Source organism: Microtus oregoni, unplaced genomic scaffold, assembly GCF_018167655.1.
Source record: "Microtus oregoni isolate MIOR12 unplaced genomic scaffold, Mior012 000058F_ref0000040, whole genome shotgun sequence".
In the NCBI taxonomy this organism is placed as follows: Eukaryota; Metazoa; Chordata; class Mammalia; order Rodentia; family Cricetidae; genus Microtus; species Microtus oregoni.
The window spans coordinates 1,359,597-1,475,494 of NW_024543834.1; the positions used below are offsets into that span (position 1 = coordinate 1,359,597).

Sequence of the window (115,898 nt, forward strand, 5' to 3'; positions counted from 1 at the left end):
CCCACGCTCACCGTAGAGGATCCACTCCTCCCTGCAGGTGTGTGTGCGTTTGTGTGTTGAAAAACATCTGTGAACCTGTTGCGCTGCTTTCCGTGGGTTAGCCTGGACTCTCGTGCATAGACCTTGGAAACACCCTGGAGCAGGTGATTTCCCTGGATACCTAGCCAGGCTGCGGTGGGTTGGGAGTAGGAGGTGGAGTCTGCAGCCCAGAGGACCCTCTGGGAATCCCTTCCTGTTGCTGCGTGGCTAAGGTGTCGCTATTAGCGCCATCAGGTAAGGCTCTCAGCTACCCCACAACGCCGTAACTCTGAACTGAGCCCTCGTGCGGAAGAGACGTTGGACACCTCCCCCTCCCCACCCCCCTCCACCCCCTGGTCAACTAGTGCTCTTCTGTACCCTGTCTGTATATATATTCTGCCCCGGAGCTTGCTCTGCGAGTCGCGGGTCCCCAGCAGCGCCACAACAACAGGGACACTAAGGGAGGCGGGCAGCCCGTATGCAAATGTCCGAGGGGCCTAGGATTGCCCCTCCCGCAGGGATAAAAAGCGGGGCGGGGCGCGCACCGGACTATTGAAGCCGCTGCCTCCCGGGAGCCGGCCTGCGCTCCGGCCGTGCCTCCCGCCCCGCGTCCCTGCGTGTCGTCTACAGCCCAGACAATCTCCCGCTGCTCCTGGTAAGGACGCGTGGTCGAGTAGCAACAAGAGTCAGGGGTGGGGAGTGAACTGCTGAGACAGCCAGGGGCGACACGACCTACCACCCTCATGGGGTCTGCACCTCCTTGCGTCCTCGCGGTCCGGGTGTGCACCTTCTCTGTGGGAACGTGGGAAGCCGGCGCCCACGCCGCACTCTCCCCGGCTTAGCAGGTGGCATCTCCCCAGGAGCTGCGTACTAGCCAGTTTGTCCTCAGGCAATATACGGTCAGGTCAGAAAGAACAGCATTTGGTTTGTGCAAGGTTAACAGGGACGCGCAGGGTCTCAGGTTGGTGTGAGGTGGAGGTAGAGAGAAAAGGGCTCCGCGGGGGCTCATGCTATCCAGTGGTGATTCTCCAGTTTTCTTTAGACGTCCCAGGACGGGATGCACCAGGGAGGTGACAGGAGAGGAGAACTCGCCAAGGGGGAAGGTGTGGATGTACACACGTTTGAATGAACAGAACAAATCGAGGCCCCTGCACCCCTATGCAACGTTGAAACTGCTGGTTGTGCCGGCCCAGCAAGCTATCTGGCCCCACAGAGAGCCTTCTTTCTCAGCAGAAAAAAAAAAAAAGACTAGTAAGTCTTTGAAAAGCTCTCTTGAAGTTTGTTTCTACAGCTAATTCCATTCTAAACCAGTTGAGATCTGGGGCTTGACCTGATGTTATACGGTGAAAAATCCCTTGTCTCCCATCTCTAGCCACCCTTTCTGGATTCCATAAAAAAACAGTATGTAAAGATGGAAAGTGTCTTCCCAGAAGGCTCCATGCGCCCGAGCCCGGGGAGTGTAAGCAGACAGTCTGGGATCAATCAGAGCACCTATGGTGGGTGGGCCATGAGGCTTCCCTGTGGGGTGCGGACAGAATGCTTAGGGGGAAGATAGGTGTCCTTAAAGCTGCTGAAAATGCAGAAGAAGGTCAAAGCCCAGGCATGACAAACAGAAAGGCGGCAGGGTCCAGAGAGGATTAATTCTGAGGTAAGGAAGGGTGAAGTAGACATCTGACACATCTCCGCTCCTGTTTCTGTTTGTGTGCATTTGTCTTGGTGCCCGCTGGTAACCGGATAACCAGAAGACTTAGAAACATGTCCGAGTTTTGGCTTATTTCGGCTCCTGGTGATAAGGAAAACTTACAAGCTCTGGAGAGGATGAACCATGTAACCTCAAAGTCCAACCTGTCCCGCAACACCAAGTTTGCCATCCCCGACTTCAAGGTAAGAGCCCCAGAGGAGGGAGAGGGTTATGGATTGGAGGAGGGCGGGGATTTCTGAGCAAGAAGGCGAATTCCTCGGAAACCAAGGAGAGCAGAAGGAGTTAAGTAAGGCACATGTAGGAATGGTAAAGATAAATAAAGATAAACCTGAGCTAGAGGATGAACAGAGGTAGAGGGCAGGGTGTCAATGGGACTTCCTGCCACAGCCCCAGATTAATTGTGGCCTCTTGGGACTTGAAGCCACAGGTAAGCATGAATAGGGCAGGCCACAGCGGATAGAGTGTGGATGGGAAGTGGAAGGGATCCTTGGCAGTGGCTCCTGGAGTGTTCCTGTGTTGTCTGCAGTATCTAAACAGACCCACGGCATAGCTAAAGGTGTAGTTTGGAAGCCCTTCAGCTCTGATGTTTTTCTTGACTAGAGGGAGTCCAGGAAGCCCAGGACTTCTGATTCTGCTGGAGGGGAGAAAGAGGATGCTGTGAGGGTTCAAATGGGGGATTCTGAGAGGGCTCTTGCGGTGGATGGGGAGGTTAGGATGAAACAAACATTAAAATACGAGCGAAACGGGAACAATCTTTTTAAAAAAAATATTTAGTTTATATGAGTGTTTTTGTTTAGATATATGTTTGTTCACCATGTATGTGCCTGAGGCCTATGAAAGACAGAAGAGGCCATTAGAGATCTTGTAACTTAAGCCATGTGAGTGCTGGGAATGGAACCTGGGTCCTCAGAAGAGCAGCCAGGGCTCTCAACTACTGAGTCATCTCTCCAGCCTCCAGGAACGATCGTTTTCAAAAAGATTAGTCAGGCCAGGCATGGTGGCTCACATCCATAATCCCTGTTCTCTGGAGGCAAACTAGAGGACTGCTATAAATTCTAGAACAGCCTGCTCTACAGATGAAGTTGTCAGACCCTTTCTCAGAGAGATGGGGCTGGGAGGAAAGGGAGGGAGGAGGCTTGGGCTATAGTCTGTAGAGTACCTAAGTTTAAGTCCCAACAGCCATGTAAAAAGCTGGGTGTGCCCACCTGTCATCCTGTACTGAGGAGCACACCCTTCCTTCCCATGTCTCTGGAAAGACACCACATTCATTGCTATACTAAGAAACAGACCCTGAGTCTGAAAAGGCCTGCTACAAACTGAGCTGAGGTCAGGTCATCAATAGCCCTTCCTGGGAGAGAGAGATGATTTCAGCTCATTCTGTTGTCATCCTGCCCCAGAAAATGCAATTTTAAAAAATAAGGAAGCAAGTTTGGATCCCTAGCATCTATAACAGGTTTCACTGCCATGCACCTGTCATCCAGAACTGAGCAAGCAGAGACAGGGTCCCTGTAATCTCAGCCCCAGACAAGCCGAGATGAGGTCCCTGGTCACCCAGTCTAGCTGAACTGGTGAGCTCCATTTTTCAGTGACTCTTTCTCAAATAACAAGAGAGAAGGAAATTGAAGAAGACACCCTATGTTGACCTCTGACCTCTACATGTATAAGTATCTGCACAATGAGTATACATAGGACATACACACTGACATGTACATACCACACAGATAATAATAAAGTTAAAAAGAGGTTTTTGTTGTTTTTTGAGACAGGGTTTATCCGTGTAACAGCTTTGGCTTTCCTGGATCTCACTCTGTAGATCAGGGTGGCCTCAAACTCATAGAGATCCACCTGCTCTTCCTCCTGTGTGCTGGGATTAAAGGTGTGCACCACTACTGCCCAGCTAAAGAGATAGTTCTTAATATAGGTGTTTTCCCATAGTTTAGTCTGGATGTTGGCTAAAGACATCCAACTCAAAGAGAAGTGAGTCCCTATGTGACTGTTGAAAGGGACACCTTACACTCCTGGCCAGAAAGAACATGAACTTTAATTCCTTTATGGTCTTTTCTAGGTGGGGACCTTGGATTCCCTTGTTGGTCTCTCTGATGAGTTGGGGAAACTTGATACCTTTGCTGAAAGGTAAAACATTTCTTATTTACTATATACAAGTAAGAATTTGACATTGTTGTCAGTGCACACAGTGCTCTTGCTTTGGCCAAACCAAAGTATGGCCTGTCTAAGTCTGGTCTCAGAAGCCAGAGGAAAAAACCAGTGGGTTCACCTGGGGATGTTGTGTCAACAGTGCTGGGTCCTTTGGGTCCCTCTTTAGTGGGTTTGGTTTTTTTTTTTTTTGAAACAGCTCCTCCTTTCTTCCCTCTTTTCCTTCCTCCCTTCTTCCTTTCCTTTCTTCCTTCCACCCTCTCCTCGCCTCTCCTCTCCTCTCCTCTTCTCTCCTCTCCTCTCCTCTCTTTACCTCTCCTCTCCTCTCTTTACCTCTCCTCTCCTCTCTTTACCTCTCCTCTCCTCTCTTTACCTCTCCTTTCCTCTCCTCTCCTCTCCTCTCCTCTCCTCTCCTCTCCTCTCTTTACCTCTCCTCTCCTCTCCTCTCCTCTCCTCTCCTCTCTTTACCTCTCCTCTCCTCTCCTCTCCTCTCTTCGCCTCTCCTCTCCTCTCCTCTCCTCTCCTCTCCTCTCCTCTCCTCTCCTCTCCTCTTGTTCTGAGTCTCAGTAAGTTGCCTAGGTTGACTTTGAATTGTGTAGCAGCCCTGGCTGTCTTTAAACTTCTTCAGCATGCTACGTGCTAGCCAAGGCACCATGTTTGCCTTCAGTTTGTTTTTTAGTGATGTATATACATAAGAAAAAATTCAATACAAAAACAAGGCCACAGAAGGAAAGTTAGATTTTCTTTGGATCTGTTTGCCTCCTCCCTGTTCCCTCATCGCCTCATTTCCTCTCTCTTGAAGCTTTGTCATCATAACTTTAGCAGGTGAAGCTTCCAGAGGTAGCCGGTGAAAGTACAAGTCAATATGTGTATAGCCTTGTTAGATGCAGGGACTTGTGCCTGTTGCTTGAGTCCACGAGATCAAAACCAGCCTACTCAACATAGCAATATCTTTTCTTGTTGGTTTTTGGTTTTGTTTTTCTAAGACAGGCTTTCTCTATAACATCCCTAGCTGCCTAGAAATCCCTTTGCAGACCAGGCTGGCCTTCAACTCATATGGACTTGCCTGCCTCTGCCTCCCTAGTGTTGGGATTAAAGACATGGGCCACTATGCCCTACTCAACACAGTAAGATTTCTTGCCTATTATCTCAGCCCTTGGGAGGCAGGAACAAAAGGATCCAGAACTCAGGGTCACCTTCTGCATAGCAAGTTTGAGGTCACCTGGGCTACTTGAGGCTGTCTCACAAATAAAACCGTATAGCCTTAGAATAATTCTAGGTAAATAAAATATATTATATATGTATGATAACATACATAGTATATCCTGCTTTTTTCCACTTTGCTTATTAGTATACCTCAGCAAAAGTTTCATGTTAGCTCACAACTGCCGGTTTATTTGGTTTTTCTCTGGGTGTGTTACCTCGAGCAGATTTGCTTGTCTCTTTGTTGTTGGATGCTTATGTTTCCAAGTCTTTAGCTTTTGCCAACAGTGCACTGGTAACTGTTTTTGGTATACACGTAGAAGTAATGAAAGTGGAGATACAGACTCAGAGAGTCTACGCACAGGCCCCGATTGCCCCAGCAGAATTGTTGATCCCATCCATACTCTCACCAAAACGGCCTCAGAACTGGATTTTCGGATCTTTGATCTATCTGTCTTTTGCTCTATGAGGGAGCAATATAGCTATAGCTGGAGGCAATCCTTGTCACTGTAGTTTGCAAAGTTATGACAAGAAATTAGCCATGAAGAGAACCACAAGGTAACAGTGGCCACTGCTCTGCTCTCACGAATGAGTGAAGGGGAGAGACGTCATGCCAGTCTTGAACCTGTGAAAGAAAAGGAGCAGAGTCCCCTGTGTCCACTTCCTTTCGAGGTTGTGCTTTGTGATCCAGAGGCCTGGCCTGCCTTCGATAACTCATCCAGCAGATGATCTATGCAGAAGCAGAGACCCTGAGCACAGCCCCCTGCCCAAGACTGCCTCAGGCTTTCAGTTTTCCCTCTCCAGGCAGGCTGCAGGGTGAGGTTGTGCAGCCCTGTACAGTGGGCTTGGGAAGCATGGGCTGCAGAAACGGCAGCTCTTCAGCCGTTCCTTTTTCTAGACCTCAGCACCATTAACTACCCGTGTGCACACACCTTAGCTCCTTCCTCCCTCACTGAAGCCCAGACAGCACTGAGAACTCTGATGCGGGATGCTTCTGGCTTTGGGGTTATTATTGTTTGTTTGTTTTTTGCATGCTATTTCCTCCTGATAGGAATTCATATTCTGCCCTATACATTTTGATTGCTTGCGTCTCCCCTGGTGGTAATGCAGCACGTGCTTAAGAAACATACAAATGTACATGTGCACATATGCTAGCAGGATGAGGGTCGTCCTTGGGAAACACAGAGGCCGCAAAACCATTTTTAAAAGCACAGACTAGGTGTGGTAAGGGATGAAAGTTTACTGTCTCCGGTTTCCTGGTAGGCATGCATCCCCAGGTATGTTCCTACTGGAGACTAAGGACAGTTGTGTGCTGTGAGCGCCCTCGAATACAGCCTCATTCAAGGCAGGTGTCTCGCCTTAGGAATCTTTCTGTACTAGAGCTTCGGATAAAAGGAAAGTACTCTAGTTATAAATCCTCCGGTCACCCCAATTCTTTGAATAGTACTCAAGTGTTACTAGATAAATACATGCTAGCTGGGCCTGTAAGCCATGCAGCGGGAACCTGTCAGCACTGCCTCTGGCCAGGGGAACAGAGAAGGGACAGTTTTCAAGGTGTATCGTTTCCATATCCTTTTATTATTTATTTACCTGGGCACAAGAGTGTTTTTCCATGCAGCTGCAAGGCTTCTGCTTATGGGAGCTCTGTTTTTAGAAAAGTATTCCTTCGCACTACCTGTGTTAATTTACTCTGTAAATCATTTTTAAATATTTAAGAAACCTATTTATTTTTCCATTAAAAGCCCCCTTCTGAATAGTCAAGTCCTTCACAGATCCTCAGCCTGGTCTGTAGTGCCAGTCGGTATATTGTATTTCACAGGCACGTGGTTCCACACGGCCACTCAGTGTGCCCCCGGGTTCCTCCAGTACCTTGTTGACTGCCACTTGCCCTTGGGTGGCTTTGCCTTTCCCTTGTGGTCCCATGAAGTTGTCTAGGAGGTGACTGATCAGAGATTACATCCATGAGGGTGGCTGTCTGCACAGCAATGCCAGACAGTTCTTATCAGGACACCGTGAATGGATGAGGGCTGGAGTCCTAAAGAGGTCTCCAGGCTTCCCATCTCCCATTGCGTGACCTATAACTTTTAAAGTTTACTTTTACATATAACCTTGTTTCCTTCTTGCTTTGTTTGGGTGCTTTTCTTTTCTTTTTCCAAAAAAGCATATTTAATTGCTTGCTTAGTTTAAAATTTTTATTTATTTATTATTTATTTTTTGTGCATGCACACATAGGTCAAAGGACAACTGTGGGAACTAATTTTTTTCTTTCTACCATGTGAGCCCCAGGGATAAAATTAGTTTGTCTGATTTAACCACCAGCCTCTGCTAATATTCTTATTTGAAATGCCAAAAGCAACGAATTTTTTCTCTGCATGTTTATGCTTTCATAATTTAATGTGTGTTCTTTCAGTGTAATTTAGGTATTCTGCAATTTTTAATCTTTATATGTTTGAAAAGTTAATCTTTAAAAAATGTTATTTCTGCTTTTTTCATTTTTAATTCTTTTGCTGTATTATCAAAGAATGAATCAGGAGCTAGTTCTACCTTTGAGAATTTGAAATTTTCCTTGTGATCTGACCTACTCTTGGTTATTTTTAAAAGATTTGTTTTATTATTAATTTGTGTGTGTGTGTGTGAGCGCGCGCGCGCGCGCAATGCTTAGGAAAGCCAGAAGAGAGTGTCATATTCTCAGGAGCTGGACTTATAGGCAGTTGTGAGGACTTATAGGCAGGGTTGCTAGGAAACAAGCTTGAGTCTTCTGTGAGAACAGTAAGCACCCTTCATTGCTGAGCCATCTCTCCCACCCAACTCTTGTTTATAAGACAGCCTCCATACGTAGCTCAGGCTAGCCTTGAGTTCCCCTAGCCTTACTGATTCAGCCCTCCTGAGTGCTAGGATTGTATAGGTTTGCACCATTGTTTCTTTCTTATGGTGCTAGAATATACATTTCATTCTATTATACTTAACACACTGAATAAGTGGTTATCTTTGTTCTTTTATATATTGCTTTTGTCATTAATGTAACTCTGTGTTTTTGATTATCCTAATACCCCCAGATGGCAATTATTAGTTCTCCTTGGGTTTGATTCTCAGTAACATGCATGCACGCACGCACGCACTTACATGGTCAAATGCCATGGCATATTTAAGCTGTTGGTACACATTGCCAAACTGTCCCTGTGGGGTAGCCAGAGGCCCTTTCTTCATCCCCATCAGAGAGAATGCCCACTTACCAGGCAGAAGGAGGAGGCCGTGTGCTTGTTTTCATGAGTGTTTCTCGGACTCACCGCCAAACTAAACATTTTCAAGTGCCTATTAACCACCTCTAGTTCCGTTTTCATGCTTCGCCTTTCCCCGCATTTGGTCATGCAGTCCCTGGACACCGCGCCAGGGTGCTCTCCCCTAGTGTGTCCTGGATCCTCATTCTGGGGGTACAGGAGCCTGTATCAGGGCACAGTGACTTGGTGGAAAAGTGTCCAAATACAAATGCCTGTTTACTGAACCACTGCTCTCCGGATACTTGGGGGTGCTGAACTCTTGTAGGTCTTCAGGGCAATTCATGACAGTCTTCTGGGACTGTGTTTGGATCTAGCACCCTGCCTTACCCATGTCTCTTCTGGGGGGGAAACCATGGCTAGAGGTGCTTTGGTTTTCTGTTGTTTTTATGTTTTGAGATAAGGTTTCAGGTAGCACAGGTTGGCATCAAATTTGTTAGATAGAGAAGGATGACCTCAAATGCCCAATCTTTCTGCGTCCACCTCCTGAGAGGTTGCTCTGCTGGGCCACAGTGTGGGCTCAAGTTATAGAATGCCAACTTGCGAGAGAGAATTCTGTTGTGCTTGGCAAAGGTAATTTTGTTGAGTGGCTATACACTCTACAGGAGGATTTCTGTAAAGACTTATTCATTCATTCATTCATTCATTCATTCATTTTTGTGCACCTGAATTGAACTTACAGCTTTATGCTTGCTTACTAGACAAATACTGAGTTCTGTCCCCAGATATTTTAAATTTCTTTTGTTTGTTTGTTTGGTTGGTTGGTTGGTTTTTTGAGACAGCATTTCTCTGTAGCTATGGAGCCAGTCCTGGAACTTGCTCTGTAGATCTGGCTGGCTTCGAGCTCACACAGATCCACCTGTCTCTGCCTCCCGAGTGCTGGGATTAAAGGCATGCGCCACCACCGCCTGACTTTTTTTTCAAGACAGGATTTCTCTGTAATAACTCTGGCTGTCCTGGAATTTGTTTCGTAGACCAGGCTGGCTCAAACTTATGGAGATCCACCTGCCTCTGCCTCCCGAGTGCTGGGATTAAGGGTGTGCACCACCAGCACCCGGCACGTTTTTTTGTTTGTTTTTTTTTTTTAAAAAACAAGATCTCAAAAAGTTGTCCAGGTTGCCCTTCAACTCACTTTACCATCTAGGCAGGCCTTGAATTTTCCACCTTTTTTCCTGAGCCTCTTGATTGGCCTGGATTACAGGTACGTCCCTCCAGATTTATCGTCTTTAAACTTCAGTGTCTTCAAAGCTTCCAGTGTGGAAGTTAAAGCATGGTATATCTGGGCCCAGAGCTCCCTGGAGCAGAGAACCTCTAGAAACCTCTAGAAGCCTCATTCAATCTTTGCTTTTTTAAAAAAAAATTATTTATTTATTATAAATATAGTGTTCTGTCTGCATGTTTGCCTGCAGGCCTGAAGAGGGCATCAGATCTCATTATAGATGGTTGTGAGCCACCATGTGGTTGCTAGGGATTGAACTCAGGACCTCTGGAAGAACAGTCAATGTTCTTAACTTCTGAGCCATCTCTCCAGCCCCAATCTTTGTTTTTATATAAAGAAAGTTACTACGGATCTCTGCTTACCTCTTCCTGGTGACTTTGCTTTAGAGTGTATGTTATTGTCCTTTGGCAGAGGCAGGAATAAAGACTGGAGTAAATCACACATCCCACCCTGTGTGAAGCTTCTAGGCTCACTTCTTGGGCTAGGCACTCCCCTGTGTGGTATTTCCCATCTGGGCACATTGGGGGCAGGGGGACACAGGGCAAGTTTGGGCCTTCTGGTTGTCCTCTAGCAGATGGAGACCTGCATCTGTGATGGAGACACGCAGGCTCAGATGAGCTGTGTGGCTCTGGGTAGTCTTCCTCGCTCTGTCGGCCTCAGCACTTAGGCTTTGTCTTGTTTGGTGAGGAGTCAGTCAATACTCAACAGAGTCCCTTTGGAGGACCAAGGAAGGCTTCTGAGGCAGAACTCGTTTCTTCAGTCCTGGAGACGTTCCCTGGGCCCAACCTTGTAACCTGTTTTCTCTCCTCCAGGCATACAGGCAATGTCAGACCAACTCTATTCTGGTTTGCTAAAATTTTCCAATGAGTCAGGAAAGAGGGGGAAACCTGGCTCTGTGTGTGTGTGTGTGTGTGTGTGTGTGTGTGTGTGTGTGTGTGAAGGCTAAAGCACAACCTCAGTCATTGTTCCCCAGGAGCTAGCCACATTTTTTCTTTTGGGACAGGGTCTCTCACCGGGATCCACGTCTCATCAAGCAGCTTGGCTAGCCAGGAAGTCTCAGAGACCTGCCTGTGCCTCCCCAGCACTGATTACAGACATGCACCACCACACTGGTCTATTTTATTTTTAGCATGAGTCTGGGTATCACGCTTAGGCCTTTAGGTTCTTAAGGCAAACACTTGATTAACTGAGTCATGGCCCTAGCCCCAAAGCCTGACTTTTGCAGTGCCGATTTGCCCTGGAGGAGCTTGGAACCTTGCACTTGCCATCCTGAGAGAAGGAGCAGACAAACACTTCCTTCCAGAAGGCTGGAGGACTGGGCTGCAGCTCCTGGGGCAGGCGGGGCCCCAGATGACGACTTGTCTGGCCGGGCTGGTCAGACACCGGGACTCTGTCGTACAATAGCAGGGCGAACTCCCTTGGGGCCACTATGTCTTAAGGCCACTTAGGAAGTATCTGCTCTTTGCTTGGGCCCTGGGAACTGTGACTCAGGTGACTGAGGAATGAGCCTTCCCTTCCAGAGTCATCCAGTAGCTGCAGCCTCTGCCCTCCTACCTAGAGACTGGGCCTTCCAGGGCCTCAGGCCCTGCACGGCAGTTACCAAAGATGGGGATCTGAGTTCTCTCCCACCTGGTGTTCATCTGTACCCCTAGGGCAAGGGTGCCGCAGTTCTATGCTCGGACCCTGGGGGAGCTACTTTTGGGGCCAAGATCTACTTTTTGCATTTTCTTTCTTTCTTTCTTTCTTTCTTTCTTTCTTTCTTCTTTCTGTCTTTTCTTTTTTCTTTTTTTGGGGGGTTTCTAACTTATTAGTAGAATTATTATTCAACAATTAAAATAGACAAATGTCCTGCTACAAATCAGTGGATGTGAAAGATAAAGCACACATGAGACTATTTAAAATAAACCAGAGTCTGAGGTGGTGACAGGTACCTTTAATCCCAGGATTTTGGGGGCAGAAGCAGACAGATCTGAGTTCAAGGCCAGCCTGGTCTACAGAGTGAGTTCTAGGGCAGCCAGGGCTATGCAGAGAAACCCTGTCTGGAAAAACAAAATAAATAAAATAAACTAGGGTCTGGAGAGATGGCTCAGTGGTTAAGAGCACTTGCTGCTCCTCCAGAGGACCCGATTTCAGTTTCACAACCCCAACTGCCTGTATTTCACCTTCAGAGCATCCGACCCCCTCTTCTAGATTCTGTGGGCACCCATACTCTCAAACAGACACATACACCCAAACAGACACAGACACTCAAAAGATAAAATAAATATCAAAAATAAAATTATAGAAATTACAATTACATGCTTATTTTATGTTTTAAAAACAAAACTAACTTTTCCTTTTTCTTTTCAATTTATTTGTATCTTTTTTTAAAAAGCTTTGCAGTTTTGTGTGTTTGTGCATGTGGAGGCTACCGGTCCACCTTCCTCCAGGGCTGTTCATTATTTTGGATTTGATTTTGTTTACACAGGCTGGACAAGGTTGTTCAAGCTTGCAATCACACTTCCAGGGGTGGACCAAAGACTGAAGGACCCTGGCCTTCCTGGCCCAGCAGGCTTGCTGAGTATTTTCACTCTGAAGGGGCTCAGATGGGGAGGCGTAGAACCCCGCAGAAGGATGAGGTGTTGAGGCTTTATTTAGGCAGTCGGCAGACATTGCTGAGCCAGGTGATGTGGTAGCATCTGGGGTCTCACCACCTTCATGTAAATAGGTAGTTATGAATGGGTTATGGTGGCCACAGAAATAGGTCTGACCCACTTGTGTTACTGTGGTGATCTGAATAAAGACAAGGAGCTTTCAACAGCACTGAACCTGCAGTTCTACGCCAGCAGGGACTTGGCTTAGGCTACAGCACTTATTAATGCTTGGGGCACAGTAGTTGCTTAGTTAGTGTATAAAATTTCCTAACCGAGTCAGTGTCCCAGCAGACGACAGGAGGCACACTCATTTTCGGGTAACTGGAAGAGGTCTTGTGACAAAGAAGCCGGAGTTGTGTGGGAATGTAGCAGAGTTTAAGGGACAATGATGGGTTCTGGGTCCTGGGCTGAAACACAAGCCTGAGGCTGCAGGAGCTTAGATCTCTGCCTGAGGGAACCAGACTGGACATTTCGTCTCCCTTTGATCTGTTGAGCTCACCTGGGAGCCAGAGAGTAGAGCGCCCAGAGCAATCAGCCAGAGGCCTGAGCACTTTTCTCTCATGGCAAACGCCTGGGAATACTCCTTGACTCCATAAAGAAGCCTGGGAAACTGTCAGTACCACCCCAGGCTAGTGCACTGCTAATCAAAGAGATACAGGCACACCACACTGGTCGGCTTTTAAACACAAGGCAGGCCACAGTGTCGGTCCAGAACGCAACATGACCCAGTGGCCAAGAGCCTTGTCTTTGAAACCCACTTGCAGACACTTGATAGGGAGCCAATTGTTTAAGTTTCCTCATCTAATAGGTGGGATAATACTCAACTTCCCAGAATCCTTGTGAGGCTAAAACAAGATTTCAGAGAAACTGACACTTATACACTCCTACAGATGAGAGTCGGTTATCAAAGGAGCCCTAAGCACACTTGACCCAAGCGGGAGGTGGACTCTGGAAGAACGCCTAACTGATGTGTTTCCTGTACTTGGATGACAATAGTTGTTCTTTTAAAAATTTTTATTTACATATTTTTTAAAACTTTTTTTATGATTTATTTTTTATTTTATGTGCATTGGTGTTTTGTGTATGTATATCTGTGTGAAGGTGTTGAATTCCCTGGAGGTGGAGGTACAGACAGTTGTGAGTTGCCATGTGGATGCTAGGAACTGAACTCTAGGAGTCTGGAAGAACAGCCAGTGCTCTTAGCCACTGGCAGACCTGGAACTTGCTGTGTAGATTAGACCGGCCTCGAACTGAAGATTCACTTGCCTCTGTCTCCCGGATGCTGGGAGTAAAGGCATGTGCCACTATGCCTAGCCTTACTTAGTTTTGGAACAGGGTTTTGCATATCTCAGGCTGGCCTCGAACTTACTAAGTAGCCAGAGATGACTTTGAACTTCTGATCCTCCTGCTTCCACTGCTGGCATTACATATTCTTTATGGCGCTGCGGATCGAACCAGAGCTTTACCTGCTAGACAAGCCAGACAAGTATTGAGCTGTATCGCTAGCCTGGCTCCTCTCTCTCTCTCTCTCTCTCTCTCTCTCTCTCATCTATCTATCTGTCTATCATCTCTCTATCTGTCTATCTATCATCTATATCTATATCTTTTAAACTGTGCTAGGGATCAAAACCATTGCCTCACATGCTAGGCAAGTGCTGTGGTTGTTCATCTTAAACTATTTCACACTTAGGTCTTTAGGTTCTAGCTGTCAGCCCTGATTACTTTGGCCAAGAAAACATGACTACCTCTTTCCCTTTCTTGCTTTCAACAAACAACAGGGTCTTTCAAGGTGTCCATCTGCCTCAGTTTCTACGGCAGGCCCAAGGTACCATACTGTGCTTTGTTAGTGGGACTGTGCCTGCAATAATGGAGGAACTTGGAGCTAGGGACATAACTCAGTTGGTAGAATGTTTGTCTAGCATATACAAGGCCCTGGGTTCTATCCCCAGCACCACAAACTTGGGCATAGGGGTACATGGCTGCATTCCCAGCATTGGAGAGGCAAAAACAAGAGGATCCGAAGTTTAAGGTCATCATTAGGTATGCAGTGAGTTTGGGGACGTCCTGGAGTACAGGAGGCTTGTATCAGTTGGATGGCGAGAGGGAGAGGGAGGGAGGGAGAGGGAGGGAGGGAGGGAGAGGGAGGGAGGGAGGGAGGGAGGGAGGGAGGGAGAGAGAGAGAGAGAGAGAGAGAAAGGGGGGAGAGAGAGAATGAAAATGAAAGGGAACATATTCCAACCTCCATCTGTAATCTGGTATATGGCTTGAGTTCTTTTAGTGTGTTCACTGGAGGCCCAAGGTTTGGCTTTTCTATAAAATCAATACCAGATTATACTAGAAAGATATCAAGTAGAAATATTTACCCATAGCACAGCCAGCGATCATCTTACTGTCTAAGTTTCTGTCTTGTTTTTTTCCATCTAACATTATAATGCGTGCCTTGTTCCACGGTATTTGGAATTCTTTGTAAACCTTATTTTCAATGGTGGCTAATAATCCTCTGCTGAATCGACCATCTTCAAACAATTCTCTATTGTTGAGCCTGCGGGTTGCTTCCAATTTCTTATTGTCAGCCGCTCTGCAGCAAAGAACATCTTTTTATTCAGAAGGCTTTTCTGTTTTTTTTTTTTTCCTGTTTCCTCAAGATGGTTTCCCAGAAGTGGAATGACTGGTTCAAAGGTTCTTAATGTCTTAAGTCTCTCCTTAGATTGCCAAATTGCTGCCCCCGGTGGCGTCAAGGGCTCCTTTCTCTGCCGGGAGGATGCGTGGGGTGGTCCTGCAGGTAGCTTCTCACTCTCACTGGCTTCCTCTTCTCTACCCAAAGCCTCATAAAGAGAATGGCGCAGAGCGCGGTGGAGGTCATGGAAGACTCCAAGGGCAAAGTCCACGAGAACCTCCTGGCTAACGGAGGTAGGTCCACAGAGGTTTCTTCTCAGGAGCCATTTCCCTCACGATGACCACAACGGGAGCTCTGCATATCCAGTTCTGTTAAGGCTTACTGTCCCATTTCTGGAAAATCTCAGGCATCTCCACCCACTTATCACTTTTTTAAAACCAAACAAGGCGTGAGAAGTGGCTGTATGTAGTGAGAAATGCCTCCAACCGGAGACAGCAGGGCCGCATCAGACACTTCACGCGGAATGTCCCCATTTCAGAGTTTTGGCTTCTCATGCTGATGGACACATATCCAGGTACCCCAGTGCTGCTTGGCTGTTAAATGTGCAGATGCCATTTGGGCTGTATTACTAAATGTGTAGCAAAAACATAGAGACTTTGAAACCCAGGTATGGAGGCACACATCTGTAATCCTACACTAGGAAAGTGGAGGCAGGAAGGACATCCTGAGATACTGAGGAAGTTCAGGGCCAGCCTGGGCTATCTAAGACTGTCTCAATATATATATAAAAGCAAAACATGGGCATGAAACAACACTTGGATATTTTGAAAACTCTAGAATTAAACATTGACATATCTGTAGAGAGAATTAACCTTGAGTCTCTACATGTCTATTGAAAACGAGAGCATACACATTTACACTTAGATCATTTGAGATAAGCAGCACATATATGAACACACACATGCTACCTGGAAGTGTTAAAAGTCTTCTACTGGTTTAAATTGGCAAATGAGAATATCCACTCTCCCCATTCTGAACCGGATCCGCATGTCTTTGTGGTTTAATAACCCTGTCTTATATTATGTTTCAGGTCTGAAGGAAAAGATGAAGTGTTTAAAGAGTAGGTTGTGTCTTGTTTGCCGTGCACATGCTCAGTGTGCTGCTGCATGTCCCTGGGAGGGTGGGGCCTCAGGCTGGTCATAGGGTACAGTGCTCAGGCCTTAACAGTTTCTCAAGCAACCTACCTTAGAGCTTGGTCACCGTACCCAGATGATGCAGTTCACAGTTATTTCATTCCTGTCTCCCTCCTGTCCTCTCTGCTTATTACCTGGAAACAGGACTGCATCAACTCTGGGGGCTTGGGGTGAACTTCAGCATCTTTTTGCTTGCTATCTGCATGATCTTGAAGCCTGTCTGCTGTCCCACCTGCTCTGTAAGGATGTCTGCTCAGTCAGACCTTGTTTCATGTGGTTCATGGGGATCATGGGTCTTCTAGAACAGGCCACTCCTGGAGTGGGTGTTAGAACCGCTGGCTTGGCATTTTCTCTCATCTACTGTAGCAGGCAGAATGCAAAACAAGTAATACTATTTAATTTTATTTTTTGAGATGATGTCATGTGGTCAAGGCTCACTGTGTATCTCAAGGTGACTTTGAACTTCTGACCATCTTGCTTTCAGTTCCCAAGTGCTGGGATGACAGATGTGTATTACCACACCTGGTTTATGGTTTATTTAAGCATACACTAAAATTCTGATTAAAATGCTCACTGCGTTCCAGGACTGGGGATACGGCTCATTGGCAGTGTTTGCCCAGCAAAGTGCTGGACCCTGGATTCAGCCCTAACACCGCACCAAACCAAACAAACCACGATAAGCAAACAAACCTGTCCACTTAGCTTTCAACTCAAAGTTGATGCCACTTAAATGTATGTGTCGTTCGCTGTGGGATCCACCCCTGCCGGGTGCACCATCTCTAGGAGAGAGCACACTAAGGGACAAGGAAACTTGGTCTTTGTTGCTTGTTTAGCATGTGCCGTCATCTCCTGGCTTCCTGCAAGGCCTCTGCAGGTTCATCCCAGTTACTTCCAAGGTCATTTCTGAGCATGCTCTGTGAAACAACCCTTCCAAAGGCCTGACAGCATGGTGAGGCAGTGCCTACAGTAGCAGCCCAACCTTAAGTCCACACCTTTGCATTGAGACCTCCCAGAAAGCCCAGTGACTTTAACTCACTTTCCCAGAAGACTTTCTTCTGCAGGATACTCTCAGACTAGGGATAGAATTTCCTAAAGCTCTTTTGTTCTGTGCATGGGATTTTAATCCCGTCTCCTTCAAGAGAATTTAGGGCATTGGCATCATGAAGTCTTGAAGGGGTTAGACCTGGCCATGCCATGCACTGTCCATCTTGACCTTGCTTTTCTCACTTGCAAATAGACTTAGTAACAGTCTCAGTCTAGGTTCTTAGCTTTGCTGGGTGCCTTTTGCTTTTGTTTGTCTTTGCCACCAGCTGTGATGGAGCATGCTAAGACCCATGTGAGTCCAGCAGAAGCAGAGCAGACACACACGTGTCTGGCTCAGGCTGTGGAAGACCTGTCCGGCTAGCCAGGCATTGGGCTGCCTGCCTGTGCAGTTATAATCTTGTATGCTGGCAAGGCCTTGGCTTGGTTTTTCAGATGATGTCATTGTTGCTCAAGAGACAGCCGCCTGTGGGGAGTGTGTTTGGAGAGAGCAGGAAGGCTGGGGTGGCGGAGGCCACTCTGGAGTAATATTCCTGCCTACGGTATAGACAGGAAGGACTTTCAGGTTGTGATCTGGAGCAAAGGTTAGTGTCCAGAACTAGCACTGAAGTGGGAGACAGGAGAGAGGAACAAGGGGGAAGAGGGCATAGGTACCAACCCAGAGGCCCACTGAGCTCCTGCGGGAGACCATTGTCAGCCTCCTGGTGCCTCTGGGAGCTCAGGGCTGGTGGGAGAGAGACCCACAGTGCCCTGCACCCTGCAGCAGAACCTTCCCTCCTAATAGAGAAATCCATGGGGGCTTTGGGTTTGGTGGCAAGGCATGAAGAGCAGAGCTTTCTCTGAAGTGTGTCTCCGCTGTATGTACATTGCCCTGGCTGCATTAGCTGTGCTGAGTGTGGCTGTCAGTGTCTTGAGCCTTCTGTGGAATGCTTGGTTCTATCAGGTCCTGTGGTGGGCTCTGGAGACAAGGGTGTTGCGGGAGGTCAGCTAGAGCAGCCTCGACTGATCAGAGAGGCTGGGAGAGCAGTTGAGCACTCCATGGGCTGGGTGGGAGGACTCCAGGATGCTGCAGGTGATACAGAGGGTGGAGAGGGAGTGCCCCTGACAACACATCACCCTGACATCTGTCCTGGCGGGCTGCTAGTTCCTCACCTTCAGGAAAGACTTGAGGTCATCAGTGGGCGTTCTTTCTCTTGCCAGTGCTCTCCCAACAGTTAGCATTGCTGTCTCTTGAAAGGCCTCATGTGACCTTTGTTTAGCTTTTGGGTCATGGGAATGACAAAGCTTTTCCTAATGCCAAAACCTATGCTAATATCTGTCAGTCTGATTGGACAAGGAGGCTTCCACAACACTCTCTGTATGGCCCAGGCTGGCCTAGAACCCACTATGTAGTTCATGCTAGGGTCAAATTCAAGGCGAGCTTCCTGCTTTGACCCCCCGAGTGTTGAGATTATGGTTGTGCACCACAACACCTGACCAGGTGTTTCAGGTTGTAATGAGGACTCTGCCCGGTTATGGGCAGCAATAGTTTGTGTCATCAGATAGTCTTTCCTTGGCAGTTTATGGGGTGGCAGTGAGCATGGGCAGAGTGATCTGATGTCCCATTTTCTTTTTCTTTCTTTCTTTCTTTCTTTCTTTCTTTCTTTCTTTCTCTCTTTATTATGTATACAATATTCTGTCTGTGTATATGTCTGCAGGCCAGAAGAGGGCACCAGACCTCATTACAGATGGTTGTGAGCCACCATGTGGTTGCTGGGAATTGAACTCAGGACCTTTGGAAGAGCAGGCAATGCTCTTAACCTCTGAGCCATCTCTCCAGCCCCTGATGTCCCATTTTCAAGAGCCCAGATCTCACCAGGTGTCCTACCCCCAGCATTTTAGAGATTCTCTTGTCACAGGCTGAGGTGCTGTGGCCAATGTTCAACAGAGGTTTGTTTTTTTTTTTTTTGTTTTTTTTTTTTTTTTTTTGCAAGTCTCTGCCAAGTCTATCCACTCTGGAATAAAATCAAGAGGGTAAATTTTATAAAGGGGCTGGTGAAGGGGCAAGCCTCCTTCCTCCTACAACATAGCTAGATCCTGATAGCTGGGCACAATGGGGACAGGGACCAAGGACCTTCCTTTGTGATGGGCAGGGCGTTGGGTGCTCTGTGTCATTTCTTCCTGCCGTGATGGAGCTTACATAACTTACTCTGTGCTGGGGCTTCCTCCTGGAGATATTGACATCCCTTAATAGGGCTGAAGAGTAAATCAGATGGGATGACTCACATCTCCCAGCCCAAGGTAAGCCGCGAGCGAGTCCACATCACCACTGTTATTTTAAGGCATTCCTGCCTGCTAAGTAGTAGGGCCACTTCCCTCTTGAATCCCCTTTGGTTTCCATCTTTTTCTTGGGGAGTAGTGCATCTATCCATCAAAGTTGCTCTTGCCTCATCCTGAGTTCATCCTCTCTGCCCTGTCCCTTCCTCTGCTCCCTGGGCTGTCCTTCCCTCCACTTAGCTACCCAGCCTAGGAATCTGGGTGTCACTTTACTTCATGCCTTGTGTGTCACTGTCCCTGCATCCTGCTGAGTGGGTCCCCTCCTTTCTGCTCCCAGAGCTTCTTGTCTTTCCCCTCTCCCTTATCCTCATTGACTTCTGTCCACTCCCAACATGGACTCCTGCACTGTTTCTCCATGACCAGTTCCAAGCACGGAGGTACAGATGTGACCTCACCTAGTCTCCTAGTTCCTGGACTGCCTAGCTCCTGCCCACCTCCCTGCTCCATCAGCTTCATCTAGACGCCTAACATCCTCCCCCAATGTAGCCACCAGTCCTTCTGACATTCGATACAGGGAAGATGGCTTGACTTTAGGAGTTCAAGGCCAGCCTGGGCCACACAAAGAGATCCCCATCTTAAAAGGAATGAAAGCTGGGCAGTGGTGACCCACTCATTAATCCCAGCACTCAGGAGACAGAGGTCTACAAAGTGAGTTCCAGGACAGCTAGGGCTGTTACACAGAGAAACCCTGTCTTGAGAAAAAAAAAGTGGGATGAATGAAGGAGAAATAACATGCTCCTATGGTGTTCTCTGGAAATGTAGGGCATAAATGTAATTAAGCCTTTAATCTCACCATTTGAGAGGCAGAGGCAGATGGATCTCTGTGAGCTTGAATACAGCCTGGTCTACATAGTGAATCCCAGCCTAACTAACACTGTCTCAAAACAAAACAAGCAAGCCCTCAAGAGGTGAGAGGCCTGACCACTCTCAGGTAGGAACGCAGACTCAGTTCCTCTCTTGTGTGGGACCCAGGACTTAAGCCAGTGTCCTGGTTTCTTTTGAGATAATTTAAAAAATGATAAAAAGCACCTTTAAGAGAGAAAGGGTTTGTTTTGCTGACAATTAAAGGTCACAGTGCATCCCTGAAGGAAAGTCAAGGCTGGCACTTGGAGCGACTCGGCATATCCACAGTCAAGAGTAGAGAGAAAGCAATGCATGTATGCTTCTTATGCTCAATTCCCTCTCCACACCTACCCTGTCTGGGACCCTGGCTGAGGAAATGGTGCCACCTAGAGTAGGCTGGGTCTTCCCACATCAACTGCTTAACCAAGGGGATCTAGAGACACACCCACAGTCCATCCTTGAGTCTCTTCCCAGGTGACTCCAGATCGTGTTAAAAATTAAAACTAAGTATCACAGCTGAGCGCGGTGGCGCACACCTTTAATCCTACCACTGGAAAGCAGAGATAGGCAAATCTCTGAGACCAGCCTGGTTTACATAGTGAGTTCCTGGACAGCCAGAGACACACAGTGAGACCCTGTCTCAGACAACAACCATACAAAAACAAAACTAAACAAACAAACAAAAAAACACCCTAAATGTCCCAATCAGCAAGGCTCTTTGGACTAAAATGTGTCAGTGCAATTGAACCACCTTCAGTTCCTCCCACTCTTCTGCTGCACAGCTGGCTAGGCTAGGCAGGAACACCCTTCTTTGCCGTGGAATTTGTTTGGTTTTGATGAAAACACTGGTGTATTCTGCACACTCTAGACTTCAAATGGGCACACACCGAATGATGCCCATAGCTCCAGGTGGGAAAGCCAGTGACAAGCAGGTTCCATGGTGTAGCTGAGCTGTGCCATGTCCTCCCTAAAGTGGACGATGTGGTTAACATCACCTGGCTCCTGTTGGGGACTCAAGAAGCAGGTGGGACCTGTGAAAGGTCATGGCTCAGTGGTTGGGAGCCTGGTTTGATGCGTTCTGCTGTGCCTTCTGGATGTCTTGAAACAGACTGGTGAACTAGCTGGGGAGGGTAGGCCAAGCAACCACTGAAGGTGACGAAGTCACCAATGGCCACAGAATGTCACCTTCTTGGTTTCAACCTCCAGGAAGAGCAGGCTTCGTAGCAAACTCTAGGTGGAAGCTGCCGAAGGAGAGCTTGGTGCTCGGCTTTGAAGTGTACAATGGCAGGTGTACAATGAGGCCTCCTGCTGGCTCTGAACTACTCCCGCATGGAGCATATACACTCGGGAGCCCATGCCTATTCTTCAACTGTTGCCTGACTGCTTCTTTGGTGTGAGCACCAAGCTCAGTTTGTCTCCCTTGGCTTGGTTATGGATTCAAGCTAGCCTTTGCTCTTCCAGTTGACTTGACATCCTTTGTGACGCACTTCGAGTGGGACATGGCCAAATACCCTGCCAAGCAGCCACTGATGAACGTGGTGGACACACTGGCCAAGGTGAGGAGAGTCTGCTTGGAAACCTCTGACCGTCTGAGAGGACATACATGGGGCTGGGACGCCGACAAGGTAGAAGGCCACAGGCTGGGATGTTAGCTCTGTGAGTGACCCAGGGAAGGTCCCTCTTACCATGCCCTGGGTAAGGTTAGAACTCGGAGAGACGTGTGTGCACTTGTCTCCTGTCTCTGCCACCCAGAGGACTGCTTGTAATCTCACAGGAGAGTCCCCTGAATGGGCCTGAGGCACCTGTGTTCTGACCCCAGGCCCCAATTCATTTCACTCCCCTACTGTGACTCAAAACCTGTGATGCAATGTCTTAGTCTTGCCCTCCCTCACCATGCACTTGAGGACCCAGTGCCCTTTGGATGATTGATTGACTTTGTGGTATACTAAGTATTCTACCACAGCGCTCTTTTAATTTTTATTTTGAGGTAGGGTCTCACTAAGTTGCCCAGACTGGCCTTGAGCCAATTCTGTAACTCAAGCTGGACTTAAACTTTTCATCTTTCTGTCTCAGCCTCCTTAGTAGCTGAAATTACAGGGCTCGGGCACCAGGCCCAGCTCTCTTGGTAAATGGTTTGCAAAACATCATTGTTTAGGAGACAGTGTGGCATAGAAGCTCCACCCCTTGGTCATATTGTGCCAGCTCATCCCCTAAGTGTCTTGTGACAACAAATCAGTACCATGACAGGGTGCCATCTACTAAGCCATGTTCTTCAGCTCACACTGGGTACACTCCCCATAGCACAGGGATCTGCAGGGACAATGTGGGCATCCCATAGCCAAGGTGACTTCTATGTGCCTTCACCATGGGTGAGATTTGACTGTCCTGCCCTATTGCTGGTGCATACAGAACCCTTTATATGTCATGGCTGGTCCAATGACTGGGGAGATCCCAGCCGTATGCTCAACAAAGCTGCCCTGTTCTCTTAAGTGGCTGAGCTTCCCTGAGGGCGGTAGGCAGGTCAGGACAGGAAGGGTGGCTTTGAGACCTTTTCTCCTTCAGGTTTCTTGGGAATCTGGGTGTGGCTCCTTGGGCTTACATCCCCTCCCAAGAGGTTCTCAGAGGTGCTTCTAGCGGGGGGGGGGGGGGCAGCCCAGGGTATTGTGCCAGGTATGACTTTCTGGAGAGCATCACCACATCCACCACTGAGCCTGAGAACACAGACTTTTGTGGGGTTGGGCATGCCACCTCAGGATTCTGAGTCCCAGGGACACTGGACTTGTCCTGGGGGAGTCGGAGAGCAGTAGAGTCAGAACTGGCTCCCCGCTAGTCCAGGCTACCAAAATGTACAGCTATTAAAGCAACACACTGAGGGGAGGTGGGTCAGATTGAATCCCACAAGGTGTGCAGTGTTCAGGCTCCATGCTCTATCACAGGGCTGTAGGCTAGCGGGACAGGGGTGGGGGAGACTGGATCTTCAGTCTGTGCTGCTCCAGGAACTTGTGTATGAGCCCCAGCCTCACCTTGTTCTTCTAAGGTGGCTTAGGGCTTTGTACAGTTTGTGTAGCACATTGTCCTATGGTCACATGATGTAGCTGCACCCTGACTGGTGTGTGCGGTGTGGTCTATGTGCACAGCATAGCTGTGCAGCCTAGTTATGCGGTAGGATGTCATCAAGGCACATGGATCTCTGTGGAGCCTTTTTGTAATGACCTGGGAGTGTGCTCCTCTTTGGATGTCTATTCTGAGTATTTAAACTCAGAACTTCCACAGTACACCAGGTTACAGCTCATGATTCTCAACAGCTCCCCACCAGAAGTGTGCATGGCCCTACAGCATGGACACACATTGTGGGGCATACACACACTCATCATATCCCACTGCCAAACTGGAGGCAAAGGGGTGGCCAGATGACTTGTGTTTTCGGGTACCCGCCACTGCCTTCCAGCTGACAAGTGTCCAAGCATGCTCAAATACACAGCCACCTGTTTGTCATTATGGCTGCAGGGTGCTGCTCACTGTCCTGCTGTGTCTTTGCACGACCAGGCCTGCCATGAGCCCTTGGAGGACAGAACTGTTTTTAAATTACCACAGAGCTCAGCCCTTGGGAGGGACTCACTGTGCCTCTGAATCACTTGCCGCCTTCTGGCCTCAGAGAGCTTATTTATCATCATCCTCCTGAACTGTTCTTCACAGGGGTCAGCTGTCCTTGGGGCCTCTCTAAAGATGGCGTTCCTCCCATGTCGAGTAGATGGGGAGCCTGAGGCGGGGAGCAGAGGCGCTCAGTCACTGGGCACTGCAGGTTGGGAGGAGCTGCAGTCAAGTCTGGAGAGGTGGATGATTAGGAGGATGAGCAGGGAAGACAGGATAGGTACCTAGCAGAGGTACCCGCAGCTGGGAAGTTCGGCATCACTTGCTGGGAAGGAGCACAAGCTAGCGTGTGACACTGGGCAAGCTGTGGCACCTCAGTCCCTGTAAAGTTGTCTTCACCCACTTCCCCATGTGGGGACTGACTGCGAGGGCCAGGTGCTGGGGGCTGGGAGAGTCAGGAGGGAGACTGACCACCCTGATGAATAGACAGGTTCTGTTTTTCTTTTGTTTCCTTGTTTCTTTCTTTATCCTGAGACAGGGTTTCACTTAGGCTAAGCCACAAACTGGCTGTGGAGCTGAGGATGATCTTGATCTGATCTTCCTGCCTCTGCCTCCCAAGTGCTGCAATTACAGAAGTGAGCCTCAGTGGCTGGCTTGGTCACTGTTGTTAAGTGTCCCATGGATGCTTGGCCAGATTTTGAAGAGTTTTACTAACTCCTCAAGGTCACCAGGAGCGTCTCTCCCCCCCTCCCTCCCAGCAACTGGCACAAATTGAGACAGACCTGAAGTCCCGCACAGCCGCGTACAGCGTTCTGAAGACCAACCTGGAAAACTTGGAGAAGAAATCCACGTGCGTACCACACCCATTGCATTCTCTGTGCATGCATCCGGTGGGGGGCGGGGATAGCCTTCACTCTTACCGTCCCTGTGGCTGTGGCCCTTGAACAGGTGCACAGTTGGAGCTGCGTGCTGGGAACCTGAGGCAGATTAAGAGGACAGAGCCAGGCAGGGTGGCCACTTCTGCCTGTGAACACAGAGGAACACGGTATTGCTTCCTCTCGTTCCTCCTTTCCCCCTGTCCCACTCCTTACCCAGTAGGAGGCTCTGGGGAGCTTGCTCAGGACTTTCGCTGCATCTCATCTTCAAGGAGGGCAGGCAGAATGGGATGTCAGAGCCCAGACCTCTTCAAGGGGCAGATAGGATCATGGGCAGCAGTCCAGGGCAGACCAGGATGGCTCACAGGCAGCAGTCTGGATTGACAGCTGCAGGGCTTTAGGTGCTGGCTGTTTGCTGGAGAATGGGTTGTTCAGGCCCCCGACAGACCAGGCTCCATGGTGGTGGAATCAATAGAAGAGCAAGCTCGGGACCTTCATGGCAGGGACTATTTGGGGATGGCAGGGGGCACCCTGGGAGGAACAGGCAATAAGGAGCCAGGCAAGCTCCCAAGTGAGAGGGGAAGGTGAGCAGGGCCCGAACAAGCATGAAGTAGTCCCCAGCACTCACCTCTACACCCTGAGTCTGAGTCTAGAAAAGCAGAGTGGCCCAGGAGCTCAGAGCCAGCTGCCCTCCCTCTGTTTGGTGTCTCTTATTTAAGCTTCCCTCTTAAACCTTCCCTAGGCTAGCTTTTCCAGTCATAAAAGAGAACAGAGACTGATCATTCCTAATCTGAAAACCCAAAATGAAAAAATGCTCCAAAACCAGAAAAATTTTAAGCATCAACAATGATTCCTTAAATGGAAAGTTCTGTACCTGACCTTTTCGTGACTCTGGCCACGACACAAACACTCAAATTGCCATGTAAGCTTCTGTGCCAGCTATTGTATGAATCTTGTATGAAGCCGATGGGTTTCTGCTTCGACCTGTGTCCTACCTCCAAGAAAGCTCAGTATTCCAATAAAACATTCAAATGAACAAAACCGCCCGAAATCCAAACAGAGAAGGAATGCAGACGCTGCCATCCATCAGTGGGGGTGGAGACCACAGATGCACTGAGCTTAGAAAGCCAGTTCCAGTTGTCTGATTCCATCTCTGGGTACCGGAACCTGAGCGCTGGTGGATGCCAGTCAGGCGGGCGCTGTTTTACCTTGAGTTCAGGGTAGCTTAGTCTCTTTTGAGCTTGGAGTCCAGACCATGGCAGGCCACCCACTCACTTCACCACCAAGTCATAGACAGTTTGATGGCTGGCAAGATGGATCCGTGGGCAATCTGAGTTCAGTCCCTGGGTCTCGCCTGGCAGAAGGAGAGAACTAACTTCTGCAAGTTGTTTGCTGACCTACACCAATGTGCCATAGCACATGGATTCCTGCACACACACACACACACACACACACACACACACACACACTCACACACACACACACACACACACACTCACTCACACAACAAAGTAAATAAATAAAAAGTGCAGTTAGAGAATTGGAACTTTAGCAGGGGACTGGTCCAACCGCTTTTCCCCTACGGTCCCTGATTCCTCCTCCTTCACCAGTCAGATGCTGACTCTGCCTTCCATTTGTTCTCTCGATGCACATGTCCTCAGGCCCTGTGGACATAGAGCGAAAAGTCACAGCCACTCACTCAGCAAACCTGTGGGTTTGCTATGTATGTGGGTTACCTATGTCTCCTAGCAGGGTACCATGCTGGCGGTGGTGACAGGATGGCCGGGAGGGGACCCACCAGCTTTATCTGCACACATAGTTGTGTGTGGGAGCAGACACCCTTGGAAGCTAGGGTTTCTCTCTTGCCTTTGAGGCTTTGCCCTCGGCTCTGTGCTTGGGAGGTTGGAAGCCTTGGGCTCACATTGCAGCCTCCATGCTCTGGGGGCTGTCTGGTTAGGACTCTGCAGTGTGGGGAACTACCATGTCTTGGTAGCTGCCTCTGTCCATGCAACAGCTTGGTAATAATACCACGCTCCTCATCTGAGCCAGGGCTGGTGGTGTAGACAAAGCTGATATTTCAGGTGAGTGTCCCCAGCTGCTGGACCAAACAGCCTGTAAAGTGACACAGAGCTATCTCTATCGGGGCCTATCTGTCCCATGCAACTTGGAGACCTTGCTGTTTTGATACTTGAATAACTTTAGCAGCCTGCCGCCCGAGGTCCCCTCCCAGCGCCTGGGTTGGCTTTTGAGGGCAGTGCAGGTCACTGAGGTGTTAGATTCAGCAGCCCCTTGAGTGGCAGGTGATAGCTGCAGAGGCTCTGCCAGTTTCCCTGCCCCCAGAGGGAAGAGAAGGTAGCTCACTTACCATTTGGCTGTACCTGGCCCTGGCAGACAGCTCAGAGACTTGCCTGGGCCTGCTCTATTTCCTGCTGTTTGTCTGGACTCTTGAGGCATGTGGGGTCAGCGAGCCTCTCTCTGCTGGACTTACCCGTTGTTCCTCTGCCCTTCAGGGGAAACCTCTTCACTCGGACATTGAGCGACATTGTCAGCAAAGAAGACTTCGTACTTGATTCGGAATATCTCACAACCCTTCTGGTCATCGTTCCCAAGTATGTGGGCAGGAAGATAGTGGGTGTGTGCTGCTCAGGGGAAAATGAGGTGGGCCCCTTGTGCCCTGCTGGGTCAGGTCAGCAGACATTGTTGTTCGGGGCTCATGGGGTGGGTCACTATCTCCACAGGCACAGAGCCAGGTGGATGGTAGCAGTGGCAGAGCCTTAACTGAGGATCTGTGCTGTGCCCACAAGGAGCCTGAGAGCTCTACTCTTCCCTTTGTCCTGGTGCTAGAAAGACCATTCTGCTGGCCCCAGGTCACCTGGGCCAGGATCAGATCATTATTAGTAAGCTTCAAATATACCAACACCCGAGCTCTCTCTTAGGGGAACTTCTGGGAAGACTGGAGCCCTTGCAATCAGACTGGGCTCAGCGCAGCCCTGGGCAATAGCAGGAACTTTGGGGATGTTAAGAGCACTCCCTGGTTATACCTCTCGACATTCCACCTTCAGAAGAAGGTGAAAACAGTTTCCTGAGACAAGAGAAGCCCTTCCTTCCCAAAGTACTCAACAGGTCTGTGTCCTCACAGGTCAAGCTATGCACAGTGGCAGAAGACGTATGAGTCCCTGTCAGACATGGTGGTCCCTCGGTCAACCAAGTAAGTGAGACCTCAGCTTAGTCTACATCCCCAGAGGGGAAATGTATGGATGTTCTTGGAGCACCAGACATGTGCCAAGGGTGGGGCACCTCACAGCACCATGCCTGCGCAGTAAGTCCCTGTGGCCTGGAATTCCTGCTTGCCATTGTCCTTCAAAGCTCCAGTTGCCTGTCCCTCCTCTGGGAAGGCTGTTCTGGCTGCTTCCAGAAGAGTTTCTGGGTTCTCTGCCTGCCTGCTCTGTATTCTCTGCAAATGCCTGAACAGAGTGACGGCCGGGCTGGCTGGCCTCAGAGTCTGGGCAGGGAGGGCATTCTCACTGTGTGGCCAGTTGAGGTCAGAACGGGAACAAGTGAGCCTGCAAAAATGATGGGTAGGCCCGGGTTGACTCTATGTCTACTGTGGAAAACCAGCAATGAACTACACACATTAGAGCTCCCTCGGAGAATGAGCAGACGTTAGTCACACTTCCATTGCTGTGAGGAGACACCATGACCAAGGCAACTCTTAGAAAAGAAAGCATTTAATTAGGGGCTTGCTCGCTGTTTCACGGGCTTAGTCCGTTTTCATCATGGCAGGGATCGTGCTGGCACACACAATGCTGGAGCTGGAGCTCAGAGCTGTATCCTCAGAGACAGAGAGACAAAGAGATAGATAGATAGATAGATAGATAGATAGATAGATAGATAGATAGATAGAACACCTAGGCCTGATGTGAGCTTTTGAAATCTCAAAACCCACTCCCAGAGACACACTTCCTTCAACAAGGCCACCCCTCCTAATTCTTCTCAAATAGTGCCACTTCCTGGTGACTGAGCATTCAGAAAATATGAGCCTATGGTAGCCATTCTTATCACCACAGCAGGGATACAGAGGACCATGCCATTTATCTTGAATTAAAAAAAAAGAAAACCAAAAAACAAAACAACAAAAAACATGTGACAGGAAGGTATTGGTGCCTGAGCCATAATACAGTTCACAACAGAGTCACAGGGGCCATGAAAATGAGGAAAACCACCCACAGGGTCAGAGTTACGTGCGTAGTTCAGTGAGGCAGGGCCTAAGGAACTCTTAACTATGTGGGACCTGTTTGTGATCCTGAGTTATACATCTTATATATGCCATAAAGGAAACTTCAGAATGAGCCGCAAGTAACGTGAGCTCAATTATCTGCTCTAACACACTGCCCCCAGAGCTGCCCACCTCACTCCAGCCCACCTACCCCATCCCATTTCATCCAAGCCCACTCCACTCCATCCAGTCCTACCCTACCTACTCCACCTGCCTCCTTCCGTCCCATCCCACCTCCCTCACCCCTACCCATCCATCCTGTTCTACTCCCACTCCACCTCATCCAGTCTCACTTCCATCCCAGCCCTTCCCACCCCATCCCATTATACCCACTGTCCCATCACACCCTACCCATCCTACTCTGTCCCACCCCATCCTCATATGCCTCATCCCATTCCATTCTAGCCCCCTTCCTATCTTGACCTATTCATTCTTGAGGTCTTGGCACCAAGGAACATACCACCAGGTCCCAGGAGACAGCCACGGGGAGCTAAAATGAGGAATAGGTTAGTCACAGTCTAAGGACTAAGGAGGAGCTTGAAGAGGAGGTCCATTTTACAGGTAGCACCAGACAGGAGCTGCCTGGAAGGCAGGCTTCTTTTGTTCTTAAAGATTGCCTCTGGGGTCTTTTTAGGAGGGCCAGTGTCTTAGTTAGGGTTCTATTGTTTGAAGAGACTCCATGATCACTCAACTCTGATAAAGGACAGAATTTAAATGGGGCTGGATTATAGTTCAGAGGTGTAGTTCATTGTTGCCATGGCAGGCAAACATGGTGGCATGGAGGCAGACATGGTGCTGGAGACATAGTGAGAATTCTACATCCTGATCCACAGGCAGCAGGAGACTGCCACACTAGGTCTAGCATATGAGACCTCAAAGCCCCGCCTCCACAGTGACACACTTCCTCCAACAAGGCCACACCTCCTAATAGTGCCACTCTCTTTGGACCAAGCATTCAAACACATGAGTCTGTGGGGCCCATTCCTTTTCAAACCACTGCATTCAGTTTGGCAGGATGTTGGGCACCAGAGCAGAGACCTCAGGCCCCCATGATTCAGAGAGCTTGAGAGCCTGCACCAACAATCCTGGAAAGGTTTGGGGCTTAGGGGGCAGTTCCTGTGGGTGTGGGCTCTGAGACACTGGAGAGGTTATCTTCCAACCAGGCATGCCTAGAGCCCCAAGACTTCTTACTTAGACCACTGTCTCCATGTTGCTGGGGACAGTGACTGCAGCAGCCTGTGCTACATGCTGGCAATGACATGCCCGGTTAGGGCTTCATGTTACTGAAAATGAAGTGGCCCTTGTGGAGTGGCTTCTGCACTGACTTCATTGGAACCTGCATAGCCAGCAGCAGTGTTGGACTGGCCCCATAGGGGACTGGATCACTCAGCCATTTGAGGAGCATAAGGCAAAGCAGACACCACACTCCCTGTCATTCCCAACAAGAGGCTCTGCTGAGCTCCCAAGTCTGAGCCTGGAGGGGTGGGTTGTGGGGGCGAACCTAGGAAGCTGTCAGACTCAGGCCACCTTTGGTTCCCAGCCCCTGGTGACTGCCAACAACACAAGCATAGGCCACCAGGCTCAGGACACCTGACTCTGTCAGTGGTGATGACCTCCTGAGCTGGAAGAAGAATTTCTCCTAATTTAGCTTCAGCTCAGAGCCTAGAGTGGAGTAGCCCTAGGTTATCTAGCCAACAAATGCTTCTCCCTTTAGACTGATCGTCGAGGACAATGAGGCTGGCCTCTTCACAGTGACTCTCTTCCGCAAAGTGACTGAAGACTTCAAAGTTAAAGCCAAAGAAAACAAGTAAGGATGCGGGCCACCAGCTGCTCGGGTTTGGTGTGAGTCCCTGGGGAGACCCTGCCTTGACCATGTTCTCAGTGACAGCTATAGCTGCTTTTTTGAAGGTTCATTGTCCGGGAATTTTACTATGATGAAAAAGAAATTAAAAGAGAAAGGGAAGAGATGACCAGGTTGCTGTCTGATAAGAAACAACAGTATGTGAGTACCAGGGCTCTCTAGACATTCCGGGGGGGGGGGAGGCAGAGTCCACTCCCCAGTCTCACTGTCCCCATCTCCTGGGCTCGTGCTGTCGAGACACATGTGAGTTCAGATGTCATGTGTACTGAGCTCCACCCCCTGACGCAGCTCGCAGCCACCCGGATCACTGCCCTCTGGCAGGGCTTGTCTGCTGCACAGAAGTTGAGATGCTGAAGTAAGCCGTGGCCAGGGGGATCAGCCTGGGCTTTGCAATAGGTCAGCCAGAGCAGGGGCACCAGGATGAAGCATCTGTGCCCAGAGTGGATAGTGTCACCACCTCACAGACGGTTTCCTATCGTCTGTGACTGTAGATTTCAGGGCGTCACCAGCACCTGTGTTTACTTCTCCAGTGCTCTTAGCAGAATGGGTGCTTCTCTGAGATCCTGGCCACAGACACTTAGGAGCTTTGTGGAGAGGTCAGCCTCCATCCCTGGAGCAAAGCTGAGAGCGCAGTGTTGAACGGGGAACATCACCTCTGGGCTCTGCCATGTGTTCCAGACTCTGGAGGTCTGGAACAGTGGCCCCGGCTCTGCCCTGCTTCCTCGAGGCACTGGCCCCTTCTCCCCCAGCTGCAGAGGACCTTCTAGTGTCACTTCAGTGACAGGTGGGACCCATAGAGTGTCATTGAGTCCTCAAGGGGAAGCCTGTGTACTCAGAGCTGTAAGTGTGTGCCTGGGAGAACAGGGCCTCTGGCCTGGTACAGCGCTCCACACGTGCTCCGGCGTCTGCACCAGGCCTCCTCCCGCACTAGGCAGAGCCTGCGCATACCCAATCTTGCTGAGTGAGTGGCTCTTCTCACCCACACTTTTAGAAGTAAGCACAAGCCACCGAGATCCCCAAAGTAGTTCTTGGAGCCTCACCTGCCTGCTGTTTTCTTTTTAGAAGGGAAGCCCGACTGGTGATGGTTCATGGCGTTGGATTTTCTGTGTTGTTTTTGAGAGAGGGTCTCATGTATCTCAGGCTGGCCTCTAATTTGATATGTAACTGAGGCTGGCACCTACAGAGTGCTGAGATTATAGGTGCATGGTCCAACAGCCCCATGGTGGAGAGGTGTGGGGTTTTGTTTTGTTTTTTGTTTTTTTAGACAGGGTTTCTCTGACACTAGTTCTATAGACCAGGCTGGTCTTGAACTCACAAAGATCTGCCTGCCTCAGCCTCCCAAGTGCTGGGATTAAAAGTGTGCACCACCACTGCCCAGCCCATGTTGAAGAGTTTTAACCCTATTTCCTTGAGCCTAGACACATGAACACACACACACTTGCATACACACACACACACTTGCACACACACAGATGCCATGTGTGTGCACTGAGCCAGTACCCACACTGCCCAGAACCAAAATCAATTGGATTCTAGCCAGGGCTCCTGAAGATGAAAGGCCTGGCTAGAGGCCTGGGCCCTGAGTTCCTGAAGGTGCTCTAAGCTCCTTAGAGCAATGGCATAGACATGGTACATTCTGGCAGGAGTGGCTGTCACTAACAAGATCAGATGCCCAGCTCACTGCCTGACCTTGGCTTTGGGGCCCTGTCCATCACAATGCCTAGCCTTCCCTTAGGTGGGGCTTTTCCTCCCCTACTACTCCCTGCGGTACTCCTGGATGGAGCCAGATTGTGAGGGCCCTGCCTATAGGTGAAGTAGGACATTTGGCATCCATCCTGTGTATCAGGGTGACACAAGTAAGCTGCCGCCTTCTCCCTGGGGCTCAGATTCCCAGCGGTGGTGTCTTTACATGGCATAGACTTCTGCAGCCCACGTGCCCCAGACAACCTGCTAGAGTCTCCTTGTGTGTGGGAAACAGAGCTCCCGGGAGACACTCAGAACCCATGCTGGTGAATGGAGCCTCAGAGGGGCTCAGTGAAGACCCCCTCCACCCTAGGACCCTAGAATCTTTCGTTTGGTATGGTTGGGAGCGGATACAGCCAAGCATCCCATATCCTTTATTTACTGAGTCACTGGAACCGAGGAACCGGGTTGTTCTGGGGACACACAGTTGAGTTACCCTGTGTTTTCCACCCACTTATAGACAGGGTGATAAAGGGTGAAACAGCCTGGCTGTATGCCTGACTAATGTCCTGTATGTGACATGCTGAAGTGTCCCATGAACACCACGGAGGACGCTGTTCCTGAGACTCAGGGCCCCGACTGATGAGCTCTCTAGGTCAGGATAGTTCAGTAATACTTCTGGGAGCAGTTTTTGTCTGCTGCTGCTGGGGTCCTGACCCAAGCAGGCACATAGGTTCGGCTCTGTTTCTAGTGTCTGAAATCACAGGCCTTGGACCTCTGCCACACCCTTCTCTCAGCCCGGACTCCAGAGCTTGCTTGCACAGGCTCTCCAGGCCATGAGAATTATTTGTGTTCACGATGCATGCTTGCCGAAAGATTAATAAATAATTTCTGTACCTTTAGCAAACTTCCTGTGTTGCTCTTAAAAAGGGATCAGCCACCTACCGGGACCACAAGGTTAAGGTAACCCCGCTAGGGAACCCCGCTAGGCCCGCTGCGGGGCAGACCGACAGAGACAGAGAGAGTGAGGGCGAGGGCGAGGTAAGCACCTCCTGGGAACCCTGGGGGTCCCTGATTCAACTCTTTCCCCAGCTGAGGAACAAATCTTTGCATTTTCTCTCGTTTCTATGGCTTGTGAGGTCTGAAGTTGGAGGAGCCCAGAACCCTGCTGTCCTAGCCTTCATGGTCTTCCTGGAGCTGCCTCTCTAGGCAGGGAATGGCGCTTGTCGGCTGGCTGGGATGTCTGTGCTCTGGCTGATGGTGGCTGGAGCTGGTGTCTGGTGATGGGCAGGGCTCTGACTGGAGGGAGGGCGGTTCGGTTGCTCGGCATTCCTCCCCGACTGCCCTGGCTGGACACCTCTGGCCTTGTTGAGCAGTTAGAAGTGTCCGAGGGGGGCTGACACTAAGGAACAACCACGTCAGGCTCAGCAGCAGTAGCTATGGCCTAGATGAGGATTGAAGAGCCCCTGGCAGGTGCAGCTGGTAGATGGGTGGGCTGGACCCTGAGGGTAGTGCCTTCCAATGAGGTGGGCTTCTTGGCTGTGCAGTGCCAGACAAGAACCTATTAGCTCATGTGTCAGTCTTGAGGTCAAGAGCTGCCTAGCTTCCCACCCCTGGTCCGAGGTGGCCTCTCACATGTGCCGGTGGCTGCCCCAGAGCTTCCCTAGTGCCAGGCACTTGCATGCTGTGGTCCCGAGCCTCCCCAGGCTCTTCTCTGCTTCTGCTGGCTCCTGGCCCTTTCCTCTGGTTGCAGGGCGTGCTCTGTATACTGCGAGCCTTTCCTTGGCCGTTATCAGTAGAGTGTCCGGAAGCTCATGCCCTTCTCCCGTCTCTGCAGGGACCTCTGTTGCGTTGGCTCAAGGTGAACTTCAGCGAGGCCTTTATTGCCTGGATCCACATAAAGGCCCTGAGAGTGTTTGTGGAGTCTGTGCTCAGGTGTGTGGTGGGGATCCTGGGCTGGAGAGGTGAGCAGCAGGGCTTGAAGGGGAAGCTCGGAAACTCCACTCCCTGCTGTCTTCCAGCCCTTCTGCCTTTTGCTTTCTGTGACCATGTCTTGGCAATCTTCTCCATTCTGCCAGAGGAATCCCCATTGGCCATGTGTGCCCCGTTCTCCAGAGCTCGCTCTTTTCTGCCAGACTTGTTTGTGTGGTCCCTGCCCCACCTCTGTACCCTAGACAGGGCCCCAGTGGCTCCTGGAAGACGTCCCCAGACTGTCTTATTTCTTCACCCTCTAAGGGAAGATCTCCAGGTAGCTCCCCCACTAAAATAGGAAAGCTACACATGCAAACATTATTTTGTCTTATTTTCTATCATTTTAAAATTAATAGAGCCACTGTGGAAAATTTGGAATCCATACAGGCAAGCACAGGTGTGAATCCAAATCACTTGTTGGGGATGGGGTGGAGCTCAGTGAGAGAGCATCTCCCTGGCACCCTAAAGCCCCCAGTTCAGTCCTGAGCATCACAGAATAAACCACAAGCAAACACATCCCGGTGTGTGCTCATTTAGGTTTTTATGGTTGAGTTTTGCCCCCCAGCCCAAGTATTTAATGTTCAGATAACCTATCATTCTCAGTGTATTCATGGAAAAGGAATCAAACAGCAAATGCTTTCCAAAGGGAGGCAGTGGTGAAAGAATAAATGACACAGGACACGGGGTGTGCAGATTTGGCTCTCAGGGGACAGTGATGGAGCTTGTTCATGTTAAATTGCAGGCAGCCTCTCCTGAGAAGTCTAGGTGGGCGGGCATCCTGGATGTCACCCTGAGGATGGGCAGTTGAACTCACGTCCTGGCAGAATGTTTCTCTGAACTGTCCAGGAGGCTTAGCAGAATTGGTGTCCCTGGCAGAAAAGTTAAAAGATCAGTAGGACTTAGGATGAGATGGCCCTGAGGTGTGGTGGTTCAAGCCTATGATCCTTGCACTTGGTGCGGGGAGGGGGTGCTGAGTGATGTACTTAGTCTCTGGTCAGTGTGAGATAGAAGAGCAAACACTATCTCTGACAATCAACTGGGCTGTCGCTCACCAGGGGCTTGCCTACATGTTATGAGCACCTCACTGGCCAGTATGGCACTTGTCTTGTGGGAGAGCAGGCAGCACAGGGGCCTTTCTGGCCAACAAAAACAGAGCTACCAGAGGCCTCTGCAGACAGACTGGGAAGGGCAGTGCCACATTCCAGGGCTGCTTTGCCCACAGTGAGTGAGGACTGGGAAGGTTCGGGAGTCATTCCTGACATGATGGTGGTAGTCACAGGTCCCAGCTGACTCATTTCCAGAGCAGACTCTAGGTAGGTGATCCTGTTGCTAGACACCCAAGGACACTCGCCTGGGGCACAGTTTGGATGCACTGGCTGGGCATGGCTCAGTGATACACCTCAACAGTGTTCTGGAGTAATGGACATCCCAGGCAGTGACTCTGGAGGAAATGTTTGGGCAGATTTAGTATCTTTTCCATGCACCCAAAAACTGAACAAGAGGCTTGACTATACCTTGACATGGCTAATGCTGTTCTCCTTTAGTGAGCACATAACAGCTGGCACATATAACATTTACGACCTGCAAAGTTCAGATCCACTGCTTGTACAACTAAGTATGCAAGGTAGCCAGGCAGGGCCATGAGCTCTGACCTTCAGAGACGGCTGGCACTGTACTGAGACTTTGGTCCTAGTCTTTGGTCACCATTTTCTAGTTCTTCTTTCCTCCGTTGTCAGTGAGCCATTCGTTCACTTTTTAATCCCACGTGTGCAACACATGTACAAAGGTGTCCAGAGGCCAGAGGCTGTGGGATCCTCTGGAGCTGGAGTTATAGGCAGTTGGGAGCCCCCTGACATGGGCACTGGGCCTTTGACTGTCTTGGCTGGCCTTTACACTAAACACCTACACGGTCGTCTTGTTGGAGCAGGTACGGACTCCCAGTGAACTTCCAGGCTGTGCTCCTGCAGCCCCAGAAAAAGTCAGCCACCAAGCGCCTGAGAGAGGTGCTCAATTCTGTCTTCCGGCATCTAGATGAGGTTGCTGCAGCAAGCTTACTGGATGTAGGTATCATGGGGACTCGAGGGCTCTGCCGCCATAGGGATGTATGATATCACGTACTTTTAAGCAAGGGGGTGGGGGATGGTGGTGGGGCAAATGCACAGGATAGGGCGTGAGGCCAGAACCCAAGGAGCTCCCCCCTTAAAAACAAGAATCATCTTTGCCCTTGCTCCCTTCATAGGCCTCTGTGGAAATCCCTGGACTGCAGCTCAGCAACCAGGACTATTTCCCCTACGTGTACTTCCACATTGACCTCAACCTTCTGGACTAGGTGGCCAGCCTGGTTCACTGCAGCCTCAGACCTTGCTCTAAGCCAGATAACCAAGTCCTGCAGGATCCTGACCCACGAGATACTCACAGACATTAGTTAGAGTGTATTTATTTTTTTAAGTTACAATAAAATGCTCAGTTCTGAGTCTCTTCTTGTGTTCTAACATAACTCTAAACTTTCTCCTAAGCACTTCACATAGAGCGAAAAGCCTGTAACAGGGTAACCCACTAACTAGGCTCTTGTCTTCGTGGGACTTTTAATGGGAAATTAGTGAGAATGTTGACAACCTGAGCCTAATTGTCACCGGTGAACAATTCTCACTTGCTACCAAGTTTTCCAAAAGGTCTTGTCTTCATTTAAAAAACACTGTTTCAGGGAAGTGGTGGTGTTTTCAGGCTAAACATCAGACTCCAATTGTATGATGTGCCACTAATTTCATACATTATCAGCATTGTCCAAAATATCACTTTATTCTTTAATGGAAAAAGCCATTAATATTCAAACAAAGGAAATCACATTTAAAAACCCTATACATAAGAAACAGCCTCCAAGAACAGTCAAGCAGTAGTCAGGAGGGGGGAAAATGTTTTAACAGCCCAGTTTTCTTCAAAATATGCCAAAGAATACAATCCAATTCACGGCTACAATTCATAGAATTCTTCAGTGTTTTCTTGAGACGCTGAGGTTCACTGTTGCAGTGTTTCCAGGGCTGGCAAGTGCTGCTCGGAACGGCCAACAGCAGACACTGACCAGAACCTTCTCTGCTGGAAAACTGCCTGCTCCCAAGAAAGGAAGTCTGAAGGCTGTTGTGGCCCTCACAACTCATCCTTCTCCAGGTCATCGAGCTCCACGTCGCTCAGGTCAATGTCATCCTCCACAGGAAGCTGGGACATAAAGAGATGTTAGAGCCTCAAATGACCAACGGTTTCAACAGAAAAGCAAATTCCAGGATTCCAGATTCCAGCCTGGCTTTTGCACCAATTATAACATGGATGGGAAACCAGAGAACCTGGACAAGGCAGTGGGGGTGGGGGCAGGTGCAGTCTGACAAACGTAGCCTAGGCTGGCTTTGAGATCCTCCCCCCTCAGGGTCCCACAGCTGATTCTACACATGCGCCTCACCTGAGCTTTCTGTCTGAGTTTTTGAAACAGGGCTCCATTCTTTAGCTCAAGTCTGACCTCATTCATGGCAATCCTCCTGCCACAGCCTTTCAAGTGTTGTAGTGTGGAAATTACAGGCATGAAACCAAGTTCTCCTGACCTTTAAATTGTGATTTCCTAAACTCCTAAACATGTTATGTAGGTGTATGAGTATTTGCCTGCATGTATGTCTATGCACCATGTGCACAAAATGCCCAGGGAATCCAGAAGAGGCCACTGGATCCCACAGGTCTGAAGTTGCACATGGCTGTAGGCCATCGTGTGGGTGCTGGGAATTGAACTTGGGTCCTCGGGAAGAGCAGCCAGTCCTCTTAACTGCTGAGCCACCTCTCCAGCCCCAATCATGATTTTAGTACAACTGTCTTTCTCTAAAACCGAAGCCAGCCATGCGTGGTACATGCTGGTTATGGTGGATGCGGTTTCCAGACACAGAGACACAAGCTGGGAGAAGAGCCCCTCAATGCCACTTACCTCACCATCTTTCCCATCCCAGGGCTCTCTGGCAGTGATGGTAGGAAAGGAACCACCTCCCACGGGTGCTGTGGAGCCACGTCCGAAAGACAGTTCCCTTGGAAAAAAAAATACCCAATGTATTTAGATGTACTTCCAATGAGTAAACTGTCGAAATGCAATGTGTCGTGCACCCATGAAGTCAAGCACCACTTCTAAGGTTTTCTTTTTCTTTTTTTAAAAATAAATAAAACATGAGAGGGTGTTTTTAAAATAAGTTCACTCAGCAAAAGCTGCCCATGACCCTTTGCCTGCTAAGCCTATGAGTTGAAAAGCTCATTACTAGTGAGGTGATGCTTTCAGCTAGCCAGCTGGGTGCTGGAGAGGGCAGACGCACCAAGTGTTTGCCAGTAAGGCGTGAACATCTACACTGAAAAATACTACCAGAGAGAATCCTTGATCCTTTGGCCTCTACCAGCTGCTGGATACAGGCATCCACATATCCAGCTCTAACTGGACTTTTGAATGCTGTCTTGTGGAGTGTTTCTGTTGGTGACATTTTGAGACTACTGTAGCCCAAGCTGGTCTTGCACTTCTGGTCCTACTGAGTGTACAGCATGCACCACCGTGTCAGGCTAAAACCTGTCTTTTACATTGGGTTCTTTAGTTTTATGCTATTTATTTTTTGTAGAATACTTTTAAGAAAACCATTACACAAAGAAACAAATTCATTACTAAGCCAGGCACTGGTGGCGCACACCTTTAATCTCAGCACTTGGGAGGCTGAGGCAGGTGGATCTCTGTGAGTTTGAGACCAGCCTGGTCTACAGAGTGAGTTCCAGGAAAGCTAGGGATACAAAGCAATTCCTTACTCTTGTTCTACTTATTCCCGCTTGAGGAACTGTGTAGTTTCTCTTCATGTCTTACTGACATTACAGGACTTACAGGAAGGTTTTCAATGCAACATTCCCCACTGTGATTAAGCACAGCACAACTTGTAGTCTACATGGCTTAAGAACAACAGCCTGAGTGTGGCCCCTGGCCCAGGCACACTTACAGGGCAGTCTCAGCAGAGTGCCAGCCACCGACTTTTGTTATCAAGCAGAAAGTTAAAAACCCTCACTTCACATGGAAGCTGAGAAATTAACAAAAAGGAAGTAGGAAGAGGAAACACAATTGACCTCTCTAGGTCAATGCTTGTATTTGCCCAAGAACTGATGGAATGAGTTTTAGGAAGAGGTGAACAGCAGGGCAGGATGGAGAGCTCTGCAAACTGGCTTAGGAATTAAGAGCCCATCATGTTTGCCTACAGCAGGAGGATCCTCATTTTCACATACATTCCAAAGCTGAGGGTTCTGACCTGAGGTCAGCAATACCAAGTACAACTAAGGGAGGGAACGGTGAGACGCGCACAAGACCTTGGAAGGCCTTGTAGTTAGAGCGAGGCCTGAACACCCGTGCAACAGGACAAGCATGGAAGGGAGAGTGGGACGCCTGCCAGAGGAAAGAGGAATGATTTAAAAGTTCAATTTTACAAACATCCAATTACTGTTATGCTGTTTGTTTGAGACAGGGTTTCCTGTAGCTTTGGAGCCTGTCTTGGAACAAGCTGCTGTAGACCAGACTAGCCTCGAACTCACAGAGATCCGCCTGTCTCTTGCCTCCCAAGTGCTGGGATTAAAGGCATGCGCCACTGCCACCCAGCCAATTACTCTTATGTTTTAAATGCAAACTAGTTCTGCTACTGCCTGGTTGACACATAACAATATAAATCAACAAAACCCAACAAATGAGAAAATAAACAACTAAAAAAATATTACCTGGGGCTGGAGAGATGGCTCAGTGGTTAAGAGCACTGACTGCTCTTCCAGAGGTTGTGAGTTCAATTCCCAGCAACCACATGGTGGCTCACAACCATCTGTAATGAGATCTGGCGCCCTCTTCTGGCATGTGGGCATGCATGGAAGCAGAATGTTGTATGCATAATAAATAAATAAATCTTTAAAAAAAAAATATTACCTGAGAAATTCATTTATGCCTTGTTCACTGAAAGACCCTTTGAGAAGAGCAAACTTCATTTTGCGTGCGTTGATGGCTGCCATAGCAGGGTACCCAAAGCCTCCGATCCCCAGTGCGTTCTCCAGTTCATACTGAGCTCCAGCTTCTGTCCACAGCCACCTGGGAAAGCAGACTGGCATTAGGGTAAGGATGCTTTTTGGATTAGGATCTAAGTTACATCCAAATCTTAGAAAGGAGCGTGGGATGGGCACGTGCTCAGAACCCTACAAGGCTGTCGTCCACTGAGCCACAGATTTCTTGTGCTACCTAAACTTAGGTTATCACGCATATCTCAGGACTGGTAAGTAACAAGCAGACAAACAGGCACACACTGCAAAGAACATTTGAGGCAAGAGGCAGGAAGGTCTGCACCCCGTTCACAGAGGTCAGACTTTGAACTTCAGAACTCACCCCCACATTTTCTTCTTGTATTTGTCAGCCAGTTTCAGGAGAACTTCCAAGTAAGAGTTTCTGCCTGCGGCCCCTGATTTACAGACAAGAACACGGAGGGTGAAATAAAATCAGTTTAGTCAGGAAAGTACTCTGAGCAGCGGCAGCGGCAGCGATGAGACCCAGCCTGTGCTCACCTGTGTCCAGGATGTGGGGCAGCACGGCCACGACACACAGCTGATGCTCCTCACATGTCTTCTTGGCAACGTCCTCGTTGATTATCTGCACCAAGACAGGGCAGTTGTGCAACGCAACACCAGAGATCCCTACATGTCTCCTCACAAAGACATGCCATCTAGAACCCTCTAGAAATGCATGCCATCATTCATTCCTAGGCCACCTTAAGCAGTCTCTAAAACTGCAATGCCCTGGTAAAGCCCGACCTGCCACAGCTGAATAAATAGGTCACATGTCTGTGCACAAGGCATCCACACAGTGCGAGGCTCTTGTCTGTTTTCTCAAAAGCGCACACAAGGCATCCACACAGTGCGAGGCTCTTGTCTGTTTTCTCAAAAGCGCATGAAAGCGGGAGTGATCTCCCCTCTTGGTGCTGCTGTGAGAACTGGAGGCGTCTGCACTGCAGGCCAGAGCCGGGCAGAGCCGGGCAGGGCTCCAACAGCCCAGGTGATGGAATCCACTCAGGTGAGGTTTTGTACAGTATTTTAATCCCCAAAAGTAGTAAATTAAAGAAAGGGAGTAAATCACTGGGGCACATGCCTATAATCTCAGTATTTGTGGGGCAGAAACAGGAAGACTACTGTGAATTCAAGGCTAGTTTGGGCTACACGGTCAAAGCAAAGAGCTCACCCAGATAAAGGGTTCACAGCAGACGGGAGCTTCCTCACCACCAGGGGGAGCACTTTACCTCGAGCAGCTCTGGAGGCGGGGCATTATCCGAGAACAAATCGAGGGCCCTTGACACTATGTCTGATCTTGTCCGCCCACCATCATAGTCTGCAGGAGACTCGCCTTTCTGAAATATCTTGATTGTAGGGAATCCCCTAATCTGTTAAAGTACAGTAACAACCACAATATTTTAAAATGGAAAATTGAATAATAACAATAAACCCACAATCTTTATGGTTTCTAAAACCACTTCACAGACACTTCACTATCACAAAAATATGCTCCAGTCACGCATGGGCACATACCTGTAATTCAAGTTATTCTGGGAGGCTGAAGCAAAGATCACAAGTTGGAGCCACTCTGGGCCACTTAATAAGACACCGCCTCAAAAATAAATACGTAAGTGCTGGGAACTTCGCACCGCGGTGGAGCACTTGCCTAGCATACACCACGGCTTAAATCATCAAAACGGGGGTAGGGGGAGTTCCCAGCTGGAAACCGGTCAGAGTTTCATTACTTGAGGAGTTCAAACCCTGCCCAAGCTCTGGGTATTTAATACAATCCGTATACTCCAGAACAAGAAGATCAATTTTCAAAAGTCAAATGAGAACACCTGTAAAACCTAGGGCAAGCAGAGGCCAAGTGGAATGATGTGCACTAACCCACCAGTCCCGAGTTCCAACTCGACAGCTAGGGACACCATCTCTTCATCTACAAGTGCTTAAATACTTCACTTCCCTGCCTACTTCGAAGGGAGGCCAGGGGTCAAACACTGTTGAAAATCTTGAGTATTTCTCCAAGTAAATGAGTCGTAAACACACTCACCCCGTATCGGCTGGCTAGAACCTGATTCACGGTGGCATCCACAGCTGCCAGCTTCACCTTCCCCTTCGTTTGCTCCTTCACTTCTGTGGCTGCGGCCGCCCACTCTGGCTCCAGGCTACAGAAACCCATTTGAGAAGCACAGTGAGCCCACAGCACAGGTCCTCACACCGACTGAGCTCTACATTCTGGCCTTCACACTTCAAACACATCTCGGTGGCTTCACCAAAGGGATGATGCACCTGTCCCCCAATCTGGACACTATGGCTAGTGTCTGGGAATAGCACAGCTTGGAGCCGGATAACTATTACTGGAAGCACCATGACTGAACACACTTATTTGGTCAAAGGCACTTACTTTTTGCAATGTCCACACCATGGAGCATAAAACTCAACCATCCAAACATCTTCGCTGTCAAGGACATTCTTATCAAAGGTGTCATCCGTCAGCTCTATCACGTCCTTTTTACTTGAACTGTCACCTCTGCCCTGTCACAGCAACAGGAAATGTTAAACGACTACCCGGTCAAAAACGAACACCACTACAGAAGTAATCATCTTACAAGGTAATCAAGGTTTCAATTTGCTCATTAGCAAATAAATGAAAACACTAATGACGGAATGGGAAGCATTCCTTACTATGATTTTTGCTTGGTAGCAGTAACACTTCTTGCTACATTCAGAACAACGTATGATCTGCCTTGAATTCTTCCACCTGCTGTGTTTATGAAGAGCTCAATGCAGGCTCCAGCAGAGCGCTCTGTGCAGACACAACTGTTTCTATGTTCACATTCGCAGTCCAGATCCTTCAAACAGCTGACACCAGTGCTTCGTCTTCCCAGGACTTGACGATAGGCAAGGACTAGGCCATGAGTCTGTACCCTTAGACCTGAATTTTCTTCAGGCAGACCTATGGTGCTGATCACTCTGCTATGCCTGTCGTCAGGTTAATCACCATGGCAGAGGCAAGGCAACGATGTCACCTATGAGTAGGGCTAAGACTAAGTTGGTCTGGCCCTTAGGGCAGAGAGCCATTTTAAAAACAGCTTCATTTCCAAGGGCGAATCACAGTCAAGCTTTGGAGCACAAATCCTAGAACAGGAACTTGTTTCTCTTCCTCTTCCTATTTACCCTGCAGAACTCCCCCCCTACTCCAGACTCTCACAAAAAGAGTCTGGAAAGTGAGTCCAGGACTCTATTCTCCTCTCGGAACTGGGAAGGTCATGAGATCCCAGAGCCTTCTGCCCCCAGCACGGAGCTTCTTCACTGTGTAGTTCCAACTCCCCATTCCAGGCTAGGGTCATTCTCAGACTGTGACTAAGTGGGTCTTGCCATGTAACTCTAAGGATGGCAAGAACAGCTGAGTAGAGTGTACACTCCTGTAATCCCAGAACTCGGGAGGTAGAAATAGAAGAATTTGAGGTCATCCTTGGCCACAAAGAGAATCCAAGTCTAGCCTAGGCTACATGGCACCCTTTGTAAGGAACATACACATTCAGGCAGAAAAACCAAGACACACTAAGTCAGCACCACACAGCCTTACCTGTTTTCCAGAACTGTACCCACCGCTCCGCCCACCAAGGCGATCCTTCACAAGCTGGCGCAAAGCACTGAGGGCAGCGTCTACGATGGCTTCCCCAGTTCTGCCACCTGTGGGACAGCAAGGGACAGGAAGTCTCAGGATGGCCTTCTGCACAAGGGCCGCATAACTCCACATCTGTCAGCAACTGATGGTGATCAGGTCTCACGCACTCACTGTGGCACTCTCCCAGAATGCACTCTGCCCTAGACTCCCCACTCGAAATGCCAGTTTCTTCAATTCCCTGTCCACTGTCTGTAAAAATCACATCTTCTAATGAGAATCTCATGTTACTGAATGGACAATATGAACATGGACGACACGCTTACAGCTAGCTGGTCAGGAAGACAGGAAAACTTCCCAAATACCGGGGAGAAAGTCAACACACCTTTTCTACGACACAGAGAATAGACAGGAGAGTATGGGAAGAGAGGAACACGGGACATGGAGAGTAGACAGAGTGTGTGGGAAGAGAGGACACAGGACACGGAATACATGCCTTGAAGTCACCCTCAAAAGTTGAAAGGCCAAGTTCTAATAGAGCTCCAACATCACATTAGAAGGGAGACACTAGAGGAACCACCTGACATGTGGCTCCTATCTTCTATGGTCCACTCAGCCACAGTCCAAGAATATGATTTGTCTTAGCTCTCTGAAGCGAGACCGCAGTCACTAACTTCCATAGTTCTACTCTACTGTTAGTTACTGTTGGCCTCCGACTGCCTAGCTTATAAAGGACACATGAATAGGGAAAGAAAGCTGCTTTATGGTCATGCACCTACCAAACTGTACGAAGAGAACACTTAGGAAGCGCTCAGTTAACCAAAGGGCCAGACTCAACGTGAGGGCAGCCCTCCATCCCTGCCACAGATAGCGCTATATCCCAGCCAGTGTCCTTGTCCCACCCTATGGAACAGAATGTACCCAAGGAGAACCCCTCTAGGGAAAGAGGGTTGACCCACTCTTCCCACAGCAGGCCATACGCATACAAGCACTATCTATCTCCGGGGTCAATCTGCCTCTTGTAACCACTCAATTCTAGCAGCCTTGCCAATACATGAAGTCCCAGGTGGGCTATGCCCCAAACACCTTATTTAGGGCAGGTGAGATGGCTCAGTAGGTAAAAGTGCTTGGCATCAAGCCGGTCAACCTGAATTCAATTTCTGAGATCCACGTGGTAGAAGGTGAGAGAACTCCTGAAAATGGTTCTATGACTTCATATGAGCACTGAAGTCCATTCATGCCACCAATAAGTAAGTATAATAACAGCCTTATTTACAAATAACCACGACCATAGCAGAATGCTCTAAGTATTCTGTTTTCGTCAAGCAGTGAAACTATAACCAATTATCATTTTGAAGCAAAGACAGACACGCTTACTCTGGAAAACAAAACTCATCACCAAGAAGAAACCAAGCATCCAAGGATTTGTCTCCAAGGATTCTGACTCCCAAGTCTAGAGATTTACCAAGCAGACTATTACCAAGTATGTGTCCCCTACCCTTGGCATGTACTATTTCAATTACATTTTGGTAGCCTGGGCAGACTTCCTGCCCCTTTACAGAAAAGCAGCAAGGCCAGAGCAGTTAAGTGCTGCGTGGACCAGAGGCCCAAGCATGGAGAGGCGGGGCAGTTATAGCAGGCTGTGCCTTGAGTTTACTCTTTAGATTCCACTGCCCTGGGACTTCCCCAGGCCAAGTCTGACTGGGATTCAGCCCACAGGCACTTCTGTTCACATATGCAATTATCAGTTACTTTATGTCATATTTAGCAAATCTTTAACCTTGAATGTACAAACACAGCTCACCAACAGACACGCCAGTCCTATCCCCAGTGGTGCTCTAAAAGCAGTGTGACTAAGATAATATTTAATCCTGGGAATTCAGGGCCGGAATTCTCTAGCTGTCTCCTAATAGACACATACAATTCTCTTATCTCTAGAACTGGGAGAATGCGGAGTACCTATTATCAATAGTTTATGACACTAATAATAGTTTCCCAATCAATGGTGCGTGCGTTAAGGCATAAAGACTATAGGCAAATACTATGTATGTTTTGCCAGTCTCTAGTCTTACAGTGAAGGGAGGAAAACAGATCTTCATCAAATATGAAACAGCTGTAATAGGAAAGGCATGGAGCTAAGTGGGCCCTAAAACCACTCTAAAGAACTGACATTCACGCACACACATGCCTGGACACACCCCCTTACCTACAAGCTAATACTCAAAACCTGGAGGAGGTACTAAGTGCTGTCTGTCAGCACAGATAGCAAGGTCTAGTCCCTGCGGGAGCCAGGCTGACTGGTAACAGACGGACTTGCCTACAGGGGAATGGAGTAGAGTCCTTACCCTGATAATCTTCTGGTTTGTTTTTGTTCGCTCCAAATATCTTGATGGTAGGAAACCCCTGGACACCGTACTGACCGCCCAGGGACTGATGTTTATCTGCGTCTACTGCACCAACTTTGACAACATCCTGAGGAAACACAGACAGGTTACCTCCTCTCCCTACCCTACAGCCCCGTCAGCCTCAAGTACACAAGGTAAAAAGAGCTCAGTGAAGTTACATGGACCACTGAGGAGGTTGGCCTTGAAAGAAGAGCATTTAAGTCGCACAATGGGTGCAAGTCCAGCCAACGCAGAGTATCTCTGGGGGACAACTGGACACCAAAGACTTCAGAACCAGCATGGCTAAGATAATTACATAATTTAGCTTGGAATCAGATGGAATAAAACCAGATGACATGAGAATAGTATCTGTCCCACACCCTTCCCCCACATGGTATTTGGCATCACTCAGGACTTCACCATGCAAATTATCTTCCCAGCATACACTAACCCATCTTCAAATTTAAACACACAGTGAATGGGCCGCCTCAGACACTCACTTTCAACGCAGTGGCTGCTTTTTTCCACTCTGGTGTTAACCTCTGGCAATGACCACACCTGCGAGAGGCAAAACACAAATAAGGTTAACAGTTAAATCCTTTAACCTTCAGTTCATAAAGCAGCCACCAGTGGGGGACCCCACAGGGCCGGGAGCTTGTAAGGTAGACAAGGACCAAGAGGCCCAGTGACTGTACTTAGGGTACTCAGCATCTCATAAATCTAACAACTCCAGCAAACCATAACCGCTCAACAAACAATCACACAGGCAAACCTTTTGCAGGCACTAATTCCGTAAAACCAACCAAAACCTTCTGTAATTCAGGCAGGACAGGACAAACCTGTCAGGACAGTACCTGGGTGGCAGAGGCAGGACCACAAGTTCAAGGCTAGCCTGGTCTACACGGTAAGTTTCAGCACAGCTAAGACAAGCACAGCGAGATCCTCTCTCAAAGGCCAAACAAACACAATGTGCTGTGAACTATAAAACAACATACTGTGTGACAGAAATCAACTTCTACCATCCAGCAAGGTCATGGTAACCGCACCACTCAATCTCACGGCCGTGCAATGCCCACTGTGTGCAGACAGTGTAGTTTACTACCAGGCAGTATGGTAAATATTTTAACAAGGTTTTCCTCGTCTCTTCTACCTGGGGCTCTAAGGACATCACTGGATCTGTGTAAAGCTGAGGACAGAACTTCACTACTCTTTTCACTCTAGAAACAGAGGCTGGCAAATGACGACTCCAGAGCTAGTCTGCCCGCCCCACCATGCTCCCATGAAGACACCACGTAATTAATACTCTAGAGGGACCCGAACTCAGTCCCAACATTTTAAGCAAGGTTATTCTGCAGTAGTGCCTTGAATCGGAGCTTTAACATATTAATACATGCATTTATGTATGCTTCGCTGCTTAGGTGAGACACTTAAAATCCGGAAGTCAAATACTCACAAGGCTTAGGTTTCGGTTTCTATAATAAGACAGGAGGATTCAAATTAAATGGTTAGAGCACACACTGCTTCAATCTGATGTTAGGCCCTATGCACAGACCAAAGTACCACATAAAAATTAATCCATTTTTGCTAGCCTATAATAGAAACTTAGAAGTTCTTTCTATTATAAATGTAAACATCTAGAGTTATAGTGATATTTCACTTATATTTTAATAAATAAATCTTGACTGAAGTTCAGAGAGTAAAACCGTCCCACTGGTCATCCTTAGATGAGGCAGTGGTGACACACACCTTTAATCCCAGCCCTAGAGAGGAATATAAGACGGGAGGAGACAGCTGTCACACACAGTCTCATGAGAGTCCAGGAGACAGATTCGCCATTTCAGAGTGAGGTAGGGGTAAGAGCCAGTGGCTGGCTGTTTTGCTTTTCTGACCTTCAGGCTGAACCCCAATTTCTGTCTCTGGGTTTTTATTCATGGTGTTACACAAAATTGGTGAGATTACTACTACTTAATAGCTTCCATAAATAAAAACCACAGCTATTTTCTTATTATTACAATTGCTGAAGACACTGTAACATCATTTATGTGTACAACATCTTTAGAATTACACAGCTGTTAGACTTGCTGATGCTTCTTGGTATTTATAGTTTAGAAAAGAAATGCAAGATAAGTATCCATAATCCTGAAATTTTAAATCCAGAGGTGGGGATGCAGCTCAGGGCCCAGTGTGAGCATAGTCCTGGTTCAATTCCTAGCACTGCAAAAAGTAAAAAACAAGCAAAACCATCCAGACAGGAAACCTCTGGAGTTTTTGAGTTTTAGAGATGTTCAGTGGGTAAAATCTGTGTAAATACTTCAAAATCTGAAAAACTCCAAATACCTCTGGCCCCAAGCATTGTGGACAGATCCTCAATTTGTACTCTGTCCCTTCCTCTCTTTTTGAGTCTCATGTAGTCCAAAGGTTGACGCTGAACTTAAGATTCTCCCAAGTGAGCCGGGCGGTGGTGGGGCACGCCTTTAATCCCAGCACTCGGGAGGCAGAGGCAGGCGGATCTCTGTGAGTTCGAGGCCAGCCTGGTCTACAAGAGCTAGTTCCAGGACAGGAACCAAAAGCTTCGGAGAAACCCTATCTCGAAAAACCAAAAAAAAAAAAAAAAGATTCTCCCAAGTGTTTTAAAGAAAAGTTTTTGCTATGTAGCCTCGGAACTCCTCACATCTCCTGCCTCAGGTTCTGGAGCGCTAGAGCTAACAGCATGTGCCATTATGCCCTATATCTAAAGCCTTTCCTTTGTCAGGGAACCCATGGTTGTCTCTGGGATGTTAGAAACCAAGCAGAAAAAGGCCGAAAGCGATTGTTCTAATTAGACATTTTCTCAGAACACTACACATAAAACTGCCAGCATAGTCGTTGCCTACCACATCCAGAACCTGCCTTCGAGATCACACCATCTGCTAGGTTTCCTGGGGATGTTTTCTTGTGCTGCAGCTCTCAAAAACAAATGAACTACCCGCGACATAAGAAGCTGAGTGTGCAAAATCGCCTCCCAGAGCCATTTGATAACTTAGCAGCCTGTACGAGTACTATTTGCCAGGCAAATTCGGATGGGCTAACGATGGAAACCAGCAATTAAATTTTAAAATCTTTAGAAGATAATCAAAGCATTGTGCTGGCATGAACGTTAGGACTGACCCTTAGATAATTTCCCAAGAAGCAGTGCTAAGTTTCGAGAACAGTCTCAGCATCCACAACAGAACTTTCAGCGGTCAGCGGGCACATCCTAAAATACACCCACTCAGGACTTCGGGATCCGATAATAAGAATGCCATGAGCCCAGGTCTGTGATCCCGGCTATTTGGGAAGACTAAGGCAAAGCAGACTAAGGCCAGCCTGGGCAACTTGATAAGAGCCTTGTGTCATATCCTGTGATGCTCTCGTAGTCCTGGTTACTGTGCTACTCCGTGCCTGGTTGGTGGCGCTGTGTGGGCAGGCTAGAAGGTGCAGCCTTGCTTGAGGACGTGTATCACCGTGGTGGGCCTTGAGTGTTTCAACTCATGCCACCTCTAGTCAGCTGTCTCTGTCGCTCCAGCACCATGCCTTTGGTCGGCCACCTTGGCTCCACCACTACGGACTCTCCTTTTTGAACCATAAGCCCAAATAAGCTCTTCTGAAAGTTGCCTTGGTTGTGTGTTTTACCACAGCACTAGAAAAGTGACTAAGAATACCCCTTCCGAAGCTGACAAGATGCTGCTCACTTCTGAGCTTAGCTCATCTTCAGCTGCTTGCAGAGGTCTGACGTTGTGCCACTTTACGGCCACCACAGCCCTGCACACTTCCCACTGCTGCGCCTTTGCTTTCCTTTCCAGCACAGGCTTTACCCAGCGCGCAGTGCAGCACTGCATTCTGTGCACGTACGGAAGCCCTGGCCTCGCTCCACCGTGGGTCCCGAGGCTGTAAGAACCTTTTCCCCACAACTGACTCAATCTCTGAGGCTTTCAAGAGACTGACGTGCAGTCCAGTCTCCTCATCTACCACTATTTGGGCATGGTGGCATAGATCCGTAACCTCAGTTCTCAGGATGCTGAGGCAAGAACATATACGTTCAAGGTCAGCCTGGGCTACACAACTCCAGGGTTCCAGACCAACCTAGACCACACAGGACACCTGTACTATGTGCACATAAACACAATTAAAAATAGCTGGGCATGATGGTATAACAACTTTAATCCTGGCACTGGGGAGGCAGAGGCAGGTGGATCTCAGCAAGTTCAAGGCCAGCCTGGTCTATATAATTACAGGTCAGTCGGAGCAAGTGAAGCTACGGCAAAATAAAAGCAAAATCAACCGATCCATCTTTAAAAGGCGTAACTATTTTATAATACGTACCATGGAGCATAAAACTCTACAAGCCACAGGCTATTGCTCTGAATAACTTCTCTGTTGAAATTTGATGGTGTTAACTCGATGACGTCATCACTAGAGGAATACAGACCATTGACTGCCAGAAAGAAGGCACAGCTCACCAGACCTGGACAAATGACAAAACACAACAGTGACAGCACGGCCCACAGTACAGGATCCTCTCCAACCCAAGGACCCTGCTGAGGAGGACAGCCTGGGCCTGCCTCTGCCCTTGGGTCCGTCCTGTTACGGTGCTGGGCATGAAGGGCATGGATCACTCAAAATCATGCCAGTTGCTGCTTCCAATGTCAAATGAAGCGCCTGATTCTTCACAGCTAGAATCTAGGAATCATCCTCATTTTGTAATAAGCAAACACAGGAAGAAAAGACCCATGTATGGTCAATGCAAACACGCCAAGTGGCAGAGTGGCTCTCTAACTCCTGTTTCCAAGCCGTTGGTTATGTATGCCTTGGCATGAATACACAGATACATTATTCAAGAACGCTGCATCTGATGGAATCCAATTTGTTTTTTAAAGATGCGAAAGCAGGGGAGATGGCTCAGTGGATTAAGAGCACTTGCTATGCAAGCATGACGATCCAAGTTTGCACCCTTACTGTTCACATTAAGGGATGAGCACGGCTTTACATGCCTGTAACACCACCATGGGGGGACAGGCGGGGAACGGCAGAAGGATCCTGGAAGCTTGCCGGCCAGCCTCGCTTAAAGGTGAGCCTTTGACTTAGTGACCCTCTCTCACGGGAATGAGGTAGAGTGATAGAGGAAGACACTCAACATGCCCTTTTGGCCTCTGCGTATGCAAGCACAGGCATATACATCTCTACATGCAAGAGAATGTATCACACACTCCCACGTCACAAACACACAACAGAAGGGAACTATAGAGAAAGGAATGGGACCAGAGGGACAGGAAATAGGAAAGGGTAATGGTGTGTGTGTGTGCATGTGTGTATGTGTGAATATGACCAAAGTACATTATGTACATGCATGAAATGTCACAAGGAAACCCACTATTCTATACAGCTAATATATCCAAATATAAATGTCTAAGAAATATATTGCATTTGAATTATAGATGGGGTCAATATTGTAGAAACTTATGAAATAAAAGTGGCCTTTACTAAGAGTGATGTCACACAAACCAAAAAGTATGGACTGAGAGACAATCAACACACTACCAGAGGACAGATAGTCTGAAGCTCGCTACTGCATTTAATGACAAAGTTGTCTGTGAGCACCTGGGCAACTGTACAGTAAAAATAACCAGCAGCTAGTGGGCAGCGGATTGGAGAGAGGAGGCAGTAAGTCCAGACAGCTCTTTCAGTGAGTTTCGTTAGGAGGAATTGGGGCGAGCAAGCCCGTGTAGAATAGAGGGGAGCTTCGGTGTGGAGATGGGACCGATCTGTGCAGACCTATGTGCACAGCGGGAGAGGCGAAGGACAATGAAGATCTCAACAAAATGTCCCAAGTCAGGATGGGAATCCAGAGTCGGTGGGGGTGGGGATGGGGGTGGGGGTGGGGATGGGGCTCTCTGGAAGGCCTCCATCTAATTCACAGAGTGGGACAGGATGAGTACAATTCTAAATGCCGGCTCAGTCAGTGGGGCTGGTCCCTCAAGCTACTATCCACTATGGAAGCCATCAGTCACATCAGCCACATGTCATTACCCCAAACTGAAAGGTTCTCCAAGGGTAAAACAAAACAAAACAAAAACCAAACATACTGGATTCCAAAAAGTTGGAGAGAAAATAGAAACAAATTTTATTAATATTTTCATACTGAGCATGTGCTGAAATCATGATGGGTTAGGTACAGATCAGTGGGGCTTAGTGACAGGATGCGTCCTGTAAAGTATGCATGCAGCCGATCTCATCACTGCGACAAAGCCACAAATAGGGACATCTAGGACATCATTAGGGCGTACAATCCAATGGGGTTGCCACCATAAATGAGGTCATTACGTAAAATTAACTCAAAGTGCCCTCACCTCTTCCGCTTTAGTGTGGCACCTAGGAAATTTAGGATTACATTACATAGAGCATTCGCATCATTGTGTTTCTATTGGATGGTGCTGTTCAGCCAAGGGACTCGTAGAGCTTGTCGCAAGAGTGCTGGGATTAAAGCCGTGTCCAGTGAGTTCTACTCCTTTATAAGAAGTTTATCTTGTTTATGAAACTGTTATGAATTCATACTTGCTTGATACACTAATGTCTTACGAAAATTTCAGAACTGGAGAAAAAAAAATCAGAAGTTATGGAAACTCTGTACACAAAGTCATATGGACAATGACCTCCAACACACTAGAACCTTGCTGTAATCTATTTCTGACTGGTGGTCACTCTAAGTTTTTTAAGGTGTTTAGGTCTTAGATCTTTGATAAGTTGTTTCAATCGGCTAGCCATCTGTTAAGGCAAGCTCTTTAGAGAACTAGGCAAAAGTGTACAGACAAAAGACTGAACCACAAATTGCCCATGCAAAAGAAATGCCTCCCTCCCTGAGGCATGGAGTCACTACCCATCCCTGTGGATGCCTGCCCAAATGGCCAAGAGAAGCAGAACCTTCCAATTCTTCCTCAGTCTACCCAACTGATGGCTTTGGAGATCTTGGGATCTACCAGGTCAGGATCAAACACACTGTCCCCTCATATCTGCTCTCCCAGCATCACCCCCCTCCTCGGGTGGGGCCGAGTAGGTCAATGCTGACCCATCAAGTTGCGCTGGGCCACTCTACAGTGACTATGAGCACCACCGGGAAACAGAACACCCGGGGTCCACACTCCATGCGTGCAGATGGTTTGGCCATCTGTGGCTTCCCATTCAATCTCCGCAGCCGTTAAGGGTGTTAGAAATTCACACCTGTAATATTTCTGCCTGGCACCCGCCTGCAGCAGGGTGTCCAAAAGAGGGCTGACTACCTGATTAAAATAATGAGCTAATTGATAGGCTCACTTTCCCAGCCACTCACGGGGAAAGCTAGAGATTAAATCTTTTCCCTCTCATCTGCTCTCTACGGTAACCCAGCAAGTACTTCTTAAACATGTACTACCGCTCATAGGGTGAGGACAGTTGAAAGAAGAAAAAAATAAAAAGAACACTGGCAGAGAGGTGAGAAAACACGCTGCCGGTCACAGACAGTAAATGAAAGAGGAGGGAGTGCAGGGACCTGTCTTACTTTCTTTCCAGTCATGATCTAGGCTGCGTTAAGTACTGTCTAAAGACTCTAGGGCCGTGAACAAAGCCAGCCGAGGAAGGAGGGGACCCCAAAATTCACCCACTGGGTCGCTAACCATCACTCCGGGGCACCTAGGCGGACGTTCAAAGGCATGCGGTGAGGCCTCCCTTGGAAGGCACTGCCCACCTTCAGTCCGCATCTCAGGTCAGACCTCTACGACACGCGCCCAAAAGTGAAGGCTGAGCTGGACTGGTGGTGGCCGGCGCTCGAGGTGAGCAGAAGCAGTGAGTCCCCGACTCCCCGGGGCCTCCTGCAGAGGGCCCGGCTGGGCCTCCCCCTCCCCGCTGGCCAAGAAGTCCCCAAGCCGGGCCGGCACCCCGTTCCCTCCACTCGGGCCTGCTCCGCGGCCCCGGACTCTCCGGCCAACCCCAGCCCGGCCTCCGCTCGCAGGGCCGCGCTTACCGAGCTCCAGGCGAGCCATGCCGAGAAGCCGCATTCTGTCCGCGCCGCCGCCGCTTCGGCTCTGCCGCGCCCACGTCCCGCCCTCGGCTTCTAGCGGGCGGTGCGCCGGCGCGCGGGGGCGGGCCGGAAGGGCTCGCCGCGCCGTGGCCGCCGCTCATTGGTCTCTGTGGACTTCGCTCGCGTGCACGGCCAATGGGAAGCGGCCGGGTAGAGGTTACCGGTTTGGGTCCCCACCCCCACCCCCCGTGGGGCCAGGGACCAGCCGAGGAGCGGAGCGGGATGGGGCGGGGTCAGGATGGGCGGGGGATGAAGGGGCGGGTCCAGTGGACGTCGGGCTACGTCCTGCGAGTTCCCCTTGTCTCCTTAAGTTTTCCTGGGTTAACCGAAGACTCCAAGGCTGAGGTCTTCATTTCTCCCAGTCCCTTATTCTCTTTCCTCTTTGCCTCCCTCGTGGCCCCTTCCAGTTCTCACTCTTTGACCTGTCTCTTTCTGTTGGGACAATAGCCGCGGGTCTTCAAGTGTGTTTACGACCTTATTAAATGTCATATTTATTCCTTTGTATGCGGACTGAGTATCCAGTGAAACCCATTTGCCGAGCTTACTCGGTACATAGCATCATTCCACACTTCTTTATTTTGTTAAAGTGACTTCAAAGCCTTGTTCACTCACGTGACCCCCGTGACCCTCAGAGCTTAAAGAGCAGGGTTCTTCGGTCTTGGCGGTGGGGGATGGGAACTAAACGGTATCACCTGGCCGAGAGAGCGCTCAACAGTATTTACAAAGGTGTTTTAAGGCTAACAGAGTAAGACAACTAAAAATAATGACTGGGGACGCCGCTCTGTTTGTAGAGCTCTTGCCTAGTATGCACGAAGCCTGGGGTGACCTGGGCCGCCACAGAAACATCGTGACTGTGCTTGGCTAGTTTTATAGCAATTTGACTCAAGCTAGAATTATCTGAAAGGAGGGAGTCTCAATTGAGGAAATGCTTCCCTAAGATCCATCTGTAGGGCGTTTTTTTCGTTAGTGATTGAGGAGGTTCATCCCTGGGCTGGTGATCCTGAGTTCTATAAGAGAGTAAGCTAACCAAGCCGTGAGGAAAAAGCCACTAAGCAGTACCCCTCTGTGGCCTCTGTCAACTAGACACGAACAAGAGGAAGGGGGGACCTCCAGGAATTGCTTCCATCAATGTGGCCCAATGGGTATGTCTGTGTGGGTATTTTTTGTTTGTTTGTTTGTTTTTGGATTGGTTGATTGATAATCCATGGTGGAGGACCCAGCCCACCACTGGACAGGAGGTCCTAGTCTGTTTAAGAAAGGTAACTGAACATGAGCTAGGAGGCAAGCCAGGAGGCAGGGTTCCCTTGGGGTCTCTGCTTCAGTTTCGGCTTCCAGGTTCCTGCCCTTGTCTTTTGATGATGGACTCTAACCCAAGTTAACTCTTTCCATTCCACACTGCCTTTGGTCAGTGTTTTTATCACAGTAGAAAACAAACTAAGATGACGGGACTGTGCTAGGTACTGCTGGAGGCACAACCAGCCACCGGCCTGGGAGCACTCAGCCGACACAGAGGTCAGGGAGACAAAGGCACAGTGTGCTTCTGTGTTCTTGGGTTCCGCTTCAATGAAGACCCTGGTACCGTGGAACCCAGCATTAATCTTTCTGTTTGCTTGTTTTTGCTTCTTCACTGTGGTAAAATGTACACACGATTTGCTGCTTTGTAGTGAAATTTCACTTGAAATAAAGCTCGCCTGAAGATCAGAGAGTAAGACAGCCCCACTGGTCAGCCTTACAGACTAGGCAGTGGTAACACATACCTTTAATCCCAGTAGCTACACTAGTTGCCATAGAAACTGGGAGGTGCATGCCTTTAATCCCAGCCCTAGAGAGGATTATAAAATGGGAAGAGACAGCTCTCAGGCTCAGTCTTATTCTGAGATTCCTGGAAGCAGGATCACCATTTTCGGAGTGAGGTCGAGGTAAGAGCCAGTGGCTGGCTGTTTGGTTCTTCTGATCTTCAGGCTGAACCCCAATCTCTCTCTCTGAGTTCTTTATTAATCGTGCTTCACTGCTTTGCATTTTCTCACAGGGCTGAGTGTCAGACCCAAGGCCTCACATGCGCGAGAACACTCCGCCGCTGAGCTACGCCCCCAGCTCCTCACTTACAGCGGTCTGTGGCCATCACCAGTATCCACACCCAGATTTCTTGTCATTCTAAACCGAAATTCTGCCTCTAAGAACTTAACATTCCTCCCTCTCCCGCGTCCCTGGTCAGCATACTTTCCAGCTTCTAAAACGTAAGTGCTTTGTCATTTCTATCCTTTATCGTCTGTCTACCACATACAGCATGGTGTATGTATGCCGCCGTATGCGCTTTCAAAGTCCCTCCATGTTGTAGTGTGTGTTAGATTTTCATTTCTCCTTAAGGCTGAATGATTTCCCATTGCAGGAATGGATGTTTTCTTTACCCATTCCTCTGTTGACAGATATCTCTTTGTTTTTTCTTTCCTTTCTTGTTAATACTGTAAGAAGCATTGATAGTATCTTCAGTTCTTAGGGACTATAGCTAGGAGGGCAATTGCAGGTGCCTGTGTAATTGTGGTAATTTGGTGATTTACCTGAGGGGAATTGTTACAATGTGTTTCACAGGAGCCCCCCCCCCCCATGCTCCTGCTCCTGATGGGTAATTTGCATCCTGCTCGGCTCTAGTTCTATTAATGTGAGCCCAAGTCAGGTGTGAGGCCTCCAAGCCCAATCAGAAGCAGTGCATGGCGGCTGGACTGTGGGTGCTCTTCCCCACAGTGTAGATCAGCAGTACTCTGAGAGGGGCTCCTTTGTCCTGAGGCCTGTGGTGTCCTGTGGAGCAGGGTGGAAGCTTGGCTATAAGAGACAAAGGGCATGGGAGAGCAACAACCTGCCATTGGAGTAATCCCCAAAGTTCAGCTCCCTACTTACTGCGGCAAACCCCAGCCCATCCTGACCAGTGTTACATCTGAGCGCTGTGGCTCTGGGATACTGGATGCATTTTTTTCCCCTATTCTTGTTTTCTTAAGTATAACAGAGACATGATGATCCCTTCCCAGTAGAGTTGGTTCTTTCACTCAGCACAGACTTTCTGAATGCCTACAGTGTGTACAACTGTGCCCAGCACCGTGTGCTTGGCCCCATGAACCTCACAAATAGGACCCATGGAGCTGTAGCTCAGCTGGCGGAGCGCTTTGCCTCACGTGCAAGGAGGTCCTGGGTTTGATTTCCAGTACCACATAAACAGGCATGAAACATATTAAAAGCCATTTTCTAAAATGAATATTCATTTATGGATATTGGTTGATAAACAGTGATGTTTATAGTACTGTTTGTTGTCTGGGTCAATTGGAGTCAGTGATTTAATCCCTCGTAACATTGTTAAAGATTTCTGTGAGGATTTTGTTCCTTCGTGTGATGCTCTCTGTGCTGTTTAATATAGACACAGAGTGAATGCATTTCATGCATGAATTCAACTTCCTTTCTCTACTTATATACAGGATTTATATTTATAGATTTATATACAGGATTTCCTGCATAGGGAATGGTGCCACCCACAGTGGGCATGTCTTCCTACATCAGAGAACAGAGTCAAGATAACCTCCTAGATAGGTCCGCAGACCGCCTTGATCCAGACAGTACCTCACTGAGACTCCCTTCTCCCTTTAGATTGTGTCACTTTGATAATTTGCCCATCACAGAAGGAGACGAGAAGGAATTCATGGTGAGGGTTTCTTTTGTATCCATAGTCAAAGTCTCTTTTATACTTCAGCTTTTAGATTCAAAGACCTTGTTTAAGAAGAACCGGAGTAGAAACTTTTGATTTCTTTTGCGTTTCCAGTAGCATCTAGATCAGTGATTCTCAACCTTCCTCATGCTGTGACCCTTGAATACAGTTCCTCATGTTGTGGGGACCCCCAATCATAAAAGTATTTCCATCGCTACTTCTTAACTGTATTGCACTACTGTTATGCATCATAATGTAAATATCTGATATGCAGGATATCTGATATACTACCCCTGTGAAAGGGTTGGTCAACCCAGAAGGGGTCACGACCCACAGGTTGACAGTCACTGACTTGACCCACAGCTGGTGCAGAACAGCCAATGTGTCCCATTCAGCCACTTCTGTCATAATTTAATGCGAGCCCTCTGCCTGGGTAGCCACTTGTCAGTGGCCCCAGGCTGGGGATTTGCATGTGTCTTCCTTCATTGCCTAGGGTTGTGAGGTGTTGCCAGCACTGGGTCTCTTAAGCTGAAGTGCAAACAGTCTGTCACGCATGAGGCGTCTCCTTGCCAATGGCCTGTGGATGGGCAGGAAGATGAGACGGAGACTGTGTGGGCCTTTCGCCATTGTACTCCACCAGCCTGCTGATGGGCCAGGGAAGCCACCCAAGTGCCCGTCAACAGCGATCATAGAAAGTGTGAACCTTTGAGTCGCTGAGTTGGCTGACCAAGTTTGGTGGTTTGAATAAGAATGCCACCCCCATCCTATCTTTGACTGCTTGGCCACTAGGGAGTGGTACTCTTTGAAGAGGGCACCAGATCTCATTACAGACAGGTGTGAGCCACCATGTGGTAGCTAGGAGTTGAGCCCAGGTCCTTTGGAAGAGCAGCCAGTATGCTTAACCGCTGAGCCATCTCTCCAGCTTGGCGCTATTTGAAAGTATTAGGAGGTGTAGCCTTGTTGGAGGAAGTATGTCACTAAGGATGGGCTTTGAGGTTTCAAAAAGCCCATTCCAAGCCCAGAGTCTCTCTCTTCCTGCTGCCTGAGGGTCCAGATGTAGAGCTCTTAGCTCCTTCTCCAGCACCTTGTCTGTGTGCTGCTGTATTACCCCCCATGATGGTAATGGGCTAAACCTCTGAGCTGTTAGCCAGCCCCGGTTAAATGCTTTGTTTCTTCAGAGTTGCTGAGGTCATGGTGTCTCTTCACAGCAATCAAACACTGACTAGGACACCAAGCTAAGGTCTTACACCATGGAGAGCCCTCGAGGGGACTGCATTGTGGGACAGGCTACCACCTTAAGACTCTTTTCCTTTGTCCAGGGCCTCCATTCATTCCAGCCCCATAGAAAGCACAGGGTTTGTTGGCCCTGAACTTCTTGTTCTTACTGGGCCATGGACTCTGAGGATGATGGACAAGAGTACCTTCTATGTTGGCTGGGGAAGCAGGAGACAGACCAGACATCCTTCCTCTCTGGGGGCGAATGAACTCATCCAGGGGCCTGACAGAAAAAGAGCTTAGCTAGATCCTTCGAGTATATGTTTCCGGTGCTGACTTTCTTCCTTGTCTTAGGATCCCCAGGGGCTGCAGATTTTCTAGGTCTCAGCTTCCATAGCTGCCAAATATGTACTGTAATAATTGTACCCTATCTGTGAGGGTATTAAAAAACTTGAAATTGTTCACGGACCAAACCTCTTCATAGTGCCCTCTGGAGTAATAGCAGGTTCTGAGGCCAAAGAAAAATGATAATATCTGTGTAGTATTAGGACCCACAGGGCTGCGTCCCCAGCACCCTGGCCGCCGGCTAGCTTTACCCGAAATAACAACACACAAACTGTATTCTTTTAAACACTGCTTGGCCTTATATCTAGCCTCTTCTCTGCTAACTCTCGCACCTGGACTAGCCCATTTCTAATATTCTGTGTAGCACCCCAAGGAGCGCCTACCGGGAAGATTCTAGCCCACATTCATCCTGGCAGCTTGCGTCTGCCTCAGAGAGCATAGCTATCGCGTCTGCCCGGGAGAGGGGAGCATGGCGTCTCTGAGCTCACTTCCTCTTCCTCCCAGCATTCTGTTCTGTTTACTCCACCCACCTATGTTCTAACCTATCAGGACAAGCAGTTTCTTTATTTAATTAACCAATGACCTTCCTCCATCATATCTGTAATGCGCTGTTTAAGTTGTACAGGTGTGTGTACCCATGAAGGCATGCCCACGGGAACATAGCTGTCGAGTGTCTTTTTCTTTTCTTTCTCTTTCTTTCTTTCTTTCTTTCTTTCTTTCTTTATTAAAGATTTCTGTCTCCTCCCCGCCACAGCTTCCCATTTCCCTCCCCCTCCCCCCAGTGTCTTTTTCTACTTCTCTCTGTATTATTTCCTTGAGACAGACTCTTCCCTAAACCTGGAGCCCACAGCTTTGCCAGACTGGCTGGCTGGAGAGCACCAGCTGTCCTGCAGCGCTCTGGCCGCTTCCCTCCCCCATCACCCAACCCTGCTCCGCTTTTTTACCAGAGTGCCGGGGATCAGAACCCAGGTCCGCAGGTTTTGCAGGGAATGCTCTTACCCACCGAATGCTCTCCCCAGTTCCTCAACCTTGATTTTTATGAAAAACAAATCTGCTTTTAAATAAAGATTTTGCTTATAATTTAATTTTCACACTTTCTCCCTCCGTCCTTCATTCTTTCTTTCAGTATTTTGTGACAGGGTCTTGCTAAGAAGTCTAGGCTAGCCCCAAACTGGCGATTTCTCTGACTCACCCCCTCTAGTGCTAGAATTACAAGTGGTTTTTTTTAGGTTGCATTTACATATTATTTCTCTTTAAAAACTGAGTGTGTGTGTGTGTGTACGTACTAATCAATACTGTCAGTTGGCAGGCTCTAGAATCAACTAGGATTGATTGTGAGGGAGTATCTCAATTGGGTTAGATGATGGGACTGCCCACCTTACATGTAGGCAGCACCGTGCTATGGGCTTGGGATAAACTCGAGAAATCAAGCTGAGCCCGGCATCCTTCTTGCTTCTCCCTGACTGCGGATGCAGTACAACCAGCTGCCCCACTCTCCCGCTGAGATGCCTTCTCTGCCGTGGACTGTGCCCTCAAACCCTGAGCCAAAACAAACCCTTCCTTCAGCCAGCTGCTGTTGTCACAGCACCAAATAAAATAACTATCACACCCTCTTCTGGAGGGGCACCAAGGACAGTAGTTCTTCCACAGTGCTTCACAGCCAGTCCCCCTTGGCCAGGCAGTTGGTTACTGTTCCAGTCCCCCAAGCTCTCAGACACACACATACCTGCTTTCTCCGGTGTGGCCCGTGTCTTTGCCACAAGCCACAAGGATGTTGACTTTTGGGCTTTGCAAACAAAAGCTCCTGGCTTATCAGGGTCTGCTCTTGTCAGAGGCACAGGTTTATTACACAGTTTTCTTCCTCATTCACAGATCTGAAACATTAGCAGAACTTCTCTCTTCCACGCATGCAGATCCTGCTTCGGTTGCCAGAGTGCTTGCCTGGCATGCAGGAAGGCCTGGCTAGCACCTCCAGTACCACACAAAACCACACAGACCCATTCCTGTAACCCTAGCACTCAGGAGGTGGAGGCAGGAGGATCACTAATCCAAGGCTATCCTTGGCTATATAGCATGTTGGAGGCAAGTTTGGCCACATGCAGTCCTGTCAAAAAAAAAAAAAAACCAAAAAAACCAACCACAACTAAAATCTGGGTCAGGTACACTGGTGTACACCTTTACCCCCAGCACTTGGTAGACAGAGACAGAGGCCAGCCTGGTCTATATGTCGAGTAACTGGACAGTCAGAGCTGCAAAAATAGTCCTTGTCTCAAAAAACTAAAATAACAAAGAAAAATATGGCCAACAGGACTTCCCAATGGATAAAAGCATTTGCCAAAGGCTGGTGACCTGAGTTCAGCTCCTGGGACTTCAGGAGCGAAGGAGAGAACCAACTCTTGAAAGTTACCTTCAGGCTTGCATGTTCTCTCTCTCTCTCTCTCTCTCTCTCTCTCTCTCTCTTTCTCTCTCTCTCTCTCTCTCTCATACATACACATACATATATACATATATACTCATGCACATACATACATATTCACACATATGTACACACATACATACACATGCACACGTAATTAAAAAAAAACTTCAACAAAAACCCTAAATACTGCCCAGGCTCCAACATTTCTGGCCTTGGTAGTGTAACAGCCTCCTTCTCCTCCATTTTTGTTTCTTTCCATTTCTACCTTCCCCAGAGCTCTCTGGGGATCGAGAGGTCCTTGCTCTTCTTCTTGTTCTTCTTCTTCTTTCTTCTCCTCTTCCTCCTCCCCTTCTTCCTCTTCTTCCTCCTCCTCCTCCTCTTCCTCTTCTTTCTCCCTCTCTTCTTCCTCCCTCTCTTCTTCCTTCTCTTCCTCTTTTCCTCCTCTTCCTCCTTCCTTTCTTCCTCCTCCTCCTCTTCCTCTTTCTCCTCTTCCTCTTCTTTCTCCTCCTCTTCCTCTTCCTCCTCTTTCTCTTCCTTCTTTTCCTCTTTTTCCTCCTTCCTTTCTTCCCCCTCTTCCCTTCTTCCTCCTCCTCTTCTTTATTCTCTTTTTTTCAAAGCATACGAATAAATAAAGCTGTGCCGAAGTGGGTAAAGTTTGACTGTTTTATTTTGTGGTCTGGGGATTAAACCCAAGGCCTTGTATATTCGGGGCCAGAGCTGTTGAACCCAGCCCTGTGACAGATGTGTTTATTTACAGAACAATCAGCTCTTTAAGTGAAAGTTTTAAAATCTAGATATCTGGTCACAAGACAGTTGCAGAGCACAAACAGGTGCCCTGGAACAGGACACCAACAAAGGAGCAGAGTCAACTGGTCGCCTTACTCTGCCCACTTGTCCCTGTGTCCCCGTGCTGATTCTCACTTGCAAGGGTGAACCTTGGAGTCTTTGAGGCTGAGAACCCTGGCTAAGTGGGCCTTCTGGTCATCTGTGAAGGCATACATCACTTTCTGTGGCTTGGTGGCTTCACCGAGGGGAAGCTACCAGCCTCAGGCAAGGCTCCTTCTGAGGTTTTACAGGAAGCTCTCCTTCCCTGACCACACCTAGTTCCCTGACCCCTCCTTGCCATGGTTGACTCCCATTATTCCTTTAAGTCCAAGCCTTGATGTTAACCTGTCACCTCTTCTAGAAGTGTCCCTTCCCATCCCATCCTTCCCCATCTTCCTAATGACTTCTTAACTTTGTAGAAGGGCCCTGTCTACCTCCTGCTGTGCTCAACACACAAGACCAAGACGGTAGCCATAACTTTGTTACTTCACCTAGAGGAGTTATATCCTCCCCCTCCCTTCCCACTCCAGCACCAGAGGAACAAATGGCAATGACTGAAGAATAAATGTACAAACGACAAAATGACAGATATCAGTGTCCCTCTTTCACTCGTTTGGGCTGGATTATTTGAGCCAGTGAACTTGTAAGACAGCAATTATTAAATTCCGGTTGAAGGGGCAGAGTCTTCTCCGTTGACCGGTCTTGGGGGGTGGGGGTGTGTGTGTGGGGGGGATGTATTTACCACATTGGTGTTATAATCACGAAGACCACCAGGTGGCGCCAAGTGCCCTTTGCTGGGAAGTTTCACTCTGTTCCTTCTCCAGAGCCCTGGGAGCATCTTCCAGAAGACCCGTAGATTTTCCTTTCCTTTAGAATGAAATAGTATTTATTCATCTACTTGCATGTATGTATGTGGGTGCATACGTGCCAGGAAATGTGTGTGGAGGTTGAAGCACAACTTTTGGAGTTGGTTCTCTCCTCCCACCACGTGGGTCTTGGGGATTGAACCCAGGTCCCCAGGTTTGCTTGCCAACACCTTTACCCACTGGGCCATCTCATTGTCTCCACCTCCCTCTTCTAAATGCAGGCCCATGTGTATCTGTGTGTGTGGATGTGGCGTCCAGTATCCTCCGAAATGCTGTCCTTTCGAGGCAAGGCCTCCCATGGACCTTGGGCTCCTCAGCTAGACTGGCTGGAAGCAAACCCCAGGCGGATCCACCTGTTCCTGTCTCCCCAGAGCTGATCTTGAGAGCATGTAGAACCGTGTGCATCAGTTTTATATGGGTTCAGGTCTTTATGCTTGCAGAGTGAGCACGGTCCTGATTGAACCACCTCATCAGCCTCTCCAAGTGATTTTTCTAGACTGTTTTCTAGAGTTTTCCCTAAGAACCCTAACCCCAGCCCAGCCTGTGGAAGCACGGTGGTTTCTGAGAGTCTTGGTTCGTGGAGTGGGGAAAATGGAGTGACTTTCTGGAAGGCTGCCCCAGAGAGAAGCCACTGCTTTTACAAGGTCTCTAGCACCCCTGCTGCGTCCAGTACCTGAGAGGGCAGGCCCATGCGCCTGGCCACAGGCACACCCTGCACCAAATAGATTAGAACGAGGCCTCTACCCTGTGTGCCCTTTACTGGCTGGATGTGCAAGGGCAGATAGGAAATTGTGGTCTCCTTTGGCCCTGGAGCCACTCGGAGTTCCTAATGGGGCGTATCTTCCCTTTCCTATATAGCCTCTCCCCTCCCATGAGAGAACTTCCTTCCTACACAGGCACCTTCTCCAAGAGACTTGGGTGGGTGGGTGGGTGGGGGGTTCTGGTTAATCCCGAGAATGATATACAATTGCCACTTCCAGATCTGAATGAGTAAGTTTATTAAGTATGTAGTAAGCCCCAGGTAAAGAAATAACTAGCAAGTAGCAGATAGACAGCGGAAATATAATCAAATCATGTGTTTCAATCATCCCGCGTAGGCTGACACACACCTTTAATCCCAGCACTTGGGGCAGAGGAAGGCGGGTCTCTGTGAGTTTGAGGCCAGCCTGGTCTACACAGTGAGTTCCAGGACAGCCTGGGCTACACAGAAAAACCCTGGCTTGAAAAACAAAACAACAGAACAAACAAAAATCATTCAGCAGAAATGGACTAGAAAATTCTATCTTGGTGGAAGTAATGACAGGGAGAGACCACCAGGGGGCACCTCTGCTCGCTGTTAATCATTCCGAGCTGCTTCTGGAATCTGAACACGTCTGCCTATGATTGGTGCACTTCTTTAAATTTGCCTGCTAGGCTACAATAAAATGTTCACATTTTAAAAATAGATGCTGTGGTAGAGATTTCAAACCATCTATGCTAGACAGGTGGTCTCAACCCCAGGGTCCTGGCCTGCCTGAATTCCCTTGTTAGCATTTTCTTGGTATAGCAGGGTTTGGAAGCTCGGTCTGGGGCAGATGAGGCATTTTCTGGGAAGGAGAGGGTGGCTGGGAAGGTCAGGTTGTACCAAGAGACAGGAATAGAGAAAGGAGCTATGCAGAGAAACTGGGATGTCTATGGCCATCTTGGAGACCCAGGAAAGGTAAGGTAGACCTTTCTACCTCAGAAACCCAGAGACATTGGAGTCAGAATCTTGGGGGCTCCCAGAATATCAGTCCTCTGGGTCACTTTTAGTGCAGGACTGTGGGGGTGACAGGAGGGAGAGGGCATGAGTGGCATCCGTGTGGAAGGAGTTCTCACTCTCCCGGGGCAGAGTACCCCCAAGCACCCCCTCACTCTCGTGGGCTAAGGTTGGATGCAGACCACGCTATGTACTGAGAACAGTAGAGGCTACCTCCCTACACGCCCACCCCCTGGTCAGGCCAGCTTCATAGAGGGACAGATGGCAACGTGGCTGTCAGGCCCCCTGGCCCATACCAGAAACAACTTTCTCCTCCTACATCTTCTCCTGCTTGCCACAGTCAACCCCCCTGGAATTAAGCCAGGCTTATCTTCTGTTGTGGGATATTATTTTAACTAGGCAAAGATGTGTTACATTTGTTTATGCTGTAGAATATTACCTTAACTATGTGAAGGTGTGTTACATTTGTTTAGGCTGCATTTGTTTAACTATGTAAGGAAGATGTGTTACATTTGTTTCACCTTGTCTGCCTAAGGTTTAATAAAGAGCTGAGGCGCCAGTCACTAGGCAGAGAAAGGATAGGCAGGGCTGGCGGGCAGAGAGAATAAGTAGGAGGAAAATTTAGGCTGAAAGAGAATGAGGGAGAAAGGGAGATAAACATCCAGGGCAAGAAGCCAGGCAGCTGCCAGACAGACACAAGAAGCAGTGAAAGTAAGATATACAGAAAGGAAAGTAAAAGTCTCAAAGCAAAAGGTAGATGAAGAGAAATAGGATAATTTAAAAGAGCCAGCCAGAAACAAGCCAAAGCTAAGCCGAGCATTTATAGCTAGTAGTAACTCTCCGTGTCACGATCTGTGAGCAGGTTGGTGGCCCAGAGGAAAAAGCCTGGTAAAATCTTTATAATCTTTAGTAGTTGTCTCTTCTGTGAGCTTGTCCCCATCCACACTGGGACTTCTAGTAGGAATTTCGAGAGCCCTCAGAGGGCTTGCTCTTCCAATTCTGCCAGGTAGAGTGGGCAAGATCAGCCTCCCACACATGTCCGAGTCTCAAGAATGCCTGTGCACCTGTATCCCACGCATGTTGACACGCCCTTCTCACACGGCTGTGTGGACCAGAGCTCAGGAGGGTAGACCGAACACTCAGGCCCGTGTGTGACCCTAGGCAGAGTGCCTGGCATATTCCAGCATATTCCAGGAGACACACAGAATACATGATGTGGAAATCAAAGCTGGACGCCAACAAATGTCTGGAAGTGGAGCTTGGGCTCCAGGACCTGGTTATTACATCTGGGTCTCCATGCTTGTAGAAATGCCTCTCTTTCACGTCCTCACGAGAGTGTCCTTCTGTTTCCTTACCCTGTGATGATGCTACAGGGAAACCAGATCCAAAAATAAATTCCTCCCCTCTCCCACCCCCACAAGCTTCTGAGGACGGATGACACTGGACATTCGAAGTGTTCTACCCGCTGTCCCTGATCCCAACAGCTCATATAGTGATCACAGTGCAGATACAGGAGAAAATTCCCAGCGAATTAGCGTTTGTTTTGGCAGCCTCGGGCAGCAGGATTTCAAAGCAAGGCAGCTCTCTGATTCTTTTCGGGCTTCTCTTCTGAGCAATCATTTAAAAGTGCTAGTGATCTCTGCGCTAGATCAAAGACAAACACTGTGTGGATCAGGGGTGGGCGCTGCCCGCAGCACTGCGTCAGAGAGATAATCGTCGTAGACAGGGAGCATTCTGGAACCGCCTAGATTTGTGTGCCCCTTCCTCTGAGCAGCTTTCTCTCCTCTGTGCCCCTGCCCTTCTGCTCAGACCACTGGTAGACATCCACCCTTTAGCCTCTCCTCTCCTTTCTTCTTTGCGAGGTGAAGTCTTCCTCAGTTCCTAATTGCAGGCCCTGGGGTCTCTGCAGATAACTGCTCACTGGATGACAGACGGCCTAGGGTTGTCTTTTTTACAGACACACACAGGAGGCAGGTCTCTTGCTGCCAGACTTCAGACATAGCATGCAAAAGCAGACCCTGAAAAAGCCGAGGAGATTAAATCTATATTAGTTTTGGTACAGTGTGAACGTGTGTTGTAGGAAGACAGCAGGGAGCAGTGGCAATTTAATGCATTCTGCTGGGCCCCACCGGTCTGCAGGTAGCCTCCCTGGACCCTGGGGAATGTGCGAACTTTATGAGGCCTGGATGGTGAATTACCTCAGGTCCTAGGGCCTCTAGCAAGCAGATGGGAGCAGCCGGTTCCCCATGTCAGGCAAACTCTAGGGTCTGCATTCAAGACCAGGTTACCCTGAATTCTGTCGTTCAGTATCAGGAAACCCCTGGCAACCTTTCTAACTCTCCTGATCCTAGACCCTGTGGCCTGTCATATGATAATAGCAATTGTCCCCATCTGTAGAGTTGCCAAAGGATGGAGTGATTTTTTTTTTTTTTTTTTTCCAGAACACGAGGGAGCTAACGCTACAGCTTCATTCTGCTAGCAGCTGTGCTGGAGGAGAAACTGCGCCTCTCCCTACCAGGCAGCATGAACTGCAGGCTACTCAGTCCCAGTGCTTGTCCCTGGGTGATTTGCCCCCCACAACCCCACATGATCACTGTCATCCATGCCCCCCAGGTGAATGAAGAGAGTCATGGTCACATTGGGCGGTGTTCTTAAGTCATGTGTTCCTAAGCAGCATCTCTCTGCCTCGGAGGTTTTATCCCTTCTGTTGCTTCCAGCGTCACTGTCATGGCGGACCCCTGTGCCTGGTACTTCATCTTGGCAACTTCCCATGGCCTTTACTTTGTCCTTCTTTCTGATGACATATCCCCTCTGCTGCCCATATGGGTCCTAGCTACTGCAGACATTGACTTCCCACCCCCAGACTCAAAAGATTCGATAGCTGAACAGGCTTCCAGGACTTCCAACGCCTACCTCCCCACCCGACCCCCAGTGCTAGAGCAGAACCTGCCCCCAGCTGTGGGAGCTCAGGCTTGGGCACACAGGGCATGGGCAGGTTGGGGACCACAGCACACATCTAGGTGGTTCCAGTTCGGTTCCCATGATTACTGCTAAGAAGGGCATTCACCTCTTAATAATGGAAGGGTGTCTCCTCAGAGCGGAGTTGGAGGTACCCCCAGTACCCTGTCCTGGAGATTGCCATCTGGTTGGCTCCTTGTCAGCAGGCTAGGGAAAGGCCTGAAAGGTTCAGGGAAGAGCTTGTTCTAAGGACAGAAGATCCAACTGAGAGCCTTGGGTCAGATATTTCATCCCCGGGCAGGAATTAAGATGATCATTCTGGAGGGATCCAGTGCTCTGTGGAGAAAGCCTATGTGTGAGATCTGACTGCTTCAGAGGACAAAGTCACAGCTGGACCATTGAGATCACTTCTACTGTTGCCCGAACCCTGAGTTGGGTGGGGCCTGTTTTGTCTAGGAGACCTTTAAGAATTCGCCCAGCTCCGCAGCCCTGACTGGGTTTGCAGACATTCACTGCAGCTGCTAGGGCTGGTTTCATCAGCTGTTTAATCACAACAGTTCCGTGCCACAGGCAGACCTGGTGTCCCCATTTCAACGCAAGGAAGCTGAGGAAGTTGAAGAATCAGTAAGCAGCCAGGCATAGCTGTGTGTACCTGTGAGATAGGAGGGGCAGAGGCAGGAGGATTGCTTTACCCAGCCTGGGTAAAGCATCACTAAACAAAAATAAAAAAACCACCAGAAAATGAAAAAAGGCAATCTCCCAACACACACACACACACACACACACACACACACACACACACACTCTCTCTCTCTCTCTCTCTCTCTCTCTCTCTCTCACATACACACACACACTCACACACACTCTCTCTCACACACACACTCACACACTCTAAACCACTAAAAGGGGAAAGGTTTTCTCAGTTACCATTACCCCTCTCTCGACTCCACAATCTTGGAGGACTCGCCTGGTGTTTGCTAGTATTTGCTTGCTTCTGTTTCTGCCCTGTCTCACCCAAATCATTTGAGATAACACAGTGTCTTGGTGAGGGTTTCTATTGCTGTGAAGAAACACCATGACCATAGTAGCTCTTAGAAAAAGAAAGCATTAAATTGTGGTGGTTCATTTATAGTTCAGAGGTTCAGTCTGTTTTCATCATGGCGGGGAACATGGCAGGCAGGCAGATATGGTGCTGGAGCATTAGCTGAGAGTCTACATCCTGCAGGCAACAGGAAGTTGACTGAGACGCAGGGTAGTATCCTGAGCATAAGAAACCTCAAAACCTGCCCTCACAGTGACACTTCTTCCAACAAGGCCACACCCACTCCAACAAGGCCTTGCTTCCTGATAGCGCTATGCCCTGCAGGAGCTCTTTTCTTCCAAACCACCTCACATTGAAGAAAGAAGAAAAGCAGGCATATGTGAAAGTCAGGGAGAAGGAAAAAAATCGTAGCAAGTGAGATAAGGATGCCCGCAGGAAGGGTGAGATAGAGACAAGTCTGGATGGGAGTCCCCCAGAGAGAAGACAGCCAGACTCCTGGCCATCACACGCGCTACTTCTCACTAAGCAAACCAAGCACTCCTGTGCCAGCACATCCATAGGCCCAAACAATGACCTACGACAGCAGCAACTGTATAAAATTAGCAGTGCAGTGTGACAGCCTGTATTGTCAACCCAACAGGACCCAGACCCATGCAGGAAGGTGTCTGTGGGCCCACCTGTGAGGGGTTTTCTAAATGAGGTTCATTGAGGTGGGAAGAGCCACCCTAAATGTGGGTGACATCATTCCGTGGCCCGCAGTCCTAGACTGAAGACGAGACAGGCAAGGCAAGCGTTCACTGCGGTCGGCTTCCTGGCTGCAGATGCCTGGTGACCCACGGCCTCTGGCTCCTGTCGCTGCCACAATGAACTGTATCCTTCAGCTATGAACCAAACTGACCCACCTTTCCTTCCTTACGTTGCCTATGGCAGGGTGTCTTTAGCACAGTGGCAGAAAAACAAGCAAGACTGGCAGAAAGGACAAGTCGGAGAGATTAAGGAACTGGCTCTTCAAGGAGAGAGTCGGGGCAGGTCCAGGACCTAAAGCCTGGGCCCTGACCTCCGGAGTGAGCAAAGACTGGAGAGCCAAAATTAGCTGTGTGTCGGCCAGCTCCTAGGTGCCTGATGTTGTTGGAGCTGGGCAGGGCCTGGATAGTGTGAGTGTGTGTGTGGGGGGGGAATATGAAGAAAGCTACATTCATGGTGAGTTGGGTGGATTTTATCCATAGGGTCAGCAGGAAGTGGAAGTGTAATTTATTATCCTCACCAGGATACTTTTTGAAAATTAAAAGGTGCAAAGAATAATTTGCAGGTATTAATTGCTCTGGCAGCCGTATAAACTGTGACCCTCCTGAGACATCCTTAGGTAGAGCCCCTGGGGAGTTCAGAGGAGAGACAGGAGGACATTCACTTTCTAGCAAGGTTGCTGCTTGTATCAGCAAGATGGTCGAATGCATATTTGCTGGTTCCCTCTGTAAGACCTCCCGAATGGCCCTGGCCGAGGAGGGAAAGTGCATGCTGGCCACCCAGCCCCTGGGTTCAGACACAGCAGGGAGTAGAGTCAAGCAGGAACTTGTTTATTTCCTTACAGCACGCAACTTATAAAACAAAACCCCATGAATCCCAGAAGTGGAAGGCGAATTAGCCAATCACATCAGCAGTCACATCCACATGGACGGCTCCTTTAGCCCCAATGGGGATCACGCGGGCATCACGTACGCCATCCCTAACTCAAATCATCTTCTTGTGAATAAGTCAGATTTCCTCCCCGCTTGCTCCCCTTCAGCGCCACCTTGGCTGGGTGTATTCTTCACGGGCTTTGTGACGTGACTGTTTTTTAATTTTGTGCCCTTTTCTAACTGTTATGCTTTTGGTGTAGCTCTTACGCCTTTGGTGTAGCTCTTACGCCTTTGGCGCCAACTGTCCCTTTTCTGTCACTTTTTTTCCCCGCTAACTTGGCCACTCCAGCCTCCTATATGCTTGATTCAGCCCACACATATTATGTTTATATTTGTTTTTTTTCTCTCTCGTGTGTGCGTGTGTAGACATGCATGTGTGTGCTGTGCATGGCACATGCATGGAGCTCAGACGACAACATGCCAAAGTCAGTTTCCCCCTTCCGTCATGTGCACGCTGGGAGTCCAGCTCAGGTCAGGTTTGGAGGAAAATTCCTTTACCCGCTAGGCCTTCTTTTCTTTTTTGCCAGCCCTGTGCTGGACAGTTTAGTGTCAACTGGACAGAAGCAAAAGTCATCTGAGAGGAGGAAGCCTCAATTAAGAAAATACCTCTGTAAGATCAGAGTGTGGGCATGTCTGCCGAGCATTATCTTAAATAGGGACTGATGGGGGAGGGTTCAGGTCATTGTGGGTGGAGCCACCCCTGGGCTGGTGGTCCTGAGTTCTATAATAAAGCAGGCTGAGCAAACCATGGGGAGCAAGCCAGTAAGCAGCACCCCTCCATGGTCTCTGCACCACCTCCAGGTTCCTGCCCTGCTGAGTTCCTGTCCTGATTTCCTTGATGATGAGCAGTGATGTTGGAGTGTAAGTGCTTTCACCCCCAGCTTCTCTTTCTGGTCCTGGGGTCTCACTGCAGCAATAGAAACCCTGACTAAGACAAGCCTTTCACTTGCATTTTTATATGAAAGGATAATGCAGGCTCCACAGAGAACTGAGCTGGTACAAATGCACACACACAGGCCAGTCAATTCTGTATTCTGATGGAGGAAGCCAAGGTCCCCTTTTTGTAAACAATCACTGTCCCCAGTTTTAATCTAGAAACGGTTTGAACACAAGAGCTCACGGATATCTGATTTCTAATTCTGTATCTCCTCTTCTCTGTGCCTTGCTCTTTATCTGTGGCCCATAGGTCATCTTATATTACTAAGTTCTAGAGTTGCCCCAATCGTTTTAGCGTTCATATAATGTTCCATGGAGCTGGACAGTGGTGGTGCACGCTGGGATTAAAGGTGTACATAACCGCATCTGGCATTGAGGTTGTTTTTACTATCTCCCCATCACTAATACCAGCACTGATACCTGCTTACAGAGGGAAATGTGCATGGAATGACCCCCTGAGATGGCACGGCTGAGTAGAAGGGCCTCTAAATTTATGATTTGTTTTGAGACAGGGTCTCACATCACCCAGGCTGGCCTCAAATCTTGCTATATAGTTGAGGATGGTCTTGAACTCCTAATTCTCCCCCTCCCCACCTCCGCTACCTTCCCAGGTGCTGGGATACAGAGTGTGCAGCCATGTTTGACTACACCTTGGTTTTCAGTAATATTGCCAACTCGCTTTCCACAGTGAGGGAGTTCATTCTGCTTGTTCTGTCATGTCCTAGGCATATACAGCTGATGACAAGGGAGACTAACAGAGATTACGGAATGTTGGGCAGAGTACTGAGAAATCCATGGGAGTGAGGGGGGCTTGGGAGAGTAGAGTAGGATGTGGGTAGTGTTGAAGAGGTGACAGGATGGCTTGAGGTGAACCAGGTGGAGACATCCAAAAGCTGGGGAGTATGGGACTGGTACGGGGGAGCTGTTGTGGCCTGGAGAAACAAGCCAATAAAGTCCTGTAGGGGTACGTGTGTGTGTGCGCACGTGCGTGCACACATGTGTGTGCACATGGATGCAGCCTTGAGTCCTGTGGGGTAACCCAGGAAAAGTAGTTGGAAGGGGGCAGGCCCTGGATTGGGCTGGGACAAGCCAGGAGCCTTGGGGTGTGGGTGTGGGACTCAGGTGCTGTCCCTGAGCTTGAATACTTACCTGAGGCCTCCCCTCTATCCCAGCTTTGGACGTGAGGGATGCTGGGGGTTCAGACCTGACTTTGGTAAGCAGATTGAAGGGATGATCTCAGAAAGAAGGAAGAAATGGGTAAAGGGGTGCCTGGGGGTAGGGGGAAATCCTGCGGTCAGTGTACACCAAGAACTTTCTAGTTGAAGGAACTAGTGACCATTACCTGGCACCTGGAGGCCTCTGGTATAATAAAGCCCCAAGGCTCAGATGGCATGCAAGTGGAGGAAACAATAATAGAAAGTCGGGGTGTCTGCTCATTGGCTGTCTCCTAGCAGCACTGCGTTCACCACAGGGTAAGCGTTCTAGATGTGGCATCAAATTATACAGGAGCACGCTATTCTAGAATGCCTGTGTGAGTGGATGGGCATCTCTTAGAAGATGAAGCGAAATTACTCCCTCTTCCATTTCCAGGTAGCTGGTGGCAGGCATCCATTGTGGTAATAGATTTTGAGGGCTTTGCTGTGGTCACTTCTCATTATCAAAGTCAAGTCTGGCAGATGGGCTGAGACACAGTGAGCCTAGCTCCATGTCACCATCTTTTATACAAGGTGTCACCCACAGTCCCTCAGAATCTCAGAGGGGTGTGTGCTCTCCGGAGAACATTGACAGCACCTGCCTTCCTCTCCTTCTGAGTCCTCCCCACCTGTGAAAACTCAAGTTCATTTTCTGATGTACAAAAAAAAACCCTTAAGGGCTTTAATTTGAGCTCTTTCTCCCAAGCTGTTCTTCCACTTACCTGAGCCTTTCTTATCCACACACCTCACTTCCTGGCCTCTTGGGTGTCACAGAAAGCACCTTCCATGCCAGTGCCTGGGGTCTGTTCAGTTCCCCGGGAGGGCTCAGGTTCCTTTGGCCCACACCCAAGTGCTATGTCTGAAACTCAAGGCCTCTTAGGCCAGCGGTTGTCAACCTGTGGGCCACAGCCCCTTTGGGGGTTGCATATTAGATATCTTGTGTATCAGATGCTTAGATTACAACTGATAGCAGTAGCAAAATTGCAGTTATGTAGTAGTAATGAAATAATTTGATGGTTGGGGGTCACCACAACATGAGGAACTGTATTAAAGGGTCACAGCGTTAGGAAGGTTGAAAACCACTGCTCTAGGCAGTGCTGGCTGACCCCTGAGTGGATCAAAATCCTGCTTCAAGAGCTTGGTGCATCTTCTCAGTTAGTTCTCCATCTGTGTCGTTCTAGATTCCTCGGCCCCACCGAAGGCAGTTCCCGTGTTCCTGCTGACTCTAGACTACCCTGGGGTCTTCTTCCCACTGATTCCTTGTGGGACACTCCACTTTTCTCTAGCACAGCTTCTGCCTAGTCCCAGAGAGTGATACCCTCAGGATGATCTTAGAACGATGAACATGTCTTGATCCTCACCCACTTGTCTGGTTGGGCATCCCAGTCTCTGCACAGCCAGGCCATTTGCAGGAACCTTGGGTCTTCTTCAGTTGTTTCCCAGCAGAGGGCACTCTTTAGCACAAGGTCCGGATTGCCTGCATGCATGTTTGTGTGTGTGTGTGTGTGTGTGTGTGTGTGTGTGTGTGTGTGTGTGTGGTGTTGTGGGAGAGGCTAAACTGAGCATACACGTAGTAGGCACAAAGAAAAGACTGTTTAAGTTCTGTGAAGGTGTCGGGCTTTCTGGGAGTCCACTCTCTGAAACCTCACTGGGAGAGCAAGCTAGCCTGCCTGCCTCTGCCTCCTTTCTTGAACACTAATCCTCCACACCAGTGGCTTGCTGTGCAGGGTCCTAAGGAAGTGTTCCTTAGGCCTTTCACTGTCTTTTTCTGTGTGAGCCTTCTCAGAAATGTAGATACTGGACAAGTTCTACAACCGGCTGAGGGAACGTGTCTGCTGGGCTGTTTTCTTCCCACGGAACCAGCAGGTGAATATAGCTGGGATTTGTTCTGTTTGGGCCTCAAGGGAGAACAAAGTTAGACATAACCATGGTAACTAAGGCGCAATTAACGCCAATCAGGGCTGCTAATCACAGGGTTAGGATTTCCTTGTGTGGAAGTTTGTTTTTTGTTTTGCCTTTTTTTTGGGGGGGGAGGGACTTGATGAGAAGCAGATCACAGGGCTCTGTGGAGGCAGAAGTTCCACTGATGGGGGAAGGTGCTTGCATTGTCCTGGAACCATGATGGCTGGCGGCAGTGTTAAGGGAGAAAGTCAGTCTACAGTAAGGAGCCCCAGCTCAGGTCCTGGCCCGGCTGCCCAGCCTGTGTGATCTTGATCGAGTCCTGCACCTCCTTGTTCCACATAGTCCCCATATGAAAGCAGTTAGGACTGGCCTGGGTTCTCATGAGGGCACTATTAGAAGTTATCGAATACATAGTAATGTATGCCATGTTTCCATCGGTGAGGAACTGGGTAGGATCACAAGGGAGCGGGAAATTTCCTACCACTTAGTATTCTTCTTAAAAAGATTATTTCAATGAATTCATTACTAATTATTTTGAGACACAGTCTAACTATGCAGCCCTGACTGACTTGGAACTCTCTATGTTGACGAGACTGGCCTCACACTAATAGAGATCTACCTGCTTCTGCCTCCTCAGTGCTGGGATTAAGGCGTGTGCTGCCATGCCAGGCTGATCCATCCTCCCTCCCCTCCCTCCCTCCCTCCCCTCCCTCCCTCCCTCCCCTCCCTCCCTCCCTTCCTCCCTCCTTCCCTCCTTTAAAACAAGGTCTCACTATGTAGTCTGGCTGTCCTGAAACTCACTGTGTAGACCAGGTGGGCCTCAAACTCAGAGATCCTCCTGCCTCTACCTCCTGAGGGCTAGGATTAAGGGTGTGCCACTACACCTGACTGGTGTTTCTATGTTTTATAAACTTGAGCCAATGTACCACATAGCCTAGGCTGGCCTCAGACCCCCTATGGCTGAAGATGACTTTGAGCTTCTGATCCTTCTGCACCTACCTCACCACCACCACGGGAGCCACACGTGTGCAGCAGCATACTCTGTGCAGGGCTGGCGATCAATCCCAGGGCTTCATGTGTGCTAGGCAATTGTGCTACCAACTGAAGGCATCCCCAGATCCTCACCTGGTATTCTGACTGTGCCTTTCCCATGTGTAGCTATTGATGCACAGGAATCCCGTGGGCTACCATTGCTGTGGCATGCAGTCCAGTGCCTTCCTGCACAGCTCCTAGCCTTGGAGGAGTGGGTGATATCCTACAGCTGATGCAGGCAATGCTTGCAGTCTGTGTAGGTTAGTGGAAGTGTTCTGTTACGAGCAACGAGGACACATTTCTCCAGAAGCATCTCCACCACCGAGCTACTCATCAATTGCCATCTGTAAATAGTTGTAAAAAAAATAAACACCAAGGGCCCCTCCCACCCTTCACCATAGGCCAGAGAGAACTGATCCTGATGGCATGGGCTTAGGGGAGCTGGCTCCAACCCCTGGCCTGAGGCAGGTGTGGCCCCAGTGGCCCAGACTGACCAGCTCAGTTACCACCCAGGCACATAGCTGGGCCTTGGGTTGGCCCATCCTAACACCTATCTAGGACCTGCTGGAGCTTGTGAAGTGGCCGGTCCTGTGGGACAATAGCTGCAGGATCTCCAGGATGCGCGGCAGCCGTGGGATATCCCTGAGGAGGTCCCATGAGGATGTAGCGAGGATGGTGTACCAGAAGTCAGGGGCCTTCAACCAGACCATTGTAAGGAACATTTGTTCGTAAAGCTGATTAGACAAAAAGGTGTACTATGTACTCTGAGACACACTGTGGTTCCCAATGTCACCAGGACGAATGACAGAGGTGTTGGAGAGGCGAGGAAAGAAGGAAAAGCACAGAGGTTTTGTTTGTTTTGTTTTGTTCTTGTTTTTTATTTACTTGTTGCTCTGTTTTGTTTCGGTTTGATTTTTTGAAATTTTCTTTTGGGGGTGCTGCAGGGATGAGGGGAGGATATGGGGGGACTGGGAGGTGAGTGGAATTAGGGTGCATGACGTACAATTCCCAAAGAATCAATAAAAATACGCACTGAGGGACCTTATTTAGTCCCAAAAGGGTCTTCCTGGGGAGAGAATGAGGGAATTGAATAATAATTTTGGGCTTAAACACTTTATTAGAGTAGGACTAGATAGTTGGCTCAGAGATTGAGTACTGGTTCCTGGGTTCAATTCCCAGCACCCACATGGCAGTTTACAACTGTCTATAGCTGTGTGAGAGTATCCAGCACCCTCACATAGACATACACATAGACAAAACACCAATGTACATAAAATAAAAATAAATTATTAAAAAGTTTTATTGGGATAATTTTTAGATGCAAACAAATGGAGCAAAGTTGAGTTATAGTTATCCATGGACATGTTAACCAGTATCAGTGATTAATATTCGACCAGTTTTGCTTTGCTGGTTTACCTTTAGATACACAACTTCACTTGACAGCTATGATTTATGTATATACAATGTATCTGTCTTAGTTAGGGTTTTAGTGCTGTGAAGAGAAACCATGGCAGCTCTTATAAAGTAAAGAAAGAAAGCATTTAATTGGGACTGGCTTACAGTTACAGAGGTTTAGTTCATTTCCATGGCTGGAAGCATGGCACTGGGCATGCAGCCATGGTGCTGGAGAAGGAGCAGAGAGTTCGTCAAGCATTCAAACACATATGTCTATGGAGGCCAGTCCTACTCAGACCACAGTATCCAGATGAGAGGGGCTTTTTTTTTTTTAAAAAAAAGATAGGGCTCTCACTCTGTAGACCAGGCTGGCTTCAAACTCAGAGTACAACCAGCTTTGCCTCCTGAGTACTGGGAGCAAAGGCTTGTGCTACCTACTACACCCAGTTCAAAAGAGCTTTTTGATGAGTATCTGCTTGTTAAAACAAGAAGGAAGCTAGGCCTGGTGATATACTCCTTTAGTTTCAACAACATGATGGTAAAGGTTGGCGGATCTCTGTGAGTTCAAGGCCAATTAGGGCTACATTGTCAGACCCTGTCTCAAACAAACATACATACATCCTGGAAGGATTTTTTGAAGAATTGCAATAGAGGTCAAGTCCAGTAGGGGAGAGAGACTGGACTTAACTCCTAAAACATAGACAATGTGTGTGTGTGTGTGTGTGTGTGTGTGTGTGTGTGTGTATGCTGGAGGTTTTATTCCTGCTAGGATTCAATGTGAATCAAGAGAAGATTAAGGACAACCACTTATCTCTGAGCCTTCTAAAGTGCAGACACAAAGCGAAGGCAGAGATGGGTCGCCGTCATCCCACTTTAATTACCTTGTGAGTTCAAGAGAGGAATCAAGGCTTTTTGCAAAAGTGGCTTTTAAGAGCATGTCTAAACTTGAGTGATTGTCTGAACAGAATCAAATGGTGGCACACCCAGCTGGTTTCTAGAGGGCTGGAGAGTTGGCTGTTGATGTGGAAGACCGCCCCCCCTCCCCCCTGCCACATTTTTGATGTCAGGAGTAATTTTGTTTGTGCTCACCACGTTGTGTTTTTGGGTTCGGCTGCTGATGGACCCAGGTTGTTTCTACATTTGGTCACTGGGAATAATGCTGATGTGAGCAGAAGATGCGTAAATAGCTGCTTAAATCCTGGCTTCCATTTCTTTTGGTTGCCTGCTCACACATGGGATTACTGGATCCCATGGTAATTTTATATTAAAGCTCTTTCTGGAACTGGAAGACTGTTTTCCATAGTGGTATTATCGCTATAGCTCCAGCAAAGGACAAAGGTTTCTAATTTCTCCACATTCTCATCAACACTTGCTGTTTTGATTTTTTCAAAATAATAACCAACTGACTAGGTATGAAATGACATTCAGTTTAAAAAAAATCTGTTATGTGCATGGTTCTACAACATGTATATGTACCACAGGTATGCCCAGTGCCTCCAACGGCCACAAGAGGAATCAGATTCTTTGGAACTGGAATTATGGACAGCTCCGAGTCACCAGGTGGCAAATTCAGGTCCTCGGCAAGAGCAGCCAGTAGCCTTAACTGCTAAGCCATCTCTCCGTCCCTCTAGTTGTGGCTTTGATTTGCCTTTCCCCCATGACAACAGATGGTCAGCCTCTTTTCTTGTGCTTGCTGGCCATTGTGTGCACCTGCTTTGGAGAAATGTCAGTTCGGATCCTTAGCCCTTTACTTATTTATTTAAGTTAGAAATGTTTTTTTTTTTTGGTTAATTTTCAATATACATTTTTACTCTTGATTATTGTGTCCATTGGCATGGGGTAGGAATGTGGGCATGCGTGTTGGAGATCAGAGGACACCCTTATGGAACTGGTTCTCTCCTTCCACCATTATGGGGACTCTGGGAACTGAATTCTGGTCATCAGGCTTGCATGGCAAGTGCTTACCATGTGAGCTCTCTTGATGTCCCTCCCCCCATTCAAGTAAAACAAACAAACAAACAAACATGGACTGGTGAGGTGGTTCAGTAGTACAAGCTGAGCAAGGCTGAGGGGCTGGGTTTCATCCCGGGACCCCATGGAGAAAGGAAAGAATTGAATACCAAAAGTTGTTCTCTGACATCCGAATGCACACCTGGGAATGTGTATACACACACACACACACACACACACACACACACTCACACACACACCATCATTATCATCATCTTCATCATCGTCATACTCTTACAAATAACTCTTGCTAATTCTCCCTTGATTTAATTCGTTATTATTATTGCTGCTTTTAGTTTTATCTTTATTCTGAATTTGATTTCATAATTAATGATTAGTTGTTTAATATTTAATAATGAACTATAATAAATAATCATATTATTATCATATTAATAATATGATTGCAACATTTCTTCCTTCCCATTCCTTTCTCAAATCCTCCCTTATAACCTTCCCTGTGCTCCATCAAACTCATGATCTCTTTTTTCATCGTTTCTTTGTATGCATATACATATATATGTATATAATATAAACACATACATATATGTTCCTAAATAGAACCTATTCAGTCTATGTAATGTTATTTGGATGTATGTTTTCAGAGCTGACTACTTGGCACTGATCTACCTGTTTTCAGTTTTTTTTTTTGTTTTTTTTTTGTTTTTTGTTTTTCGAGACAGGGTTTCTCTGTGGCTTTGGAGCCTGTCCTGGAACTAGCTCTGTAGACCAGGCTGGTCTCGAACTCGCAGAGATCCGCCTGCCTCTGCCTCCCGAGTGCTGGGATTAAAGGCGTGCGCCACCATCGCCCGGCTCTGTTTTCAGTTTTGAGATAGAGCCTCATGCTGTAACCCCAGGTCAGATTGCCACTTAATTGTCCTCCTGCCTCAGACTCCTAAGGCAGGGCTAACAGCTGAATGACCCACACCTGGCTTTATGTTCTTGGTTACATTCAGTATTATGCTCCTTTAAATATGTCCTCTCCTTCCAATACACTTGCTTGGGCAGCGAGGAATGTCCAGTGAGGCTGTCCTGATTTCATGGGGCTATCCTGTGGTACTCTGGTTTCTTCGACCTGTGAGGTCGGGACTCTATAAGGACATCAGCTATTCTATGTACAGACAGGACAGGTTTGTGGAGTCCACAGTGGAGCCATTGCTAGCATAAGAGTGCTAGAGAAAGAGACCCCCCGGTAGAGACAGCATCTGGACTCAGGGGCTCGCCTGTGTGTCATCTTCCTGCAGAGAGAGGGCCCAGCAGAGACAGCGTCTAGACTCAGGGGCTTGCCTGTGTGTCATTTTCCTGCATGGCTCCTGTTCTGAGAAGGGCTGTACCTCTGACCCCCCAGGGAAGAGCAGTCTTGGGACAACCATCTTGAGATGCTAAGGTGTATGGGTGCACCTGGGAGCACTTGCCGGTGGGGGTTCTGTCCCCATCTGTTTTTGTCACATCCCAGTAGGGCCCCTGCTTGTATTTGATAATCCCTTCAGGTTCTAGAAGCGTCTAGAAGGACAGGGGCTGACTGAGTGAAGACTCAGAGAAGCAAGGGACAGATCAGAATTGAGACCCTGCTCCTCCCCCCGGCTGAAGAGGTGGCTCAGTGGTTAGAAACACTTGTTTCTTTACTAGAGGGCCCAGGTTTGGCTCCCAGCACCCTAACAGCAGCTACCAAAAGTTGTTAACTGCAGTTCTACAGGATCTAATGCCCTCTTCTGGCCTCTGTGGCCACGTCGTACATACAGGGCTCAGCCATACACACAAGCGAACGCTCACACAGGTAAAATAAAAGGAAATAAGTCTTTAAAAAAGAAGCGCTCTCCTCCCCACTCTTCACTGTTTCTCACTGGTTATGACTTAGGCTGCAGCGTCCTAGGCCACCACCCCAACATAGGAGCTCAAACCACAACCAGCACCTGTGGTAACACACCTCCGTGCCGGCCTCTGGTCACACACATAGTTTTATTTTCCAGACTCTCCAGCAAGGTTTGATGGTTCTCCTAAGACTTCCAGAAAGATCCATTGACTGTTCAGTGGAAAATACCAGCAGGCCGTATTTTAATTCTCAGTTCTCAGAAGCCCTGTTTCCCTGTTTCTATCAGCCTTGGCTGTTGTTTGTGGCTGTTGTTTAATGTTGATTGGGTTTCCCATATGTGAAACTTTCATCTTAAATCAGCTTTAATTTCCTGTGTGTGTGTGTATGTGTGTACATGCACACATGATCATGTGTATGCGTGTGTGGGTGCATGTCTACCTGTGTGCCCAGAGATCCTCATGACATCATAGTCTTTTATTGGCCATGGCTCACTAATTAAGTTAGGCTGTTTGGCAAGCAAACCCTAGGAATCTACCTGTCTCTACCTCCCCAGGGCTGGTGTTATAAGTGTGTGCCGTGACACCAGTCTGCCTTCCTTCCTTCCTTCCTTCCTTCCTTCCTTCCTTCCTTCCTTCCGTGTGCCACCATACCAGTCCTCCCTCCCTCCCTCCCTCCCTCCCTCCCTTCCTCCCTCCCTTTCTTGATGTGGGTTCTGGGATCAAACAAGTCCTCAGGCTTGTGTAGCAAGCAGTTTATGAACCTAACCACACTCCTAGCTCCATCCTCCCAGCCATGCCTTCTGTCTCTGACACCCTACCCAGTTGTCGGGAGTAAAATTCTCCACCTTGGGAACCATTGCGGCTTTGTCTTCTCAGCTGACTTGAGAGCCAGCTTCAACTTGGCTTTTGCTGTTTCTTTGTTCTTGTCCTAGAGTTTTCCTTTCTTCACCTCCCCCTCCTTCTCAGGGAGGCTGCACCAGGTGGCCACTGCCAGCATCCTCAGGGTGCTTTCCCTTGGAACTCACTCAGCTACCGTGTGGATGGTCCAGGACAGGGTTTTCCTATTGCCGGTTCCTGGGGCTGTTCAATCAAAAACCCTACTTCCGTTTACTCTTTCCCATGACTGATCCTGAGACCCAGCTACTCTGATGGGCATTTCAGCTTCAGTCAAGAAGGGAAATTGTTAATTGTGGGACTGAGACAATGCTGTTCCAATGTAGGAGTGGTTGTGCCAGCTTAATTATTCATGCTCCTTGCGACTATTTTTAAAAGTATAGTCTGTAGGCAGGGAGTAATTATACACCGGTAGATGTTTCAAGCCTTTAAAAATGTCTTATTTTCTAATTCTAGGTATCTGGTTAGGGTAATGGGCATTTTTATTCATATGCAATGAAAAAAGCCCAAGTATTTGCAAAAATTAAATATGGTATTGAAGTCATAGCTGTTCCAGTTTGTAATTACTGGCTATGATAGCACCAGCAATATCCCTTCTGCTAAAGTCTGAGTCACTGCAGCCGACCTGACCCTGGGGAAGAGCCAGCAGGGGGCGAGAGCAGTGAGGGTTTGTGGCTGAAGAGCTTGGATCATGTCCCGGCCATGTCCATTACCCCAGGTCTTGCCAACCAAGGCGCGTGACTTCCTGGTGCCTACTTTCCTCAGATATAAATCTGAGTAAACCTTCCTCTCCATCCCACCTCCTCCCTTCCTCTTCCCCCTCCTTCCCCTCCCTTTCCATCTGTGGTAGGAGAGAGGCATCAAGAGTAAAATGGGATCGAAGCTAGAGTCAGAGGAGGCTGGGAACCGTCTGACCATGGGCTCCATGGAATCAAACAGCACAAGAAGAGAGTTCCATCACCTTAAAGCGTGTGCTCTCGTAAATGACCGAAAGGGTAGAAACTCAGGGCCTGGGTCTGTGAGTCTCAGACCTTCCCCAGCCCTCTGCCCCACTTCCACTGTCAGTGGTGTCTCTCTTTCTCTCAAAAATATTTTGTTTATTTGTATGTATGTGTCTCTCTGTGTGTGCATACATGCATTCATGTTATTTATACACATGTATGTGAAGTATTTCTCTTTATTAATTAACTTTAAGTTTCCCATCATTATCCATGTGTCCCTAATCTAGTGTTTTGTTCTAGGACACAAGAACCTAGACATGAGTATATAGACTTTGATCCATGCCTGTAATTAATTGTTCATTTGTTCATTCATTCATCCCTCCCTCCTTCCTTCATCCCTCCCTTGATTCCTTTCTTTCCTCCCTCCTTCCATCCTTTATTTTAAATGTTTATTTTTATTTATGATTGTGTATGTATGCTGTGTGCATTATGTGTGTGTGTCTATATATGCTGCGTATGCATCTATATATGCTGTGTGTGTCTGTATATGGTATATATGTATGTGTGTGTCTATATTGCTGTATGTGTATGTCTATATATGCTGTAAATGTGTGTGTCTATATATGCTCTGTGTGTGTCTGTATATGGTGCATATGTATATGTGTGTCTATATATGCTATGTGTGTGAACACCCAGAGAAGCCTGATGTGGTTTCTCTGAATCAAACTGGAAGAGCAGTAAATTACTTTAACCACTGAGCCACATTTTCAACCCTGCCTTTTAAAGATTTGGTTTCATTCTATAGCCCAGGCTGGCCTGGTATTCGCTATGTAGTCCAGGCTGGCCTCCACCCTATAATACTCTCCCACCTCGGTCCCTCACGTGCTGGCTGGGATTCTGTCTTGTAGGATAACCAAAATGATGTGCGCTGCTCATGTTTGCTTGATTGAAGTCAGTATCATTTTAGGTCAACAAAGTCATCTGTGTTAAATGTAACACCATCAATAACTTGGGATGTCTTTTCTCACCTAGTTTATCCTGTAATATACAATACAGAAAAATATTTCAAAATAGAAGCAGGGATATTTCTAATACACAGATTAGGACACAGAGACAGATTGAGACAGGACGACAGAGAAATTGGCGAAACTCGGCTGTCCCTAAACAGAGAGCACATGGGGCTCACTCATCAGGAAGGAGACCCCTGACTGTGACTGAGCCTTTTCAAGGAGAACGTTTATGTGGCTCTGGTTAAAGACAAGAGGGGCAGTGAAGCTTCAGACTGCAACCCTAGGAGGTCTGGACTGAGGGACAGTGCTCTGGCTGTGGTTTTCCTCAGCAGCATGTAGAGATGGACTGGGCAGTCGGTCCTCAGCATTGCCTCTTCTTTATCCTGGGCTCCAAGATCACTCAGCCTGCCTCCTATCCTTCTGTCTGGAGAGTGAATGCTCCCTGTAGGACAAAAGGGGCTTGCAGTGCAGTATCAGGGTGTGCCTCCTGAGTGGGCGTGCACCAGATGACTCACTGGAGGCAAATAATAGAACTGCCATTTGGGCCCGAGTCTGTCTGTCCGTCCTTCTCCCCACCTCTTTTGGTGATCGGGTCTTCCCCAAGCTGGTCTTAAACTCACAAACCTTGTCTCATTCTTCTGAGTGCTGGGATTTCAGTCCTGTGCCACCACACCTGGCACTTGGCTATGTCTGTCACATGTCTCTGTTGTAAAGGCAAGTGAGAGATTATACCCTGTCACCCCAGAACAAGGAGGAGACAGATTGCTTTTAAAGAAATTATAATTCAAATGAAGATTCTTCCTTTTCTTCTTTCTTCACATGGACACACACACACACACACACACACAGAGAGAGAGAGAGAGAGAGAGAGAGAGAGAGAGAGAGAGAGAGAATACATACACATAAATGGAAATAAATATTTAAAAGGAAGGGATGGAAGAAAGGAGGGAGGAGAGGAAGGAATAAAGGAAGGGGTGAAGGAAGGAGGGAGGGAGAGAGGAAAAGCGATAAAAAGGAAGGAAAGATTATAGCTATAGATCAGAGTCCATAGGCACCTCCTGAAATGTCCAGGTTCTTGTGTCCCAGAACAAAACACTAGACTAGGGACACATGGCTAATGAGGGAAATTAAAAGCTAATTAAGAAAGAGAGATAGTACATACACAGCTGTGCACAGCCCCCACAAATATGGGTGTTTTCATTTCTTTTCTTTTTAAACTTAGAATTGTAAGCACATCTACCCGATAAGCTGCAGATAGTGACTTGGGTGTCTGTCCTTCTGCTCTTTGTTCTTCTGCAGAGAGAACTCCAGTTCCTCGCCCCTCTAGCATGTAGCCCTCTGACTACCACACTGCCAGGGCTTGATGCAATGCCAGCCAGAAGTTGGCCTTGCTGAAACTGCCTTTCTCTCTCCTTCTCTGTCTCAGTCTCAGTCTCTCTCTCTCTCTCTCTCTCTCTCTCTCTCTCTCTCTTTTCTCCCTCCCTCTCTTTCTCCTCCCCTCCTTTCCTCCTGCCCTCCATTCCTTCCTCCCTCTCTCCTCTCTCCCCCTCTTCTTTCCTTCCTTTCTTTTTTCCTTTTTCTTTCTTATTGTTTAGAAAAAAATCTCTTCCCCCCATGAGTCCTGGGCCCCCTACTTATGACCCAGGGACTGCACAGTGAGAACCACACCTGTCAGCTGGGTGTGTAGTCAATGAGCACAATGTCGTTTCTCACTAAGAGTTTGTTGCAGAACAGCTCAGTATCGGATGCTCTGTAGATAGCGCCAATGATCCTTGTCTTGTCATGCCACACTTAGAGCCCCAGGGGACGTTCCCCTCATGTCTCAGGCATGGTGCTTTAAATCACCTCCTCGGCTGTGGGTATGTGGCGGGAGACAGCCTTAGTGCAGGCAGCAGGCATCTCAGCTCATACGTCCAATTCTTGAGGCTTTCTCTGACTCCTGGTCTTGCCTCACTTGGCTCCAGTTGTTCCGGGAGAAGCCCAGCCCTCCATACTGACTGGCAAGAGAATATGTACATTTTCATGTGTCCCATTAAATAAATAACAAACAATTGAATTAAAAAAAGCAGGAAAGTGGGTCTATACATTTCCATTTACATAAAGCTTAAAATTGCAATATAAAGTTAATCTTCAGGGACACAGACGTGGCAAGCTACAAAATGCAGCAAGGGACTGAAGGATGTTATTCATGACTGTGGCACCCAGGAAGCTGTGTGGGTGTGGGCCTTTTTCCGGCCCATAAGCTGGTTGTGAGTTTTGGATATTGGTACAGTGGTATCTTCATATCCCACACTTGACATACCCTGCTATGTGCATCTATTAATATCACTTCCATCTACTCAATACACATGGTGAATCAAGCACTTGAATTTGGAAGAGGACATTACATTACTGTGGGGGTTCATGGGCAGACCTGGCCATGTCTTGTAACTGTTGTCCTACTTGGGGATCTATGACATCCGACCCTTATGTCCACATATGGTATTTGCACCATTATTATCAGGGCTGGCCCAAGCAGGGGAGTAGAAAGCAGGTCTCTGGGAGGCTTTCTTGGGCTTCTAATAGTGACATAGGATGGAGGAGCTGTATTCTTCTAGAGCCCATCTGGACCCTTGGGCCAGGAGCAGGTTAGCCAGGCTAACCCCCTGCTGGGGGGCACCTTTGCTCATAAACCAATCACCAGACATCGAGCTCTGTGAGGAGACAAGGATAGAATACAGAAAGCTGGTGCACCGTGCTTCCATCTTACCCATGGTTGCCAAGGCAACTGGAGCCTACTGTTTCTTAGTAACCACGCCTCCCAAAATAGCCTCCATTGGTGCCAGCCAGGGAGCTGCATCCATTGCACAATCATTTTTTACATGTTTTGAGAAGAAGGAAGGAGGGGGGGGGGCTCTGTGTCTCTTAAGGTTATACAATATTGACGCTACCCTTTCTTACCTGAGTTTGAGCATAGCACGTGAAGGGTTAGTCTCCACCTCACAGTGGGGAACACACTCTCAGAGAAGGGGCTTGCTCAGGTGATTGGTAGGTCTCAGAACTGAGAAAACAAGACAAAACAATAACAAAACCCACCAGACCCTCTGTGATTGGCCAGAATGCTGCCTTCTCACAAATTTTACTATATTTTCTAAAACAATGCTCTAGCACAAGAGGAAGTGCTGAGTCTAGTCAGCCCGGGACTGGAGTGGGCTGTCAGGAGGTTTTCCTAGTCAGTGGATACCAACCCATCCTCCAGACTCTTTTTATCAGTGGATGTCATCCTGTTCCCAGACTCTTGTCACAGATGCCATCCTGTCCCCAGACTCTTGTCACAGATGCCATCCTGTCCCTAGACCTTGTCACGGATGTCATCCTGTCCCCAGACTCTTGTCACGGATGTCATCTTGTCCCCAGACTCTTGTCACGAATGTCATCCTGTCCCCAGACTCTTGTCACGGATGCCATCCTGTCCCCAGACTCTTGTCACAGATGCCATCCTGTCCCTAGACCTTGTCACGGATGTCATCCTGTCCCCAGACTCTTGTCACAGATGCCATCCTGTCCCTAGACCTTGTCACGGATGTCATCCTGTCCCCAGACTCTTGTCACGGATGTCATCCTGTCCCTAGACCTTGTCACGGATGTCATCCTGTCCCCAGACTCTTGTCACGGATGTCATCCTGTCCCCAGACTCTTGTCACAGATGCCATCCTGTCCCCAGACCTTGTCACAGATGCCATCCTGTCCCCAGACTCTTGTCATGGGTGCTATCCTGTCCCCCGACTCTTGTCACGGAAGTCATCCTGTCCCTAGACCTTGTCAACAAAGCTCAGATTTTTTTTTTTTGAGACAGGGTTTCTCTGTGGCTTTGGAGCCTGTCCTGGAACTCGCTCTGTAGACCAGGTTGGTCTCGAACTCACAGAGATCCGCCTGCCTCTGCCTCCCGAGTGCTGGGATTAAAGGCGTGCGCCACCATCGCCCGGCCAAAGCTCAGATTTTTACAGGTGTAGCAGGACAGATGTTTCTCCAGACCTTCCACAGCTTGGGTGAAGATGAATTAGCTATGACAATTTTAGTCTTTGGCTAGCACACATGTCACTGTCCCCAGCCAAGGAGGTGGGAGCCAGCCTTCAGGGGAACTGATGTTTCTCCTTAAAAAGGCATTGTCAAGAACAAATCTGTCATGGATGCCATGCAATCCCCCAGCTAGGGTTCTTCTGTGGGTGATGTCACCTATTTGGTGGCCATGAGGAGGAACACTGCTGGTGGTGCTAAGTCGAGGTGGAGATGGCTTTGAAGTCAGGTTCCTTCCGCTAGGAGCATCATGTTGGGACCCTAGTGCTGTACCTGGGGTCTCCTTCAGAACCCCAGAGTTCTATTCAACTATGTCCTTCCCTTCCATTGGGCCATGATCCCCTTGGCCTTGTGTCCCTAATGCTCTTCCCCCTAGTCTAGCCTGTTCATAGCAGGGGTCTGTAAAGGTCACTGAGATTTGAGTTGGTTCTCCAGACCCTCAGTGGAGATCTGCACACCATTTATGAGGGACTCTTGATGACTTTGGTTGGGAGTTTCCCAGCAATCTGTTTTGCAGTGGTGTGGTAGCATCCTTCACGTCACATCTTCAGGGGTGGACTTGTTCCGGGAGCTCTTCCCTATGAAAACCCTTTACAGTGTGGAAGCAATCCCAGTGATGGCTTGGAGGAGTTTTGCTACTGTGAGGAGAATTCTCGCCTTTTACAGGAGTCTGACTTCTCATCCCACATTCATACGTGGGCTAATTAGGCTTTGGGATCTAAAGGGAAGTCCAGGGAAATAATTGTGATGTGGCCCCCAGCACTCTGAACCACAAGCCCAACAGTGTGCTATCTGACACAGAGGGACCCTAAGTGACAGAAACTCCTTTGGCAGGAGGGTTCCAGAACTGTGCTGTGGGGTGAGGAATGGGCAGCTAGCAGGGGCCCATGCTGGTGGATGTTCTGAGACTGGAGGAGGTAGGCAGCAGTTGGGCAGAAGCATCACCAGGTGGTACCAAGAGGTGTTTGGATGAGAACTGTAGGAAGGGAAGGGTGAGTCTGCACCCTAAGGGCCCGGCTATTAGGAGAGGGCTTGGGCTCCTGTTTGTCCTGGAGAGATGGAGAAGATGTTGAGGGTGGGTGGGGCAGAGGGATGTCAGGAGCCCTAAGGAAGTAGTTTGAGGGAGGTTGCTGGGACTGGGGTGTCCTGGTGGGGTGGTACATCCTTGTAATCCCAGCACTTGGGAGGTAGAGGCAGGAGGGTCAGGCAGTCAAGGCCAACATTGGTTATGTATAGCAAGGTTGGGATCAGCCTAGACTATATGAGAACTTGTCTCCACACCAAACCAGATCCAGCCCAGAGTGCAGGAGTCAAGTTGTGACCAGCGAACATCTACTGCCGGGCTAACCAGGGACTAAAACCTTACCTCCTAGCTCCTTTCTTCCTACTTCCTAAGTGGCTCCCAGGGAAGCTGGGCATCTCTTACTGCCGTTCATCTTTCTGAGGAAGCAATTCCAGCTTCGGGGAGCAGAGAAGTTGGGGAGCACCCTGTGTGATCTCCCTGCCAAAGCCTCAGCTTGTTCTTCATAGAACAACCTTCCTGCTGCCCCGCTCTTAGGAGTTTGAGACTCTCAGATGCGGATGTCTACAGTTGCTTGGTTTTCTAGCTGGTTTTGAGTTTCTTTGCCCGATTCCTAAGCACACATCAGAGTTAATGAAGCAATTCTATTATTAAACCACTTAGAAATTTAGAAGACAATGTACTGGGGTTTGAATGGGATAATTAGATATTGGGGGAAAGAAACGTTCGTAAACAGGTCTCATGTAAATCTCAACGCCGTGGGTGTATCCCCCAGCACCATGTCCCCCAAACCTGAGACCCCCTCAGAGTTCAGCAGGAGGCTGTTTGTCCTTTTTGGGGAGTGGCGAGGGTGTTTCTGTTTTCCATCAGACTACCTTCGTAAGAAGCCCACAGTCTACACAGATTTGCAACTCTATGACTGCTTTCCCGGCTACGGAGGGGTTAAAAGCATTTTTTGATCTGGAAGTGCTGTTGGGAACTGGGAGGGTCTGGCTTGGTAGAATTGACACCTGGCAAGAGTGGCACCGCTCTGTTCTCTGCAGAAAAGTGTCGAATAAGTTACAGCTATGCTGAGGGAGAACCAGAGGCTTTGTGATACGGTGAAGCCACAGAAGGGATGGGATGGGGACTCAGAGGGATAGCATCTAGAGAGACCGCCCCCACCCCAGGCCTTGCTCCCCGACTCTCCTTACAGATTTCCTGCTGGTCAGTGGGCACAGAGTGAACTTGCCCTTGACGCTGGCCTGCGTTTGCCTGGCTCAGCAGATTGCAGGGTCCGTCGGCATTTGCCAGCTTCAGATGGCCCGCAGTGACAGGTGCAGAGTCTCCTCCAAAGGACACAAATTGCTCACAGTTCCGGGGCGACTGCGGATGGAATCCAGATCCAAATTTGCCCAGATGATGTGCCAAGCCGGACATATGCATATGTGGATAGCTGAAGCTTCTGGCAGGGAACTCAGGAGCCACTTGGAAAGAACACAAGGCTTGAAAGTCAGAAAGATGAGAATTCAGACCTTTGCTGGGTAACTTACCAGCTATGTGACTTTGGACAAGTGCCTTGATATGTGGGAGACATATTGTCCCTGCTCATGAGCTCTTAATCACAGTGATCAAGATGCTTGACAGAAATGACTGGAAGGAGAAAGAACTAATTTACTCATCTTGCTCAGAAGGTTTGGATCATCCTGGCAGGGACAGCATGGTGGATGGAGCAGGGCAGCCCACATCATAGGAGTGAGGATGCAGAGTGTGGACCACCGGCCATGGGATGATGTCTCCCGCATTAAACGTATTTATAGCTCAGCTAATCTTGTCTAGAAACTGACTCACCCAGAGGTGTGCCTCAGCCATCTCTTGGGGATGATTCTATACTGATTCAAGAACAGCCATCACGGTGCCCCTCTGTACAGCAGAACTCGTCACTCTGTCTTAGCTTGTTTTCCCATGCTGTGATAGAATGATGGAGAAAGGGTTTATTTCAGCTCACGGTTCCCGGTTACAGTCCAACATATTAGGGAGGTCACAGTGGCAGGAGCTCAAGGAAGCAGGTCACACCAGATCCGCAGTCAGAAGCAGAGGGCAATGGTGAATGCAATCATTCTTATCTCCTTTTCTCTATGTCTATAGCCCAGGTCCTACCCATGATTAAGATGAGAGTGACCCCACATCGGTCCAAGTGGTTTGCCTGCCCATGACCCCATCTCCCAAGAGCTCTAGGTTCTGTTGACTGCCACATGACACCTTCCTCTCCGGAGTATGTTGAGGCATCCCTGTGATGAGGGATGTGGAAACCCTTGGTAAGTGACAGAGCATGGGGCACACACTCCTGGGATTCCTCGTGTGCTTCGAAGAAATTAGGATGGGAATGTTGGGGGGCTCTGTATTCAGGTTACAAGCTAGTAGTGACAGAGTCATTGCCCCCCCACAACTGTACCTTCCTGAATAGATAGCCCAATTTAGTGGAGTTGCCACAAAGTGCAAGGAGTCTCAAGGGGACTTTGGCTGAGTCATTTCTGGGGCTCAGCAGTAGCCCAGTGCATGTCTGTTGGTCCTCTGCTAATGACTGCAAACGGAATAGAATTGATTGACAGCCATGTGAATAGGGGAGAACAGAAGCTCTTTCCCCACCTTATTTCCCTCTTCTTGCTTCCTCTCCCCCCTTATTTTCATGTTATTTCTGTTTCTGGCAGTTATTCAAATGCTTTAATTATTTAGTTGTCATTTTGCATTTAATTGTTTGCCCATAATTGGATTCACTTATTTAATACAATGTATTCAAATGAACATATTTACGTTGTGCAAGGATGCTTTCTGTTGGACTGATATGGCACCGGGAGGTAGGGACGGAAGTCAAAGACAGCTGTAGATCAGCCAGTTGGGTGACGCCCCCCACCCCAGCTTCCTCACTATGAGAAAGGGGAAGATGACCCCCACCTCAGTGTGATGGCGTAGACCACAGTGTGTCACTCTGCAGTATATGGAAATCTTCCCAGAGCAAGTGTGCCTAGAGCAGACATGACAGTAGCATTTGGGGACAAGGCTGACGAGGGCCTAGGTATTAGTAAGTTGTCATCAGACTGGGAAGAATGCCTTAAGGGTTTCTCGCAGCTCCTGGGAGCTCTAGTACCCCATTAATTCTTTATGAGGCAGTTAAACCAATGGGTCCCAGTTCCCAGTTCCTCTATAAAACTCTATGATGTCCTTGGGAGATATTAAAGCTATTTTTTTTGTTCTATCAGACTGAGCAATGGGGAAAGGAGTCCCCCTTTGAGTGGAAAGCTTCTTCAAGCAACTCAGAGCTATTTGATGTTTGAAAATGTTGGTAGGAGGCAGCCTAGGCTGCCATGATGACATGGGAGGCGTCAATGGTAAACGTTTACTTTCTTCTAGTTCTGGAGTCTGAAGGTCTGAGGCCGGTGTATCTTCCTGGCCCCCAGATGCTGCCTTCTTACCATGTTCTCACGCTATGAACAGAGAGAGCTACATTGGTGTGTGTGTGTGTGTGTGTGTGTGTGCATGCACATGTACAGCTGCATGTGTATAGGAGCTAGCAGTCAATTGAGTGTCTCGCTCTATGCATTCGCCGTCTTACTTTTTGAGTCAGGGCTTCTCCCTGAATCTATAGTTTACTGATTGTCTAGACTGACTGACCAACAAGCCCTGGGGATCCTCCTGTCTCTGCTGGATTACAGGTTCCTGGCACCACACCTGGCTTTTTATGTGGGTGACCAGAATTCAAACTGAGTTCCTCGTGCATGCAGGACAGACACTTATCTGCTCAGTCTTCTCCCCAGCCCTCGGCACTGTGTTTTAAGAGAGCACCAGTTCTACTAGGTGGGGGCTCCACCCTATGAACATGAATCTTCTCCTCAAGGGATCCATATCCGCTACAGTCTGGAGGTGGAAGACACTCTAGCTTCGGAGTGAGGGGTTTTAAATAATACAAAACTACATGAAGAATCAGAAAACATTATGTACAGCAGGGCCTGAGTCATGGTTGTGTTCACCAGAGAAAAGGGTGTGTGTGTGAGGGGGGGGGATTCCCAGCCTCACAGGCATGGAAAAGACTTTTTTCCAGATTGTCTATTTTGCCCTTGATCTAGGAAAAGCCTTACTTCAGGAAACCAAAAGTTGTGTGATGCTGGGCAGTCAAGACCTGTTATGGGTCTGTCTTTGGCTTTTCCTTGGCTAGCTTTGGGAGCTGTGGTCATAGATGGACCTAGTTAATCACCTTTGGCAGGGAGTGGGGAGTTGCTGTGTGCTTGAAGGCCCTGAAGTAGCCAGCTGTGCCATCATCCTCTTTGGGATTTTGTTTGATTTCATTTTGTTCATCTCCATAAATCTGGCAGGAGCCTTGATCGCCATTGATAGGATAAATATTCTCAGCCATGCAAGCTGGCAGGTACTTGGGGGCTCCAGGGCCTCAGATGGCCCCCAGAGACCCTGACCTCTGGGACCCGTGGGACTGAGGAAGGAGGCTAACCCTAGGACACTGGGCTCACATCTGACTAGGGCCCTGCAGCTTTGCTGGTACACAGAAGTATCCATCACTGGGCCCTGCTGGCGCCTGCCAGTCCATCCCTCTGGGAGAGGTGCCCCAGCTTGGGGGTGTAGGAATTCCTGCCTAAGTCCCTGGCATCTCATCAAATGCCAGCTCAACTTCTAGCTATGCATCTCCCAGAGCATCTCCTGTTTTGGTGTCCTTGAGGCAGCCTGTCCAGGTCTCCATGAGTCACAGAGCCACTTCTAAGCCTCAGCTCAGACCACAACATTCCGTTTATAACAAACATGTGCACAGGAATTAAGGAGCCTCCTCTGTTGCTACATCTTGCATCGTGGCTGAAGGTGCTCTGTACTGGCAGTCGGCAGAGGTATCTTCTGGTCCTAGCTTTGCTGGGGACATGTTAGGTGGCACAGGCAAGTGACTGACCACTCTTGACACTGTTAAAAGTAGGACAGCCTACAACATGTACCTATATTCACAAACAGTGTGTTTGGGTGTATGTTTGTGAGACAGAGAGACAGAGAGAGAAGGCTCACACCGTACCCACCTCCCATACAAACTATGGTACAGTACCTGCACAACTAGAAACATGGACATATATCACTAAGTATTGTATACATTAATATTGTCTCACTGTGTTATAATCTCCACTGTTTCTGATATGCAGTCACACAGAGGCCCCGTCTGAGGTTCCCTCCATCCCACTGCTGATTTTAATGTTGTCTTCTTGTCTCGGGCCTGTGGCATCTTCTACTCCAGTGTACCTTTGTGGATCTTTTGTTAATGTTTTCATCAAGTTTGGGGAATCTAGAGATGCTATTTATTTAACATGTTTTTTACGTGTGTGTGTGTGTGTGTGTGTGTGTGTGTAGAGGCATATTTGTGTCACATCACGTGTGGAGGTCAAAGAACAACTTGGGTAGTCAGTTCTCTCTGGGTCTCAGAGATGGAACTAAGCTGCCAGGATTGGTGGTGGATGCCTTTATTCCCTGAGCCATCATTCCAACCTGGCATTATCTCTTGATTTTTTTCTCCTCCTTTTCTCTTGGTAATTCCTTTATGTGTTGGCTGGTATAATGAATGGGACACTCTTTTCAAGGGGAGACAATTCATATGACTTCATTCTCTCTCTTCAATTGCATAATCTCTAGCAAGCAAGATTTTGCTTGCTTGTGTTGCAATGCTGGGGGACCTGAACTCAGGGCCTTGACCTGCAAGCAAATCCTCTATCTCCATAGTCCCTAAGTCTGGCGATTCTTTTGCTAAGTGTCATCTACTGTTGAGCTATGCTTCCCAACCCAGATGTAGCTAGAATAGTTTTGGAATGTTCATCTCTTCATAGACAGTTCTCTTTTGGCAGTTTGCACAGCACCTTATGGCATTACCAAAGTTTGTCCTCAGGTCAGATCTGGGAACCAGATAATATAGCAAGCCTGGGTATTGAACCCCAGGAGGATCCTCGATGATGTGCTGATGTAGAAGCTGTACTGTTAAGGTAGGTCTCCCCACCACCACGCTACTTGCTTTGTTGCTCAGCACCAGGATTGTGCTCATGGGGCGCCCTGGGACAGCTACAGGTTTGGCAGATCCCTTAATTATCTGTTTCCTCAACCATAGCTACACGTTAAACTCTGCAAATCACTGGCTGACTTTTCTGTTGGTTTTTCCAACACACCCCGAGGAGAAATTAGTCTAGTGATGGATTTCATTAAGTGCTTTGGGGACTGGTTTCTGAGGCCCATGATTAAGATTTGTTTGGACTCCTTACCTCTGTATTGCCCTGGCTCTCTAAGGATGCTGACCAGCCTAGAGTTACTAGTATTTCCCAATTATGCTATTGTACTGTAGAGCCTATTGTTTTCAAGAACACCTTTTGTACTCTTGAAGGGAGCCCCGCCTCTCCGCAGTACTTATCTCTGCCACAGGGGTTTGAGGCAACATGAGAAACCTGGCATCCTGCACCTTCTAGGCAGGCAGAAAGAAGCCATAGCCTGAGCCTGTCCATTGAAGGAGAGAGAGAGAGAGAGAGAGAGAGAGAGAGAGAGAGAGAGAGAGAGAGGGCAGAGAGACACAGTGTGTGTGTGTATGAGAGAGAGACAGACAGAGAGACAGACAGAGAGACACCTGAGAGAGAGAGAGACAGACAGAGAGACAGACAGAGAGACACATGAGAGAGAGAGACAGACAGACAGACAGAAACAGAAAGAAGGCAGAGAGACACAGACAGACACACCCACATGAGAGAGAGACACAGACAGACACACCCACATGAGAGAGAGACACAGACAGACACACCCACATGAGAGAGAGAAAGACAGACAGACAGAAACAGAAAGAAGGCAGAGAGACACAGACAGACACACCCACCTGAGAGAGAGAGAGAGAGAGACAGACAGACAGAAACAGAAAGAAGGCAGAGAGACACAGACAGACACACCCACCTGAGAGAGACACAGACAGACAGACATACCCACCTGAGAGAGAGACAGACAGACAGACAGATACACCCACCTGAGAGAGAGAGACAGACAGACAGACACACCCACCTGAGAGAGAGGCCAGAGCACTGAGTCTTTGTCTTCATTTGCAGCAGGGTCACAATGGCCATGAGCTGAGAGGGGCTGAGGACTCAGGACTTGGGCTTCAAATGTCACAGATTCTCAGCCCTCTTGCTGGAAGTCTATGGATTTTTTAAAAAATGCCTCTTTAATTTCTCTGTGCCTTTAGGATCATTTCCAGAGAATCTAAACTGTTTTTGTTTTTGATTTCTTGAGATGGTCTCTCATTCGTTGTATAGCCCAAGCTGGCACAAAATTGTCTATTCTTCTGCTTTGGCTGCCTGAGTGCTGGGATGAACGTTCTTTTTTAAAAACTAATTTTCACCAGTGTCACGGGGAAGCAGGTCCCCATTCTCCTTGCACAGCCACACTCAGAGTAGAATATTCTTTTAGAAATTCTTATTTAAGGCTTTGATTGTCTCTGTATCCTTCAGCTACAGAACTTGAAGATGTGATGGCGTATGCCAATAGCTTAAGTATTCTAGATCTAGATGTGATATGAGTCATATATACGCATATATATAGGATACACAGATGATATATATATATATGTGCATATATATAGGATACACAGATATATATGCAAGTAGTTTTTCAATAACTTTTGGTGTTTAGGGAGTTGAGGATTCATGTAGATTTCCGGGAAGTATCAGGATGTTGGACTTGTATGACATCAAAAATATTTTATTTATTTTGTGTGTGTGCATGCATGTGGGCACATGCCCACACATGTCGCAATGTGTGTGTAGGTTAGAGGACAGTTTGCAGACCTCACATCACATGAGTCATGGAATTGAACTCAGGTTGTCAGGCTTGGTGAGAGGTGCTGTTACCCACTGAGCCATCTTAACCACCCTTGTGTGACATTTTAAAGGAAAGCAACATTCTCTTCACTGTGAACTTCCTGTTGTTCTAAAGATGAGCTCTCAGGGGCCTGGACTTTGGCTCATTACACAGGTGTGCCCAGTGTACCAGCCCAGTTCACTGACCCCCCTTTGGTTAAATGTTGGCAGCACTTGCTTAGCTTTTTTTCTGTATACCAGACAGAGGAGAAGAATGAATACATCAGCCATGACACAAGGCTGGAAGTGCTTCCTGTCCCCCAAGAGGGCGACTTGGGTGATCTGGGAGTCAGGAGCTTAAGCAGCCCTTTTCTTCTATATAAGGCTCAGAGGTTACTGGGAGAAGGCTGTGGCCCAACCAAGCCATAAAGGTTCTACTTGTGAGTCTGACTGTCCCTTAGCTTGCAGAATCTGAAGAGTCATTTGATGTGCCCTCTCTCCCCTTCCTAGAATAGCAAACATTTATGCACACCTCTGTCCCACCTAGTTGCTGCTGCCAGTCAGTGGATAGGGTGGCTGGGTCTTGACTGTTTCCGCGAAGGGAGGAGGAAAAGTACTCACAGTTAACATGACCCTCTCCTGCACGGACAGCAGCCTGTGAGCTGTAACACCAGCACACTCTTCCTCGACTCACTACTCCTCCAAGAGACCTCACCAGTCCCCACCTCTTTCCAGCTCTCTGTCTTGCTTCCTAGGCAACGTGTTCTTTCTCCTCAGAACAGGAAAGCTGTGGATTTGTATGATTCTTGGGTTTATATCAGTAATGTTAGTTTTAATTGTCAACTGGACATAATTTAGACTCATCTGAGAAGAGAATCTCAATGAGGGACGGTTTAGATTGGGTTGGCTTGGGAGCATGTATGTGGGGGATCATCTCGGTAACCAGTGTTAGTTGATATAATAAGACCCAGTCCACCGTGGGCGGCACTGTTCTCTAGGCAGGGGATCTTGGACTATATGAATGTGGAGAAGAGGCTACGCATGACTAAGCGTGCACACGTTCATCGGCTTCTGCTCTGACTGTGGCTATAACCAGCTGCTTCACATTTCTGTCTTGACTTATCTGAGATGACAGATTGTAATTTGGAATTTTAAGCCAAATGACGTCTCCTTTATCTCTTAGCTTTATTTTATTTCTAAGTATGTGCTTCTTTCTCTGTGTGTAGGTGCCTATGGAGGCTAGAGGTAACCCTGGAGCTAGAGTTCCAGGTGGTTGTGAGCTACCAGATCAGGGAGCTGGAAACCAAATTCATGTCCTCTGAAAGGGCAATGAGCCATTTCTTCAGCCCTAACAATCTCTGCTTTAAAGATATTTTATTTCATGTGTGAGTGTTTTTACCTGCATGTATGTATTTGCACGACATGTGTATATTGCCTAAATAGGTCAGAAGAGGTTGCTGGATGTCGGGGACCAGCCTCGACAAAAATACAACTTGCCAGAGTAGGGGCGTGGAGATTAGAAGAATAAGTAAAGAATATGAAGACACAAATAAAATCATAAAACAGAAACATAGGATAGTACTGGGAGGGAATTCCAGTGAATACTGAAATCACGGTGTTTAATTTTTCATATACTTTTATACCCCAACACAAAAGGGGAAGAAAGCAACAAAAGACTTCTTTAACATGATACAAAGGACAACTCAAACAGTTACTTGCTTCAACACTTTGAGACATCAAGTCATTAGCATTCTGTTGTTTAGGCAGTGAAGCCACCCTAGACCAAATATCCTGCAGGCAGCCACTCCCCAGGTAACCTCCTATTACAAAAGAAGGAGCAGAAGTAGGCTTGCATATCCTGACCATCTGTCAGGGTGGAGTGGATCTTCCCCTATGTGCCATCTTAATGTCAAAAGAACCAAGTAACCGCATCTTGAGTTAGGTTGTGTAGCCCTGATTGTTGTCATCAAATCTGAGCAACCTCCAAACTCTCTGTCCATCAGGCAAGGAGGAAGTAGGCTCACATTTTTGGGCCTCCACATCTGGATCCATTGAAACTGGAGTTACAGTTAGTCGTGAGTGCCCGTGTAGGTGCTGGGAACTGAATTCAGTCTCTGCATGAGCAATAAATGCTCTTAACCACTGAGTCATCCTTCGGTCCTCCAACCCTTTCTTCCTGGAAGTTGCTTTTGTCAGAGTTTTCTTATTTTGTTTTGTTTTTAATCATAGGAACAGAAATGAAGCCAGGATAATGTCTGCCCCCTTCTCTCAAATGTAAAGGATACAAAGTGTTTTCTATGTGAGTCTTTTCTTTTCCTTTCCCTCCCTTCCTCCCTCCCTCCCTCCCTCCCTTCCTTTCTTTCTTCTCACTGTGGTTCAATATTTATTCAGGTAGAGAGGGTGTTCTGGAAGTGTTCATTGGATGACTGAATGATTTTGAATAAAACATCTTGAAGAAACCATAACTCATTCAGAATAAGACCTAACCCAAATGGGCCTCATTAGTGTTCTGTCTGTCACATGTAGGATGGGAGTTTACAAGACGGATGGATCATCACTGTGTCAACTTGATGAGTTGTTGAAATTGATCCTGAACTGGGGAGAGAGCCTAAACGTGGTAGAAATTGAACACGCTGCCTGGGAGTTTACTGAAGGCTTTTATGTTCTTGTTTCTCCCTCTTCATGATCAACAGTTAGCAACACATAGAATTCTTTTAAAGTTTCATTTTTAAACGTATACGTTTATGTGTGTGCCATATGTGTGTGGTTACCCAAGATGCTCAGGGTCCTCTGTAGATGGAGTTTTAGGTGACTGTGAGCTGCCTGATGTGGGTGCTGGGGACTGACCTCGGTTGCTTTGTAGTTCTGGTTTTCATCCTCATCTCATTTCTTCTACAATAGAGCTTCATGAGATCTTCAGGTACATGCCCTGACCAGTTAAAGGGATTTTCCCTGATACCCTGCAGCCCATATGGTCATGTGACTAAGATTTGCCAATGGGATGAGATAGTACACAGTGCACAACCTCTAGGCCCCTCTGTTCAGGAGGTAACCATGTGTCTTTTCCCGGATTTCTCATGGGCTTGAAGTGGAGGCAATAACAGAAATGAAGAATGACCGAAGTGTGAAAAAGTAAACCACTAAGACAGAAGACAGAGGGCTGATGCAGGCGCAGTGCCTTGATCTAGCTAGACATGGTGAAGGAGAGAAAGGAACTGAAGGAAGAATAAAAGAGGTGGGGGAGAGGGAGAGAGAGAGAGAGGGAGAAAGAGAGAGAGAGAGAAAGGAAGGAAGGAAGGAACTGAAGGAAGGAAGGGAAGGAAAAGAAGGAAAGAAAGGAAGGTGTCAGGAGCTGTTTCCTCCTAGGATTATTGCAGGAACCATCGCCCTGGGGAGTCTACAGAGAACCCCATACCCCCCAATTGTGTTAAGAAACCATTCTATTGACAGAGTCTACCCCACACCCAAATTGGCTGTTAATGGAGAGCTATCTGTTAGCGGAACCCGCCCCACATTCCAAACTATCTAGAGAACTAGGTGTGTCAACTCCTAGTTGTGACTTCCTGGCCTATGTGACCTGACCGAACGTAACCTCCTGGCCTACGTGACCGTGGACCACAAGGCAAAATTCCATGCCCCCGCCCCCATCCCAAGCCAAACTCCTTACCCTATATAAGCTGTACCCTGTCTCTAATAAACGGAGGCTTCGACAAATCTGCCTAGCCTTCTTCCTCTTTCCCCCCATATCTTCCAGATAGTGCCTCTCCGGGACCCTGGAATAACTGACTGCAGGGTGGGTTACAACCCCTAGACTGAGTAGCCCACTCAAAGCAGTTTACAGGAAGGAAGATGGGAGGAAGGAAGAAAAAGAAGGGAGGAAAGAAGGGAAAGAAGGAAGGATGCAAAAGAGAGAATAAAATAGAGAACAGAGGGAGGAAGGAAAGGTGGGTGGATGATGGATGGATGGATGGATAGACAGACAGATGTTCTGAACTAGCCTGTGAAGGTTTTGCAGTTTACTTGTATGTAATGATGAGTATATACTGTAAAAGAAGTAGCAGACTTCCCTGAATGACTTTGTGGATCTTATCTTTTTATTTATTTATTTTCCAAGACAGGGTTTCTCTGTATAGCTTTGGAGCCTGCCATGGAACTTGCTCTGTAGACCAGTCTGGCTTTGAACTCACAGAGATCTGCCTCTACCTCCCAAGTGCTAGGATTAAAGGTGTATGCCACCACCACCTGGATGTACTTCAGTATATTTCTTAACTGTAAGGCTTTTGGGGGTGGTGGAGGATTTGGGTTCCCTAGAGACAGGGTCTCATTCTAACTAACCCATGCTGACCTTTTAGGGACCTTCCCACTTCAGCCTACCACGTGCTGGGATTACAGGTGTCTGCCACCATGCTTGGCTCTGTAGGAGCTTTCTGTTTTTATTTCTGTCTCAACCCTCCGAAGAGCTGATCATGAAGCTGCGCCGCATCTGTTCAGTGCTCCTGCGTATTTCCGTGGGCGGCTTTTAGCAGTCCTTTAGGTCAGCCAGCGCAGGTGGGTTTGGTAACTAAAGCAGTTCTGGCACACAAAGGGAAGGACCTCCTCCTCCCCGCCCAGCAGCAAGCAGCCTAGAGTGGTCAGTGCAGCTTTTCAACGCACTGGACTCGCAGGTACTTCTCAGTGGGGCCTGGTTCTAGGTCATCCAATTTGTTTCAGCAGATGATAGCACTCGAAACAGGAAGTGCTCTCTGTCCTAACACAGAACTCTGTAGACACACCTCCCAGGACTCAGCATCTTGGGTCCCTCAGCTTGCAGGCTGTGAGAGACAATGACGATCCAGGGGATGGCATGGAGGCCCGGCAGAGCGTTGTCAGAGCAGTGAAGTAGGCAGTTCCCTGGAGCCATCAGGAAGGGCTGACTACTTACCCTACAGCATCTGGGCCTCAAGGGGACCCACCGGGAATGATAAAGATGGAGTCAGCCACAGGGCAGGTGGCCACAGGGGAATCCTCAGGGGTTAAGGATGACCCAGGGAAGGCAGCGTCTCCACAGGATGCTGGCTTCTGTAGTCTGTTGGAAAAAGGTGTGCTTGCCTGCTCAGAGATGGGGCTTCTGCCTGAGGGGCCCGTCTCTTCCCAGGGTCCAGCTGATGGAAGCAGGGGGGATTGGGGCTGGATTTGTGTTCTGTGCTTGTGACTTCAGAGGGCTCCATCCACCTCATGGGCACATGGAGGTCATGTCCTGGTTCCATCACATCTGAACACCCCAACCCACCCCACTTAAAGCTCCCAGTGCCAAGGCATAGACAGCCCTTTCAGATTTATTTTCAGACCCCTTTGAAGTTTCTAGAAAACACTAAAAAAGAAAAATGATCACAGGTCTGAAAACAAGTTTTCCTCCTGCCCATCTGTTTTCTCAGTTGGGCTTTGGATATGTGTGTGTGTACGTGCATGCGCCTGCACGTGTGTGCCAGCGTGCATGCATGCTTGTGTGTGTGTGTGTGTGTGTGTGTGTGTGTGTGTGTAAACAGGTATGGAAGCCAGAGGACCACTTAGTTATTTCTCTCCTCTACCACGTAGATCTTGGGGATTGAACTCAAGGTGTCGGGCTTGGCTGCAGGTACATTTACCTGCTAAGCGGTCTCAATTTTCTTTAAAATTACTTAATTTTTTAATGATTTATTTATTTTGTATCTATGAGTGTCTGTCAGCATGTATGTGAGGGCCCCGTGTGTGTGTGCAGTGCTCATGGAGGCCAGGTGGGAGTGCTAGGCCCCCTGGAAATGGAATTATGGTTGGTCACGAGCAGCCATGTGGGCACTGGGAACAGAACCTAGGTCCTCTGAAAGAGCATCCAATGCTCTTAACCGCTGAGCCATCTCCAGCTCCTGTAGCGCTCTTCAGCCTCATGTATATGAAATCAGAAGTGATGATTCTGGCCCTGCCCACCTCCTGCGAGGGTTAGAGATGCATGTGAGGAACAGAATAATAACCGTAACTGGCACTTTTCTCACCTTTGTTCTGCCCCAGGGATTATTATAGAAGCGGAGATTCTAAAAGCTCTTGCAGGGACAGCGTGTACCGCGCTCTATGTGACTATGAGAGGCTCAGTATTTATAGCTCCCGCTATACAAAATATGGTATTTAGCCACGTATTAATCAGAGGAGAGTGGAATAAATAATCACCCCCACCCCTTTCTTTCCATCTAACAATAAACTTCTGCCAGAGAAAAGAAGCAGCAGCAACTGACGAGTAAGAGGACGGTAATAGAAAGTTTTAAATTAGCGTTGTCGAAGGGCAGTTCACATACTGGAAGACTCGGGCCTAGTTTATTGAGACCGGCCACAGGGAATATCCTGCAGCTCTCTCTTGAAGGTGCTCTCTCCTTTCCCACCCAGCTCCCAGCCACCATCAGTTGGATATCTGTCCTCAGTGGTTTTGTCTTTTCTGCTTGCCCCCTTTTATTGTTGCATAGTGTTCAGGGACATAAACACGTGTGTTTATTCATTCTCTCACTGAAGAACACGTGGCTTGTTTCCAAGTCTGGAGCTATTATAAATGCAGCTTTATGACTTCACATACGACTTTTAATTTGGGCGTATGTTTTCACTGCTCTGAGAGTGAGATGGCCAGATCATGTGGAACAGTGCTTTGGATGTGTGTGTATATATGTGTGCATCTGAGTGTCTGTGCATGTTCAGGGGTGTGTGTGTCTGTGTGCGTGCATGTATGCTGCACGTGGAGGCCAGAGGGGAACCCCTGGTGGCTCTCAGGCTCCCACTTACTTTGTTTTTTGAGGTGGGGTCTCTGACCAGGATCTAAAGCTTGATTAGGCTGGCTGGCTGGCTGCCCAGTTAGCTCCAGGCATTGCCTAACTCCACTCTCCCCTCCCAGTGCTGGGCTTATTAGAGCACCATCAGCAAAGCAGGCTTTTTGTGAGGAGACCAGAATCAGACTCAGGCCTCCACTAGCAGCTCTGCTCTCTCCTCAGCCCTCACTTTTTAACAGACTGACCAATTGTTCTCCACGATGGCTGCTCTTCTGAATCGTCCTGATCACGTCCTGTCCATCACTGTTTTAGATTTGGTCCGCCTCCCAGGGTGTAGTCAGCTCCAACTACGGTTCTAACCCGTGTTTTCCAGCGCCGAGCGATGCTAAGCCTCTTCCACGTGTTTATTTACCACTGACACGTCTTTTTCAGTGAAGAGTCAGCTAAACGCTCTGCCAACCTTAAAATTGTCACATTCAGCCTTGACCAGCAAGGATGACGTGACACCGGAGCTCTTCCTGCTAGCAGTTTATTCAGGACCTTGTTACAGAATCTCTCTCTCTCTCTCTCTCCCTGGGCAAACCTCTCCCAGCCCTTAAAAAGGCAGGGGCCGCCAACCCCGGATTGCCAGGTGGGCACTGCCCATAGGTTCACGCATATGCAAGCAGCTGACAATCATTGCGTGATCAGGCCTTAGCCAGTATTAGGAGCTGATTATCAGGTGTGGCTCCACGCAGCTCTCTACAAAAAATGAGTTTGAGTTTCACTTGTTTGGGGCACAGAGCACTTGCCTACCACATGTAAGGCCCTGGGTTTGATCCCTAGCGCGCCAAACATATAAGCAATTCAATTCAAGTTTGAAAATCGACCTTTTCTTGAATGTTGAAATGAAAGATTATTTGGGCCTACTCTTTTCATCAGACACCGTTGGCGATTTTTTTTTTTTGTAGCTTCTCGTTTGTTTCTTATTTTTACAGGTGTCTTTCGAGATCAGGTTTAACTTTTAGGAATTCAGAGCTCCCATTTCTTTTCTTGCTTAGCTCACTGCTTTTTGTGTCTCATACCAAAGAGTCCTCTCCCTTGTGTTTTGAGCTCAGGTTTATAGCCTAAGATTTTGTACTTAGGCCTATGCTATAATTTAATATTTGTATGTGGTGTAAGGTATGAAGCTAGGATTGATTTATATGGGCACAGACATCTAGTTACCACACTTGTTGACGAGGATAGCCTTACTTCCCCCTTAAATCGCCCTGAGCATTAATCATCAGTGGAGCATTAAATCTCAGATCTGTTTCTGGGTCCTTCACTGTGCTCAGCTGATCTGCATACCTTCTGCCGGTAGGACAGATGTTCACCTCCTTCCTACGGGACACCAACCACCCGTCTCCCTTGGCATCTTCTAGACATCCTCTCCTGTCTTCCTTAGCTTCACGTCCCACTTCCTCTTCTGTATAAGGATGTGGATCATGTTGGATTTAGATCCACTAAGATCTGCTTGCAGCCTGGACTGCCAGACCAAGAAGCTGTGGGACTGAGAAGGAACATTGGTTCAGGTGGTCTGTTGTCATGTCTCCTCTCCTGACTTATTTTTCTTCTCTGTAAAGCTAGGATCGTTGTTTTCCCTTTTGAAATCGTTAGGAGGACGAAATTAGACACAGCACACAGTGGACATAGGCTTTGAAGAAACAAAGAGATTGGTAAAATCTGCTACCTTCACTGAATCGGCTCTATAGTAAGAGTTTACTGTGTGTGTGTGTGTGTGTGTGTGTGTGTGTGTGTGTGTGTACAGTAGATAAGCCAATGTCCTAAATAACACACAGACACAGCTGTTGAAAGAGCAGCTGGGCAATACAGGACGCAGAGTTGCTCTGTTGAGGGCCATGATGGGAGAAGCATATTAAATGAAACGTCACTGTCTGCAGAGGGTTCACGTCTAGAAACGGAGGAGGCTTGTGTAGGGGTGCAGAGCACGCTCAGCTGGAAGAGCCAGGACAAAGCATTGCGTGCTTAGAGATTTCACACACACCTTCCTTTTTACTTTGATTCACCTGACTCAGGAGTGGGATGGAGAGGCAGCCAAGGCCGCTGCTGGTCCAGAGAACACGTGAACCTGGGTCTGTCTCTTGTGATGGTGGTTGGAACCAGTGGCTGCCACACACTCTCACCAGGCCATCTTTAGGGGCTCTGCAGTTACTTTCCTATGCATATATGTGGATATGCGGGGATGGGGCTCAATGGTGGGAACCTTGTCAGATGGACTCAGATCGCAATAGCTATTTCAGACAAACCATATCCTGGTATGTGGGAACCAGCATCCCAGAGGCAGAGGTGCTTTTGGCAAAGCGTCAGATGGTTCCAGCATTGCGCAAATCCAAGACTGGCTTACAGCAGCAAAGACAGCTGCATCTCTGCACCCAAAGCATGAAGAGGTGGATGTGCTAACCTTAAGACTGACCGGAGCCAACCAGAGGCCATCAGCCTTTCTCAATGACCACCGACAGATACCCACCATACCCACCAGCAGCTAGGAAACACTGTGGTCATGATCTGCTCAGAAGACTCTTAAGGACTGTCTTAGCAGGGCTGAGGATGTGCTCCTGGTCACCTGCAAGCAGAGGGATGGTGGTGACCATGATGACTGTATCCATGTTAAGCCTTAGCATCAGGCATGTGTGCTTGGCAGGGGTGGGGGAGATCCAATGCCTGGTGAGCGATGGGGGAGGGGTGGGTGGGTGAAGGAGAGAACAAGCAATGGATGATCCTCAGATGAGATCCTGCCAACAGCCTGCTCTAACGGCTCCAATACATCCTGGGAGTCCCCAGATGGGTACCAGTGTTCCCAGAACCTCAGTTCTCCCTTCATATAATATATGGAGAGGAGGAGGACAGAGGGGCAGTGTGATGTTTTCTTGTGTGACTCTCCTCTCATGTGGCTCTCATGTGGTCAGAAACCACCCTGGGGGCCTGCTCTCCTAGGACTCTGCTCACCTGGGACCCTGCCCCCGTGAGCTATCCTTGCTTGTGGGTTTTGAAACACTCAGACCTATATACTGGGAGTCACAAAAAGTCTCTCAGATGGTGACAGGGCCTGGGCAGCAGGAGGAGCACACTTGAGTACCTGTCCTAGTTCAGGGTATAGCTCTGTCCACTTAAAAGCCAGTTTACCCCAGGAGACGGGGGCAGAGTACTTAGAGCCCAAATGGCACGGCTTTTTGCAGAAGTCAAACGTCTAGTGAAATCAGTCCGCTCCCATTTGAAAGTCATCAAAATCAAAGTCTCTTTGTTCGGCTGTTTATTTGGTGCAGGCAGCTGCCACAGACTCCAGATGAGCTGAGGCCTGAGGTTAGTTTGCCGTGTGTCCCGGCTAGTTGTTCTGAGGGGCCAGTCTCTCATCTGTGGCTTTGCCTCCTCTGCCCTAAATAGCACAGCCTTTGCTGAAGTCTCCAGGGAGCTATGGTGAGCCTCCCACAGGCTTGTGGGGGCTGGGAGAACTCTTGCAGATGAAGGCCTCTTGCAGTGGCCTTGCTAGGGTGCAGCTCACCTTGTCAAGTCATTTCTTTTGTTTCTAACAGATCCTCCTGCTATCAGGACTGTCTCCCCAGCCCTGACTTTCCTGGGATTTTAATTTTATTTTCCTCAACCCAGTGAGTATAGATTCTTTTTACCCTTCGCCCCCTTTGAAAGTAGATCTCACTGTGTGGCCTCGGCTGGCCTGGGACTCATCAGATAAACTAGACTAGCCTCAGACCTGCAGCAAGCCTCGTGCTGCAGACTCTCAGGTGCCAGCATTACAGGTTTGTACCACTGTCTCTGGCCTAGATTAGTTCTTTATATTGGAAACGCAATTGCCGATTTTCTCGGCTGTGTTTTAACTGACCTCTCTCTAGTTTTGTGCTTCGTCTCCCTTAGAAAGGAAGCACATTAGTTTGAGATGCTGTAAGAAAATTGGATACTCTGGGTTGCCCCTGGTCATGCGATCCAGTCTAACAGACCCTCCTTAATAGTTACACACACAGAGACACTACCTGCAGATGTTCGAGTGCCCCCCTCCCTCATGTGTGCATGAGCAGACACACACCTCTGTTGGTTCTGCTCTTCTGGGCAGCCTTACTAAAGGGTAGAAACACATGGCCAGTGTTTACAGGCATCAGAAAAATTCTTAGACGGCTCTGCTGTGGGCTGGAAGCTGTTCATATGGGTTTGTATGGAGACAGCTAAAGACAGGGTCACTCAAGGCCAGGTGCATTTTGGAGGCACAACTCCCCCCAGTCAAAAAAAGGAACCAACCTGAGTTCTATATAGCACACAGCAGTTCTAGGTCCTGACCACACCCTATAAAAGGAAGCTGTCTTGCGAGAAAGCCAAGCACATTCACACAGCGGCAGGGGAAGGTCAGGCCAGTGCCCTCCACAAAGGTAAGGACAGACTTCTCTCTTCAGTGAGTCTAACAGCCTGCATCCTAACCACCCAGCAAACTGTTGTTTGGGAGGAGGAGGATCCTGCATCCCAATAACCCAGCAAACATAGCTGTTTGGGAGAAGGAGGATCCTGCATCCTAACAACCCAGCAAACATAGCTGTTAGGGAGAACGAGGATTCTGAATCCCAACAACTCAGCAAGCACAGCTGTTTGGGAGAAAGAGGATCCTGCGTCCCGACAACCCAGCAAGCACAGCTGTTTGGGAGAAGGAGGATGTACTAGTTATTTTTTCTGTTGCTGTCAGGAAACACCGTGACCAAGGCAAGTGAGAGAAGGGTTTATTTGGGCTTAGTGCCCACGATGGTAGGAAAGCAGAAGGCATGGTGGCTGGGGCAGAAGCTGAGGGCTCACTTCTCAAACCACAAATGGAAAGCAGAGGGTGACCTGGGAATGCCACGTGGCTCTGAAACCTCAAAGCTCACCTACCATGGTGTATTTTCTCCAGCCAAGCCGCATCTTTTAGACAGCCCCAAACAAGGCCACCAATGGGGGACCAAGTGTTCAAACAATCGCACCCATGGGGGAAATTCTCATTCAAGCCACCACAGAGGGAAAAATAAGCTATTGCTGAGAAGAGGAAATAGCCCAATGTGAGAGCCACCTGCCATGGAGCCCAGCTGCTTACCAAGGTAGGGGCACTATGAGCATTCCCTTTTAAGGTGAAGACTGCTCATCCTCCCCTCCTCCTGCCCCATGTATGGTCCCATAAGACCTCAGGGGTCGCCCATCTCACCCACCATCCACTGAGCTGCAAACTGCCTGCCCGCTAAGATGAAGAGTGCAGATGTTGATCTGTGATCAAGACCACAGTTAACACCCATCACACAGATGGCTAGGACAGAACAGGGTCCCTCCTCTCCTGCCAAAGCCTCAGAAAGTCTTCAGTGATGGAGGAAGGTCATTGGTTAAGTAATAAAGAAACTACTTGGCCTCATAGGTTAAAACATAGGTGGGAGGAGTAAACAGAACAGAATGCTGGGAGGAAGAGGAAGTGAGCTCAGACTCGACAGCTCTGCTCTCTGGAGCAGAGACGCCATGCTCCCCGCTCCTGGGCAGACACATGCGATGAAGCTCTGACCCAGGATGGACGTAGGCTAGAATCTCCTGGTAAGCGCACACAGATGATTAGAAATGGGCTAAATTAATATGTGAGAATTAGCCTAGAAGAGGCTAGATAGAAATGGGCCAAGCAGTGTTTAAAAGAATACAGTTTGTGTGTTGTTACTTCGGGGCATAAGCTAGCCAGGCGGGGTGCTGGGGACGCAGCCCCGCTGCTCATATTACTACACTTCAGTGTGGAGGAAAGGTTTATTCCAGCTTAGAGGTTGTAGTCTATTGTTGAGGGAAGTCAGGGCAGGGTTTAGCAGGAACTTGAAGCCAGGCCTGCTTGCTATTCCATGCAGCATTGACTCTGACCAAGGAACTCACTGGACCACAGAAATGCAACAGAAACCTCTGAGGATGCTGTTTGCTTGCTGACTTGCAAGCAGGCTCATGCTCAGCTTGCTCTCTTAGATGTTCAGGAGCATCAGTCTAGGGGTGGGACCACCCACAGTGGGCAATCCTTCACGGACTGGCCAGTCTCATTGGAGCAGTTCCTCGCCTGTGATCCCTTCTTCTCAGGTGACTTTAGGCTGTGTCAAGTTGGTAGTTAAAGGACACCCCCTTTCTGCTGGGGAAGGGGGATTGGTTGCTCACAGCCACTCTTGTCTCTGGTTAGTTCATACGAAGTAAAATAAGGACAAGAGCCTTCACAGCCCATCAGTGACAGGTGGTCTTTGGGCACTCTGCCGTCTGTTAAATATCCAGGGCAAATGACCTGCTGGGAAAACTGTTCTTATTTTTGTGGGGGTGCACACATACTGGGAATGGAACCTCAGGCATCTGTGCATGATAGGAAAATGCTTTACCACCCAGTCAGCTCCCAGCTAGTGATTGCTGCTTGGGATTTTGGTATCATGAGACAGGATCTCAGACAGTCTACACTGATCTTGTATTCTTTCTCTCTGTCTCTGTCTCTCTGTCTCTGTCTGTCTCCTTTCTGTGTTTCCCATCCACACAGGTTGACTGGCTGCAACAGTTACAGAGGCAACAGTAAAGCCATGCATCTTAGATTTTGAAGAATTTTCACATCTCCACATTGCAGCATCCTTATGATTCAGTTTCTATCCCCATTACACATCCAATCTGTGGGTTTCAGTAAATACTCAACAGTAGGGATCCAGGAGGTGGTGGCGCACTCCTTTAATCCCAGAACTCAGGAGGCAGAGGCAGGCGGATCTCTGAGAGTTCGAGGCCAGTCCGGGACAGGCACCAAAGCTACAGAGAAATCCTGTCTCAAAAAACCAAAACAGTAGGGAGACAACTTGGATAAGAGGGACCGTCATTAGAAGCCACCTACTTTCCAAGGGATGAGTCTCAATTCTTCTATCTTAGGAGGTTTGGTTAGGAACGTACGACTTATTTGGCCACGGGTCAATTATTGGATCAGGGTCTACTGTAGTTCATAAGTCATCTTAGCATGCTAATACCTGCTGGGGTGCTGTCAACTTGGCATAGCCTAGGGCCACCTAGGAAGAGAGTCTCAGTGAGCTATCATCCTTGGGTTGGCCTGTGGACTTGTCTGTAAGGGATTCTCGCTCTGTGTTTTAAAAGACTTTTATTAAAATGTGCATTGGTGCTTTGCTTGCATGTGTACAAGTGCACCACGTGTGCAGTGCGTGTAGAAGCCAGAAGGGGCATTGGATACAGATGGAACTATCTCTGGAACTAGAGATACAGATGTTTGTGAGCTGCAAAGAGGGTGCGGGAGCTAACTCCTGGTTCTCTGGAAGAGCAGTGAATTATTCTTCACCACTGAGTCATCTCTCTAACCCTGTGGACAGTCTTTAAGTTAATTGATCTGGGAAGACCCAGCTCCCCGTGGGTGGCACCAATCCCTTGGCAGAGGGTTCTTAACTCTGTAGAGGTGGAGAAATGGAGCAAGTGAGCATGCTCACATGAATTCCTCTCTGGTCTTGACTGCATATGATGTGGCTAGCTGTTTGAAGTTCCTGCTTGGACTTTTCTATAATGATGGGCTGTAACCTGGAACTGTAACGAAATAAAGTCCTTTCTCCCATAAGTTTTTTTTTGGGGGGGGGATTTCCAGGGTATTTTATCAGAACAACAGAAAGGAAACTAGAATATGGAACCTCTGTCCAAATAGGGTAAGACTTCAGCATGCTTTCTGAGTTGGGAGCCTATGATGAAACCCCTCTAACACTTGAATAACAAGGTAGGTGATGCCACCGTGGTCCTGGAAGCTGTCAAGCTGCCGGGCATAACTACTGCCATCACTAGCTTACAGCACAACCTGAGGACGCAGATGCCTGTGCTGTCTCAGACTGTATCGTAAAAGACAGGATGTTGTAAAGATGTCATTGGCGATTGGCCTTCCGTGTTTGGGCTGTGGGTGTTTAGGAGTCGAGTGTGGAAACTTTCTCTGGGACTTTTCTCTGTCTTGGCTTATACTCTAGAAAACTGAGCCCAGGGAACTATTGGGGAAGGATGGGGGAGTTGAAATTCCAGAGAAGCGAGGATAAAGCCCAAATGCAGTGGGGCAGGACGAGAAGAGAAGGGAATAGAGACAGATTCATGTGTAGGTAGATCACTGCAACCTAAGAACACTGCAGCTGGTTTCAGTCACATCTACTTGGAGGCACGTTTGGGAAAGGCAAAGAATTCATCCCTTCTGATCTCCAGTCTCTATCTACCTAACACTCACCCATGAAGCTTGTGGTTGTGAACTCCTCCATTGGCCTGGGTTGTGTCATTGAGACCGTCTGGGCAGCCACTAGGAGATCCACTCATGCACTACACCCCACCGTAGCCCACAGAGTTAGGAAGAGTCAGCCATATTTGGCAGCAAAGGTGGCCTATAGCCCCCACTGTGGACTCAGGCAGCTGTGAGTTAGAGTCCATCAGAAGGGCAGGGATCAGACCGGCAGTGTGTGAGAGCCACTCAGATGCAGGCTTGGCAAGCTAAGCGTTGCAGGTGGCCATCTGGGTTGCTTCTCTGCGGGGCAGGGCCTTGGGGTGCGGACCCCAGAGCAGGTTCATATTCTGGTTGGAGCTCTACCAATAGCTAGGACTGAGGCAGGCAAGCCTGATGGTGCTAACTGGGATTGGCTGTCTTTGACACGGTTCCACCATCATCCAGATGGCCACCACCTCCCTGCTGTTGACCTGTGGATGAATGATATTGATCCCGGTTGTATGAAACAGCTGAGCTGCCAGGTACACTCTCTGACCAGGGGTACCTTCTGCCTAGCTCCCAGGAAAAGCAACTCAGAGGTGGGAGCTGGTCCTGAGGCCTGCTTCCTGTTTAGCATCAGCGATGTCTGCCAAGTCTGTACAAGTCTTTGCCAGAGCACAGACTTGGCATGACTCAAACCCCAGAGGAAAGTGTCCTGACTTGGCCCCAAAGAAGTAACATCCTTCTACTGGGTGTGATTTTTCCCTGACTTTTGCTAACCTCGACTTCCACACATTCTCCTTGTCCATCCCATCTCCACCTTCCCGGCTCCCCACCCACGTTTCCCATCCATGTTTCCCACTCTCAGGTATACCCCATCTTTCCCAACTGGCACTCAACCTCCACCCAGTTCTTTACAGCTCAGTTGAGTTCTCCTTCCTGTACATGACTTCGGGGTGTCGTCTGGAAGGATCCAACCATAGGGGACACCCTGGAGCCCTCCCTAGGGCTGAGGTTCCTGTGAGCACAGTTAGCACGCAGATTGCCTCCTTGTGAGAAAGGACAGCCCAGGCATTGTGAGGTGAAGGGGTCAAGGCCGTTCCATTCCCTGCTCTGGATTTCAGTGCTTTGAAGCAGTTCACATCCCCCTGTTCTTCAGGTGGGCTTTCTCCTTCTGTTTTTTTCTTATCCCAGACCCCAGCTCACTCCCGTCCGGCCCTCCCTATCTTCCTTCACTTCTGGCTACACTCTCCATAGGCAGCCACGAAAAGAACCAAGAGTACGTCCAGGAGACATAGAAGGTACCTCTCTGACTCCAAACGCCTAGTGGCCACATCCAGACACTTCCTTTGTCCTTGGCTACTGTCTGTGCATCCAAGAAAAGAAACGTAAGCCTCCTCTGGGCACCTACTAAACATCCTGGCCCTGCTTCCCACTCCCAGTGCCTGCTCAGAAAGAGGGCATGGCTCAGGAAAGCATGGCCTCCTGGGCTCTTGGGCTAAGTCTAATTTTGCTAGGAGCAGAGGTGTTTGTCCCATCACGCCTTCTTTCTTGTTTTCTGCTTTCAAATGGTCTCCTTTTGCTCCAGCCTTCTTTTGTAGGACTATTCCGAAGACTGCAACCAGCCCGTTCCAACTCTCCGATGTTCTCTTATGGTCAAGTATGTTTGTTTGTTCTCCCAAGGAACTTCAGGTGGCAATGACACACCTGCTTTATGGCAGAAGAGTGACTGTGGGCACACCAACCTGGCACCTTGGCTAGTTGCCCCTTAACCAATCCCAAGTTTTAAGTTCCACTTCCATGTATGCTCCCATCTCCTTGGACACAGTTTAAAGTGGGGATGCTGACGGCTGTGACCAGAAGTGATGTAAGCAAGAGTTAGGTAGATTGGTTCACTCAATTAGCAAGCTCAGATAATGGCTTAAGCTTCAGCACTGGCTCGTCACAGTGTTTCAACAATAACAGGACAGTATCTGGTTGGGTCCCTCCACACCACCTCTCTGCGTGCATACTTCATTTGAAAGCTTTTTTGCTCTTGGTCAGAAGATGAATGCTAACTACTTTCAGGGAAACGTGTCTCTTGGTACACAAGCAGAGGGCAGTTCTCTCCATCACAAAAGCTTTCGTTTTGTTTGTGCTGAAACAGTTTGAGTTCTGTCCATTCCTCATCTGGATGGTTTGGGAGCACCACCCCCTTACCTTTGTGTAAAATGATAATGGGGATGGGTGTGTCAGTAGGATAATGGGAGTGGCTCAGGCTGATCGGGAACCATTCTGAAGTAGGAACGGGGATAAAGCCTATTCAGAGTCCATGCTTACTACTTCTCCTCCTCCTCCTCCTCCTCCTCCTCCTCCTCCTCCTCCTCCTCCTCTTCTTCTTCTTCTTCTTCTTCTTCTTCTTCTTCTTCTTCTTTTTGAGACAGGGTTTCTCTGTAGCTTTGGAAGCTGTGCTGGAACTAGCTCTTGTAGACCAGGCTGGCCTCTAACTCACAGAAGCCTGCCTCTGCCTCCCCAGTGCTGGGATTAAAGGTGTGCACCACCACTGCCTGGGTCTGCTTACTACTTCCTGAGGATGGGGAGGTCAATGCTGTTATGGGAAAATTAAAAATGCTTCAGGATCCCCGGCTGCAGTAGGCAGCAGAAATGCTGTAGGTCCCCAAGCGGTGGTAGCGGGCCATGTGGCAGCAGGCAGTGGGCCCTGAGAGCAGCCAGTACCAGACAGAGATGGCTGCCGGTCCCAGAGCGGTGGCTGGTCCCAGGCAGGGAGACACATGGCGGGCTGGCAAGAGACAGAGACGTGAATAGGCACGACATGCAGAGTGAGGTTGGATACTAGTATTCAGTGGGTTATGGAGGGGGAGGGGAGAAGGGGAGAAGAGCAAAGAGAGAAAGAGAGAGAGAGAAAAGAGAGAGAGAGACAGAAGTAGGGAGACAGAAGTAGGGGAAGGGGAGAAGTGGGGAGAAAGGCAGAATCTGGAAAACGGAGAGCTCAGGCTGGAAGCTGAAGATCAGCCTGCCTCAGCGGATGGGGGGAGTGGGCGTGGCTTGTCTCTTACAGAGATAGAACAATCATTACAAATGGCAGTGAGCCAAGCTATGTTAGTATATGTTCTCCTCTGTGATAAATACAGACATCGGTCTCTCCAGACCTTACCTTGTCTAGTTTTTTTTCTGTACATGCACATAATTTTATAGACTTGGATGTTAAAAATTCATGTAATTATTGTTGACCAGAATACAAAGAAGCTTGTTTCTGACTTGTTATGACAAATAGGTGTGGGGACACCTATTTGTCATAACACACTCACTCGTCACAGTGCACCTTTTCAGTCACTCAAGGGCCCATGCGGTACAGGTCTAGTGACAATTATCTATATTCTGCACGGAAAGTGTCCTTGTTAGCTTTAATTGTTACCTTGAAATAGATTAGAACCATCTGACAGGGGGAGTCTCCATAAGGAATTTCCTGGATCAGGTTGGC

At 48.4% G+C, this 115,898-nt stretch overlaps 2 protein-coding genes across 3 annotated transcripts; one reads left to right on the forward strand and one right to left on the reverse strand.

Moving 5' to 3' along the window:
• The first annotated feature begins 1,773 nt into the window (after positions 1–1,773).
• Positions 1,774–36,938, forward strand: LOC121438877 (V-type proton ATPase subunit C 2). 2 transcript variants are annotated; one of them, XM_041639369.1, is made up of 13 exons: positions 1,774–1,902; positions 3,786–3,853; positions 15,029–15,114; positions 21,676–21,770; positions 24,564–24,655; positions 27,191–27,289; positions 27,820–27,888; positions 30,671–30,763; positions 30,865–30,958; positions 33,404–33,541; positions 34,338–34,435; positions 36,399–36,531; positions 36,711–36,938. In XM_041639369.1, the coding sequence occupies exons 1-13, from the start codon at positions 1,774–1,776 to the stop codon at positions 36,798–36,800; spliced, it is 1,284 nt and encodes a 427-aa protein (XP_041495303.1). In that variant the 3' UTR covers positions 36,801–36,938. The 2 variants fall into 2 exon arrangements, with proteins under 2 accessions (XP_041495303.1, XP_041495302.1); XM_041639368.1 differs by lacking the exon at positions 33,404–33,541.
• Positions 36,939–37,247: 309 nt separating this feature from the next.
• Positions 37,248–54,656, reverse strand: LOC121438876 (protein disulfide-isomerase A6). The gene is made up of 13 exons (XM_041639367.1): positions 54,564–54,656; positions 50,894–51,035; positions 47,053–47,110; positions 46,514–46,640; positions 44,130–44,236; positions 42,945–43,075; positions 42,591–42,705; positions 41,785–41,925; positions 41,057–41,141; positions 40,881–40,953; positions 40,431–40,589; positions 38,433–38,529; positions 37,248–37,684 (listed from the first exon to the last, which is right to left on the reverse strand). Exons 1-13 carry the CDS (start codon positions 54,595–54,597, stop codon positions 37,616–37,618), a joined length of 1,338 nt encoding a protein of 445 aa, XP_041495301.1. The 5' UTR covers positions 54,598–54,656; the 3' UTR covers positions 37,248–37,615.
• Positions 54,657–115,898: the final 61,242 nt, after the last annotated feature.

What these genes read in the sequence shown, in the direction of transcription:
- LOC121438877 (XM_041639369.1), top strand. Translation starts at nt 1,774, where the DNA reads ATGTCCGAGTTTTGGCTTATTTCGGCTCCTGGTGATAAGGAAAACTTA. An exon ending in GTTAAAGCCAAAGAAAACAA is followed by an intron (nt 30,764 to 30,864) that starts GTAAGGATGCGG and finishes GCTTTTTTGAAG; the next exon opens with GTTCATTGTCCGGGAATTTT. An exon ending in AGAGTGAGGGCGAGGGCGAG is followed by an intron (nt 33,542 to 34,337) that starts GTAAGCACCTCC and finishes CCGTCTCTGCAG; the next exon opens with GGACCTCTGTTGCGTTGGCT.
- LOC121438876 (XM_041639367.1), bottom strand. Translation starts at nt 54,597, where the DNA reads ATGCGGCTTCTCGGCATGGCTCGCCTGGAGCTCG. An exon ending in CAAACCAGAAGATTATCAGG is followed by an intron (nt 44,237 to 46,513) that starts GTAAGGACTCTA and finishes GCTGTCCCACAG; the next exon opens with GTGGCAGAACTGGGGAAGCC. An exon ending in TACAAGAAGAAAATGTGGGG is followed by an intron (nt 40,590 to 40,880) that starts GTGAGTTCTGAA and finishes CTGCTTTCCCAG; the next exon opens with GTGGCTGTGGACAGAAGCTG.